The following is a 144,179-nucleotide window of genomic DNA, read 5'->3' as shown; positions in this document are numbered from 1 at the left end:
TATTACAATGCTTCCCCCCCCACCCCATCTCTTTACCCAGTGATGAGGCACCAGGTACAAATCAGTGTTTCTTTACTGATTACATGGCTCTTCTCTAAATAAGAATCAGCAGAATCGGATATACAGTTTTTGGTGAATCTTTGACAGGGTGTTTGGCTGGGGTTGCATGGAACCAGAGAGACCAAATGGATCTGAGGCTGCAGAGAGCTATTTAGAGGCACAATCCTGACAAGCGTTGTTGACTGCACAGGCCCTGAGGGGAGATTGCAGGATGGATCCCCAACATGTTGTGGGGTTGGGAAAATGAAGATGGGGCAGAAGAAACACTATTCCATCTGCCAACCCTCCTGCAAATGACCAGTCACAGCTGGAATTTGTGTGAGAAGTGGTTTTGTGAAACACAGGAGGAGATCAGCCCTGCCATTTTAAGTGTCTGCTTGCAGAAGTCTGGAAACATCATGGGAGACAGGGCTGCACAAAGGCAGAATCAGGTCTTTATACTTTGCCCTGTTTTTTCAGGAGGCCCATGTCCAAATTTCTGTAAGTGGGACTTCTCCCTCCACCCATTTTTCTTAAACCAGCATTTCCCAATCCCGTGGGCTGCTGGTGGTCTTCAGGAAGTTTGTTGGCCAAATGGCGCTGGTTCTCCTCTCCTTCCTTTCTAGCTGTTACAGTGAAACATACATTGAATACTTCCCTCATTTTCCTTTTCCATGGAAGCAAGTGCTCTAGCTTTCATATTGAGGTTATCCTATTGTGAATGGCTGAAGAGAGGGTCCATTCAATTGCAAATGGATAGTTCTCTGGAATCCATGAGGCAACCTCTCTCTCAAAATGGGATCTACAGTGTGAAAAAGTTTGAGAATCCCTTTTGAGTAACCATTACCCAGATTTGGTCTAATTCTTTGTATCTGAACTTTTTCTGTAAGCATGCAGTTTTGTTTCTACAGACGACATTGTTCTGGACTTCCTATACTAAGGACTTCCTATTCTTTTCTTTACTCGGTCAGATGGGTGTTGTCCTCCTTACCACGTGTGAGCAGCATTAGCATAATACAAACAAATTATGCTGAAACGTCATGCTAACAATAATATCATTGCCACGAAGGTTGAAACGCTTCTGATGATAACAGAATGCATGGATCCTTTCCTTTCAAACTTGATGTTCTAGTCATTCAGGTCTCAGGTACAATAAGAATGTAGAAATCTACTTTTCAGAATGTTTGTTATACCCTCAGGCTCCTGACTCGTAAGAATATTGAAATAAATCTCTCACCTTGGGCTTGAAAGAGGTGAGTATGGGCATGTGGAATGCAAATCCTTAATCCAATAAGGAGAGGAAGTTCTTTGTGCCTCTACCTGGGAGGTCTGTACTGGCTGGTGTGTGTGGGAAGCAGTTTTTAAGAAGATGGCTTGAAAGAAGCTACCATGACTTAAGGCTGACTCAAGGAAGCAGCTCTGGCAGGAAATTGCTTTAGGTTTCGTCTCTTGCACCTTTTACTCACACAGTTGCTTTTGAAACCAAGCCATAGTTCAATTGAGTTCCCCTTCCTGTATCTTTTGGACACTGTATTAAACTAAAAAAATCCCAGACAGCCAAAAACCTTAAAAGAGGAGGGATGGTCCTGAAGAGCAAAGTGTGGATCCACATCCAAATTTTTAAACTCTTCCCCACCACACACACACACACACAGACATTTTCCTGCATATTCAGGTCTAGAGTTTTGCTGGCCGGGAAGTTTGGATCTACATGCTGATTTGAATTCCATAGCTCATCTTCACCCCATTATATTTTGGGGAGTTCAGATCCTGACTGTGTGTTTAGGCTCATCACAGTAAAAATATTCTCTTGGTGCTAAAGACTTCAATGGGAATTAGTTCTGGGCTATTACCCTTAAATCTCACTACTTCCTCCTCCGTCACTTATATGGGCATGTTTAAAAATGCTGCATTAAATCTCATTTATTAAATAGTGAAATTACCTTTATCTAGATTTTAGAGATTCACAAGTAATCACAAGTTAAATGAGCTGATTTTCATTTACACTAAGGCCTGATGTACACTGCAAAGTTATACTGACCTAAGTGGACTTGTTTTGCATGCATCCACACCTAAATTCGTCTCCTGACGACATGGACACCCTGTTACATGGACACATCATCATCACCTTCTCGAACAACTTAGGGCCAAAGTTGACCTACTTCCATCAACCTGGTGCTAGTGCAGACAACACATTACCTGTGTCCACTGTATAGTCCTCCATGTTACACTGGTGTAGCAATGTAAAAGGGCCTTAAAGTGGAAGTAAATTTTACACACTCTTTAAGGCCTCTTTACACCATGTAAAGTAGCCTTGGTGTAAATGAGAATATGACTCAGGCTTCTTAATTATCCCTGCAATTCTCTCATTGCAGTAACAAGGACAAGCAAGACCCATGTGCTCTAAAAGGACACTAGGAAACAATTCTAAAAAGGGGAAACAGCATTAAACTGAAAGCTACGTTTGAGCCATTTGCAAATAGTTTTAACGTTTATGATAAACTATTCCTTTGTGGGGCTGTAACCACAAATCCCAAAGTACCTGCAAGCAGTATATCAGAGGCCACCAACACCGCCCAGCACCTGCACACTAAACCCAACAAAAGAAATGAGACCAAAGGAAATGCCACCGACAGGAGACCACACTATTATGTGCCACTGGCAGAGAATAGGAGGGACCGAGGTGCACCAGTGCTCGAAGCTCCTGCAATGGCAGGGAAATATTAAATGAGATACAGCAAGATAATCCGCACCCACATGCTGCAAAGGAAGGTGAATCCCTCTGTTCCAGTGTCACTGCCAATCTGACTTGGGGACAAATTCCTTCCCGACCCCACATATGTCGATCAGTTAGCCTCTGAGCATGTAAGCAAGAACCATCCAGCCAAGCACCTGAGAGAGAGAGAATGCTCAATGCCACCTCAGGGGACTGGTCCACCTCAGTGTCCCATCTTTATAGCACAGGACCATGATTCTTCTATACTGAACAGATCCTAGGAATATAGTGCTTATCTTCAATGAGGCAGAAAGAGTATTAATCCAAGTTAGTTTAAATCAGAGGTGTAAGTGACATTAAAGGAGACTCTGAATTGATTTTGTTTAGACGAAGGGCATATTGCCAAGGTTTTTGTAGAGATGCAGAAACAGATTCTGTATTTTAAAAATTATTTCAAGGAAACTTGTCAGTATAGTCTGTTCCATTGTGAAATCCCATTTAAAATGTACCAGGCACCATAATCATTATACAAGGAGTTAAGCATGTCTAAGGATGAGTTAAACTTTATCAGAGCGGCTCCAAGTGCAGGCTGGGTGTTTGCCACTGATATTAGTCTGGCCAGGGGCCTACACAGCATGGGGACATGCTTCATGGGGTGTGGAAGCATCATGAAGGGCATCATATGACATTGCTTTTGAAATTGCCACCATGGAGCCCAAATAATGTGGGATTGATTTGAGGAAGCCTGATGATTACTTTCAACGCGTAACTACACACACACACACACACACACAAATATACATAGTGGTGTCAATCAGAGCCTTTACTTCTAAAGTGTTTGCAAGTACGAGAAGAATTGTGCTAACCGGAGGAGACTTTTCCCAGTTGTAAGTAGTTATGGCAGGAGAATGAACTTTAGATGTACACAATTTTATTGCATCTGTTAAAGCAGTATAGACTTTCAGCAATGAAATGTGTACTCAAGAACAAGTGCCTCTGCAGAATTTGGGGCACTCTCCATGTAGAGATAGAATTTCCACTGCAGAAATGAAAGACAGGACCAGCCACAAATGCACCAAGTATTACATTCAGGGAAAGACCCTGAAGTGGATAGGTTATACCGTGGGAATAGACAGCAGCTGGTGGCTGATGGTGGTGTTATGACTGGATCACAAAGAAGTCAGACGGCCTTTCAGAAAACCAAAAGGGCAAGCCTGTGGACTAATGGCAGCAAAATACTAGGATCTGTGCTTGAGTTCCAAGCTTAGTTTCTCATTTCCAGGCACACAGAGTTGGAAGCACCATGCACCACTCTCCACTGATCCCCTCTGGCCAACAGAAGGAGTTCTGTTGCCAGACACAAGGGAACTGCAGCCAATTGTCCTTGCCAGAAGGCAAGTTGCTACAGTGGGGTGAGAAAGGGGATAAGCTGAGGCCCCTATCAATACAGAAGGGCTACAACTTGCAAGGAAACATGCTGCTGAAAGATTAGCAACCATGCCATTATCAAAAGACAGTTTCAAAAGCCAAGGAAAGGCTAGACTCACCAGTCACAGCTGAGATAGGAGATATGTCTGAGCCAGCCTTCGTCAAGAAATCAGAGGGTGAGGACGCTGTTCTTATAATTCCATGCTGGTTTGCTTTCTTCAGACCTCTGTCCTGGTGCTGCCTCAGGGACCACACTGCCTAACCTGTCAGCTACATGTAAAAAGGACTCATTCATCCGACCAAAATTCCATGGGGTGCAGCCTATTGACATCTGTGCTTCAGATACTCTTGTATCGGGAATGAGCTCCTGCATGATTTCCCCCATGCACTGAGCTCTTTGCAGATGTCTTTCCTCTTTCTCTCTCCACTCCTGTTCTTCACAAGCCTCCCGCTCAGCCCTTCACCTTCATTAAGGGCCCCAGTGCCTCCTCTAGCATCTTAAAGACATTGCTGGGCTACTCAGTTGTGAAAGACGTGACAGGTTGAATTGGACTAAACTACTGCACCAACCTCTTCAAGTCTCTGCAATTATCTTCTTTCTAGGTAGGAATCTCTCTTACTGATTGTATGGCTCTTCTGATTTTTATCAGCTGGAGAGCTGGGCCTTTGGGATTATCCTTTCAGCCTTTGCATCCTTTCCCCTTGCCTACCACTTAATGTCACAGGCGTTGGCCAGTTAGTCCAGTTATAGCTTCTCTCAATTCCAGCCTTATCCGCCCGAAAGTCTAGCTCCACAAATAAAGCAGAGAGGGAGTTTCCATGCTAATGTGCTTTCCACCGGAGTCCTCAGGGAAAGGTCCTGAACATGATTTCTTCCGCTTGGATGGAAAGAGGAATTCCTGCTATAGCCTCCATGAAATTACAGTCTTCTGTTTTTATGAAATGTAAACCAAAGTAAATATTACCTTAGAGCCTCTTATTCATGTTGTAATAAAATGAGACACTTCCTTGGAAATAAGTTTTAAGACACTTAAGTCTTATACTGTTCATATTTACTAGAGTAGATTTTGCAGCTGAACTCTGGGACTTGATGTTTTGGAAGCACAGTTCTAGATGATCTTCCAGTTTTGTCTCTCGTCCAACACACTAGCTGCAGAACTGGTCAGAAATGTGAATTTTCCCCCATCTCAGTTCCCTTTTCCCCTCCAAACTCTTGTTTGTTCATGTGTCTCTCATGAGGCATAAAGAGCAACATATTACAGCGAATCTGCTGGGAATTGCTTGTAAAATACATTATTTTGAATGGGCCTCATTAGAAGTCTCCCTTCTCCTTGATTTAAAACAGATACGGTGCTTGAGAAATGAGAACTACAGTGATTTTTTTTTTTCCTGGCTGGCTGTTCGGCTCAACAAATCATAAGAAAAGTGAAAATAATTCTGTAAACGCGGAGTAGAAGTGATGCCTCCCCTGACATATTTAAGGGCTTGGAGTTTTTCCCATGATTACCCAGCAACCCCAGGTAGCTCTCCTCGCATGTGGAGCCTGCGACTCATCTGTAAGGGTGTTTTTTTGCCTGTGCATGGCAGTAAACTCTCGGGTGAAGGTCCTGGTCCATTGAAGTTATTGCTGGCCTTAGTGTGCAAACTTTAATGTACCTTTAACTTGTTTCCAGGCACTACCTTGTAGTTTGGGACAATAGGTTAAGATACAGCAATCCTCTAGCAAGGACATTGCTCAAAACTGTCACAAAAAAGTCCTTTTGCACTGCTTTTGTTGAAGGTGCCATAACCACCCAGCACCTGTGCCCTCCACCTTTGGCTACATTTCTAGGAGCGAGGACAGTCACATTTCTCCTTGAAACTTGCAAGGTCCTCAGAGGAAGATCCCCCAAAACAGTGATCACTAGCCCTGGGCATATCTGTGTGCATTACCAGACACTATCCATGCGTGTCCATGATACCTGGCTCTACCTGGGCATAATGGGCCTGCGAAGACAGGGAGAGGCTGCAAGAGCAAGTCAAGGAGGGAGAGACTGGAAAGACTGCCAGCTGTTGGAGGAGGAGGAGGTGGTGAGTGTCTCCTCATCTGCCCAGTGCTCCCTATACCTGCTGGCCTAGACCAGCAGCAAATTACAATTCCCCCGCACCCTCACATACACACTAGCTAAGCTACTCTGGCCAGGGAATCACATAGTCCAGAGAGGCAGTAGGTGGTTACATAACCCCACTTGCATCCTGTGTATTCAGACCCAAATTTGACATAAGGGGGGGAGGTTCTTTCTCCTGGCAAGGACACACAGCAAAAGTCACAGGTTAACCGTAGGCTATTAAAGTAGAATTGTATGTATCAAATTCCCTTTCCAGGCTATTTACTTTTTGCAGATTTTTGTTTTAACTTTGCCTTGATTTTTGTCAATTCTTCTGTATTTCTTTAGTGGCAACTCACATTATCTTATTTCCCCCCCAATGTTTTTGCCATTGTTTTCCTTATCACTTCTTCCCAGGGTGTGTTATGCTGGACCTGCTGTATTTCAGTCATAGTTTATACCGCTGAGATGTGTATGTCCTGGATTACTCTTGCCTGTGGAATTCTCTGGGGAGACTCAAATTCTCAGGATTGGACTTTGACAACTCTGGATTGAGTAGCCACCTACTAGTGCACTCAGAAGATGGACACTTACGTGAGACAGCTAAATATCCATCCCATACTCCATCTGCCTTTTGAACTAGAACAATAGTAGTGGTTCCAAGATAGCTAGTTTAACTTCTGGAAGTTTACAATGTCTGCTTGATTCTACACTTCCTTGTATTTCAAGCAACTTCGAAACAGGACTAGATCCACCCAGGGCTGTCCTTACCCATACACAAAGCAAGCAGCTGCGTAGGGCACCAGGAAATTTGGGGTACCACATTTCCTGGTGCCCTGTGCAGCTGCGTGCTGCTCTAGCCCCTGCTCCACTAACTTTGATCAGAACATCCACAGGAAAAAATTCTGAGGCTAGATTTTTGTTACACATTTGTCATTATCTTGGTCTTATATTTGGTGATTCAGGAACTGTTCTATGCAGTATTTTTAGTATATAACTTCCTGTTTGCAGTGATTGCTTACAGAGTACAATATTCAATAACACTGTATAGCTCCCAAGGAGACATCAGGGTTGTAATGGAAATATCACATACCTCACAGCCAAGTTCTGATATGTCAGCCCAACACTGAAAGGAAACAGGATATTTGCAACTATCTTTGCAGTTAGCATGAAAACATGGATAACTTGGAAATTTGGGTGAGAAAAACTTGCAATGCTATTGAATCCTAGGGGTTACAATGTTTTTGGCCCTAAAAGCAATGAAATAGATGTTAATGCAATGAAAAACAAATGTATGAGTTGGTTTAATTTGTCTATTGGTCATTGCATGGTCTGGACCCAATATAGATCAGAAAGATCCATGTATCAAATTTCGGGACTCCCAGAGTCAGATCTAAACTCTTAGGGGGCTGTATTGTGCCTAGAGAAGAAATCTAGCATGAACCCCTCTCCACAACTTGACTGCCTACATCCCCTTTTCCTCTTCTACCCCTTTCAGCACTCTCTAGTTTTGCCATTCATTCCCACATGCATTGTGACCACAGAGTACATATCCAGAAGTTGAGGGACTCAAAGTTGCTTTGTCTGCCAGAAAGCTCCTATGAATTTTCTTGTAAAAAAAGTATTCTCAGGATGCTGAGAGCTTATGTTCCATAATTCTCTGCAAATATCCATTTTGCACAGGATAGGGTTACTCCCCTTTACACAGAATCCCCAACTAAAGTTGCAAAATGCCACAAACTATTTAAGTTACAACCATTTCCCGCCCCAGACTCTTGTGCCATTTCAACATCACGAGCAGCTAAAATCCCAAGCCTAGGTCTCACGTAATTTAGCCTAACATGAGCTCAACACGTTGGCTGTTAATCTGGAAGTCTGTGCTTCGGATGAATTCTGCAGGGCTGTAAGAGAAGAAGTGTATTCCTGGGCTGCTGAAGGCTGGGCGAAAGGTCAATGTCAGGTCAAAGCAAGAGAATTCTTCTGCCAAGCTAAAGTATACACAACCATGCCAAGAGCCACATCCTCAGCTGGTGTAAATTGACACAGCTCGGTTGATGCCAATGGAGCTCGGTCGAGGTATACCTTACGAGAATCTGTCCCTCTGAGAGGGTAGTTTCTCTAGTTCTAAAATAAAAGGTGATTGAGCTCATGAATTTTATCAGCAATTCAAGGGTCTTGCTTCAGTCCCACCCTGAAGAACAAACGCTTGTTTCCATCACAAGAAAGATAAAAGGGATGTTCCTGGGGATTTTTCATTTTGGTTCTGCCTCCCTCATAAAAATGTATGTATTAAAAAGACACAGGTAACGAGAAACCCCTGATGAAATGTTCCCTGTCATAGTGGACAAATCCATTGTTCTAATGAGCAACCCAATAGGCAACACACCAAGGGTTATTTTAATAGACCCAACACTTTAAATAAAGCCTTAACCATCTGTTCAGTCTTTGGATCGCAAGGGCAAAAGGGAACACAATTCACAGGTGCATCATAAAAAAACAAGACAGAATTATTTAAACGCAAATATAGAACTGGTTTTCTTGGCTGCGAAATGTGACAAAGCTTTAAAATAAATTGACCATTAGCTAATGCTAAGTTACATTGGAGATTATATGGTGCCATGTAGTGTCATATGAATAGTGTGACTATTGGAAGAATCCATCACAATCAATATTTTGTCCAGGTCAAGTGACATCCCACTTAATTCCAATGTGGTGTCCACCACACATCTGCATTACTTCCCTCACATTTTGCCATATGTGCTGGGTGAAAAGAAACTCCTGTCTCTTGATAGGATAAATTCCAGTGTAGTGTGACTGCAATGGACACTGTCTAAGGGAAGAATCTCATCTAGGGTATTTTCATGATAATCAAGAATTTATTCCCTTGTCACCAGCTTTAGAGCCAAAATCTGCTCTTGTGTCAGGATGCAAAAAGAAAAGGAGTACTTGTGGCACCTTAGAGACTAACCAATTTATTTGAGCATGAGCTTTCGTGAGCTACAGCTCACTTTATCGGATGCATCCGATGAAGTGAGCTGTAGCTCACGAAAGCTCATGGTCAAATAGATTGGTTAGTCTCTAAGGTGCCACAAGTCCTCCTTTTCTTTTTGCGAATACAGACTAACACGGCTGTTACTCTGAAATGTGTCAGGATGGTTTCCTTTGAAGTTAAGGGCAGCTGGGTTTGGACATAAATGTTCTTCTTTGGGAAGAAAGTCCTTTTACAGGATACATTTTTTTCCACCTTAACCCTAAAGTGAGAAAAACTCATCCTCTACAAAATTATACTATTAAGTCATAACACTTTGCACTTGTTCTTTTTGTTTGAAGAGCTTGAAACTCTTTGGTAACATTAATTAACCAAACTTAACACCACTCTGTCATGAAAAGAAACATTATGCCGGTTTTCCAGATGGTAAAAATGGAGCAACAGAGAATGTCAGTCATCTCAATTCACATGTGTCAGGTGCACACTCCCAGTCAGCGTTAACAGGAATGGGGCATGTAATTGCGATGCTTTGGATTCAGATACACCTATGCCTAGCTGATTTAATAATCCGTTTAAAAATTGGGCAAGTGCATTCAGTGTCTATCTGGACTGATTAGTATACTCTTGCTAAATATAAGGTGTGCCAGCAAATTTGGCGAGTGTCTGTTCTGACTGCTTTGTGGAAGGAATATGGCAGCCCTGATTGGGGCCTACTGCGAATATCTTCAGCAATGAGATGTTTCAAAACAAGAGCTGTTACAGAAAACTTGACCAACTGTGCATTTTGTGCTAACTGGCCAACAACAAGTATGTTACTAGATGCTGTCCTTGCAGAAGCAGTGGCTGATTAAATGTAAGTATTTCTTTATTGCTATTGCTGTTTATCCTTTCACTTAGGCAACATTGCTAAGCTGTCTCCTTTTAGGGTGTGTCAGTACATTTATTGACTATGATAAGTTACCCTGCAATGAAGGGTTTACAAACGATCTATATTTTTTGATTTTGAGACACATATAGATCATGTTAAAAACCAGAAGTCCATTGTTCAATCAATCAAGTTAATCCTGGTGCTCCTTGATAACTATGGCTATCACATTTCAGAGTGATTTTACTGGATATTACTGGGATTACTTGCAGTAGCCACTCAGTCTAGACAGGGGTTTCTATTACAGTGAACACAGACAAAAGGGTAAGAAATATTAATGCCCAGCATCCATTAACCATGCACGAACGGCATATCAGAGGGTGGATCCTAGACACTTTGCCTTGGTTCCCCCGATCTTTTGTTTCTCTCTCAGCAGGGCATTGACTTTTTTTTTTTGGTTTGTTTTTTTAAAAACAGGTCATCTTCACAAAGGAAAGTAAATAAGATGGGGTGCTTGAAAACTTTGCCAGTTAGAATTTCAGGATGGTTGTAGTTTCTTTCCACTCCAGTTTTATGCACTGTCATAACATAAGGGATCCCCATTGGATGGCCTATTTGAAGTATTATCCTCACGATGACTTCCCATCTTTTCTGGCCTCTCTTTAGGGTTTGAGTAATAGTATTTCTGCCAAAGCACACAGCTTGAAAAACCTATGGTGTTGGGATTCCCTCTTAGCTGCATGGAGAACGCTCGAAACCTGCCGCACTGGTAAAGATGATCACAAGGCCACCAGCAGGGCTGGATAAAATTATACTCACTGTTGTTGCTGAAACTAAGAATGGCGAACACTCCAGGAATGCTGCTCCTTGAATAAACCTAGTGCAGTTCTCCCTGACATGAGCAGTCTTGTGTGGGAAGATAATACTCTTCTGCAGCTGAATAAGGCGAGGTGGATGAAGATTAAAATTAGGCCTAATTAACAAGGGGCTGACGTGAGGTAATGAAGCAGAAATTTTCAAGCATTTCCAACTTTTTTTTTTGCTGCTTCACAATATTCTCATCTGATAACATAGGAGCCAAATATCATCTGTTGCACAGACCACTCCTTGAATGCTCTGGATTTTGTTTTTGATATTGCATAGTTCAAACTGGCACAAAAGTGCCCATCACAAATCAAACCAATTTTAGAAAACACACTGGACAAAGGCAGTATAACAGCAGAACAAGTTAAGCAATTTGCTTACATGTGGCTTGCCAGTCCTGACTGATCCCCAAAGCCTCTGTCCTCACCGCCTTCAAATCCTCTCTCAAGAAGCTGTGAACTGAAAGCCATTGAGGTACCTAGCCAGCTGCTGGTAGCGATTGCTACTGCCTCTGCAGGGGGGCCTGCTGACAGCTGTCCTTAAGGAGGCATTTGCACACAAAACAATCCTTGCCAATCATTGACCAGTTTTAAACTTCTTTCTTTTTGGTAAAGATGGGAGAGAAGGTTGGTGATGATGCAACTTTGGCAATGTCTGGTTTCCAGAGATTCCCTTGACATCAGTCAGCCTAGTTTAATACAGAAACTGTGCTACTTATGTTGGCCGATGAAGTAGTCCTGAGCCAGGATGAAGATCCTTTTACCCTGGGCAGCTGCTTTTGATACTGCTAATTGTGTTAGAGTGATAAGATTGCATTGCCCCTCCTCATGTGACATCGGTCCTATGGACAGCTCTGTCATGTCCTGGATTCTCCATCTAACATCTTCCACAACAAATTCGCTGCTCAGCATATAACCTGAGTAACTACTTCCTAGGCTGGGAAGCATCTTGGACTGAAACCTCAGGGCTGCAATAGCTCCTATGGCCTGTAGCTTCCCCCAGAGAGCGGGGCAGCCAGTGGCTCTATTTATTTCAGGCACTTATCCCCCATTACCGTAATATCTGAGCATCTCACAGCCTTTAATATATTTATCCTCACAATACTCCTGTGAGGTAGGGAAGTGCTATTATCCTCACTTTACCAATGGAAGCTGAGGCAGAGAGAGATTAAGGCCCAGACCCACAAAGATATTCATACCTTTGTGGGCCTGGGTACATATGACAAGGCTAAGGTCATACAGGAAGTCTGTGGAGGAGCCGGAAATTCAATCTGGGTCTCTCTACTCTCAGGCTAACCACAGCACCATCCTGCTGCTGCTGCATACATGAATCCATGTCGTTCAGACCCACTGGTCCCAGCCACACCCCCTTGGAAACCCTTGCTCCGTCGTGACCTGCAAGGAGCTTCCAGAGAGCACATCTCCGCAGTGTTCCGAGTGGGACCCCTCTAGCATGGGATCACAATGGTTCCACTGCCTCCTACCCCCTCATTTTGTGAGCAGAAGCTTCACGAATGCTTCTCTAGGAACTGCTGCCATCCTGTCCTCCTGCAGACAGACTAACTATTGCCGGAAGAATAAAGGACAACCATTTTTTTTTTTTTTTTACTTTTTGGGGAAGCAGGGTGCTCAATTTCTTGCAGGTACCGAGATAGGATGTTAGAATACTCACCTGTTTCTGAATGGAATAAGACTTATTTTAAACACACACACAAAATTAAATCCATGCTCATCGAACCCAAGAGGGAACAGGGCGGGGGGAGGAGAGAGAGAAAAGAAAACTTCATGGTATGAAAACGTTTCATATGTTCCGTATGTGCTGCCAGGCTGTATAACCTGAATCTCTATGAAGGCATGATTTATTGTTCTGTAGCTAAACAAACATCACCGTGAACAAAACATGTCATTCTGGGTGAGTTTTAATAAAAACGTTCTCTCTAGCCTGTATTTTTCACTGGTTTAAATGTCATCTTGATTTTCTGGTCAAATAAAACAGCCTGGGACAATGTTTTACAGGAAAGAAGATGCTTTGAATTAAAGCAGCTAGCTTGGCATTTGAAGCTATGGCTGGGGATTCAGAGCCTTTCACCACTCTTTGGAGAGCTTTGACTAATACCTGCACGTTTCAAGCAAATGAAAAATGAGGCAACACAAAGGAAGGTTTTTACTGAAACCCTGTCCAAGCCATACTTCGCAAGAGTCACAGCGAACGCTTCCTCTGACTCCGTGAGCTGACACAAAGGGCTTTTTCATTCTTTCCTCTCTGTTTTTACTCCTGAGATTTTCACCTCTCTTCTTCCTTGCCCCACTCCCGTCATATCCTTTTTTACCCTTCCTTTCCAGGTTTCATCCACCTACTTGTTTCTCCCATTGATTTTCAATTCCTTCATGTTTTCTATCTTCCCTTGCTCCCAGAGCTCTGAATTACCTTAGCTAGAGCAATCTGTACCCACTAGCTCTGATGGAAGGGATTCCATTTAGAAAGGATCCCTACTCCCACAGTCAGATCCACATCCAGGAGTTCAGGGGTATGTTTGAAAGTCAGGCTCTGACTTGGCCCATTCCACAGAAAAGCCAGAGTTGGGAGGTCAGGTGCCAGCATCAGGGTGGCATTTAGGATTCCATCTTCCAATTCAGGCCCATCTCCACAGGACCACAAAATCGGAGGAGGGTTTTGTTTCCGTATGAGCTAGAAGAACGGATGCATAGAATATATTAGCAATACTCTGTGCCCTGGCATTGTTCAGCTATCGATACTGGCATGTCTAAGGTGTTCAGGCAGCATGAGGTGAAGCGGAGAGTTACCTTTGACCCCTTGAGATGTAACAGCTCAGGGCCTGGATTTTATTAGTTCAATTTATAACAGAACTTCTGCGGGGGGAGTTGGGAAATAAACATCTGCAAAGTCAATAATTATTAAGAGGTCCTTATAGAAAAGTCTCCAGTTGGTTAATCTGGAATGGGTACCACCTGCATCTTTCTGACAAGGGCAGTTTCCAGCTAGTCCCCTTCAGCATCCGGATCTGGCTTGTAGAGTGTATCGTCGTTGTTTTGACAGTTGTTGAACATACACAGTCTAGGCAGCTTCTTGCATGTACACTCCTGCAATGCACTATCAGTGATCTCATCTCAACTTCCCCCTCCAAAATTATCTCTGGGTGCTGGCCACCATCACATCAATGACTAGGAAGTGCCCAAGCGACCCTATGACAGAAGTGGGATAGGGGCTGTGAAGGCTGATTCTAAGGGCTCTAATATTTGTAGAATGACTTGGCTTCCTCCTCAACTTCCACCTGAACCCATCATTTTACTACATCATCATTATAACCCATCACTCCGATTGTCACCTCCAATTACCGGCTAGGCATAGGCAGGTTTCAGCACAGTCCCATCAGATGGCTTTGAATAAATTGCTCTCCAGGAGCCAGATCCACTGAAGTCTATTGAACTAAGCTGATTTACATAGCTTGAGGGTTTGGCCCATAAAGAACAGCTGTAAGATGACTTTTTCCTGTTGCTTTCATTGATTCTTAAAGTGCCGTTCAAATTCTCTGCAATCCGATTGGTCAAAAACTGTCCAGATGGTATTTATAATAATAGCACTGTCTGGGATTAAATTGCCTTTGTTAAACTTGGTAACAGACTCAATCAATATCAAAATGTACGTGTTTGTTTCATATACCCCTCAGTACGGAGAAAAAAAATAAATGAGCTGGAGAAAGGGTGGCTACTATTATTTCCTTAGATATAGGACCCTAATTGCTCTTCTTTATCCAGCCAGTTCAAAACTGAAGCAGGTAAGTATCTGTCAATGATGGAAATGTTTATGATAAATTAATCACATCTCAGCTGTTCCTCAACCCAAGCTCCTGCTCTAACATTGGCCAGCAATAAGGCTCCACCATTTTGAACCTTCACTTTAAACAAAAAATGTTTTGAATGTTCCAGGTCTAGAGGCTTCTACAGAATTTCATTTAAAAAAAACAAACCAGTCACTTTTTTGGTAAAGCACAACTGACAGCTGCAATTGCACTGATGGTGTCTAGTTAAAAACTTGCCAGTTAGCACCCATCTGGGAGGGGGCTTTGCAAGGTACATATTTGCACTTTAAAAACAAAGAGGTTATTTTTCTTTCTATAAAGAGAGAGAGGTCACTTAATCCATCACTTTGCCTTTTCCGCAACTGCTCTGAGTTTCTGTACTCATAGTCCCGCACGACGGGGGTGGTGATAGCAGTTAAGTGCATAATTCTCACTTCTCAGATGAGAATGCCCCCTAATCTGCAGGGTAGTTGAAAATGGTCACAGACTCCTGTCTGATGTACATATATCATTTATAAAATGATCCAGACAAGGAGGAAGGCGTGTGCCCAAGTGGATAGGGCACAAATTCAGGAGACGCGGGTTGTAATCCCCACCTGCTGTTTGATATTGGGGAAGTCTGTTTCCACCCTTTGTCCATTGTTTATGTACGACGTAAGCTCTTTGGATCAGGGACTGACTCTTATTTTGAGTTTGAAGAAAATAAATCCCCTAGCACAGTGGGGACTTAAATCTTTGTTGTGGCCGCTAGGCTTGTACAAACAATTATTATTAAAAATAAGTAATAATAAATATAGGGATATATGGATTCATACGCAGAATATATGTACTCATCCAAACATATTACAATATAATGTGACATCTGCCATGTACCCTTGCACAAGGGCCTAGATCCTGCTGGTTTTACCACAGGTTTTGGCCTGCAGACACCTATGCAAAAAGTACCATCACAGCAGCCTCCAAACGTTAGTAACTACAATTGGTCAGATTATTTCATGTGAATAATTCATCCAGTGAATTGGGAATTTTCCTTCAAATACTTTAATATTTTTACTCGCCAACCAGCTCTTTCAAAACTTAGATAATATTCAGGGAGGTGTTTGTGACGGGTTCGGTCACAGAGATCCCCTTGGGACGGTCACCTGATCTGCTGGAATTACCTCTGAGCCCATTTCCCCTGCCAGCTTGGGACTCCAGAACCCTGTCTTTTTGAGCCAGGCACATCAGTATGCTGCAGCACAGACCCAGGTCTGGACCATGCCCCCAAAGCTGCAGATTTTAACCAAAAACTGTTCAGCAGGTCACCTCTCTCCAGCACCCAGACACCCAGTTCCCAATGGGATCCAAACCTCAAATAAATCCGTTTTGCTCTGTATAAAGCTTATACAGGATAAACTCATAAATTGTCCGCTCTCTATAACAGTGATAGAGAGATATGCACAGCTGTTTGCTCCCCCAGGTATTAATCACTTACTCTGGCTTTATTAATAAACAAAAGTGATTTTATTAAGTATAAAAAGTAGGATTTAAGTGGTTCCAAGTAATAACCATCAGAGCAAAGTCAGTCACCAAGAAAAAACACACAAGTCTAAGCCTAATACATTAAGAAGCTGTTTACAGGTAAAATCTCACTCTCAGAGCTGTTCCAATAAGCTTCTTTCACAGACTAGACTCCTGCCTAGTCTGGGCCCAATCCTTTCCCCCCCGTACAGTCCTTGTTAGTTCCAGCAGACACCTTTGGTGGAAAGCAGGGGTGTTCTCATGACTGGCAACCTCCTTTGTGCCAAAGCTATAAAAGGGGGTGGAACAGAACAAGGCAGGAATCTTTTGTCTCCCTGGGTCCCCACCCCTCCTTCTAAATGGAAAAGTACCAGATTTAAGATGGATTTCAGGATCATGTGACATGGTCACATGTCTTGTGAGACCTCATTCTTCATTACCCACAGGCTGGCCCACACATATGCAGGAAGGCTTGCAGGTAAATAAATAAACCATCTACAACCAACTGTCCTTGTCAGTGGGAGCCATCCAGACTCTAAACCACCTTTAATGGCCCACACTTTGCATAATTACAATAGGACCTCAGAGTTATACTTCATATTTCTAGCTTCAGATACAAGAATGATACATGCAGACAAATAGGATGACCACACTCAGTAGATTATAAGCTTTGTAATGCTACCTTACAAGAGACCTTTTGCATAAAGCATATTCCAGTTACATCATATTCATAAGCATATTTCCACAAAGCATATGGAGTGCAACGTCACCGTGTTCATTTGATTCTTTCCCCTCAATCATCAGATCAACACTACACAGTGCAAAACACCTGCCAGTCTATTTGCTGCTTACTTATTCAGGTCATCCCAATGGCTTCAACATTTGCTGATGCACATAGTCCCATTAAATCCAAATGTACTACACATGTGAGAATTACTTACATGAGTCACAGTTTCAGTGTTAGGCCTTGCTTGTTAATATATCAGGAGTTAATCTTGTGGAGGCATCTATATACATCTAAAGCCTGTCAATATTATCCTATTGGCTAACTGTAAGTATGCCTTTCTTTCAGTAAGTTATGATAAAAAAAGAACCTGTATTTCTCCAGCATTAACAAAAGTCATATTTTCCTGTTGGTTTTTGTCTCTCTTTTCAGAATACAGTCTACCCTGGAATTTATTGGACTCCCTGTGCTTTATTTAAAGCTGAACTAAAGGTCCTTAAAACATGCTGGGAAATCTGATCTCTGCACATTACCTGTGCTTTGGGATTGTTTTATAAACATCATTTCCGATGGGATGGAAATAGGGCTTAGTTGTGCCGTCATTACAGATACAAGCTTTCTATTGACCGCAATGTGGGGTACATGTCTGAGACTTAGGTCATTTTTTAGACCCCTCCTCCTTTGCTTGAGCAAAGATTTAGTACAGCATGAAGTTAGTGGGACATTTTTCCTGAGTCAGGACAACAAGATCTGGCCCATTATTAGTACAATGACTGCTGGAACCCTGTAACTCAGCACAGGACACTCCCTGAGTGAAGAAAAGGCAATTCAAAGCCCATCTCTTGCTTAACTGTAGTAACTGTGCTCTTTACTGCCTTAGCACTTGCTGGGCCATATATGTATGTAGGAGCCCCGGTTGTACTTCTTTTTATGTGTATCGCTTTAGTAGAGTGCAAACATGTTAAAAAGTTCACTTTCTCCTTTATACGAGTCTATAAAAAATGCTCTTAAACTGGAGTCATAGGGTTTCAGTGAGACAAATGAATGATCACCCTAGACTGAACAGTCCTTTCCTTTGGATTAGTCACTTAGGTGTGAGAAATTGTACGATGCTAATTCAGTCTGGAGAGTGCACTTGATTTTCATGCCATTTTCAAGCAATAATAATGCCATGAAGTAATGTGATGCCTCATGATAGGCTAGACTGCACTAATAGGTATCATTCACTGACAACAGTTAGGGCTACATTTTCAAAAAGTCTCCAAGCAGTAAAGATTCTGTGCCCAGTTATAGTAAGACATTGGCAAAAATATTCACAATCAGACATTTCAGCATTATTTTTAACCCACACACAGTTACTCAAAAATCATGATGATGTGTTTGACAGGGTTACTCTACAAGGGCCTGATCCTGCTGCCATTGAAGTAAAATACCCAATAACCTTGATGGTACAGAATCAGGCTGCAAATTAGGTGTAGGAATCAATTTCAAGGAACAAAGATGTAACATCTGGTTTTTGAAGATTATGAAATTGTGAATGAAACCCTGTGAATCACATTTGCAGGGGTGTACCTGTGTATATATGCAACGAAGTCACTGAAGTCATAAAACATTGTCAGTTACTAAGATGCAGCTTTGAGTGTCTTTGTTACAGAGACACTGTAATAACAGCATAATTGCTCCCTGAACTATTATTGAATTACAGTCTGATAGGCTTAAAGAACAGACCTGTTCTATTCCCCAGTACATCAGTAATCAGCGTATTTAGTACTATTTATACCAGATATTATGAACAGGCTGTTTTATTGTCTTGCTTAACACACACACACACACACACTCTCTCTCTCTCTCTCTCCCCCCCACCCCCAAGAGATCACCTCTCCTTCTATGCACTACCCTGAGATTGAAGGTCACCTGGGCCACCCTTGCTAACAATCCTTAAATGTGACTTTCTCACAGGACTTTCTCAGTGAAGGGCCCTTGCTTCTGGAACTCCCTTGCCCCACTTGCCCCATTGGTTCAGCACAGCATAGCATAAAGCTTATATTCTCAGGCGTTTGCTGGAAGGTGGGAAGGCTGGTGTGTATATATATATATATATGTGTGCGCGCACAGTCTGTTAGAGGCTGACACTGTTCAGTGAGCCGTTTCATTTCTATCGGCCTGATTGAGTCTTCCTGTGGAGAAATTCATGACAGGAGCCATGGGGGATTCAAAACTCCATCATTCCCTGCACTGTTTTCCTCTCAAATAATTTAATCTCAGGGGTCCCCTGAGATCCACGCAATGCCATGCTCTCCTGTTTAGACTCCAAGACCTCTTGCCTCTGCTGGCTGCCTGGCAGCGTGGCTCCAATGGGGAGTTCTCCAGAACAAAGGGGGCTCTGTGTCAAAGGTAATGAAATCTCCATCTGTTTAAGCTTTCTGGGGCTGTACTGCTTGATGGCTAAGGGGGTTATGCGAGTACCCCCTGGCATCATTCCTACCATGTCCCAGTCCCCTCTCCCCACACACAGATGGGCACCCTGGGAGAAGGAGATAGTATGACAGAAGTACCTACTCTTTCCTTGTTCCTGCTAGGAGTGATTCAGATGCAGAGTGGTGTTCTCTGCATATGGCTCTAGGGTGGGGTGGTGGGGTGGGGAGATCAGGCCCAGAATTATGGACATGCACTCAAAGGGTTGATGGATGCAGTGTAGAAATCTAAAAATAATGTTAAAAAGGGGGTGGGTGAGTGAAGAGGAGAAAGGAAAATTGTATAGGGCCAGATTCTCAGCTGGTGTAAATCTATGTTGCACCAGCGAAGCTAATCTGATTTACACCAGCTGAGAATCTGACCCATGATATCCCAGCATGTTTATAAACATCAGCAACAGATTCATTGTTAGAACAAACACCAGGAAAGATCGTGTTAAAAAAATAAGGGCCTGTAAATGAGGGTCAGTAACCCAGCTATCATCCTGTAGCCTAGTTTATTGAAATCAATGGGAATTTTCCGTCTGAAAGCACTGCAGGATTGGGCCTTTGTTGGGAAGAAAGGACCATTTTGTTTGTTACAAAAATACAAAGAAAAAGCATGGACATCCAATTAGGAACAAACATGATCCAAGGGCAGCAGGGATTCTCTCATTACAGAAAAAAAAAAAAATCACAGTTTGAGGCAGTGTTAGCACTAAGTGTTTGTCAAACCTATATTGTGTCTAACAATTTTTGCTGAGTTCTATGGTGACGTTCTGCTGTTGCATTATAGAATCACAGAATCAGACATGTAGGGCTGGCAGGGACTTTGAGAGGTCATCTAGTCCACACCCTGAGCTGAGGCAGGTCCAAATATGCTTAGATCATCTCCGACAGGCATTTGTCCAACCTGTTCTTAAAACCCTCCAGTGATGGGGATCCCACAGCCTCCCTTGGTAGCTTGTTCCAGTGCTTAACTATCCTTATAATTAGAAAGTTTTCCCTAACATCAAACCTAAATCTCACTTGTTGCAGAATAAGCCTTCTTGTCCTACCTTCAGTGGACATGGAGAACAACTGATCACTGTCCTCTTTATAACAGCCCTTACTATATTTGAAGATGGCTATCAGCTCCCACCTCAGTCTTCTTTTCTCACAACTAAACACACTCAGTATTTTTAACCTTTCTAAATCTTATCATTTTTGTTGCTCTCCTCTGGAAACTCACCAATTTATCCACGCAGAATTAGACACAGTACTCTAGCTGAGGGATCACCAATGCCGTGTTGAGTGGGACAATTACCTCCTGTGTCTTATTTACCACACTTCTGTTAATACATCCCAGAATATTGGCTTTTTTTTGCAAAAGCACCACATTAGTGATTCCTATTTAATCTACCATCCACTATAATTCCCAGATCCTTTTCAGCAGTACTACCACCGAGCCAGTTATTGCCCACTTCGAAGCTGTGCATTTGAATTTTCCTTCCTAAGGGTGACACTTTGCACTTGTCTTTATTGAATTTCATCTTGTTGATTTCAGACCAATTCTCTAATTTGTTGAGATAGTTTTGAACTCTAATCCTGTCCTCCAAAGTGCTTGCAAACCCTCCCAGCTCGGTATCATCCATGAATTTTAAAAGCATAGTCTCCACTCCATTATCCAATTCATTAAATGAAAATACTGAATAGTACTAGACCCAGGACTGACCCTTGCAGGTCCCTACTAGATACGTCCCCTGCATTTGGACAGCAAACCATTGATAACTACCCTTTGAGTACAATCTTTCAGCCAGTTGTGCACCCGCCTTATGGTAACTTCATCTAGACCACATTTCCCTAGTTTGCTTATGAGAATGTTCAGACTCCAAGGCTTCTTGCCTCCACTGCTGTCTGGCAATGGGGCTCCAATGGGGAGTTCTCCAGAACAAAGGGGGCGCTGTGTCAAAAGTCTTACTAAAAATCAAGATATATCACATCTACTGCTTCTCCTCTACCTGCTAGGCCAGTAACCCGGCTAAAGAAGGAAATTAGGCTGGTTTGGCATAATTTGTTCTTGACAAATCCATGACGACTATTCCTTATATTTTCCTCTAGGTGCTTCCAAATAGATTGTTTAATAACTTGTTCCAGTATCTTTCCAGGTATCAAAGCTAGGCTGACTGGTCTGCAATTCCCTGGGTTCTCTTTGTTCCCTTTTTAAAGATTGGTGCAATGTTTGCCCTTCTCTAGTCCTCTGGGACCTCACCTGTCTTCCATGTGTTCTCCAAGATAATTGCTAATGGCTCCAAGATTGCTTCAGCTAGTTCCTCAAGTACCTTAGGATGATTTTCATCAGGCCCCACTGCTTTGAATACATCTAAATATTATTTCACTTGTTCTCTCCCTATTTTGGCTTGAGTTCCTTCCTCCTTGTTGTTAATATTGTGTTGAGTATCTGCTCACCCTTAACCTTTTTTAGTGAAGACTGAAGCAAAATAAGCCTTAAACACCTCAGCTTACTTGATGCAACCTGTTATTATCTCTCCTTCCCCACTAAGTAGAGGGCCTACACTTTCCTTCATATTTCTCTTGCTCCTGATATATTTATAGAACCTCTTCTTATCGCCTTTTATATCCCTTGCTAGATGCAACTCATTTTTTCCCCCTTAGCCTTTCTGATTTTTCCCCTACATGCGTATGCTATTCTTTTGTACTCCTTCACAATTCATCCTTGTTTCCACTTCTAGATTCCTTTTCACTTTCCAGGTCATTAAAGAACTCCTGGTGGAGCCATATTGGCCTCTTACTGTCTTTCTATCACATTGGGATAGTTTGCAGTTGTGCCTGTAACATTGTCTCCTTGAGAATTACTTCCTCCACTTTTTGAAACAAAAAAGTTATCCTCAGTACATTCCAAGAACTTACTGGAAGTTTGTGTTGGACCATATTACTTTCCAACAGATATCTGGATAGTTAAAGTCCCCTATTTAAATTTTTTGTTTTGGATATTTGTGTTTGTTATAGAAATGCCTCATCTACCTCCTCTTCCTGATTTGGTGGTCTCTAGTAGACCTCTACCATGATGTCACCCTAATCCCCCCCCCTTTGATCTTTACCCAGAGACCTTCAACTGATCTGCTTCTCACCTTGTTCTGAGATCAGAACTGTATATATTCTTGAGGTATAATGTAACACCTCCACTTCCTCATTGTGAAAAATGAGCTCACATTTAAGGTTTCATTAAGTAAAAAGGCAAACAAGCACTGGAATTAGGATCCAGAATCAACACTCCACAGTATTTGATACTTGTAATTTTGTTAAGTTTAACATTACTATTATGATATACATTATGTGGATTTATGGTGGACACAGGCATGCTCAGAATTTAAGACAAGTGGCTGGTCTGAACAAACGCTAAGCACAGATGGGAGGGAGGAAGAAAATACAAAGGAGGACTGATGACACAAGAAACAACTACAGTGCACTTGAAACTAAAGACGACCAGCCAATTCTCGCTGTGTTCCTAAACAGAATGGCAATAGCTCAGAGACCTGCCAGGTATAAACATTCTCTGTCTTTTTCTTGATTCTTTAGAAAGCCACTTAAAGGAAAATGAGCAAAAAACCAGCAAACAGCTTTGGCCCACTATTTAAAATTATTCTTAAAAATCTAGGGGAAATATTTCAGACCGTGGTAATATTTTTGGGTGCTTAAAATGCCACAAGGGTCACAGGCAATTTGATCCCGTATATTTCTCTTTAAGAAGGTGCTCAGAAGCAGTCCTGAAGCACATATGTGATGAAGGGTTGCCATGGCAAATGGTTTTGGCTCTATTTAAGACAAAGTTTTATTGCACAGCAGAATAAATAAGCATGTTGAAGCCGTATACAGTAACTTGTTGGCACGTATGTTAATGCTCCCATGGGCTGCAATAACTTAAGCACCCTTCCTTTTAAACATTTTTCAGAATTTTTTTTCTTTTTTACTGACTACATGCATTTAGCATTAAGGCAAGGAATGTATCATTTCCACCCAGGTTTTGAAGTAACTGAGGCAAACAAATGAGGACTGTATAATAAATCATAAAGGGACATTGTATGTGGACAAAGAATCAATCATAGAATATCAGGGTTGGAAGGGACCTCAGGAGGTCATCTAGTCCAACCCCCTGCTCAAAGCAGGACCAATCCCCAATCAAATCATCCCAGCCAAGGCTTTGTCAAGCCTGACCTTAAAAACTTCCAAGGAAGGAGATTCTACCACCTCCCTAGGTAACGCATTCCAGTGTTTCACCACCCTCCTAGTGAAAAAGTTTTTCCTAATATCCAACCTAAACCTCCCCACTGCAACTTGAGACCATTACTCCTTGTCCTGTCCTCTTCTACCACTGAGAATAGTCTAGAACCATCCTCTCTGGAACCACCTCTCAGGTAGTTGAAAGCAGCTATCAAATCCCCCCTCATTCTTCTCTTCTGCAGACTAAACAATCCCAGTTCCCTCAGCCTCTCCTCATAAGTCATGTGTTCCAGACCCCTAATCATTTTTGTTGCCCTTCACTGGACTCTCTCCAATTTATCCACATCCTTCTTGTAGTGTGGGGCCCAAAACTGGACACAGTACTCCAGATGAGGCCTCACCAATGTCGAATAGAGGGGAATGATCACGTCCCTCGATCTGCTCGCTATGCCCCTACTTATACATCCCAAAATGCCATTGGCCTTCTTGGCAACAAGGGCACACTGCTGACTCATATCCAGCTTCTCATCCACTGTAACCCCTAGGTCCTTTTCCGCAGAACTGCTGCCTAGCCATTCGGTCCCTAGTCTGTAGCTGTACATTGGGTTCTTCCGTCCTAAGTGCAGGACCCTGCACTTATCCTTATTGAACCGCATCAGGTTTCTTTTGGCCCAATCCTCCCATTTGTCTAGGTCCCTCTGTATCCTATCCCTGCCCTCCAGCGTATCTACCACTCCTCCCAGTTTAGTATCATCCGCAAATTTGCTGAGGGTGCAATCCACACCATCCTCCAGATCATTTATGAAGATATTGAACAAAACCGGCCCCAGGACCGACCCCTGGGGCACTCCACTTGACACCGGCTGCCAACTAGACATGGAGCCCATTGATCACTACCAGTTGAGCCCGACAATCTAGCCAACTTTCTACCCACCTTATAGTGCATTCATCCAGCCCATACTTCTTTAACTTGCTGGCAAGAATACTGTGGGAGACCGTGTCAAAAGCTTTGCTAAAGTCAAGAAACAACACATCCACTGCTTTCCCTTCATCCACAGAATCAGTAATCTCATCATAGAAGGCTATTAGATTAGTCAGGCATGACCTACCCTTGGTGAATCCATGCTGACTGTTCCTGATCACTTTCCTCTCGTGTAAGTGCTTCAGGATTGATTCCTTGAGGACCTGCTCCATGATTTTTCCGGGGACTGAGGTGAGGCTGACTGGCCTGTAGTTCCCAGGATCCTCCTCCTTCCCTTTTTTTAAAAGATTGGCACTACATTAGCCTTTTCCCAGTCATCTGGGACTTCCCCCGTTCGCCACGAGTTTTCAAAGATAATGGCCAATGGCTCTGCAATCACATCCGCCAATTCCTTTAGCACTCTCGGATGCAACTCGTCCGGCCCCATGGACTTGTGCACGTCCAGCTTTTCTAAATAGTCCCTAACCACCTCTTTCTCCACAGAGGGCTGGCCGTCTACTCCCCATGTTGCGATGCCCAGCGCAGCAGTCTGGGAGCTGTCCTTGTTAGTGAAGACAGAGGCAAAAAAAGCATTGAGCACATTAGCTTTTTCCACATCCTCTGTCACTAGGTTGCCTCCCTCATTCAGTAAGGGGCCCACACTTTCCTTGGCTTTCTTCTTGTTGCCAACATACCTGAAGAAACCCTTCTTGTTACTCTTGACATCTCTTGCTAGCTGCAGTTCCAGGTGCGATTTGGCCCTCCTGATTTCATTCCTACATGCCCGAGCAATATTTTTATACTCTTCCCTGGTCATATGTCCAACCTTCCACTTCTTGTAAGCTTCTTTTTTATGTTTAAGATCCGCTAGGATTTCACCGTTAAGCCAAGCTGGTCGCCTGCCATATTTACTATTCTTTCGACTCATCGGGATAGTTTGTCCCTGTAACCTCAACAGGGATTCCTTGAAATACAGCCAGCTCTCCTGGACTCCTTTCCCCTTCATGTTAGTCCCCCAGGGGATCCTACCCATCCGCTCCCTGAGGGAGTCGAAGTCTGCTTTCCTGAAGTCCAGGGTCCGTATCCTGCTGCTTACCCTTTCTTCCCTGCGTCAGGATTCTGAACTCAACCAACTCATGGTCACTGCCTCCCAGATTCCCGTCCACTTTTGCTTCCCCCACTAATTCTTCCCTGTTTGTGAGCAGCAGGTCAAGAAAAGCTTCCCCCCTAGTTGGCTCGTCTAGCACTTGCACCAGGAAATTGTCCCCTACGCTTTCCAAAAACTTCCTGGATTGTCTATGCACTGCTGTATTGCTCTCCCAGCAAATATCAGGAAAATTAAAGTCACCCATGAGAACCAGGGCGTGCGATCTAGTAGCTTCTGCGAGTTGCCGGAAGAAAGCCTCATCCACCTCATCCCCCTGGTCCGGTGGTCTATAGCAGACTCTCCCACTCTTGTTGCTCACACTTCTAAACTTAATCCATAGACACTCAGGTTTTTCTGCAGTTTCGTACCGGAGCTCTGAGCAGTCATACTGCTCCCTTACATACAGTGCTACTCCACCACCTTTTCTGCCCTGCCTGTCCTTCCTGAACAGTTTATAACCATCCATGACTGTACTCCAGTCATGTGAGTTATCCCACCAAGTCTCTGTTATTCCAATCACGTCATAATTCCTTGACATCACCAGGACCTCCAGTTCTCCCTGCTTGTTTCCAAGGCTTTGTGCATTTGTATATAAGCACTTGAGATAACCTGCTGATCGCCCCTCCTTCTCAGTATGAGGCAGGAGCCCGCCTCTCACAGACGTTCCTGCCTGTGTTTCCTCCCGGTATCCCGCTTTCCCACTTACCTCAGGGCTTTGGTCTCCTTCCCCCGGTGAACCTAGTTTAAAGCCCTCCTCACTAGGTTAGCCAGCCTGCTCGCAAAGATTCTCTTCCCTCTCTTCGTAAGATGGAGCCCATCTCTGCCCAGCACTCCTCCTTCATGGAACACCATCCCATGGTCAAAGAATCCAAAGCCTTCTCTCCGACACCACCTGCGTAGCCATTCGTTGACTTCCACGATCCGACGGTCCCTGCCCCGTCCTTTTCCTTCCACGGGGAGGATGGACGAGAACACCACTTGCGCCTCAAACTCCTTTATCCTTCTTCCCAGAGCCACGTAGTCCGCAGTGATCCGCTCAGGGTCATTCTTGGCAGTATCATTGGTGCCCACGTGGAGAAGCAGGAAGGGGTAGCGATCCGAGGGCTTGATGAGTCTCGGCAGTCTCTCCGTCACATCACGAATCTTAGCCCCTGGCAAGCAGCAGACTTCTCGGTTTTCCCGGTCAGGGCGGCAGATAGGGTAATTTTCCGTTTCCTGACATACATGAAGCCAGGTAACACACTACCCAAACCTGAAGTGATGGACTACCCAAAACTCTGACTGGATTCAAAAGTAGTTTTGGGCGCTCATAGTGTGAAGCCTTGACACAGCCTGGGTGTCATCAGTAATCAAACAAGACTTTAACAGTTTATTCTGCATTTTCTGTCTTGTCACATTGTGTTCCTCGTCATGTTACTTCTGTACCATTTCATCACACCGTGGTAGTTGCTCCCACTTTAATAATTTTATAAACCACCTGTTACCTTCCTGATTCTGCTCCTAGTTATCCCCATAGATTTTGGGTGGGTGAGCGTGTGTATGTACAACAGTAGAAGAGAGGAAAATCCAGGTCTGTAAGAGGATCCAGGCCTCTGGAGCTCTTGAGGGTGAATATAAGTTATAAATTAGTACTTTATAATGCAAACTTACATTTTAAAAGAGTTATTCATATATTCCACTAGGCTTTATTAACCGAGAGTGTCAAGCTAATTTAGGGGGAGGTTTCCTGCATGGGTGCGGTGATCCTGGCTCCCGCTTCTGTGAGAAGTAGTAACTTTTCTAGTTTGGAGAACTTTGGCATTTCCAGGAGTGGACAAACATACTGTGGCAGAGCTCTGACCTTGTCCCCGTGGGTCCCATGCTTCCAGGTGGTTTAGGCTAGCTTCAGAGGCTCACTGCAACCCTCTACGTAGCTGTTCTCTCTCTAGGGCCAGGGATAGTCTATGGAGCACTTTTCATCATAAGCCAGCAAGGAGGTTACTGAGAGAACTCTCACAGTCTCTGTTGCTCCTATGGCCTTATGCCAAAACAGTTTAGCCTCCTGTCCTGACAGGGGCCTGTTTTCCCCTCCCAGAAGGTGTTTCTGTAGTGGTGGGTTGGGGGGAACCCAGGCCCGTCCTCTACTCCAGGTTCCGACCCAGGGCCCAGCTGTTGGCAGCCAACCTTTGACTGCCAGAGTTGCTATATTTCCCTGGGCCACTTCCCCACAGCTCTCCTACTTCTCCCTTCTTCACTCTTACCTTAGGGCTCCCTTACCAATGACTTGAGGGCATCTTCATTAACCAACCACACTTCTGCTCCCCTAGCTCCCAGGCTAGAGTGAGCCCTTTTATAGTATCAGAGGGACCTTAATTAGAGTCAGGTGGTCACATTAGCTTAATGGCCTCACCTGACTCTTTGCAGGCTAATTGGAGTCAGGTGTTCTCATTAGCCTGGAGCAGCCCCTGCTCTGGTCAGTCAGGGAACAGAAAACTGTTAATCCAGTGGCCAGTATATCTGCCTTCTCCTATTCTGCTGTACTCAACTGGCCTGGGTCTATCACAATTCTTAAAAATCTCTTCTAGCTCATCTACATTATTTGTTATCATATATACACATAAGTTCAGACATAATCACATATTTGAGATATCTTCCATATAAAATATGCCTTGCCCATGTTCCCCATGGTTTAAGGAGGAATATGATTTCAATGTGTTTAATTCTATCAGAACCTGATTCAACTCCAACTAAATCAGTGGAGATACCTCATAGACTTCAGTAGGATTTGCCTTAGATCCTTGGTCATCAGAATAGTATTGTTCACCTGAACTTTTCTTTACTACCATTGGTATCTAAAATATGCTCTAGCTTCATAAAATAAAACACAAAATGTGAAGACTGATTATTTTATATGAAACTTACGAGCTGCCAGGTTCATTGTGAATTGCAAGTTGCTAAAGAAGTGAATCTATTAAGGAGTGGTACTTCTAGGCTACTGTTAAGAAAAAAAAAAAGAGAGAGAGAAGAGATTTTTATGTCTATTGAATGCCTCCTGGACACAACCATAGTTCGAGAACTACCATGTCCTTCCAGTTGTTTGGACTGCTGGTAATTAGAGCCTGGTGAAGCTGTCAATGACCGTTGACAAATATATTACAACAAAGTTAGGTTAAGTGAAAGTTACTTAAAATAAATCCAATCTTTGTGCAATATTTGTGTTTCACTTCAGAAGAATGTGCGAGCAGGGATACGTACAATTTCTGACAATGTTCTGAGAAGCACCTCAAGGTGGAAATTTGCAAATAGTGCCACTGTAGAACGTAATGAGAAGCTGCAGGGCTTTCAATTATCCCATCTAGTCTGTCTCTTTGCAACTTGACTGACAGCTAATTATGCTGGTGCCATTTTTTTTGGAAGTGGAATTTAATCTCCCAGATGGAAAGCAAATCAATCTGCCCATCCACTGCAGCTGAGGCATACTTTGGCTCAACTTTAATTTATTCTCCTAAGCCTAAGAAGGCTAGTCATTTCAAGGGTACAAAAATATCAAATTTCTTCTCTTAGCCAGCCTGGTGCAAAAGCGTGGAAGATTTCTTAGGCTACACTGTGAAATGTCACTATTTGTTTTAGAAATCAGCAATATCATCTCCCCTTGATTCCTATTTGTAAAATCCAGTAGAGAGCAAAGGCATTGATGAGCCGGTTGCTAGTGATAATGGTTAAACATGAGTTGTGGAGGCATTAAATTGGATTCTATGGAGGAATGAACTAAATCTCTGAAGAGCAGAACACAAAAAGGACTTGGTGGCAATTTTCAAATCTTTTAGTCAGTGTGCACTAGTCTGGTTCCCATTGGGTTTCATACCAGGATATAAATGCAATCCTTCTACTTCTCTGCACTCTTCGGGCCGATCAATTATGCTGTTTCCTCTGACTTGCTGTTACAGCTTGAGGTATTATTGCCATCTGTAAAGAAATTGTAGGGCAGAGTATCTGACTAGTTGCTGCAGACTATGGGCCTGGTCCTCAGAAGTACTCAGTACCCACAACTCCCCTGAACGTCATATTTCAGGCTAGCAGAGTTCTCTTGCTCCTACTGCTTCTAGAATCTGGGGCTCCATAACATCAGCTATTGTTAACAAATGCAAGAAAATGGAAACTCTTCTTTCTGAAATCTTTAGATATTAGGCTTACTAAGGAAGCCCCACAGCATTTCAGCGAATATCAGGGTCCTTTATTTTCTCTCACCTGTTACTCTTCAGCAGAAAGTCTTCTGAGTTCTTAAAATAATTCTCAGGCTCACTAGACACATACAAAGAAATTATGTTCTTCTTTTGGTGCTTAGGACCAGAGAATCATATCTGAACATACTTTGCTCCAAAACAATGGGTCAGATTTCAATCTGTCTCACTTCTGTGAATACAAAGTTATTCTACTGATTTCTATCTAGTATGTCTGTAGACATGCTTTCTCCTTGCATAATGACAGGTTTCAGAGTAGCAGCCGTGTTAGTCTGTATTCGCAAAAAGAAAAGGAGTACTTGTGGCACCTTAGAGACTAACCAATTTATTTGAGCATAAGCTTTCGTGAGCTACAGCTCACTTTATCGGATGCATTCAGTGAAGTGAGCTGTAGCTCACGAAAGCTTATGCTCAAATAAAATTGTTAGTCTCTAAGGTGCCACAAGTACTCCTTTTCTTTATGTTTTCTCCTGAATACCTAAGTATTTATAGATGGAGATCAATACTATTTATAGTTTTAATATAGCATGGTAACTGAGCCCCTAATGTGAGCTACTTGAGGGTTATTTTATTATAATTATGAAATTTCAACCAATATATTGAAGCATTCGGTGAAACCTTCCCCAGAGAGAGGTTTCCTTACCTCATGGTACTTAATTGGCATGTTGGTTATGGGTATGCTGAACCATATAAACACAATGTAATAAATAACTAAGGAGCCTCTGCAGTATGTTCTCAATTTGCAGAGATTACACAAATATTTGTCAATTATTATCTCATGTATAATCACCAAGTCTAATTGCTCTAGTTTGTGAGATGAATACAGATCAATGCTTGGTGACAGCGAGTAGAGAGAAGGGAAACAGTTGAAATTACTCAGTACATTGAAAATATCATCATCATGATGTATCATGAGTTTCAATTCATAATATCACTGTTAAAAAGATGCCAATGGCAGGCTCTGGGGCATTTCAAGTTTCTTTAAACACACACATACTGACCAATAGCTATCCAACACAGACCGGAAATAACCAGCTAAGCAAAAAATTAAAAGAAAACCAATCATTCCCCCCAGATATCAACCCTCTCCTTGCAAGCCCATTGGAAAGGTTCATCATGGTAGCATGGTGAACAAATTCCAGCTATGTCAAGCCAGAAAGGTTGAGGTGAAAGAGAGGGTTTCTGTCCAGATCACTGTGCCAGCAGATGTTTCTTTATCACACTGAGAGGGGGCTCTAGCTTTTGGACCAAATCTGATCACAACTGCAGCAGTACAGCACAAGGACAGAAGTGACCTTTCGGGCAGGAAGGCCGCAGATTATTTAGGGCTTCCTAGATATGGAGAGCTGTATTTCATAGGCAGAGAATGCAGGAGAATACTTGTTTGTCAAGGTCAGGCATATATAAGACACATTCCCAATCCTGTTTCCAAAGACTCTTCCATTCCCAAATTGTTTTTTTGCAAAAAAGAGTTATATAAATGTTATTATTCATTGCTTCCATCCCTCAGGTGAATACCATAGGCCTTCAGGAAACAAGGATTCCAGTGGCAGAAGATCTGTACAATACTTGTGAACTCTTCCTCTTGAAAAACTGCATTTTCACTTACTTCCTCTTGGGAGGTAAAATAACACTTCTGTCAACAGCTAATTGCTGCTGTGACCTAGCATGGCAACCGGACCATGAATGCAATAGAGTCATTCTATCATATAAACAAATCATATGGGCTTACAGCATAGAATGAGTGAGCCTTTAGGAGGACTGTAGGCTATAATATGCACAGGGAATATCTAAAGTCACATAGTTTGATGCATGTTAAGGACAGTAGTAAAGTTAGCTCTCTCTTGCACAATGTAGAAAGTTCATGGAGCTACACCAGAGTAAAAACAGAGTGAAGAATCAGACCCATTATAAAAGGGTTTCAGACAGAATTAATAGTAAGTGCCATAGTTAAGGTTGCAAAACAGTTTCCTTTTTAACCTCCTGTTTTGAAACATTTATGTGGCAGGCACATTAAAAACAATCTTATAAAAACATTCACTTTTGGGTCTGACGCTTTCCATACTTGGTCCTGCCTGAATGTGGTTTTTTTGAGGTGAGGTGGGGTGGGGAAGGGAGGGAGGGGCAAATGGAGCTTGCCCAGTTAAATTTAAAAAAACTGCAAAAGTCAAGGTTCTGGAAGCAAGGATAACCTGGCCACAATATACATAGTAGTAGCACTTCCTGTTCCTGTTTTTCTACTTTAAAGATGTACCCTGATACAGTAGTTTGGGTCTGAAAATGTATGCCATATTGCAGATTGTGCAGCATGGCTGCTGGATCCTTAACTTCCGAATTCCTTGCGGACAGAGGAGGCCAGATTTGGGAACCTTACAGAGCTGTTCTGCACAGTTTAAGCTTTGGTGTTTTCTGGCGTGAGGCCACACCAGGTCAAGAAAGGAGCAGGTGCATCTAGGACTTTGTATGTTCATCTACAAATTCATAGATTTCAAGGCCAGAAAGGGCCACAGTGACCATTTAGTCTGAGCTCCTGTATAACACAGGCTTATAGAACTTCCCCCAAATCATTCTGCGAGCAGTTCTTTAGAAAAACATCCCATCTTGATTTAAAAAGTCACCGATGGAGAATCCACCACAACTTTTGTTCCAATGGTTAATTACTCACCATTAAAAATTTACACCTTATTTCCAGTCTGAATTGGTTTAGCTTCAACTTCCAGCCATGGGACTGTGTCATACCTTTCTCTGCTAGATTGAAGAGCCCCTTGTGAAATATTTGTTCCCCAGGTAGATATCTATAGATTGTTATCCAGTCACTCAACCGTCTCTTTGTTAAAATAAATAGATTGAGCTCTTTCAGTCTATCACTATAAGGCATGTTTTCTAATCCTTTAATAATGATCATAGCTCTTCTTTGAGCCCTCTTCAATTTATCAACATCCTTTTTGAATTGTGGGCACCAGAGCTGAACACAGTATTCCTGCAGTCAGTGCACCAAGCTAATATAGAGGTAAGATAACTTCTCTACTCCTACTTGAGATTCCACTGTTTTTGCATCCCAGGATAACATTCGCTCTTTTGGCCACAGGATTGCACTGGGAGCTCATGTTTCCAGCTGATTATCCACCATAACTGCCTGAATCTGTTGAGTCACTGCTTCTCAGGCTAGAGCCCCGATCCTGTAAGTATGGCCTACATTCTTTGCTCCTAGATCTATTCATTTACACGTAGCCATATTACAATGCATACTTACTTGCTTGTGCCCAGTTTACCAAGTGTTCCAGATCGCTCTGAATCAGTGACCTGTCCTCTTCGCTATTTACCACCATAACGCCATCTGCAAACTTTATCAGCAATGATTTTATGTTTTCTTCCAGGTCATTGATAACAATATTAAATAGAGTACCCGTCCCTGTGGGACCCCACTGGAAACACATCCATGCAGTGATGATTTCCCATTTACAATGACGTTGAGACCTATCAGTTGGCCAGTTGTTAAGCCAATTTTAATCCATTTGCATCCACAGAGTGGGAGTGCACTGGATACCAACTGTGTGGAGGCTGGAAGGCAGCAACTCTGACGCATGCTGGGTTAAGAACTGTCCCTTTAAAATATTAAGTAATAAAATTACCAAATCAGTTTTAACTACTTAGAGTTTGTTGGGCCCATTTTAAATGGGTTGATCATTTTTATTGACATGACATGAGTCAGAATAAATTCACGGCAGAGGAAAGATCTAGGTTGGTACAAAGGAGCATACAGCTCAGTACTGCCTGCTCTGAAATCAAAGTCACAATTCCTAATGACTTCAATGAGTGCAACATCAGGGTCCATAATTAGGATTAATTGGAGGGAATTAAAAGGGGAAATTTAGGCTAAAGAAAGCTCCTGTGAGGGGAAATCTATCAACCTGTGGAATGGTCTGCCAAGGAAAGCAGTGGAAGACATGTTATCTGGGACATTTGTTTAAAGCAAACAAAACAATGAAAAATGTTTTTCAAGGGACAAACCTTCTGTTCACATGGAGATGGGCCATTTGCCTATAAGGACTTTTTCCACTGTGATTCATTAACATCCTATGTAATTCACAAGGGGCCAGATTATGATGGCCATTCTCATGATGAGAAGTACCTGACTTCACAAACAGTTGCAGTGAAATCGACAGGACTGCTTGTGGAGTACTCAATGTAAGTGTATTAGACTCTAAGCCAAAGACAAACTAGCCTTTTTAATTTGAATTGTATTCCAGTTTGTTCTACAAACAGAAAAACATGTACTTGCCTTGATGTTGTCGAAGTAATCGTATATATTGGTTCAACACTTTTTTTTTGCTGGGGGGACAGGGGAGAGGTATTTTAAGCAGTTTTGAAACTATCTGAATTGTAATTGAAGTTGGATGTGCTGAATGAAAACATTTGTGTTTTTCAGTGACCCTTTGGAAATGACATTTGCTCCAAAATCATTCAACAATTATGGTGTTAAACATTACACTAGATTATAAACTGCAAAGAAAAGACTGTGGATGCTGTAAATAGCACGGTGCACACAAGTTTTGATGTATACATCCCATCCGTGTTAAGGGAAGTCACAGATATACCTAAAGTCCATGCAAACCACACTGACAAATTCAGCTTACTCCTCTGCAGCAAAACATCTAAATCAAATGTATTTTATGCTTTTACTTATTTTTCAATCCTTTTAGTGACATCTAGTGGAGTTTGTGCAAAATGCAGTTCTAGAATTCAGAGTGATTAGAACTAATGTCACTGCAGTATAACTAAAACATTTTATTTAAATCCTATACCATTCTAAGTGATTTTTTTCACTTCCAGTTTCAATCTTTTTCCTTTAAGAATGTGTGGCATGACACTCTTAAGGAAAGATAAGAGACAACTAAACTTTCAAATCTCTCTCTCTCTCTGGCTCAAATTATCTACTTTATTCCCTCCCTCCACACCCCTCTCCCCCAAAAATCACAAACAGCCCCACTGAGGCTGTTATTGCTTAATTATTTCTTATTTGAACACTTATCTATTTTTCCTGCACTTTGTAACACTTCTATATAATCGGAATTACAAGCACACCGTGACAAGCAATCTCAACAGAGGTCACGTGACCATAAATCAGACATATCTGATAATTACTCAATCAAATTCTGACCAGGATTGGATTCTGAGTTTGCCGAAGTCAGTAACAGTCATTCTATCAATGGGCTTTTGGATTGGGCCAGAATGAATCTGAAGGAATCTGTTTCATCAGCAAATATAATTTGCTGAACAAGCATAAACATACATTTTCTGTCTAGAAGACAGACAAAATGAGCACAAGGTTTCAAAGGAAAAACTTTTGACCAAGGGATAGCAGTCCTATGAAATATAGTGTAGGTTTCCTATATCTTTTGAAACTTCCCCCTCACCCCCAAAGTACAAACCAGTGACTGCTGTAAAGTAAGACTGTATTTACACAGATCTGATTTGGGCTGTGAGAACAACATGGCAGCCAAATGCAAACTGGGCTAATAATACAAGGATTCATTTGTATTTGGGAAACACAAACCCCTTTATATAAAACAGGCTACTATTAGCTCTCTGGAACTAATCTGGATCCTATAGATAGATTTTTATAATCAAGTACCAATGATTAACAAATTATCCGCCTACCTTCAAAACACATGGGAACAGTGTGGGAGGGCTTCAAAAATTATAACATCACGTTTTGATTGAAATATCAGTGATAACTAAATGTCCATGGAATTTCAAGCTAAGCACCTACCAGAAAATGAGACCACTTATTTCAATTTACAAAGGCCTCCTTTTCCAAAGTGCGGCACGCTCACCAGTGCAGTTAAGTCAATGGGAACTGTGGGTGTTCAGCACCTCTGGGCACCAGGTTTTAAGTATTCTGGTTTGGAATCTGGATGGAAGCCCAGTGCATTTTATCATCCATTCCATCCCCCCAAACCACTGAGGTGTATCAAACAAAGGATTAAAAAATAATTCAAACACACCAACTGTAACAGTTCAAACATTTTACTAAATCAATTCACACAAATTCCAAATTGCAAATATAATTAAGGACAACAGAGGTTTTTTTGTTTTGTTTTTCCCCCAGATTCATCATTAAGACAAACAAATTAGTTTTGTAGCATGTGTTCTTTTTTTTTAAAAAATGAAAGGAACGCCACGCGATGTATTGATAAAGCACCACAACACAGTTACAAAATAGGGTCTGCCGGTTTCTTCCACAAGTAAAAGACTACAGACTGCTAACAACTTTCTGCATCAATCAATACTTCATTAAAATAAAATTATAAAATCTCCTAGATTACACTAAAAATCAGACGATGCCTGGAATACAGTGCATTAACAGCAGTAATGCCAACTATCATCAGTGCCAACATAAAAACAGTTTAGAAAGTAAAAAACCACCCAAAGAAAACCAACAAAACAAAAAAAACTTTATTCCCCTATATGAGCGAAATTTAAAATAAGGGGAGCTCTGCCTCACAATGAGTTAAGGACTGGGGATGGGCAGGGGGAGAGAATAGGTAGGAGGGCTGGTATTGTAGCTTTCTAGGCTTAGTTGGCATCTAGCTTGGCCATTTCCTGCACATAAATCCCTATACTCTCACTGTCAAAGAGCACGAAGTACACTGTCTTGATTGAAGAGGACATTGTCGACACAAAGTAGCTGGAGATGGCTTTCAGGATCAGCTGGGCAGCAGTTTGCTTCGGGAAGCCATTTCTAGGGGAAAGAAAAAAGAAAAGAAAAGGAGACTTGCACAGAAAGCTTTCAATAGACTAGCCTTGCAACTTGCAAACAATATCTAGGAAGTCTCTTTTATGTAGTGTAGTAATTAAAACTCCAGAGTAACAGTGTGTGAGTTCCAAATGGAATTTAGGTTTTAACACTTTTTTAGCTATTTAGACATAGAGCTGAAATGCACCAGTAATTAAAAAAAATTTGTGGAGGAAAATACTCCTAAAACAATAATCCTTTGAACTTTCATCCAAAGATCTTGAATCTCTCTACACCCTAACCCTTAATGAATTAAGTCTCACAAGGCCCCAGTGAAAAAGTTATTTATTATCTCCATTTAACAGATGGGTACACTGAGTCACACAGATGCCAAAGGACTTGAGCAAAGCTGTTTGTGTATAAAGATATTTGCAGGTCCAGGAATAGAACCCTGTAGCTGTGACTCCCAATCCTTTGTGAGAATTTCACAGAGTGATGTTTAAGTGGTATAAAGGATACTTAAGATACTTTTTGCCTGCCAACTAGGAGACCTAATGAGGCCTCTCTGAAATTCAGAGTTAAAGCCATGTAAGTTACATAGTGGGAGAAGGGCATAAATGTGAGAGACTTGCTCACCTAAATTAAACATTACCTCGTATCTCGTCTCCTAAATTTTATAATTACCGTAGTAGGAGGGCTGAAGATGCTCAGGTTTCAGAAAACAGCAGCAAAACCATTCTCTAGTTGGGTCACTCTCTGATAGGCAAAAGGGGCTTGGCTGGCTGCAGCCAAGGTAATTTGAACCTTCTGCATCAAGTTTGTTGAATTTGGTCCACAGTCTCCTAATGTAAACACAGTTGTGCATAGTAATTATGCAGCAGCTGGATTAATCAGATGAGACAGGTGACAGAAGAAATGAAGAAGTAAAGAAAGGAGCTGAATGGGATGGAGGAAGTATTTTTAAAGATTTACATGACACAGGAAACTGTAAATATTATACTGACCCGCCACAGGTGTTCAATACTTTTACACTAGAATTTTCCTACAGATTTCAAACAAATGTTTTGCGCCACTCCAGGTCACATCTTCTTCCATATATCTGGATTCCAGCTCAACCCAATCTATTTTATGAAAGCCATTTGGCTCTGTAAAAATCTTGTAAAATCTCCTGTCTCCAAAAAAAAAAAAAAAAAAAAAAAAAATGCAACCACCTAGTTACATTGCAGCAGTCAGATAACAGATCTGAATGTTGGCTGACTATATGTGACAAGTCTTTTGCACATCTTGTTATTGGGAAATATACACAAAAAGCCACTCACATTTTAAGCTCCACTGGAAACAGTTGACCCAACCCAGGAGAATGTCTCTTTGACCTTCTGGGCTCTACAGATTTGGAAGGCCACATAGGCTGGCTACACAACAGGTCAACGCACGTTGCAGAAACACTGATCTGTTGCAAAGAGCCAACTCCCCAGCATACCTTCGAGCTGGGGTACAGCTTTGGAGGAATGAGAGCTTGCAAAAAGAACTCTCCACCTCCTATCTCAGCATCTTTTTACCCTTCTCCACTGGAACCAGAGAGACTGCAGGAGTTTCCTATAGCTGTAAAGCCAAAGAAACCCTATTCATGACCACAAAAGGGGGAGGCAGAACAGATTATGGCAGGCCGTGGGCCTCGGTGATTATGGGGGTAATCTGTCCTATCCCGATCACTGGAAAGGTGTGGGTGGGCCCACAACACTGCTGGAGGGAGCATGGGCCTTTGAGCACAAAAGTTAGGGTTTCCCTCATTCTGACAGTTTGGTTTCAGAGAAACATCTGGGCCTCCTCTCATTCCTGTCAGCCCCACAGCTGCCACTGTGAAGTTATTGCCACTTCTGGGAAAAGCGTCTACAGGTGCATTACTACCTTTCCTGACAGGCAGATTAAAGGTTGAGGCACTTTGGTTGTTATAAGGCCCGCATTTACTGTGGTTGCTAAGAGAGGATAGATGGACTGTCGGGAGGCAGCATATGTAGCGGAGAGGCCACTGGACTGAGAATCCAGGGTGGTTCTGCCACTGACACGCAGGGTGCCCACTGGGCAAGTCACCTCACCTCTCTGTACCCACTTCTCTTCCCCGCCTTTAGCCATCGTGGTCTATTTAGACAAGTCTCTTGCTCTGCGTCTGCATAGTGCTTAGCACATCAGAGCTTTGGGACATTGATACTGGCCTCTAAGCGGCACTGGAATAAAAATAAGAATGCACAATGTGGAACGTGAGTGACTAGTAGCCACAGAGGCTGCTTTCTGTCGTACAAGAGATGCATTATAGGGAACAACAGTACTCGGTACATGGAAAAAGACAGTGGGCAATTTTGAAAATTTTATCTGTTGACTTTCAATGATTTAGGTTTTTAAATTGCTTTTGCCTTTTGGAAAATATTAGGAAAGGGTCAAAAACCCGTACCATTAAAAATTTTGCCATTATCTTTAATGAGAATAGAATCAGGCCCTAAGGAAACAAGGTTGTTTTTTCCCCCCAAGAAAGTTTTACATAGTAAAGGGAAGTTTTTATTTTTTTTAAAGCCACTCTTGCATTTAAGCAAAGAGAATGCTTACATCATAGTTAGGCTTGGCAGAATTAGATTTTGATTTTTTTTTTATAATTTCAATTGATAATATCCATGTTTATTTTTAGGCATTTTTTTCCAATTATTATGGATTCAAATGTTCACAGTTGCAGGAAATGATGGGGGACGATGGTCAGACAATAATTATTTAATGATGGTAGATGTTGAAATTCAAACAGTTTAAGTTTTATAACTTAAAACACAAATTGTCAACATCATGTGTCAAAATAAACAAAGTAACTAGCCTTCAACCAAACTCTAATAAGTTCTCAAGCAGCATTTTTCTTATTCCGCCTATCTATAAATTTCAATTACCATCAATGGAAATGTTTTTTGTCAGCTTGTGTGTCTAGGGTGAAATCGAAGGTTATCGATATTTACCGATAAAAAACTAATCCTTCCAAGCCTTATCGTAGTATTGGAGTTACTGAGCTACTCACCTACTAGTAATGCAGGGGAATACTATTTCTTACTTACAAACTGCACAAGAGTGTTGGGAATCAGATAGTGTTTGTCCAGCACTTTGAAGATATAGGGCCAAATTCACCCCTGGCATTAACAGGTGCTACCTCTCTTAGCATTGGATTATACCTGCATTGAATCTGGCCAATAAATACTGTTTTATTCTTCCTCTTATTATATGCTGGAAGAAGCAGCAGCAGCAAAGCCAGAAGGCAGCTGCCTGTGCCACTTACTACATATTACACAGAATACCTTATCATAAAACATATTCTAACCGACACTGTGTGGTTGTGCTGTACATAATGGGATATTGGACAAGCTGCCTGTAGTAAGCCTGGGATATTTCAAACCTGACATGAAATTGCCCATGCTGTTCCCCTCTTATCAGAACAGGTTTCCTCAAGCTAGTTTAGCTGTCCTAGTGAGGCGCATCCCTATATAGGAACAACCCAATGGTGGTGCACAAGCGGTCATAGGAGCTCTTATACAACTTACCCAGATGCTGGCTTTGCAAAAAAAAAAAAAAAAAAGGCATCCGGCCAGTATGCCCCTGTACGCCATCACTCCCCAGCTCCCTCTCTGGTCCCTTGTGGATGTTTCAGACGGATATAAATTAGAGAGGACTTCAGTCTGTTTCTATTACAGGGGTACAGTAGGGGGACTTATGCAGACTAGCACCAGGAGCAAAGGAGTGTGATAGAGTGTACAATTTTTGGCACGCCCCCGGGATCCTGCTGCACCCCACCCCAATGGTGTCCCAATCAGATGCCAAAAGAGAACACAGGCAGAGCTCTGGGGGCTTAATTCCCAGGATTAAGAGGGCTCCAGGATTAGATTGTAAACTCTATTTAGATTTAAACTCTTGGGGGCAGGTACTGTTGTTTTGTTTGGTGTTTGTGCGGTACGTAGCATGGGTCCGGGTCCGTGACTGGAGCTTGTAAGTGCTGTGGTAATACAAATAAACCACCACCACCAGGGAGGCATTCACGTCTGCAAGCTGACTAGATGCAAGGGAGTTTATTTAGGGTCAACATGTTAGAAAGAGCAAAGAGACCTGGGGAGTGAGGTGCTGACCAGAGACCAGCTTAGGGGCTTTCAGGGAAAACAGGAATTACTTGTATAGCTTTGCACTATTTGTATTTTGAGATTAATTCTTGTAAACCTGCAGTTTGAGATTTTTGCCAAACTGGTGTCAAGACAGATTTAAAGTCAGAGGTCCTGGAATAAAACCCCATGCAGAGGGGGTGACTTTGTATTCACACTGAACCTCTAGTGAACTTCTCTCCCTCATGGTTCTCCCCAGGGCCATGCTACAGTGAGCTTTAAGCCCCTTTGCACAGCACCCCCTGACTTGTGCTCTCTGGAGGCTGGCTGTAGCTGAGCATCTGACTGCTACAAGCAAGCCATTTTATTTCCCCCCTGAAGTACAAAATGATTTATTGTAACTGCCCACACATAATCCCATTCCTCAGCCATAAAAGAGAATGAAGCTGTTTACGTGGGTTTATTGGGTGATGTCTGTTTGGCAGATGTCTGTACCAGAACAGCTGTGTGCATGTGCGGCCTTTGGCGTCTGTTGTCCTTAAAAGCTTTATTTATTTAAAAAAAAAACAAAAACCTTTTACTTTACAAAACAACAGTAGAGACAGAACGAATATATTCTCCTTCATAGAAATTAATTACATTCCCCTTCCCCACTTTAATTAAAGAAAACAGCTAAGTATTTATCTCTCTCGTGTTCTAAAGGCTGCAATCCCCAACGTTCTCATTGGCTTCAGTGAGAATTACATGCACATACCAAGAGAATATACCCCAAAATCTTGTCCGTAAGTCAGACAGGCTCACAACTGAATATGAATGAAATGATTATTTGGGATTTCATTCTATTCAACAGCAATACACTCCTTGTAACAATGGCTTCTGTAAGTCATCCAGTTGAGAAAAAAAATATACTTAAGAACCTAAGAATGGCCCTACTGGGTCAGACCAAGGGTCCATCTAGGCCGGTGTCCCGTCTTCTGACTGTGGCCAATGCCAGGTGCCCCAGAGAGAATGAACAGAATAGGTAATCATCAAGTGATCCATCCCGTCGCTCATTCCAAGCTTCTGGCAAGCAGAGGCTAGGGACACCATTCCTGCCCATCCTGGCTAATAGCCATTGATGGACCTATCCTCCATTAATTTATCTAGCTCTTTTTTTTAACCCTGTTATGGTCTTGGCCTTCACAACATCCTCTGGCAAGGAGTTCCACAGGTTAACTGTGCACTGTGTGAAGAAATACTTCCTTTTGTTTGTTTTAAATCTATTGCATATTTGGTGACCCAAATGTTCTGTTTTGTAAGGACTGCCATGTCAAGGAGTACACTTTGCATAAACATTGTTCTCCACAAAGTCTCCTTGAAGCTGCATAATCTTACATCCTCTTAAAGTGACATATGCCAACAGTCTTTCTGTATGACCTATTAACTTGTATTTTTAAACCTGGTATGATGTGTGTCCCTTCTGTTTCAATAAAAATGACAAGGATAATTTACATTTTATAGTGCAAATTATCTCAAAGGATCCAACATTGCTTTACACTGTATGAAGGATATACAGGAATCAATTCCCCACTGAAATAGAGCCCCCTCTGGGGGGGCGGCGGGGGGACAAGGGGGAGTGTCCCAGAGCCTGGGCTCCAGCCCAAGCCCAAAAATCTACAATGAAATTTTATAGCCCCACATCCTGAGCCCAGGAGCCTGAATCAGCTGGCATGGGCAGGCCTCGGGTGTTTCACTGCCGTGTAGACATACCCTAGGTGTTTGAACCCCGATACTTAGACTAACGCTAAGCCATGTCTCGTTGCTATCATACGACATATGATGGGGGCAGGTGGGGCTAACTACACACTAAATCTTGGTAAAATAGATTCTTTTTCTTCATGTTTATTTTTCAAGTTTTTGCTAGATTATTAAAATGTGTTAATTTTAAATATTTTAATGCACTCATAAAAATACATTTTATTCACTTTAACGTATTTGTGTACTTTATGATTCTACAGGGATTATTGTTAAACCTGCTCAAGCCTGAACCATGATTCACAAGAGTATTTCAATTGTGATTTACTGGTTGAATGAGTCTACAAGCCAGGGGCAATTTCATTAAAGAGATCTGAATTGAGTGGGTGAACAAGAATAAATCAATATTGCAGCAATGGGAGTTATGCCCAAGGACTGGAGGATGTGGGGTTGCATTAGAAAATCTGACCCACACCAAGTTAGGTAATAGGTTTGCATGACAACCTTACCTGCCACTGCCAATTGAAGGAAATGCAATTGACTTCAGTTTCTTTTCATCTGCCAGAGCCAAGCAGTTCTTCACTGTCTTTTCCAGCAGCTCCTCACATTTGTCTGAACCCCAACCTGGGCTATTGCAGTGGATCACAAATTTAGCAGGCAGTCCATGGCCTGCACTGACAACAGCTAGTAAGAAACAGAAAGTGAAATTTAATTGCTTTCATCTTGTCAGGATTAAAAAGTACACATGTGGAAGTGTAATTAAAACAGTAAACAGCTTACAGGCACTGCTGTAATCCCAGCGGATCCTTTATCATACAAATCAAATAGCCTGAAGAGATAACATGATTACATAGACTGTTTTACATTTGCTACTACGTTTTGTTGCAGTAATTTGTAAGTTACAACTATAATAGACCTCAATGACTAGAGAACAAAATCTATCACTGGCGATTTAGAGGACACATAAAGTTGAAGTGGGCACTTTATTGCAACTTTCTTCTTATTTTATCAGATAATATGTTACAAAGTTGGATTGTCTGTTGGAGTATAAAACTGTTACAGGGCTGCTGTTTTATTGTAATGGTACTGTCAAGTTACCGTACGTGCCAGAATGTTGTTCCAGTCTCAGATTAACTACCTCTGTGATCTTTAGAGGTTGGTGTTAATATACAATTTGTTGAGCCAGCTTTTGATTAGACTGCAGCCCAAATGTCATCAAATGCAAAGATTATGATGTATCTATAAATCGACAGGAAAAGCTACAGTAATTATGCAACTGGTTTCTTCTATTCACTGCCAATGCGGCAGTCTGTTTCTGATTTAGTATGAGAGAGTCTATTTTGTCTAATTTCAACAGACAGTTTTGGATTGATGTTACCTTAAAACTTCTCTGCCGCATGCATAACCTCACCCTTGATGACTGATACGATGCAGTTTTCTAGTTTACCGCTTTCATTATTTAATGAGACAACTGTCCAGTATGGATTTATGAATTTACAGCATTTGATTTATACATCAGAAGACCTCATCTTGTGTGCGCGCCAGGGAATGGAAGAGGGCATTTTATATGCTAATTATATCTTGGCAACCCAGCCCTGGCACAGATGTGCAAGGGACACAAGGACACCCCACAAATGGACTAGTGACAGTCAGTCTCCAGCCTCGGGGAGTGCAGAGATAGTTCCTGTGACTTGGGAGCACAAATCTCCCAAGAGGACAGGGCAGGAAGCAAGGCTACAGCCTCACCACCTCTCACTTTCCTCTGGTTGGGTGCAGAGAAGGGAGCCGACTACGTGCATACCAGGGAGCTTAGGGCCAGATTGCGTCTCTATTCTGCCCCGCAGTTCAGTGGTGGAAAATACAGGAATTTTATTTTACTTACTTTGGTTCATTTAAAAAATGCCTATTCATAGGCTCAAGTACAAAGTTAGTCACACAATACAAACTTGAATAGCAGTTCACAGTCAGACAGACATCTAACTGCATCTGGGGCTGAAGCTATCTGTGCCCACAAAATTGTGGGTATGAAATGGGAGCTTGCTTCTAACAATCAGACCTGCAAATGTTCTTATTGGCAAGAAATTCTCTATTCCATGCTGGTATGTTTTTGGAGCACTTTGTTATTACAATATGGTGGCAATAACTCCTGGAGCCTTGTTATCACATATGGATATTATCCTGTAGGTGCTGCAAAAAAGAGAAAATAGACCTTGGCATGTGGAATTCTGACTGCAGCGGGGTAAATTCTAAGAGGCAATGGAAGCACAAGCATTTGTGCACTTTGGGGCCTGCAGATCCTCAACATACTGAATAACTTCAGAGAGAGGCAATTTTGGCATAATTAGCTCTAAAACGTTGGCAGATTCAGAATACATCATAAATCCAAGAAAAATCTAATAAAGCCAGCTGACACATCCCTAGTCAGTGGAATTTTATGTATCGTGTGACTCTGATGTGACCACTTCAGTGCCTCTCTTCACTTGTAATACCTTCATACTGCAAGAGGAAAATACTGTGCTGACATGCCTGACTAGTTTTACTGTCTCCGAAATGGAGAGAGCTTTCTGATGGAACTATGGGGACTCTGGAGGACAACTTAACTATCCAAAGCAATTTTCACTTATTTCAAATTAAAGTGCTTTGAAAGAGGAAGTATTTTACAGTTTTCTATAAAACATACAAGGTCTATGTGCAGAATTCTGCTATGGTTACAGCTATACTCCAGGAAGATAATCATGGTTTAGTCTCCACTATGGAACAGGAATCCCCAGAGATAAGGGAAATGTCTAGGGGATGCTGGTGGCATGACTGGAACCCACTTTTCTCTGGTGGTCACAAGCTGGAGGTGGCAGTTTTTGCTGGCCTCACAGAGCCCAGGCTGCCAGGATTAGGGAAGTAGATTTGTGGCTGAGAGCCACTTTTCCCTGCAGTCTCAGATACTATGCTGAGCACAGCGTGCCTGGGTTTGTGGGTCTGGTTTATACAGTAATAAGAAATACTGTAGAGTACTGTAGTCAATCAAGAATATGGGAACAGCTCACTCTATAATTTTCATGGAACAAGAACCATTAGTAACAAAGTAAGCATTATGTTTTAATGTACGTCTCCATTTTCAAGTTTGGACAAATGAGGACAGTGCAGTGAGTGTGACATGATAAAAACTGAGCAACTTGAAAGAAAAAAAGTGAAGATAAACAGCAGACATAAACAGTCATCAATTTTCCTGTCATATCCCCAAGTCATAAATTCTGTCCTAGTTGTAGTCAGTATTCATTTAGTAAACTGCATGCACTGTATTTATTTTTACAGTGTAAACACAGATGGCAGAATCAGAATTCTTTATTCACAACATATATCAACAATTTTACAGATGGCCTAATAGTACGTTTTGCAATTCATCAAACTTTATTGCCCATATGTGTGATTTACTCATATTGCTAAGTTCCGGATAACTGGGCATCAAAAATTCATAAACTGTTTGAAAGAATCACATTTATACAGATGACTTAGGTCCCGATTCAACAACGCCCGTAAGCAGATGCTTAACTTTAAGCATGTGCTCAAGTTTCATTAAGGTCAATGGGATGTAAGTATGTGCTTTGCTGAATAAGGATGGAATTGAAAATGTGTTTAAAGTTAAGCATGTGCTTCTCACATGCTTAAGTGCTTTGCTGTATTGAGGCACTAAAGAGCCTTTTAAGTACATAGATACACATGTATATAGGCATACGCTATCAATCACACGCATCAATATATGTTTGTAAATAATTAATTTTGAGTTTTTGATATCACTACCACACCACTTGACCATCACTTTAGGGTGGATTCTGTGTTGGTTTTTTTTTTTACCTCTGAACACTAAAATACTTAAACTATGTTGATGGGAGTCATGCAAGAAGAGAGACACGCATGCAAATGTTATGTTCAAATGTGTCTGTTTATGACTGATTTATACACAATATAGAATAAAACCAAACTGAAAGTCAACTAGAAATCACAATGCATGCAGACATTCTATTCATCCATTTTCAGAGATTTAAGCCTCACCTCCTGCTACGTCCAATGGCCCATTCTTTTTGCGAAGCTCAATGACCGCCTCCACAAATTCTTTGCCACCTTTCTTCTCCAAAGTGCTCCCTGAACAAAGACATATTTTAGTTTATCCGTCTGTTCCTGAGTTACTAAAGCAGACATGTGATTCATTTTGGTGGTCACATAGCCTAGATTTTTCTGCCCAAACATCTTTTTGGGGACTGCAAAGTAAGATCTAAACCTTTTGGGACTTTGGAGTTAACTAGTCATTTAAAAATAAATCCCACCAGGACCTCACATTTGTATCCTCTCTCTAACACTCATATTCTGATTTCAGTGTCAACATGTGTGGTGACATTCCTAGTTGCCTCCATACCACATAGTTCCTGGTACCGTGCTGTGTTTCATGGGCTACTTCAATGGTGACTGATGGTTCATAATTCTTCCCCTAGGATTCAGTTCCCCTTTCTTTTATAAATTGTTTTAAAGAGCAATTTGCCACAATAAGAACTTGAAACTCACCTGATCTTGATCCCTGACCCCAACAGGTGGCACCAGGAATGAAACAGTCTCGTGAGTGCAGCGGGCTGCTTTACTTGGCAACTGCCCAGCTTGTTGAGCCACCTTTAACCAAGAGGAAGAGCCTCAGAAATAAGGAGAATCTCTAAGGAACATACTCCTCCAACGAACTTCTCTAACTACTGCTAAGGAGCTGGACACTGTCGCTCTGGGAGGAAGAGAGCTGTGCAGTGTTTCAGGGCAACAAAAGGTGCGGTCTACAAAGGCAGTCCAACATGAAATGGTTTAGATCTTATTTTGCAGCTCTAGTTTCATATATTAATATAAAAATAGCCGAAGAAAACATTTCCTTAACTACTTAAGCATCCCAAATGATTTAGCACTGTGCACATTTATTATAAGATAGGCAAAGTAAAAAGTGGTATCAAAGTTTCTGATTTGTGATATTACTTTGAAAACTGATTTAAAAAAATAAATCAGAATTAGAAACTGTAATAGATTTACACATTTATTTGGTGAAGCCCATTCATTTTACTGATTAGGAGGGGAAAACTGCATTTTCTGATGGAAATGCACATATTGTATGCTCAGTGAAGCAGAGACCCTCCTACGAGATACATTTTGCTAAACAGGGCTACAATTCTAAGAGCTAACAGCACTGCAGCAGACTGCTTTTCTTTGACATCATTAGATGTCTTCCAAAATTAATATTAAAAGTTTGTTAAATAACCGTTGTCTACTGACTTTTTGACTTTGACTCTGCTTTTGTTAAATACAGCTTATTCTATTGCATTTGGATGCTAATAATTTTAGAGAATATGCATCCTATGCTCTTTCGCCATAACTGACTGACACTGGGCATTTCGTCCAAGTATGGACTGCAAGCTCAGACCCTGTAGTTCAGGGTTTAAATTGTTCACAGTAAACATCTCAACTTTACATCTAAATATCTTGGTCTAGGGTCATTTTCACAAATGAGTGCAACTTTCCTGATTACCTCTATGATATCTCAGAAGTTACCTGCACATCCATTACATATGTTCCAAATGGCACATTTTTATAGCTATAGTTGTAGAATCAGGAGGACTCCTGAATCAGAGCCAACTGGGGATAAAGGGGAGTTGCACCACCTGAGTAGAGGTGCTTGAAAGCATTATGCCTTTGAAGAACATATCTTGATAGGGCTGGAAGGATGGAGGGGGTGCCATTTGCTATTTAACAGGCCTAGCTAGCACCGCCTCTTGTGCAGCCACTCCAGAGTGTAAAGGGATGGTGGAAAATGGGCTTTCGCTCCACCCAGAAATACCCCATTTGGGGCTGTTGGTGAATTTGGCCAGAACTGGGGAACACACTGTGCATGGACCATGTACCCTCTAGCACAATCACAGAGAATCTAAAGACAGAAAAGGGATATTAGGTCACTGAGTGACAGCACTCTGCCATTATAGCATTGTTGTACATGTAATGGCATTTTGTCTGGATCAAGTTTTAATTGTGTCAAGAGATGGGGCTTCTACCCCTTCTGATGAGGATTCATTTACTGTGAAAACAAAATCTATAAAAACAATTTCTTTAAAATTATGATTTCACTTTTCATGTAACAATCCAAATACTTATCTCCTTGCAGATGTGGTGAAAAGAAAAAGTATTTCAAACAGATCAACAATAATTTCTGCATTTATTCCTAAATTAAATTTAGCCTTTTTAATTAATAGTGAAGTTTTAATTTTGCATTATACTTCACTACCTTCTTGTGCAATTATGAGCTGTGTCTAGAAAAGGGCATATTGTATTCAATCATTTTCCACTAAATTAGTAAGGTTCTTGGTGAAAGTCTTGCTTCACAGCTTCAAGGTTAGTGGCTTATTTACTCGCAGGCATAAATATGTGTTACTTCCATGAGAGTAAGGTCATTATCTCATGCTTTCCAAGCAGGCATGGGTATCAGTGTTGAAAAACAACCTAAGCAGAAATTAGGCTTGTAAAATTTTCAGGATAAACCCACAGTACATTTAAATTGTTAGACGGATGGTAAAAGTTAATAATTGGAAGCTAAGCATTTGTGCATTTTTATTCTTTCTTCCAGCAGTCAGATGTAATTAGAACATAGATGAAAGCATGATCAGTGCAGTTTTCATAGAAGTTTCTTTGTCCACTAGTTTCAAAAGCATCTCTTCAAAAGGTAAGAGACGAGTACATTAGCTAGCTGAACCTTATAGTCTTTAGAAGCATATTATTCAAATACAAAATATTCTTGTATTTTACTTTTAAGGCTTCTGTGTAATTTCCTTTAGCCAGCGAGTCTACAGCTGCACCAGCTCAGGCTGTTGTCTCTGCTACTCCAATAAGCTATGCAGAATTGGGTTTGCCTGGACATTGCTTGGAAGACAGGTCTTTTAGGAAAACCCAAGGTGTTGCAGGAAGTGCTCATCATGTGGAGACACTCTTCCCTTCAAGCCAATAATGAAACAACATCCCCGGCATTAAGGGGCACTGTGTGGACAGTGGTGATGTGGTTAAGTTCAGTGGTAAAATGAGGCTGTGATCCCTGTTGTTAGATCCTATTATAAGTTGTGACAGGGTCGGGCCAGATGGCTACAGGAGAGTAATAGAAGGCAGATATATTCGCCCCAGCTTAAGTAGGTCCCTTTTCCCCTGGGTAAGGTAACAGGGAAGGTTTTTTTTTTTTTTTTTTTTTTTTTTTTTTTTTTTTTTTTAACAGGGAAGGTTTTTTTTTTTTTTTTTTTTTTTTTTGAAACAGAAAAGAAATTTATTTGTAACAGTTACAGAAATTACAAAAAGATAAAGAAAAACTTAGCAACAAAACAACGCAATCAGAAGGTATAACACAACAGCTTTCAGGAGGGAGAGGTGTTCAGGCTAGCCCAGGCCCAGAGCGGGGGGGCTTCCTCGACACTCATGGTCTTCCACCCTCCTGAGTTACCTGGTGGCCTAGAGCGGGGGGGCTTCCTCGACACTCGTGGTCTTCCACCCCCTCGAGTTACCTAGTGCCGCGCCCAGGGTCACCGACCCTCCCTCTCCTGAGAGTGCCCGACAAGATGGGCACGGCTGCGGGGTGGGTGGCTGGGAGGGAGGGGGGCACATCCATGTATTATAAGACCCCTCCTAAATAACAATAATGATGGTATTCACAGCAGCTAACGGCTGTGGCTGGCGTCTCTCGCTCTGTCCCTCAATCAGAGGGTCAGACGGAGGGAACCGGACGGGGTCACCGAGCAGAGAACCCCGGACAGCGCCCACCGCTCCTCGAAGGTGTCAAGGGAGTCGGTGGACGCCGCCCAGAGGAACTCCGCCCGGATGCGTGAATGTACTGAGGATCGGAAAACGGCCCTACAATCGCAGGACGCCTCATGAGCCAACCTCCGCTCTCTGGTCTTATAAATGGCTGTCTTAGCCAAGGCTAGGAGGAGGCTAACCAGGAGATCCCGCGACTTGGTGGGGCCACGGATGGGGAGTGTATAGATAAAGAGGTGAGGGGAAAAATGAAGCCAAAAGCGCAAAAGAATGTTTGTGAGGAGCCGAAAAAGAGGCTGCAATCTGGCACACTCTAAATAGACGTGCGCCAGGGTTTCCCTCACATTACAGAAGGGGCAAGTCTCTGGAACGGAGGTAAAACGTGTCAAAAACACGCCCGTGCTCACGGCCCCGTGAAGGAGCCGCCAACTGATGTCCCCGACGGGCCTCGGGACCAAGGTGGAGTACAGGCTGGCCCACCGAGGTTGCTCCCCCTCCAAGGGTGGTAGGAGGTCTCGCCACTTTGTGTCGGGGCGGGACACCAGGGTGCGGGCGTGAAGGGTATGGAGCGTGAGTGTATATAAATATTGCCGTGATGCAACTTGAAAACCGACCGGTTGCAATTCATGCAGCCGGCTTGCAGTGAAAGGATGAGGGGTGTGTTGGGATCGGCAAGGTAGGGGCCCGATGGAAAGGTCCGGTGGGCCTGGGGTAAAGGATGGGCGGGGTGCGCCCTCGCGCAAGGCTCGGCTGACATAAGCCCGAGCAGCGGGGGTCAAAGCGGCCTCCACCTCCTGAAGCACGCGCCGGGGGGTGCGAAGGCTGGAGAGCCCCATGCGTCGAGCGAGCGTCAGGGGATCCAGCCAGTCCCCCCGGTCGTAGTCCAGGAGGTCCCCGACCCTCGTAACTCCCGCCAGGACCAACCTCTGGCGCACCGTGCGGAACTCCGCCGCCTGCACACGAAGTTGGGGGTTGTGTAGCAGGGGCTCCGTGAGGAGATCTGCCCCCACGATGGCCGCCACAGACCTGGTGGTTGAAAACAGTTTCCAGGTCCGGAGGAGGTCCTGGTAGAAATCCGGCAGCCCGGAGAGGTCTCGCGGAAAACCTCTCGGAGAAAGATAAAAGAGCTGCCGGTCATATCGGAGCCCATGGAAGCGGCGTAGGAAGGCGTGCGCCAATATGCTCCACGTCGAACTACCTGCACCATAAAGGAGCCTCTGCAGGGCCTGAAGGCGGAAAACGCGGACCTGAGTGTACAGACACTTCAGGCCCTGCCCTCCTTCCTTCAGGGGCAAATGAAGAACTCCAACAGGGGCCCAGTGCAATCCTGACCAAAAGAACTCCAGAATCAATCTCCGGAGGTGGGACAGGAAACCCGGGGCCGGGGCTAGGGTGTTGAGCCGGTACCAGAGCGTGGACAGGACTAGTTGGTTAAGCACCAGTGCTCTCCCCCGAAGGGAGAGACATCGGAGTAGCCTCGTCCATTTCCTGATCCGCTCAATCACGCCGCCTTCCAAATTTTGCCAGTTCTCCGGCGGAGAAGGGTGCGTGGCAGAAAGGTAAACGCCGAGATAGAGCAGAGGGCCGGCACTCCACCGGATGGTCTGAAGCGCGGGTGGGAGGGAGCTTACCTGCCGCCAGCCCCCCACCGCCAAGCCAGAGCTCTTGACCCAGTTGACTCGGGCGGAGGAGGCTGCTGAATAAATGGCTTGGCATGCCTCCACTCGCGCCAAGTCGCCCGGGTCCTGGACCACGAGGAGGACGTCATCGGCGTACGCCGACAGGACCAGCCGCAGCTCCGGCTCCCGCAGCACCAACCCCGTCAACCTCCTGCGGAGGAGACAGAGGAAAGGCTCGATCGCCAGAGCGTACAGCTGGCCTGAGAGGGGGCACCCCTGCCGCACCCCTCGCCCGAAGCTGACCGGTTCGGTCAGGGTCCAGTTGAGCCTAACCAAACACTCCGCGGAGGCGTACAGCACCCGGAGAAAACTCACAAACTGAGGTCCGAATCCAAACGCCCGCAGGGTGCTCAGGAGGTACCCATGATCCACTCTATCGAACGCCTTCTCCTGATCGAGAGACAGGAGGGCGAACGACAGACCGTCTCTCCGCCCGAGTTCCAAAAGGTCTCGGACTAGAAAGAGGTTGTCAAAAATGCTGCGACCTGGGACAGTATAGGTCTGGTCTGGGTGGATCACGTCCGCCATCACGGCCCCTAGCCGCAGCGAAATTGCTTTCGCTACGATTTTGTAATCCGTGCTAAGGAGCGAGAGGGGACGCCAATTTCGTAAGTCGCGGAGGTCCCCCTTCTTCGGCAGCAAGGCAAGCACCGCTCGCCTGCACGACAGAGGGAGGACCCCGCCCTGCAAAGACTCAGCCCAGACAGTGACTAGGTCTGGGCCGAGGATGTCCCAGAACGCGCGGTAAAACTCCACGGTCAGCCCGTCCATGCCCGGAGATTTATTGGTGGGCATGCGGCGGAGGGCTTCCGAGAACTCGGCCAGGGTGAGAGGCAGCTCTAGCCGGTCTCGGTCGCCCACGCTGACCGTGGGGAGTTCCTCCCAGAGCACCCCGCGAGCGCCAGGATCGGTCGGATCCGGGGAGAAAAGGCTTGCGTAGAAGTCACGGGCCCTCCCACACATCTCCTCCGGATCCGTGAGGGGGGTGCCGTCTTCCGCTAGAAGGCAGGTGACGTGTTTTTTGGCCCCCCTCGTTTTCTCCAAGGCATAGAAGAAGCGGGAGCCGCGATCCATCTCCTGAAGGAGGCGGATGCGGGACCGGACAAAGGCACCTCGGGCCCGGTGGTCCTCGAGGGCTCGAAGTTCCTCCCGCTTCTCCCGGCACGCTCCGCAGAGGGACGGGTCGCCGGGGCTGGCGGCCAGGCGCCTCTCCAGCTCTAAGACCTCCCGTTCCAACTGCTCTATCGCCGCATTTCTCCGTCGGCTGGCGCCCCGAGTGTAGTTGCGGCAGAAGAGCTTGGCGCGCACCTTCCCTAGATCCCACCAGCGCCGCACCGAGGGAAAGGCACGCCACTGCTCCCGCCAGGCCAGCCAAAACTCCCGGAAGGACATCACAAAGCTCTCGTCCTCCAGCAGGCTGTTATTAAAGTGCCAGTAGGCCGGCCCCGGTCCCTCCGCACGGAGGGAGACCGTGACGGTAACTAAATGATGGTCGGAAAAAGGGGCCGGCCGCACGGTGGAGGAGTGGGCCTGTGAAAGATGGAAACGGGATAGGTAAATACGGTCTAACCGAGAGCGGTGTGACCGATGGGCCTCCACCCGGACAAAGGTAAACGTGGAAGTGTCATCTGGGTGATGGTCACGCCAGACGTCCACTAGGGAGTGATAATCGACTATGTCTCGGAGAATGGTCGCGGCGGCCGGGCTCGGCTCGGCCCCCGAGCGGTCCCGCTCCTCGAGGGTAGTGTTAAAGTCCCCTCCCAGGATCAGGCACTCGTGCGAGTCTAGGGTGCCGAGAAAATCGGACACCTGCTGGTAGAATTGTGGCCGCTGTGAACTCACTTGCGGGGCATAGATATTAACAAGATTGACCACGAGCCCCTCCAGACGAACTCGGAGGTGCAACAAGTGGCCCGGTACGACCTCAGTGACCCCTAGCACCTCGGGCCGCAGGGCGGGGGAGAACAGGGTCGCCACTCCAGCTTGCCAGGTCGTGCAATGGCTGAAGTACACCCCGTCCCCCCACTCCAGCCGCCACCTATCCTCGGCGGTTGGGTCCGTGTGGGTCTCCTGCAGGAAAACCACAGAGTACCCCCCCTCCCGAAGGTAGGAGAGCACCTGGGACCTGCGGAGAGCCATCCTACAGCCCCTGGTATTCAGGGTTACAATAATGAGAGGTGTCATGCGGAGGGCCGGGGGGGTGGGGAGTTCTCATTGGTGGGGGTGCTCATGGCCCCCGGCGGGTCGCGTAGCAACCCGTGTCCCATCCCATAAGTAAGTAGCTCTTTCCGGAAGCCGCGGGCCCGCTCGTAGGCCGCAGCACCGTGCCTCCCTTGCCCTCTGCCCTCCTTCATAAGGGCCCTTGCGGCCTGAACAAGTTGATCGAAGTCCCCCCATCGCTGGAGAGCCAGCTGTGCCCTATTGCGGGCACCACGGGTGTGCTCTAAGAACTGCCGTAGTGCATGCCGCAGCTCATGGGGGGATGGGGTTACGGTTTCCGGGGTACTCCCCGATGGGGTTCTTAATACAGCCTCGAGGTCCGCTAAGGCGGGTAGGCAGGGTGCGGACCGCCGACGGGGCGTCTGACAGGCTGGGGTTAGTAAATCCATCTCGTGCCTTGGAGTGGAAGGGGATGGCAGGGGGAAAAGCGCAACTCCTAATGAGTCGCAACTAGAAAACGTAAAGACTGCTCCCTGGGGGGGGTCTGCAAAAGGCGGAAAAGAAATAACCCCAGGGGCGGCAGTAGCCTTGCAGGAGGAGGGAAATTGAACCGGGACAGGGGTGGGGACAGGGGCAGAGGTAAGGCCCTGGGCTTCAGGAGGCGAGCAGCAAAAAGAAGATGCCTCCTGAGCAGGGTCGGGGGTTAAGGGGCAAGGGAGGGGGCTCCGAGCAATGCTAGATGCTGGCTTCGGGGTGGTCGTGGCAGCCATGGCATCAGGTGGTAAACCACTTTCCGTGGGGTGCTCACCCGGAAAGGCAGTCAGGGGGAGAGAACATGGGGAAAGGGGGCCTGGGGTAAGATTACCTAAAACGAGGCTGGCCGGCAGTAAATCATCCCCTCCCTGGGTGACCGGGGTCAAATCTAGGGCCTCAATCTCTGCATACACAGAGGAGAGGCCGACTCCTACTACCCTGGGGGCCTCTCCGCTAGGGCCCGCCTCAACGGTCACGTCGGGGTTCGTAGGGAGTTCAGGTGGTATCCGATTAGAAGGGGCTTCCTCCGGGGCTTCGGAGGGGAGGGTCCCCCGCGGAGGGGGGAGTCCTCCCTCCAATGCCAGTCTATCTTCACCTCCCGACACCAGCGAATGGATCTCACTCGTGGCCGAAGCGGGAGGCTCAAGATCAGTACCTCCCTTCCTGGTCTTCCGGGGGGCTTCCGCGTCAGATGGATGCAGCGGGGCTCGAGCCCTCCGCTTGCCTCGCTTCCCCTGGACTACAGTCCAGCCCTCCATAGCGTCATCTGGGGATTGAATAGCAGGGGGCAGAGCGGGGCGCGGAGGCAAAGGTTCAGGGGTTTGGGGGGATAGCGGTGAGGGAGCAGGAGGGGCGGGGGGTTCTCCCTGGGGCGAGCCCTTTCCTGCACCTGGTAATAACTGTGCCACACTCTCCTCCAGAGGCTCTGCCGAGGTGGTTACAGCAAGAGCGGGACTCCCGTGGTCGCCCGGGCGTTGTTGGAAAGATACCTCTTGGGCCCGGACGGGGGCAGCGTTGGATCGGGTGGGAGGAGGGGTGGTTTCAGGTGCCGGGTGGCCAGGGGTGTCGGCAACGACAGGGCCGATATCCTGCCGGGTCTCGGGGGTCTCAGGTGCCCCTCTCCCCCGGGCCAAAGGGCAGTCCCTACGGACATGCCCCGCCGAGCGGCAGAGGTAGCACCGGGCCTCTCCGGTGGAATAAAAGACCCTATAGCGGGCTCCCTGGTAGGGAACTAGGAAGGACCCCTCAAGCGCCTCTCCGTCACGCACCCCCGCCGGCAGTGAAATCTGCACTTGCCGGCGGAACGAGAGGACGTGACGGAGGGCGGGGTCCTTGCAGCCTAACGGGAGAGGGCTAATAGCAGAAACAAGTTTTCCCAGGGCAGAAAGAGCGGGTAACAGGGCAACATTAGGTAAAAAGGGAGGAACGGAGGTGAGGACGAGGCGAACGCCCAGATCTTCTAGCGGTTCTAGGGGGATAAACACCCCTCCTACCACTAGGCCCTTCTCCACCGCCTCCTGGGCGGCAGTCTCCGAAGCCAGAAAGAAAACGACCTTCCCATACATCTTGGAGGCCGCCACAATGGCCATGGGTCCTACCACCTTCGCCAACGCCTGCACGTATGCTTCCACGTGGGGCGAGGCGGGCACCAGGAGGCAACGGACACCGTGCTTCCTGGTCAGGGCGGGAAGAGGGCCCCGGGCGCTAGTGATGGTAGCGGAGGTAGTGGGTGGGCGAGATGAGGAGGCGGCAGGCGAGGGGGAGCCTGCCGCCGCCCGGGCATACGTCCTGGGGGCCGGGGGAGGGACGGTCGCAGAGCTGGTGGAGGGAACAGCTGGGAGGGGTGCCACGATCGATGATGAGGCCACAGTGGTGGGGGCGGCCTCTGCCATGGAGGGCCCAGCGGCTTTAGCGGGGCCCTTTCCTTTCGGCCCGCCCCGACCCTTCCGTCGAACTGGGGGGGGGTTCCTAGAATCTAATGGGGCAAAAACCAAAGCAGCAGTAGTAATTGCCCCGGTGCCTCCCACTGCCGAGGCCCCAGCGGGGGCGGGGGCAGGGGTTCTAACAATGGAGGCGGTGGGAAAATCTTGAGGGGTGGGCAGGGGGGTAGATGGGGAAGGGACAACCAATTTCGTTGGAGGGGCCTTGCGTCTCTCCATCTCTGCCATTGTAAGCAGGGAGAGACAGGGAGACACCGGAAGAAGGGGGGGGGGGCAAAAATCGGGGTCCGGTAGTAGGGGTAAACTATGGGATAAACAATCCGGGGGGTGGGGGTTGGAGGGAGGACGACCCACCACAATTGTCCAAAGAGTCTCGTTTGGTTGGTTGTTATGTCCGGTCCGAAAGGCAAAGTCCAAAGCAAACAGCTGGATCCGAAGGCAGATGGCAGATCGCCAGCAGGGACGAGGCAGCGGGGGCCGTGATAGTCGTAGTAGTGGTGGGGGGGTTGGGGCACCGGTGGATCTGGGGGTAGCTCCCTGCTACACCCCTGTGCCGCCACAGACGCAGCTGGAACGCAGTCAACTCCCCCCCCCCGAGGGTATAATTCAAAGGAAATCCCTCAGTCTTACGGCTTCTCTCCACGATGATTTATAACTGCTCGGGCGAGTTCTCCGGCCTCTGGCATCTGTTGCAGCTGTTGGCTCTGTCCCAAGGCTCTCGGCAGCTAGGAATGTTGTAGTGATAAGAAAAAAGTCCAGGCAAAAAAACAAAACGGCTGGGTCTGGGGGCGTCCACTCCCCTCTCTGGACAGCGGGTCGGCAGTCCTCCCCCCCTCCTCTGGGGGTTTCAATTAAGCAAAAAGCAAAGTCCAAAAGCAGGCGTCTGGGGGGGGTGCTGGCGACCGGCCAGCACACTGACGCAGCTCAGAAAAGCGGAAAAAAACGAAACCAAAAAAACAAAGCGTCCGGCCCAAACGCGGGGGGGGAAACTAAGCGAAAGGAAAAGTGTGAAGAATCTGGGCCAGGGGGCTTCAGGAAAGAAAGGAAAGCAGATAGCTCAGAAGCGAGCAAAGAAACGATTCCGTCTCCTAACAGGGAAGGTTCCAGAACAATCAGGAACCTTCTGGAGACAATTAAGACAGACAGGTTGATTAGAACACCTACAGCCAATCAAGAAGCTTCTAGAATCAATTAAGGAAGGCTAATCAGGGCACTTGGGTTTAAAAAGGAGCTCACTTCAGTGTGTGGTGCATGTGTGAGGCGCTGGGAGCAAGAGGCACTAGGAGCTGAGAGTGAGAACGTGGACTGTTGGAGGACTGAGGAGTACAAGCATTATCAGACACCAGGAGGAAGGTCCTATGGTGAGAATAAAGAAGGTGTTGGGAACAGGCCATGGGGAAGTAGCCCAGGGACTTGTAGCTGTCGCACAGCTGTTCCAGGAGGCACTCTAGACAGGTGCATTCCACAGGGCCCTGGGCTGGAACCCGGAGTGGAGGGCAGGCCCAGGTTCCCCCCAAACCTCCCAACTCCTGGTCAGACACAGGAGGACTCGACCTGGACTGTGGGTTCAGAAAAACGGCCAAGCTGAGGGCCGCCGTGAAGCTCCAAGGCGAGCAAATTCACCAATAAGCGCAAGACCCACCAAGGTAGAGGAGAAACTTTGTCACAAAGGGTAGGTTGCTACTCTTAGCAGCAACCTTAATGTTCAAAGTTCCAGTTTGGATTATTCCATTCTGCCTTAAGTTTTCCAGGCAGTTTCAGTAAGATTTAATACTCTTTTGCTCCCTCCTCTGTCTACATTTCTATTCTAAAATTTGAGAAATGCTTTAAATTCATTGAGATACAAGGTGCTTATCAGGGAATTATGTGACTAAAAATATTGAGTTACACATGTGAATCTTAAGAATAAAAAATTAAACTGAACACCTTGAGTCATTCTGCCTCCCATGCATTCTCTTTGGTGTAGCATGTCTATGCAAATGTACATGAGAATACAGAGACAGCTCACGAAAGCCACAAATACAATGGGGCTGTATGTAAAATGTGACCAAATGACTGAACGTATGAGCTTAGAAATTCCAGATAGGCTACCCCCAAGATGTCAGATGTGAACACCTCACACTCGGTGAGCAGTGGGGAAACTGGATCTAAGTCAGAAATCTGAGGGGTCTTGCCCAACTTTATTCAAGTCCAGGTATTTACATAGCCAAAACAAACAATCCTGGTGTACCCTTTAATTGGGCACACATGAGCACTGCACCTCTGTTTCTTGCACTTTGCTTTTGGTTGTGCATTCTATAACTTTGCTTTTAGAAGTCAGATCTGACTATGCAAGTCAGAGCTGTCCAATGACTTTGCACTTACTCGCTTGTTTTTAAGATCAGTCAGGACTGCTGGAAGCGAGAAAGTAATGCAGATCTGCATAGCTTGGACAAGCTTGTTGCTGCTGATTGACCATGCACACACATACAAACTCTGCAGCACTGAACTTTCCATTACCTACTTCACCACCGGTGTAGAAGTCAGAGTTTGTCGGGTGAACGACAGCATCACTGTCGATCGTGGCAATGTCAGCCTGTACAACTTGCAACTACAACAGGTAAACAAATGTATATCAACCACGTTGGACAGAGACCGAGGACAGGCTCTACATTTACACATGTACCAACGTCCATGTTTTCCTACCTTTACATCTCCAAACCTTGTGCCAAGAGAGTATTCTGAGTGGTGTGTGCAAGTATGTGTAAAGAAGGGTGTGTGGAGAAGAGGAGGAGGAATGTTGAGTATGACATGGTTAAATGAACGTTTGGATGACAAGTCAGAGCAATCACATAAGATCATTTCGAAAGTTTTAAAACCAGCTAAAAACCCCATTTCACTTTGCAGAAACCTCTAATACCAGCACCCCACAGAGCATGACACTAAAATATGGTATCTGTTTAAAAAGAAATTCTGGATCATCAAGTCAAACAAAATAATTAGTTTCTCCATTTTTTGCCACCATTGCTGTCGCTTTTAAATTTGCAATTTTCATCATGTTGTCAGCTTCTAAAAAGAAAGTAACCTTCATGTCGGGAGAAAATAGTATTGTTTCAGGCAGAGGTGTCTGGTATTTGCTTTTTAAAATAGAACTGAGTATTTTTTTAAAAATCCACATTTTATCCATCTAATGAAGTTAGATTTCAAAAGTTTCTTATATTTTTAAAAATATGTGCATGATGTAACATTTTCCCTCTGGTAGTCCATTTATTTGTGTGGTTATTTTTTAAAAGAAGAGTTTTTGAACAAGTGAAGTATAAATATTATATATATACACACACACACATATACACACACACACTTATATAATTAGATGAACACTGACTTAGACTCAGCCTTCTTGTATCTTTGTCCTGGTAATTTACACATATACATTCATGTATAAAATGCAGTGAAAATGGAATTAAATTTACTGTTCCATTAAGGAAATCTGAAAAGTAATAAAAAAGAGCAGGTATACAACAGATATTAAAAATAGTTTTGCATGAAGTGCATCTAGATCAGTACTTTTTTTTAGTAGGCATACTTCTGCTGAAGGGTAATATTTTATTTGAAACAGAGTGGAAGCTATAAAAGCAATACACCGTACACTGGAATATATTTTCAAGTTTTATGCTGCTATAAAATCTGGTTTTCAACTGAATATGAAGGTGATGGAGAGGGGTAATTGAAGACTAATGAAAACATACAAACCAGTTGATTGAATTAAACATGAAATCAAGGCAGAAAGCCAATTTGGGGGATGATTTGATCATCCCTCTTTATGAATTTCTGCGTCTACTTTGAAAACAAGGGATTGCAGGTAGAATGGAGAAACTGCTTATTTTGAAAGTAACCTGACAAAGAATATTTTAATTCTTAATGAATCCACATAAGAACCCCCCCTCAAAGTAGCTAACAGTCAATTATGAGCATTATGGAAAGGAATTTAGATGACTTCTTATTTTAATTGCAATCAACTTGAAGACAATCACTAATAATTAATACACAAATATTTAGATTTGTTGCAAATCATGCTTCTTAACTGAATTCTCTAGATTCTACTTTCTTGAGCACTTAAGAATTTGAAGTTTTATTTTAATGCATGAAGTCCAGGAGAATAAATTCTGGGTTCCATAATTTTCATGTGACCATTAGTTGCGTCAACCCATTCCCCATTTACCTAGGTCATCTTTAAGGTCAATGTCAGCATTGGTAGGATTGATAATGGCCTCCACCTCAAAGCCGGCTAAATTACTGATTTCACTGTGAATAAGGTTCAGCTGAAAAGAAAAGCATGAGGTGGGAAATAACAGGACAGCTGGGAAATCGGAGAAGCTGCAGAAAAGTAAGCTTTGCAACACAGATGGAGATAGCATCACTGCAAATAAATATGCAAAATAAAGTGCAGGTCATAAAAGGGGTTATTGGTCCAACAAAGAATCAATTTCAAACACAAGACTCAAACATTGTTCTGTATATGGAAAGGAAGTCAATGTTCTTGTTAATGAGCTCTGCTCTTATACAGTGTATGTTTTATGTTCAGAATTGTTTGAAATTCCTGACATGATAAAGGATAAACTATTCCCCTTTGAACTCCTGGCTCAAAGATACTCTCACGACTTCTTATGCATCAATTTGAGCGAGGAATTCTTTAGACAGGCCAAGACTTTTAACAGAGTACATGGTGGTTTTAATGGGTCTCCCCTTCTCTGCTTAATCCATTAAGTGTGAAGATGTTTTGGAGAAAACGGGCATTTATTTCCAATGACACTGCCAATCTTAAAAAGAAGGCATGTTTCCTTTTCAGTCACAGAAGCAGACATCATGATCTGCACCTTAGTAGCTTAAATTGTCATTTGTCCAGGACTGCAGTATATTGGTAGAAGGGCTGGTGAAGTAGCATCACTAAGTAAATATAAGGCTCTGTCTATATATTTGCAGTGTTTGTGGTGCATGCTTGTGCTGCAATCCAGTGGAATAGTTTTAGGGAGGCTACTTTTTCTTTTAGTTAAATATTTTTCTGAAAATAAACCGCCTGCAGCCTGTGAACTATACCCGCACAGGGCTGTCTTTTAGACATCTCCACAGCCATCAGTATTAGGAGGATTTATCAGGGTGATAGAAATCAATTAGCACAGGCATCGGGAGATAAACCTCACATTTATATCTCAAGTTCTTTAAAAATGAAACTATCAAGTGGAATCCCAGACAATACAGTTTTAATGTCTAGCACCGTATTTTCAGCAAGGTATATAAAGTGTTCATTAAATCATAAGTCATGCTCAAATAAGAAATATACACCTTGCGCCACAACTGTGGTTCTTCAAGATGTGAGTCCCTATTGGTGCTCCACTGCCGATGCACAATGTGCCTCTTGAGCCTTGACTGGACATTTTCCATTAGCAAGGGCCATTCGGCCACCACATGAGCTTGATACAACCTTGTGCCGCGCACCGCAGTGTGCGCGGGTGAACCGCCCTCGGTTCCTTCTCTATCTGAACGCCCAACAAAGGATAATCCAAAGTTGAAGGGAAGGTGGGTCAATAGCGGAACACCCAGAGGCGGACACATCTCAAAGAACCACAGCTACTGCAAAAGGTAACCTCTTTTTTTTCTTAGAGTAGCATCTCTATGGTTGCTCCACTTCAGGTGATTCCCACGCAGCATCACCACAGAGAGGAGGGAGCTTCGGAATTGAGTCGAAGATTTAAGACAGTATAGCAGAACCAAAAACCACATCAGATCTGATGATGTTGACCAAAACAGTGTTTGGAAAAAGTAGGCACTGAGGCCCACGTAGCAGCTCTGCATATTTCAGACACTGGAATGTTGTTGACTAGAGTTGCTGAAGTTGCCTGAACTGATAGAGTGTGCTGTTCTCCACTGGGGAGGTAGAGCACCAGCTTCATCGCAGCAAGTGACAATACACACAGAGATCCAGCCTCTGTATAGATATCATGGACCCCTTGGGCCTCTCTGTGATGGAGACAAACAGTCTAGGTGATTCCTGAAATTATTTGGTCCAATCTAGATAAAAGGCCAATGCCTGCCTCACATCTAAAGTATGAAAGGAGGTCTCCTGCTGAGTTTTATGCAGTTTGGGGGAAAATACTGGTACATGAATAGATCAGTGAAGATGTGAATTGACAACACTGTAGGTGAGAATTTTGAGTGCAGCCATAGAGACACCTGGTCCTTGAAAAATACCATAAATGGAGGGTCTGCCAGCCAGGCACCAATCTCCCCAATCCTGCTAGCCAATGTGATAGTTACTAGAAAGGCTGTCTTCATAAATGAAGCAAGGAGCAGGCTGCCATAGGTTCAAATGTAGGTCACATGAGGTATCTAAGTACCAGGTTGAGATCCCAAGTAGGAGTAGGATCCCTAACCTGGGGGCAGAGGTTCCCTAAACCCTTAATAAATCTTGAGGACATAGGGTGAGCAAATATGGAAAACCCCTCTAGTGGGTGATGAAATGCTGATATCACAGTGATATGAACCCTAATAGAGCCAGTTGATAACACTGATTTCTTCAAGGCCAGCAGGTAATCCAAGATGGCTGACAGCAAAGAGAATTCAGGCACAAGATGGTGATGGTAACATTAGTGGTTGAATCTTTTCCATTTCTGAAAGGAACTAATTCGAGTTGACTCCCTTCTAATGTTTAGTCATACTTGTTGTTCTCCCATCGAGCAGGTGGATTCTAATTCTGTGAACCATCTAGAAGTCATGCTCAGAGGTGGAGAACCCCTAGGTTTGGGTGAAGCATGTGACCTGCATCCTGGGAGACCAGATGAGAGATGGTAAGAAGCCTGAACGCCAGTTGGACACATGGGTGAAACAGGGAAGGATACCAAGCCTGTCTCAACCAGGTCAGTACTATAAGGATAGTCCTGTCTTTGTCCTGTCTAATCCTGTTAATCACTCTTTGTATTAGTGGTGTTGGAGAACAGGCCCTTCATACAGAGAAGGAGAAAAGCAGCCCCCAAAGCGTGGTGACCCAGGCCTCCTTTGGAGCAGAATGGGATAATTCTTGTTTTGAATGTGGCGAATGGGTCCACCTCTGGAAGTCTCTACCTTTGGAATACCCCATGAAGGATTTGAGTCCAATGCTCATTCATAGTCCTGGGAGAAGCACATGCTGAGCATATCAACTGTGGTATTCTGGGCTTCAGAAAGCTAAAAGGCTGAGATCTGAATCTGATGGGTTATACACCAGTTCCATAACTTGATAGCTTTGGTGAACATGGAAGGAGATCTTACTCCTCCTTTGTTTGTTGATGCAGAACATTCAAGCCACACTGCCTGTCACGATCCTGATTGATTTGCCCCGATGAGTGGCAGCAACTGAAGGCAGGTGTTCCTGTTGAGTTCCAACAGGTTGACAGAGGGACCGGTTTCCTTAGGTGATCATCTGCCCTGAGTTGTGAGGGTTTGGAGGTGTGCTCCCTACCCTAAAGTGATGTGTCTGTCACAGTTACTGTTGGAGCTGGGTGGATGAAAGGGATGGCTGTACAGACATGGAGCTGATTTTTCTACCAGTCTAGAGAGTTCATTTGGAGGGGAATCATGACCTCTTTGTCCAAGCTGTCTCTGGTTGAGCAATAGATCCTTCAGAAGCAGCCCTGAAAGCAGCAAAAGGTGAAGTCTTGTTACCAAGGTGAAAGCTGACAACTGTAAACAGTTCCTTACGGTGGATCAGGGATTTCCTTGAATTGTCACGACCAGATTTGCCAAGGTTATGAATCTGCCCATGGAAAGGAAGGTTCTGGGTGCTAATGAGTCCAAGTATACCCCTATAAATTGCATTATCTGTACCAGAGCAAAGATAAGTTTTTTTTTTGTTGTTTTTGTTTTTTACATTCAGCTGGAGACCCAAGTCCTGGAAGAGAGCATGAGCTGCCTGGGTGGAGGTCAGCACTGCTTTGTAAAATTGGCCCTTGAGTAAAATTGGCCCAGCTGTTGATACAGGACAACTAAAATCGACTCTTGCCAAAGGAAAGCAGCTACTACCACTAGAACCTTTGAGAACACTCTTGTAGTTCTCGGGAACAGAGGGCAAAGGGAAGTACTTAGTATTGAAAATGCTCCTGGCCCACAGTAAAACGTGTGTATTTCTTGTGAATGGGTGAATCACTATATGAAAATAGGTGTCCTGTAGGCTGAGGACTGAAAACCAATCTCCTGCCTCTAGAGAAGGAATTATAGCTGCCAGAGTCACCATCCTTAACTTCTGAGACTTCACAAATTTGTTCAGTCATCTTAGATCTAAGATCGGTCTCCACCCTTCATCCTTGAGCATAAGAAAATACTTCCAGTAAAAACTTTTCCACCTGTGAGGGGATGGGACTTGTGCTATCGCTCCTAAATGAAGGAGAGAATGCACTTCTTGATTCAGTATAGTCTCATTAGAGGGGTCGTGAAGACGGACGGGGAAGGGAAAGACAAAGTGGCATAGCCCAATGTTATAACCTTCAGGGCCCACTTGTCTGTTGTAATATGCTGACAAGCCTGTTGGAAGTGGGAAAGGCAGTCTCCAAAAGTGGGAAGGTTAGTGAAGTTTGCAGCTTGCCAGCTAGAGGTGAGGGAGAATTAAATCCTTGACTGATCTGTCAAAATTGTTGTGATGACTGGGTACTCAGTGAAGGAGGGTGAGGAGCTCTCTTCCTCTGGAATCTTTCTCAATTTCTAGTGGGTTCGGCAGTCCAGTGAAATCCAGACAACTGGTCCAAGCATGATCTCTGAGCAGTTAGAGACCTAAAAAAATCTCTTGTTCTTAGCGGTTTATATATCCAAAGACTTCAACATGGCCCTGGAGTCCTTCAGTGTGTGTCGGGACTCATTTGTAATCCCCAAAAGCAATGGGACGTCCTCAAAAGTATTCTGATCCTCTCTTGGGAACCTCGATAGCTGGAGCCATGACACCCTGAGCCCTGTGGAGATGGATCTGGCGACAGTGTCTGTGGCATCTAAGGACCCTTGGAGAGAGGTTCTGGCTAATAACTGACCCTCCATGATGATGGCCTGAAAGCGTTCTCTATGCTCATACAGAAGATGTTCAATAAAGGCAGCAAACTTCTTGTAATTCATGAAGTCATACTTGGCCATGATCACCAGACAGTTTGAGATCTGAAATTGGAGGGTCGCAGATGAGTAAGCCTTTCATCCAAAAAAGATCTAACCTCTTCTGGTCCTTATTGTAAGTAATGTACAGTAATGCAGTTTGCCCCTCCAATTTACAACATCCACTACCAGGGAAACAGGTGAGGGAACAAAAATTCTGAGTCCCCAGGAGGAACATAATATTTCTTATCCACCTATCTACAAGTTGCAGGGATGGTGACAAGAGTTTGCCACATAGTCTTCATTGGATGGAGGAGCACTCCATTACCAGGTAGTGCAACCCGTCTGGGTGCTGCCAACTGCAAAATGTCCAGGAGTCTGTGTTGTGAGTCTTTAACCTCCTCAAGAGGTATCTGAAGGGTGTCAGACACCCTTTTCGTGAGGTCCTGGAACTGACGAAAATCACTGGCCATCAATGGTAGCGGAGGCATGATTGCCTTTTCCAGAGACAAGGCTGAAACAGGAGTTGAGGCTTCCATATCCACCCTAGTCTCCTATTGTTCAAAGGTCTCCTTGTGTTGTGGGCATGGTATAGGAGACCCCAACCTCTCAGTGCAATGAAGCTGGAGGTTTGGCAAACTATTGCCAATATGCCGCCCAAAGATCCCAGTATGGCCATTCGGGGTGGGGGACATCTAGAACAGGGGATTACACTCAGGACTGATCCCACCATTCCTGTTGTGGTTGAGGATCCTTGTCAAAGTACGGGTTCCTGCATGGAAACAGAGCAGAACCCTGCACTGATAAAGAGGAGACTGACTGAATGTCTCCATCATTCTCCTCAATGTTCTTCAGGGTGCGGGGGCAGGAGAAAAAAGTCAGAGAATCTGGTGGTACCAGGAACAATGATAATCTGGAGACCGGGATCTTGGTACCGAGAGTTGTTTGGCACCCATAAACAGTGGGGACTCCAGCTCATCTAAAACTGACAAGTACCTGGAGTAATGGAATTCCTGCAGTACCGAGTGAGTCGGTATCAATGCAACAGTTGAAGTGGACAGTACCGTTGATCTGGAGCACGTAGGTGCTAGGCCTGAAGGTGTCTGGCGCTTTGATTTTCCTGGTCCTTATGGTGCCAAGTGAGAAGGCACTGATGGTAAACCTGACGTAGACGAAGCCATTCTAGAGGAGTATTTCCTGGGCCTCCCTGTCCTTCACAGACAGTACTGGGGGCCTGCTGGAGCAATGCCTCCCTGAAGCGCTCTGGGATCTTCCAGTCCCACCAGAAGCAGAGGAAGAGTCCTTTGCCACAATGGTACCGAGCCAAGAGGTCAAGGTCCCTGACACCATAATGTGACTGGGAGATCAGGGCCTTTTGGCAGCTGACTCCTTCTGGTGGGAGACAGAGCTCCTCTTCGCGGAGACTGGGCTGAGGCCAAAGGGGTGCTAGATCTGTCCAGACATAGATGTATGGGAGGCGGCGGGAGGTGTCTTCTGACCTGACTCAGAAGCAGGTCGAAGGGAGTGCTCCATCCTCCATTTGGTCTCCGGATTCTTCTATGCTAAATTTGAGAGGTTGGTGAAAGTTACCCGTTTGGGAGATATGGGACTCTCCAAAGCAATGGATACACTTCGAGTGGCTGTCACTGACCAGGAGAGCCTCCTGGCAAGAGGCAGCATTTGAAACCTGGTGAGCCAGGCATGCCCAGCCAGGCCAAATAGGCTCCCCGGAAAAAGGGCGAAAAAACCCAAAACCCTCACTACTATCTAATTAATTCTACACTAACTAGAAACACTGAACTAACTAAAACAACTGTAGAACACGCTGAGCTTATAAAAGGTTTGTCTCAGGCCGAGGTGGTAGAGAAGGGGCTGAAGGTGGTTTGCCCATGCAACTCTACAAACCCTCGGTGTGCAGCACGAGGTAGTATAGAGTGCATGCACAGACCAATCAGATACTGCTAATGGAAAATCTCCAATCAAGGGCTCGAGAGGCACATGCACACCTGAAGTAGAGCACCCGAGGTATACTACTCGAAGAAGAATTAAGGTTACAATACCATACCAGTAAGAACATATTTGTAAAAAAGTGCTCAGTGACACACTATTAGTGCAGTTTGTTCACTACTGAGCGCAAGTTTGGGAGTCTCTAATCTATATCACAAACTACTCTGTAGTCTGGGACAATTGAACATGGAATGTCAGACTCTGCTCTTGACATACCCACCCTGGTACAGCAAGAGTCTAGTGAAGACAGCACATTGACAAAACTGTGTGGAGAAGTTTAAAACTGTGCTTAGCTACACTGTTCCCTAGTTGTAGCCAGTGTTGTGAAGTCTTTGATATTATAAGCACCAAATTAACTCAAATGTTTTAAAAATAGGATTCAATAATGTTTTTACTTGTAATCTCCTTAATCCCTTTTATAGAGCACAACAGTGAGAATAAGCCGATATATACACATTATAATTATGCCTATAGATGTGATTAGCATGGTGCTACCCATGCACCTAAAGTGTCTTTTTCAGTGTCTGACTATGCAAGTACAGAAGGCCACCCAAGTATGTATATGAGCTAATGCTAAATTTCTATCAAATATTTAGAGATAAAAAAAATGAAAGAAATTTTTCATTCACTCAGGTAAGCTCTGATCTAAAGCCCACTGAAGTCAATGGAAAGATTCCTTTTGAATTCAATGGGCTTTGGATCCGACCTATGAAGTATAACATTTCAGCGTAATCAAGTATATTGAGACCCTGAGATTACTTCCACCGATTGCTAAATTTGGTCTGTTGTATTTTAATCCACGTTAATTTTAACTGTACATCTCCTTCCTGCGTGTGAGTTAATTTACTGAGAGAGAATATAAATGTGTCGATATACTGGACAACTGGTTTTGTGTAAGGTATGATCTAGATGCTAGTAAAGTCAACAGGTCATTCCTAGAGATGTGCAAAATTTATAATTTTTGCTGTGGAGTTTCCAACAAAAATTGTCACCATTTCATTTCATGTGATTATGCACACAGACAGAAATTTTGCTTTTAAAAACTTGCCAATGCATAATTGTTTGCATAATTTTAACCTGTAAGCAATCTTCACTCAAAAAAGGGCCCATTTTAGTTCCAAAAATTAGCATACTTGAACATTTGTGCAAATATGGGCCCATTTTTTATTTTGTAATGAAATGTGGAAAAGTGACTTTCAAATAGAATTTGAACCCAGTAATATTTCACACATCTCGTTACTGACTTTTCACATAATCCAGTTTGAGTCTTGAGTATGACTACAAGCAACTGCTGTTTCTTCTTTTTAAATCAAACCAAACCAATACTGAAAAAAACTTTGTGTGCACTGAAATAAAAAGCTGACCATATTGGATTTAAATTGTAATAGAGGCCTGAACATATTTGTTTGTTTCATTTTAAAGTTAACTCTTTTTGTTCCCTAGTTCCCAGATTTCTGTGGGTTTTCCCCTCATTTTTATTAACTCCAGACCATTTTGGTTTTTCAGTTTTGGGGTTCCCTTGGTATTCATGCATTTATGTTAGTTATTATTGTATGTCCCAATTTAACTATAAAAAATCCACCTACAAAAGACCCATCATCCATAGTCTTGTGCTGCCTTTTTACTGTGCAGCAATTAGACACTTTTTGTTGAATTACGCACTTATTGTGCAGTTATATATCTGTCACATATTTACAATATAAATTGAAAGCTTTCATTGAGAATTAAATCCTGATGACTAATGGCTCGATTTTACTGCCCAATATGCAAGCATGCATCATATTATACAAGTTTGTATATCAGGCAAGAGAAGAGGACTGATCCCTAAGGACCACATTGTTAAAAAGAGACACAAATTGCACTTGCATGTACAACACTGGGTAGGCCTCTAATTAGTTAACATTTAATTGGATGAATTAGTTAAAGCGTACTTAGAAAATGTTAAGTGCCACAGAAGTGCTAAGTATTATTATTTGGCCAACCCTTTCAGTCTTTACTGCAGGCAAAACTACCTTTGAATTCTTTGGTGTTTTGCCTGAGTAATTATCTAGCAATTTAATTTGCACACAGAAAACTGGGATGCCTATTTCATGCGAAGTTGAAGCCTCTTTGAAAAGCCAGACCCAGATGCTTACCACTAAAGTTTTCCAATCCAGCAACTGGTCAACAATTCCAGAAAAACAAGTGTTGGTGCTAACAGAATTATGAAATTATAATAATATTATATTAAATTAAATTATGTAATTAAATTAATTATAATATTATAATAGGATTATTAAAATATTCTATAAATTAACTAAAGGTGCTTTTAGTTAATTTATAGAATATTTTAATAATCCTGGGTTGCCACAAAGGCATCTTTTGTAGACCGCCACAGTAATTTTAAAATCAACTAGATTATTAGATTAAGGTTTGTAAAACATTAATAACTAGGTATCTACATGTTTTAATAAATGAAGGGGGATTTCCCCCATGGAAAATGGCAGCAACACAATTTCTCAAAACCTCTGAATTTAAGTGGAGCTTAATACGGCTGCTTAAAGATTTTGTTCAAAATCAACAATATGTTTTAGAAATGGACTGTACCCAAACCTGCTCTGTGTGCTACAACGTTCTCAGTAATTAAATCTTTGGGGGATATTGCAGTGACAGAGGCCAGTTCTTGCAAGTAAACCCTTTCCTTCCTCCAAAAGTTGAGCCAGGAAAAGTGATTTTTCCCATTAAGGCATCATGGATGACATGGTAGAAAGTATAGGATTACTTCCTTGCTTCCCCTTAAGTTTGCCACAGGCCAGATTTGCAGATCTAGTGAACGTGCTTGTAGAGGCATTCAGGGAGGAGAAGGGTCATTTGAAGGTTATTGATTATAGGTCTATTTTAAGGAAGAGTAGTTATCTTTTGGGCCTGTTATTCTTATTTATTATTTATAGTGCTTGTTCTTATTACAGTGAATAAAAATAATATCTAAGAGGCCGTAACCGTAATCTGTTTGCAATATAAACATTCAAAGCACCACATTTTTGTAAGAGCACCCAGAGCAATGGAAGGTTGCTTGAAACAAACTAAAATCAATCAATATTTAAGGAAGAATGGTCTCCATCACAAAATGCTTATAAGCATTAGTGCATTAAGCCTGCTATCATCTCTGTGAGGAATATATGTATATATCTCTATTTTACAGATGGGGAAACACATACCAAAAGATGAAATGATTTACAGTATGTCAATGGCACAGTCAGAATTAGAACCCAAGAATCATAACTCTCAGTCCCCTTTACTAACCCCCTTAACCCATTGTCTCCTCTAAGTATGAGGGTAACTGCATTCTGAGAGCTATGAATAATTTACCTTTTGCACAAAATTCCACAATTCTGAAAGAGCAAGGTAGTGCTGAAGAAAGCAAAACCAGGTCCTCCCTCTCCTTCCCAGTAACTTTCCATGATTCTTAACTGCCTTAAAAAAAAAAAAGGCACCTTCTCCCTCCCCCACACTCTGAAAATACTGTACAGTGGGAATTTCTAAGAATTACAGTGCTCATCACATTGTTGGGCTACATTAGTCATTTGAAATAAATATCTGCTGTGCCAAGAAGACCTAGGAAATTTAATTAATATCATTAGACTCTGATTTAAAAAACAAACAAACCCTCCCCCACCCCCAATAACAAAACTTTAGATTCTTTCCGGAAACACAGTATCTGACTTAATGTTTTAGATAAATGTTTTAAATCAAGATGGTCCTTTTAAACAGCAGTTGCATGTAGAAATGACTTAAAAGCATTTAATTGATTCCAAGTTAATGCACTCAAAATTTATAAGTAATTTGTAAAATTTTCAGAATAATGAAAGGAATTGTTTGAAAATTTCAATGGGTCAAGACAAACATCATTAACAATAACAATTAGCTTCCAGTCTGTTAACCTGCTTGCCCTCTTTAGTACAGTAAGTATCTTAGCAACAGACATACTGTAACACCCATGAGCCTTTCTTATTCAACCGAGCCTGTGCAGAATGGGCCTATAACCTAGGAGGCGAAAAGGGTGGTTACCTCCCACTGCATCTGTGGGTGTTGAGGGTGCTCAGCACTTCATCTGAGGTACTCAGCAACCACAGATCAGGCCCAATGTTCTGCCCTTGTTTTTTCTCAATATAGAAAAAAATACACTATGTTGGATCATTAGGAAAATACACTGAGGCATGTTGAGCTGCTGAAAAATAACTTCTGGGGAATGCTTCTGAAAATATTCCTAAACCATGAGCTGACAAAACAAACTAACTATTTTATCCTGTGTTCTTATTAAATGCACTCATTCAAAGATATCACCTCTTTATACACTACAGTGCAGTGAGATCTTTGCCTTTTAAGCTTTCCATGTTTTCAGGCTTAAAAGGAATCCATGAAAAATCAAATTAGTCCCTAAAAATGTTTTTTCTAGGAAAAATATTACCACGGTAACAGATTTATTATTTGTCACGTTGCGTAAGGTAAGAATGCTCTCTATTTTTTAACCTAATAAAGATGGAGAGTAGGATTTTGGGAATTCTTAGATTCATTAACAATATGGTATTTTAGAACCTTGATTTCTGCACTGAGCGCTCACTGACTATAATAACAGTTCCCAGTATGGGGCAAAAGCAGAATATGGCCTTTAATAGCTAGGTGATGTATATCAACATGTATCCTCTCTACATCAGCAGAAGTGCACATTTTACCTGGGTTTTTCTTCATAGGAAGTGTAATTTGCATCATGTTTGCATTTTTTCCCCCTTTATGTGTGCTGTTACAAATATGAGACAAGCAAACTCCCACTAATGTCAATGTGACCACGATTTGCCCCATCAAATACAGCCATTGGGAAACAGCTCCTTCATACATGATTTGTGTTTACCTTACATAGGCATGATTTTTTAATGTAACTTAGATTTGCACACAAAGTGAAACAGATACTCCCTTTCACTTGCATGGGCAGAGAGGAGCTAAAACCAGTAGCACTGGGCAGGAGAATCTAAGATGTAGCAGTGAGCAGTTCTGTCTAAGAGTTAAAGCTGCTCAGAGGGAGAAAGGAGCATGGCTGCATGGAGACCGAATGACAATACACCCCCCAGGGAGCTGTGTTCCACGTGAATAAGGAACCAGTTGTCTAGAGTTCTATGGTGTTGCTAGGTTGCACTCTTTCACCAACATAAGATTAGAAATCCCTCACTGTTAAGGGGACAAAGGAAGGTAAACTCTGCAAGTTAAACCCATTATATTTGTGATTCATATCAAAGAAAAACTAGGACCCAGAGCTGCTTATTATTAATTATTTGTATTATTGTTATCACTTAAGAGACCCAGTCTGGATCAAGACCCCACTGTGATAGTTGCTCTACAAACAGCAAACAAAACCTGTCCCTGCCCCAAAGAGCTTTCTCTCATTGAAATGGATAGCAAAATCCTACTGGCTACGTGGCCATCAGGGTCAGGTCTGTGACACCATGACATTAATTCCTATTTTGAACAAAAAGAATTCCAAATCAATTCCAAAAGCCTTAATTTGGTTGCTCTGTAAAGAGAATATTGAGTTTATAAACTTTGGATTTTAACTAATCAAAATGTCTTAAAATTTGAATATTTTCAGAAAGATTCCAGGGGAAGCAGCCAATCTCTCCCCTTCAAATGACAATCTGACCACAAGTGTAAACTGCATGTAAAATACAGAAACCCTTTGCAGAAAATAAAATAAAGTTATTTGCATGCATAATGAACTTAGCAGACAAGCTGTGCAACAATAAACGGAGTACAGTCTCGATATGAAATAAAAATGAGTTAAAGGAGACATTCCATGATGGGACAAAAATGGTTCGTCACTTTCAATTTACAATACAATGATTTAGCCACTGAATGATAAAAGAAAGATGCAGTATTACTTCAAAATAGCATATCACGTAAGTTAAAGGCTGGTTTCAAGAAAAGAGACCAGGTTCATTTCTTGAATTAACAATGTTTCTTTAAAGTGCTATTTTAGCATTAAAACCCTAACACGCTCAACTCTCAAAATATGCTCACAGGGTAAATACAGCTGTTGATAAATAGCTTTTTGTAAAAACGTCATTCGTTATTGTACGGTATTCGTTTTGTAAAAAAAAAAGATCTATTACAAATAAATATTTTAAATAGGTTTTGATAGAAGCCTGCAAATCATTTATATTGGCAATAGAGCAGGCTGTCCTTTTGTAAACCCATTTTGTCCTCAGCAAAATGTCATCACTGGGAGAAGCTTAGCTATAATAATTATGCCGTCTAATAAAAAAATGTGGAAAGTTTCAGAGCAAGCAAAATTTCACTGCATCAGAATGTTTGGTTAATTACGCACATAAAGACCCATTTATTAAAAATAAAGTTTTCAAAACCGGTTTCAGGTGATTTCTTTGTTAAAAAAGGCTTATCCAAATCAGCTCTGTACTGCATGTGCAGATGAACTACAAGACTGGGTGAATGCTAGTCAAGCACAGGCCTTTTTGGGGTGTATCTCTTAAGCAAAACTTCATGATAGGTATTGGCTTATAAAATGCCTAGACATACCTTCTGGCCAAGGAAAAGACTTTTGGTGGACAAGACTGTGAATCCATCTGCAGGAGTTCCTTCTGTTGTACTGTCAGCACTTGCTGATTTGCTGACTTCTCCCTGCTTCTTCTTGTAAAAATATAGTTAATTAGTTAACCAGAGGCTGAGAAATATGGTTCAATAATACTGATAATATGACATGCAATACACGTATCCATATTTATTATGCTATAAACAACTAATACAAACAATGGTATTGGAGTCTGACCTTTAGTCACATATGTGACTGATTAATTTTAATAAAGGCAGCTACACATACACATCCAGAGGAGAAATGACCTCAATGTTTGGATGTCCGAGGTCCCCTCTTGCCTATGAAACCACACACATTAGAGAATTCACTCGTCTTCTAAAATTTCCCAAAATATTTTGACCCATTTTTTAAAAATGCAAATGCAAAGGGGCAATGTACCCATTTGCAAGTGGACATTCTTGGCATTCCTAAGAGCCTTCTTCAGACACGAAATCCTGTATCTGTGCATGAAAGTGGTCACTTGCAAATTTCACAACTGTGTTTTTAGGTACCTATTTGAAAATTTGGCTGTTACTGTAAATAATATAAATAAATTATTCCATTATGCTGTATGCCTGATAGAGGTGCTGTAGGCCCTAGCTGAAAAATTCTGTTTTTCAAACCTGGCCCAAGTCATCTTCCATTATTCAGTAAAATTAAAATTAAATTAAATTTATTCCATCCATTTAACTGGATTATTTAACTAGAACAACACAGGTTTGGCCTGTATCAAATTGTTGGATATAAATTAGAACTGTATCATTTTGAAGGGATGTCAGTCATGGCAGTGAAACAACTGCTGTAGCAACTAGCTCAACTGCTGCCAACTGAGAGGTAGGAATATTTTAATTTGAAATAAATAAAATAAAATATAATAATAATAATAATAATAATAGTCATTTAGCATAAATATGTATTGCCTCAATAACTTCAATAATACGTCTGTGAATCAAACCGCTACTTGGGACATTAAAGCAAAGCTACTGTTGTGTTATACTCCCCCCAAAAGTATAGGTAACATAGCGTGTGAGTAAACAAATAAGGTGGTGAAGATGCAGGAGTATATTTGTGTTTCTAGGAAGTGTAACCATACTTTACATTATACAAATGTTTCGAAAATTAGATTTTCATGCCTCCTATTTCAATTCCCCTGCAGTTTATTATTAGCCAAATATTAGTATAATAAGCAGACAGTGAAGTTTATTGTGTGAAAGAAAAACAGAACCCCACAACAGACTTCCTGCTTTTGTAATCAAGAAAGAAAAAAAAATATCCAGATTTAGGGAAATTATTAGTGCAAGGTTATTAGAAGCTCTGCACTCCAAATGCCACCTACTAGGTGTTCTACAAGGAGAGAGAAAATTCAAGAGTTCAAAAAGTAACTGTAAAATCAGGAAAATAATTAGGACCTCAGAATGGAGAGCTCAAGACAAAGGTATTGTCTTTGTTGACCAGAAAAGGCAACATTTTCAAATGCAGCACATTAAATGCCTGTGAACCTTTTTGCACCCAGAATTTTGCATGCGTAATTTTCCACAATTTTTTTCACACACTAAAGCTTGCATGTAAGCACATGAATTAGAAAGAAATTCCTAACCTCTATAAATGGAAACTCTAGTAAAAAAAGTTCAAATATGAATTTCCCTATTTTACTACAAGACATTTATCATGATTGGATGCCGTCCTCCCTCCCCCCCCACACACACACTTTTTTCTCTCTTCAAATTTCAAATGAAGTACATTTAGTCTTTAGGAATTAAAGAAGTCTCCAGCTCAAAATTCAGAAGAGTCTCATTACAGCAACCTAAAAATGTGGAATAAAAAAAAAATTTATGGCACTCTTCTGCTGAAGAATCTGTATTTAGGCAAGCTAAATATCATGACTTCTCCATGCAGAAAGAGATCGAACTACCTGCTCTGGTAGAATCCTATCTTCAGTTCAAAGAGATAACAAAAGCCATCGCTGAATTTCAGCAAATTTATTAAATGAGAAGAAATTATTAAATCTACTTTTTTAAAAAAATGCTTGACTTTGCAATGTTATTGATAAGATACCTAATAAAATCAGCAAACTAAAATGTTATACTTTTTCTTAATATTTGCAACTGAAGGAAAAATGATATTGTTCTAATGTGATTTTAGTTATGATAGAATTATCCAAATCCTCTTTTTCTCAGTGCCAAATGCGGATACCCCATGTGAAATCCAAGTAAATTTAAATTGCCCCTCTCACCCAGTGGCAGAGCACAGGCACCTGCGCAACCACTGCACAGCTGCTATGTGAGATTTTTGGATGTTTGGTTCATTGATAGGCTAGCCACAATCCTGCCATGCCACAGTTACAATCTCCACCTCCTCAGTCATACAGAAACTGCCTCCACACAGAGGATGCAATATTCACAGCAGATGTGCCAGTCTGACTGACTTTCATGCTTTGAGACACCTTGAGGAGAGGGCTGTTATTTGAACTTTGGTAACTATTTATGTTACTATTGAAACTGCTACCCCAATCACACCCTGAACTGGAAAATATCCTTTAGGATATTTACTATATAGGTCTATACTGTATATATACACACATCTAGGTCTCTCCAATTCTCCAGTTTTTAGCAGCTCCTGCATTGCACGTTTCAGGTTTGATATATACAGATTACTCTACCTTGGACTTCCTTGATCCTTTCTTGCCTCCTGCTTTCTTTGATACAGTTTTTTTCTGTGATGGGGACTTTGCCTTCTTAGCTGGGGGTGGAGTGATGATGGCTTCCAGTTTTCCTTTAGACCCCCGCTTCTTTGCGAGCAGCTCTGGGTGAATATTTGGTAATACACCACCACTGGCTATGGTGACACCTTTCAATAGCTAAACGCAAATAAAGTAGCAAATAATGAAATCCAGCATTTACAAAGTGATAAAGAGCGAACAGTGTTTATTATTATGCACTGTATTCTGTATGGTCTATTCCTAATTATGCCTTTATATAGCTCAATAAATATCTGTGAAGAAAAGAAACCCTTTCCACACAACATGAATTTAAACTGAACAATTTAGTCAGAAAATGCACAGATTCTTGCATGTTGCTATGCATCCCGGATGTCTTTTGTGCTCACAAACGATTAATTTTTCATCTATGCTGTCAAATGTGTGTAACGAAGACTAAATTATTCAGCTATAGATGAGAGAGAAAATAAGGTAGTCATATCTGTGGACTCAGGAGCTTTGCAGGGCAGTGTGTGTTTGAGAGGGAGCCCCGAAGCTTCACACTGCAGGGAGTGCCGGGGGAGGCGTGCGTATGGAGCTCTTAAACTCTGCACTTCCTTGAATCTTTAAAAACTAAAGAAATTAACAGACATGAAACTTCAAGTGAAGGGTAACTGTGTGTCTGTGTGTGTGTCTGTGTGTGTCCAGAAATGTTACAGTTAAAAAGAATATAAGCCTTTAAAACACAGAAATAGAACAGTTAAGAGAAGGTAGAAATCAGGGGTTCTCAAACTTCATTGCACCGCGACCCCCTTCTGCCAAGTTACTACATGACCTGGGGGGAGTGGAGGAGGTCACAACCCAAGCCCCACCGTCCTGGGTGGGGGTGGAGCTTAGGTTTTGGTCCCAGCAAGTCTAACGCTGGCCCTAGGGTCCCCATTAAAATGGGGTCATAACCCACTCTGGGGTCCCAACCCACAGTCTGAGAACCACTGAGGTAGCTATATATTCAAATACACTCAGAGTCCATGCATGCTATTAACTAAAAGTACATGGGAAATATATCCAGTTGCATATTCTAAAGACAACCTTAACTCCACTCTCCAGTTAGTGCCCTGGACCAGACCAGCATCAAGATTTCTCCTGAATTAGTGACTTAAAGCTCCTGTTGCATTTCCCATCTTGATCTGCGCTGAGTGCTCCTTGATTACAGTTCAGGATCTATAAGGTAAGGCTCCTGACTCACAAAAGGAATGATGAACAGGGCAATATTATTGGATTTCTAAACCACGTAGTGAGGATGGCTGGAGTAGATTGTTTTTTCAGCTAGTGGAACACTGGACTGCAGCAGGGAATTTTTCTTATTATGTGTTTGTACAGGACCTAATACAATGAAGTGTGATCCTGGTTGGTGCTCTGGGTGATGTATTCCAATGCAAATAAATGACAAACAAATACTAGTTATGTCTGAATTTATTTGACTATCTAAAAAAATCCAGCCCTCTTACTCCTGAAGTCTGGCCCCAATGGGTTAAGAAAGTTTTAGGACAAAAAAGATAAATATACACAACCAGGATACATACAGGAATATCAACTCAAAGGAATTGACAGACTCAGTTTCCTAGGAGGCTTTACCTGGGTGTCTCAGAGGAGGCAACGGTTGTGTTGTATCGCCTATGCATTGCACATTTTATTCCCTGAAACATGTAATTAAGCCGAGTACTTTAACTAGTTACATAATGAATGAATGAACGAACGAACTGCTTCCCAGTGGCCTGCTCAAGAAGCAGAGGTCTTGAATTACAATTCAGTAATATGGAAGGATAATTTAAGAAACCCTAAAAGAAATCCTGGCCCTCACATGATGGAGACTTTTCTTACCTGATTTAATTCTTCATCATTTGCTACAGCCAACAGGATGTGCCTAGGAGTGACTCGACCCTTCTTGTTGTCCCTTGCTGCATTTCCAGCCAATTCAAGAATTTCCGCTGGGGGAAAATAAACCCTTCTTAATTAAAATATGATAGTTAAAACCCAATGGGTGTTTGGTGAACAGGGCTATAAGATGTCAATTCTCAAACAGTCAAACAAAAGTTGGTCCAAAAGAAGATCTTACCTGACCCATCTTGTCTCTCTAATATCCTGGGACCGACACGGCTACAACAGCATTGCATATAAACAAATATTAAAGCACTATGTAGTACCTTTTGAGAACTATTTGCCTCACTTGGTCAGGGAATGCAATATAAATGGTTGAGGATGGACTCTAATCTTGGAGGCACAGCATTGAAAGTTTCACAAAATCCATTACTGCGCTTACAGATCTGTGAAGATGTAGCAATGCACGCCGCACATTTGAGATTAGTGCAACTCAAAGGGCTGGATTCAGATCTTTTCTTAATTTTACACTCGTGTAATTCCACTGAATCCAATGGAGTTTTTCCTAATTTGCACTCATGTAAGAGAGAGCAAGCCGAACTTGTTTTAAACTGTGCTAAAATACTGTCTCATGAGAGACCAAGTGCAACAGTTCTCACTGTCTCTTAATATTTATGGCACCTTAGAGACTAACAAATTTATTTGAGCATAAGCTTTAAGGTGCCACAAGTACTCCTTTTCTTTTTGCGAATACAGACTAACACGGCTGCTACTCTGAAACCTTTAATATTTATGCCAGTGAAGATTAAATGCCTGTTTGAAGTCCTACTATCTAAACTATATTTATGTTTCATGTCCTCCTAAATCAGAAACCTTGATTGACCGTTTGTTGAGTTCCCAGAACTAACTTTTTGTACATTTTCTAGGATTTTGTTATTGCCAGACTTCAAAGTACTGTATGCACATAAAACTAGAACTTTTTGCTGCACTCAGCACTAGCCTGGGTGATGGCTTTTGTTCCTCCTACATTTTTTTCATAGTTGAATGAGATGTTTATTCTGTGTTTCTCATTTGTAGTGCCATTAGGCAGGCATACAGACATTTAAGTTAGGTTATAGGCAAGCAGGCAAAAATGCAAAATCTCTTTGCTGCGGCAGCGACTTAATGATTTTTTGCTCTTCAAGGAAAGGTTTCCCTCCTAGAGGAGAGGTAATTGACACATCAAGTTTGTTCTCTCCTAGTAGATTATCTCCTGAGAAAAGATTTCCAATCATGTCAAATTGTACTTAGCTACAGCATGTATGATGGTTTCTTGATTGGAATTAGGGGGGGATTAACTTGTTTCTGTGTAACTGTCTACAATAAGAAAGGCCAGTGCTTTATCCACTAACTTAGCTATCTTCAGCTCAACAAGCCTCAGCCAAAAAATGTAAGGGAACCAGAAGTAATTAAAATAGAGAGCTTGGGGCACAAATACAGAAATTACAGCAACATGCTCATGTTTATCTGTCTCCGCATTCAAATACCATTGCTCACTTTTAGATTGTCTGTACAGAGGGAGATAAAAGACACTGTTTCTCTACTGCTTTTGGATCATTAGTTTTGCAAACCTGTGAGTGGTAATCTTTGAAAAGGAGAAATTAAAGGAAAATGTCTGAGCATCAGGCCTACTGTACCGGACTCTTTCTTTCAACAACCAAGGTGGATAAAAATCAATGATTTAAGTAAAATAAAGTCAAACCACTGAACTGGTGGAAGTCAATCGCTAACCTGGAACCAGCGTTTGTTGAAGTGCTAAACCAGTTTTTGATAGCAGTAGCCTTTTCTACGGGTACAGAGAGAACATTTTCTTCATTTTAGTTTGTTCACCTAGCTCGACTCAATGACTAGTTCATTCAAAGTTAAGAAATCAACTGGGTGTTGAAAAGGCAGGAAAGTTGTTTTCCCCTTCCAAAACTATGAATAAAGAGTAGGTGTAAGAGAATGACACCTACTAGCACTAAAATCTTGAGAATGTGGTGACCAGAAATAACTAGTTCAATTCATTAAGTACAGATAATACTTCCTTTGTTTAATAAATCAGTTAGTTTTAAAACCCAAAACATGTTTTCATAAACTTTGATAATTTTTTCTCATGTATACAGCATTTTAAGGGAGATTTATTTAATAAAAAAATTAAAATGCCGTTTTTGTGTATTTTAATTTAATTTGTATTTCCATACACAGAGTTGGACACAAATCACAAGTAAAAAAATTAAGTCTTCACCTGGTAAATATATAATGCATCATTCACCATTTTCTAACATAATACGAAATGTAAGAATTAAGACTCTGAATAAAGGTAAAGGTAAGTTAAGATATACATTTGCTTAAACAAATGTATATAAATATAGTGTATCCTCCTGGTTAGCAAAAACAAGCACCAAATTTAGTATAAAGGCCATATTTAGTTGCAAACAACAAGTTTTTATGGTCTCCAACTAATGAGAATCAATCTTTCCTTAGGAAAATTACTAAAACGTACAAATGTAAAACAAAATTAAAACAGGTAATTGAAATCATTCCACCCTGCTAACAAATGAACTGAATACACAATGAAACTTGATGCATAAACTTGCTTTAATGGACAAGTGGAAGGGAATAAAGACAGTAGGCTGGAAATGAAAAAAAAGATGATTTAAAAAATATATCAAAGCTCACATCAGATCACTTTCCTCTAACACTGTAAATCTTGAGAAAGCAACGCTATATAGCCACAGTCCATGGCTTTATATTATACTGATTTTAATAAGACTCCGAGGCTACTTTTAATCACAACTCCCATAAAAAGCCAATTTTGACACATATTGGAAAACTCATAGCTGCTTCTGTCTGTATTACAATTCAGTTTCATCAAGGACTTCAGCAAGCTTTCAATATCCTCATGTTCTTAAAGGGTAGACGACGTGAGTGTGGCACAGAGAAAGAATTCATGTCCTTGGCTTGGGTTTGGTCTTTCAATATGAATTAATATATTTCATACAAACAAGAAATCAGTTAAAAAAAAATCAGAACTAGTAGGATAAGGCATCTCCCAAACCTCCATAGAGCAGACTAAAACCTGCATAACCCTCTTGTCATTCACTCACCATGACCCAAAGTTCAGACATACAATGCTTAGCTGCATCACTACAGGATTCAAACATCTACTGCAGTATTAGAAATGTGTTAAGTTCCAAGGGACAGATTCTGCTCTAAGTAACACCCAGTGCATCCCCACTGATTTTGGGAGGACTGCATCACTGTAATAAAGAACTGAAACATCTCAATCCAGGCATTGTGATCCTTATGTGAGAGGGTTTAGTGCTGGCTGAAAGGTAAGGGGGGAATTGGCTGTAACAGTGTGATACTTTTTGTTTGCCCTCCTTTCCCCGCCCCCCATCTCTTTACAACATCAGCCACTGCTAACACTTGTGTCATGTTATTCTCTGCATCTGATCAGCGTAACTATGTAGACAGGTCATTTTGTAACGAAAGAGCCTAAGAAAGTGTTATGCCTGTAAAGCATGGAGGAATGTTTTATTTGTTCCTCATAAAACTAAAATGTCTGCCTCCTATAGTGGAGAACTGTTCTTGTAAGTGCTAAGCTCTCTTCCTTGGACAGGAAACTCATTTTGAAATTACAGTTTTCTAATGGTCCTTTAGGGAAGTTGAGGTAACCCACTTTCTTTTCAGGCATAAAAGGCAAGGAGAAAGCTTTGCTTTGGAGCAGAGGGCCACAAAGGGAGGGGGAAATCTTTTCTTTTTGTTTCTCCCTACTCCTCTGCCATCACTCCAACAAGAATCCAACAAGCTGCCAGTGCATCGAAATGACCCAAAGCCCAGCAAAAGTAAGCTGCAAGCACATGTTCCTTCTCAAGCACCAATGCCCTCTCTGCCCTCCCCTCCCGCATTTAATCTAAGCATTATCAATATTATAAATGTAACCAGCACAGGCAACAGAACCTATCTAGTAAAGATAGTACTGAGGCCAGATCCAAATCAACCCTCCAGATCACACCACCTCCAAACTTTTGGGCTCAAGAAGGTTCAAAATCTTTCTTGGACCCTAATAATTTGGTTGGAGTCACTCTCCTCTAACATCAGTTTTACACCAATTGTAAATTGTAAGATTTCAATGTTTTACATGATTTAAGTGAAATGAAAATCTGGTCTTCTCTCCATAGGAAAAATTACACACATCTCTGAACTCTGGGTTGGAAGTTAACTATCCAGTTTGCATCTGAACTTTTAGGTTAGGTCTATCTCACATGGTAACCTGGAGATAGTGCACTTTTGTCAGTTACAAAATTTGAGTAATTAAAGAGATTTATTCCACTATCACAGAATCTACTGTAGGGCTTTATATTCCTTGAACAAAAAAAATGTGACCCAGTGGGTGTGATTTTTAAAACTAAATAAAGTTGTTAAATGAGGACTTGTTAAATTGAGGTTAGTTGTTTTTTTTTTTTTTGTTTTTTTTTTAATAATTTCAGCAAAATTACCCCTTTTCTGCAGTACTTCAAATGCTCACATCTTTTCAAAGTCCAAGTGCAATACAAAAAACAATTAAAAGAATTCTTTGAGTCCTTGAGGTACCTCAAGTACTGTGCAATGTAACAAAATTATTGTGCAGTTATATCGGGTTCTTCTCTCATACTGCTTACCAAAATATTAGCACAGTAAGTAAAAAATAAAATAAAATAAAGTATTAATAAGACTAAACCAATGGATTTTTTGTTAACATAAAATCTTTTTAAATTCCAAGACTGAAATTAAGGAACAGCAGCTCTTTCAGTTTGTCTTCTGAAAGAGAATGTCTCCGACAGGAGAAGACAAGATTATACAGCGAGTTGCTGCACTCAGCATCAGCTGTGTTTGTTATGGCATTTATGTATCTGAAAGCTAATGTTTTCCAACTCGGAAGATGGTCGGCTCTTGATGACCAAAACATGGTGATGTCAATTTCCCGTGACTGTAGAGTTCTCTGGATCGTGTCGGGTGCCACCTTCCCGATACACAAAGCAAACTCCTCTGCTGAAATGTCACTGAAGCCGGAATTGAGGTGTAATCCTTCTTCACATGAGATATTACAGGAACTCTTCTGGGGTTGAAAATCCTTATGCATTTTAGGAACTTAATTGAGGGCTGCCCACTCTCAGTATCACTGATGTACGTCTTCAGCTTTTCAGCTGAATTGTCAACAGCCGAACAAAACAGGTTCACCAACTTGCTACTTTGATTAGTGGTTATTGTTAACACTCAGTTTTTGGAGGAAACCATTGTCTCTCTCAAGGAAAAACAGCAGTTCGTCCATTTTCTGAAAAGCAAAAAGAGTGCACAGTCTCTGGCTTTCAAATACAGCCATTAGGTCAATGATTGGCTTGCACATTTCATTGATAACACAATCTTCAGCATTAAACATTGGGTTTCATCTGACAGCACTCTTTCAAGTTCCCGCAATGAATGTGGTGCCGAGTTGTCACACACCTCCATTTCTTCTTTAACAAAGCTGTGATAATATTGAAAGTGCTTTTCATGGTACTGAACAGTAGCAAACCAGCTGTTCCATCTAGTTGCCACTGGGTCTCGTGCCATTGTTATACTGGGAACTTTCTGCCTGAGGTAATTTAAGTACCTCATTTTCCTGTCCCCTGCCACATAGAACATTTGTGAGAAAGCTTTTACCAGTGCGCCGACATCCTTGAATGGCTTACAAAAATGTTCCCCCACCAGATTGATTATGTAAGCAAAGCAAAAATATAAAAGGATGGTCTGCCTTAGATAACAGTATGTTTGCAGAAAGAACGAGGAGTACTTGTTGCACCTTAGAGACTAACAAATTTATTTGAGCATAAGCTTTCATGGGCTAAAGCCCACTTCATCAGATGCATGTTGTGGAAAATATATATTATATATATATGCGCACACACAAGGAACATGGAAAAAAGCGGCACATGTTAAGATACAGTCACGGACAACCTCTAAGTGCTCATGTTGTGCTATTGTGGTTGTGTTGAAAGTGCACGCTGCATTTTTTGTGATTCTCCATGCAATGCAGCTTTTCTATTTAAATGCTTCTGTGATTGGATGAGTTGGTTTGCAATTGTCAATTTCCTCTGGTGGTCCAGAACAACATTGCACGTTTTGCAAAAGATTTTTCTTCTATCCTCCAAAACCTGTCCAGGAAAATCTTGTACTTTCTCTTTTGCTGGTATATTTGCAATGTGGGATCTTTGTCATGGCATTTTCTGGCAAAATCGATCAATGCTCCCATGACTCTCAGTGTGATCCAACATTTTTCATGGTCTTTATCTGCTAAGGAATGTTATGTAATATTATGCAACAATGCATAGTCAGACGTTTTATGCGGGAAATTACACAGGCGCATGATTGCGCAATTCCCTGAGGTGTACCCACTGCACTTCAGACTACATACAGCCCTGCTTGGATTGCTGCTACTCTGGGACTAGGAGATTAACAACCAAAGTAGGATATTTCTCAACAGACATGCTGGGGCAAAGCCCTGCTCTTTCAAAAAGTGCCACTAAATGTTTAGCAACACACTTTTAAAATAAAAGATGTAAAAATATTGCACAGCTATGATTACACACATAAATTGGGTATTTGTGCATAAAAATGAGCATTTTTAGATGCCTAACTGGCCATTTGCACATATGAAAAATGGTTACTAACCTTCCGTAACTGTTGTTCTGCAAGATGTGTTGCACATGTCCATGGTAAATGCATGTGCAAGTCTAAGCATGCAATTGCACAGGTAGAGATGGACCTCCTCTTTTTGAAAATCTAGCCCTTAGTGTCCATGCAAAAGAGGCATGACCTCAGTTTTTAAGGCCTTATCAGAAAGATCCACACACAAACTACAGGAAACTCAATTTATACACCTCACAGGGCTTAAAAGCCGAGTGGACCCTGCTGGCTCAGTTTCACACCTCGTATTTCAAGGAGTCTAGGTCTTTCCAACCTGATGCTCAGCCCACTAAGCTACCCATTAGAATATATCCATTTTAAAAAAAAATACAGTCATTTTGAACAGTGCCATAGGCAGAATTTATGGGGAAGGCTAGAAAGGAGTCTAACATTTTCAACAAGTTCCTTCTCTTCCCCACAGATTTCAATGGGACAAAGGACCAAATATGTTCTGCATCCCCAGGTTTCAGTGCAATCAAGGCAGTCACTTACTGTGTGTTGATTAATAGGTAGTGCTCATCTTGCGCAGTTTCCAGACCTGCTAATGGCTGGTACATGAATACTGTCAGAGAGGTGGGACTCTCTTAAAAGGCAGCATATCAACACAGAGAACCCCAACCTCTGAATAGGCAAGGAGATGGAAACAGAGATTCACCCAATCGGAAGAACAGAGTTTTAGAGCAGTTTTCAAAAGCAAGGGTAAACAAACAGGATTGAGGCTCAACTAGATGTGCAACACCTTTATGCTAGTCATTTATTTACTCAAGCATTTTGTTTCCAGATGGATAGTTACTATAGCAACCCTTATGTAAAGGGCCATAGGATGCTGTACATCTGAGATACACCTTCTAAAAAGAATCGCACATCAAAATATTTATTTTGGAAAAAAAAAGTTTCAGTAAGGAACACAAGTATCAGGTGGTGTTTAACATTTAAGGGACTGATTTTGCAACCCGGACACATGCCGAGGAGAGCTCTCTCATCCACAGTCCCTCTGAAAATCGAGAGTTAACCAACATAAAGATTAAAAAATTGATCTCTAGAACAGTGGTTTTCAACAAGGGGTCTGGGCACCCTTGGGGGGCTGTGAGCAGGTTTCAGGGGGTCTGCCAAAATAAACCAGAGAGGGGCCAGCGTTACACTCTCTGGAGCCCAGGACAGAAAGGCGAAGCCCGAGCCCCACCATCCGGGGCCAAAGCTGAAGCCTGAGCAAATTAGTTTTGTGGGGCCCCATGTGACATGAGGCCCTGAGCAACTGCCCTGCTTGCTATCCCCTAACACCAGCCCTGGCTTTTAATCTACTGGATACGCACAAAAACGGTTATTGTGGGCTGTGGAATTTTTTTAGCATGTTGGGAGGGGGAGGCTCAGAAAGAAAAAGGTTGAGAACACCTGGTCTAGCAGTCCCGTTCCGCCCTCCTCCCACCCCCCACCCCCGTTTTTTAAAAAATATGTTGTTGTTGTTGCAGATTTAAAAACAACATTGTTCCAATAAAAGAAAGGCTGAGAAAGGTGTATTGTTAGGGAAGGAAAGTGTAATGCAAGACACCGGTTTGGATGTCATGTGACTCTGTTTTTAATGGTTGGTTATGAAGCAAAAGAGTGGAGTGCCTTGAAGACAAGTTGTAATGTGAACATGTTGGTTTGGTTGATTTATATTTTGTCCATTAAGATTTTTAAATTAAATGGAAGAAAGTGGAGTCTTGTAAGTTACAAAGATTTCTCTTAAATACAATCTAGCTAAGACACTGTGTCCATGAGCATCTGTATCATTTGTATCAACTGAAAAAAATTCCCTTGCAAAATTTAGAACTGGGCAAACGGATTTCGGTAACAAAAACTGGTCTGAACCTGTTCCTAAAACTTGAACTAATTTTTTGGGCTACTGAGGTTTTTAAAAGTTCAGTTGGAAAAAAAAAGTTAAGAGAAAACAAAAGGGGTTGTGCACCTCTGCACTTAAGTCAGAGATAAGACCACAGGAAAAGCTGCGCTCTCAGCATTTCCTATTGTACCACAACCAAGTTGTATTAGAAATCTTCACAGAAAGCATGTTCTAGAGTGATTTTCGAGTGAATTTTCATCCTAGAGGGTTGGGATGAGCCTCTGAACACTCATCTAAACTCAACACTGCTCACCTCTTGGGCATTTCATAAAATTCTCACTTGAATTAGTTTCATTTGTGTGTTCCACAAACCAGTTGTGTGCCTTATACACTTTTCTTCACTATGGTGTTTCACTGCTCTGCTCTCGTCTAAAGAATTTAGAAACAAGCACTGAACTTTCTGAGGTTAAAATAAAACAAGTCACTGAAGTGCTAAATGAAGCATGCACAGTAGCAACATTTGACCTGGATGAAAACACATTTGATTCCATTCCCCTCCCTCTGGATAGATAGTGGGTGGTTTCTATATTTTCATCTTCAACATACATACAGCCCTTTGTTTGCTGTCAAAGTGCCCTAAAAACTGAACTCCTTGTACATTTTTCAGTGATTAACCTGGAACTTTAAAAAGCCCGACAGTTGAATGATATTGATGCTTGCAAAGAATAATGGAAAGCTTAAGAGTGTAGAAAGGAGAAAAGAGCTGAACAGAAGTTTGAGTCAGATCAGAACGGTTTAAGTGGAAGTGGCTTTTGTGGCCTCAACTTGTATTTTATGTAAACATCAGTCTATCATCTGCAATATCAACAAAATATCAACAAAATATTATTTCTCCTTAATGAATGTGATTCTTTTAAAGTTTTTTCTGGTCTAAATGACAAAGCCTTTCCATTTGGTGGGCTTTCAGCGTTCTAGCCTTGCTTTCCAAATGAGAATATGGCTGACGGACCTGCTCTCCACGTTCTTTGGATGAACAATTTTTCATTTTGGTTTGGTTTATGTCTCTTGAACTAAAGTGATTTCTGCTGTATGGAAGCCTTTTGTCCACCTTCTCTTCAGGGAGATGAAATCATAGCTTTGCAAATTCAGCTTGTAACAGCTAACAGGTGACATGTTGAGACAAAGCCAATTTTTGAATAAAGGACTTCCGACAAGAAAGAAGTCAGAGCCTTCTGAAAACTGTTTGAAGCCTCTCTTCTAACCAAAGGAAAATTAAAAACAACACTGAGAAATCAAAGAAAAGTGTATGTTGGTATAACCCCATTGAGAAAACGTCTTTACTACAAAGCCAAGTATATGACAAGGAATCTGTTTATTGTATTTCTGTAAATTAATCCTTCCATCAGCATTTTACTGAGTTCAGAATTGTTTTACATGGTTCCAGGTTTTACCCCAATCAACCCCAATCAAGTATGATTGTTAAGAGTTTCCTGAATTCTTTCCCCTACATATTCCATTCAATCCCCCATGGAACCTCTAGTCTTAACAGCAATGGTAGAATCATTTAATAACTCTTTCCCCCCCACACATTCCTATAAAACAATTCTCAGCCTTGACTCAAAGTCAAAGAAATTTGATGGAGTGAAAATCTATTAAAGGGATTTTTTTTATTTTTATTTTTTTTACTCTGTGCAAGCCTTGGTGTTCACCCACTAACCTCAACAAGGCAATCATACTCTTAGGAATGTGATAAAAAAACTTCATGCACTGGCGCCTGGGCTATATCAAAACTGGGCCTTGTTGAGCAACAACTGTTAACTCTGTCAAGTTATTGTAAGTTTTGTGAGGCAGATGATAGACTGATGTTTACATAAAATACAAGTTGAGGCCACAAAAGCCACTTCCACTTAAACCGTTCTGATCTGACTCAAACTTCTGTTCAGCTCTTTTCTCCTTTCTACACTCTTAAGCTTTCCATTATTCTTTGCAAGCATCAATATCATTCAACTGTCGGGCTTTTTAAAGTTCCAGGTTAATCACTGAAAAATGTACAAGGAGTTCAGTTTTTAGGGCACTTTGACAGCAAATTCAAGCTTAAATGAAAATTGATGTGCAATGTTTAGATCCTGCCTACAGCACAGTTCCTTTCTCTCAACTTGGCATATTCCTATTTAACTCAAACTAAAAAAAAAATTTTTTTTTTTGCAGTGGTGTGTCCTCCCATAGTAGTTTACACTCACTCTTAACAGTTTACATATGTTTAAAAAAATGTATTCAAACATGATTAACTTAACTGCTGCCAGACGTTACTTGATCGAGTACAGCAGTATGTTTTGGCCTAGCAGGGTTCAGAGTACAGAAGACTACTAATGTCTTAAGACTTGGTCTTGGTTTAGCCTTTGACCTTTGCAGGCATATGTAATGAACCTGCATTTACACAAATTAAAAAAATAAATAAATAAGGTGGTGGATGCCAAACACCCATTGAAGCCCTAAGTTTGGGGAAACAGCGAATGCCAAAGGCATGAGTAATGAAAGAAAAAGCAGATGACCTCATACTGAATGTCTGGTTTTTGGCTCAACTTATGTCAAAGGGAGAGTTTCTGAATTCTGGGAGCAGAAAGAGAGGATGCATGGAATGTGTTTGTGTACAGAGGGTGTGAATATCTGTGTGCTGAGATAATGTGCAAGCATGCTAGGCATAGCAAGGCACTGGTCCATAGTAAGGTCAGAAGCCAACCCTCAAGATTTCACTGACGTAGAGTTCTTACCACTATAAAGTCAAGATTTACCTAGCCAACTCTAATAATATTTTTACTGCTTTGCGCTGAGTTTCATACCATTCTCCACACCATAGTATCTGCTTCACTTCTATTAGACACTGCCTCTAAGATTAAAAAGAAGCTAGATCTAATGATTGAGAATATTTTGATTTTTAACAATAAAAAAAAGTGATTTTATCCCATCGTCCTTCCCGTGCCCCAAATTTTTTCTGTATCAAAAGATACTCTTCTTGGAGGCCATAATAATCACAAATTTTTGCAGTCAGTACATCTTTGTAGGTTATTCTGAAAGTGAATGTTAAGGTGTTTAACAGTATTTTTTTGTCCTGATCATCTCATACAATCGGTGCAGTGGTGACGATGTAGCATATTTAAGCCATCACTGCCACAATTGGTCTCTCTCTCCATTTGAGTTAAGTTGCAAACCTCCACATTTTACTACTTTGGATGTTTTTCTGGTGGTACATCACTGTGATTTCTTTTCTTCTAAATGAAGTTGGTGCTCATGGTAAGCAAGTGCTGGATTGATAGGCCTAGAGACTGGAGTCTTCTGACTGAACTCAGGGGACTAGACAGGCTCTTACTGTGGAGAGAATAAAACCCAGGGGAGAATTGGTAGGGTCACTGGAGCTCAGAGGGGCTTGGAGAACATTAATGGAGAAGGAAAATGATTAGAAGTTTTTCCAAGACCAGAATCCTGGATCTGAAAACTTTGAGAAAGTTTGGCTAGAAATCCAGATACAAAGTGTGCAACTGTCCCCTTTCCCTGTGATGTCACCAAAAGTCCAAGTTTGAACATCTCAAACTTTAATGGAGGATTCATAAATTGAACTTACATTCTGACCTGAACCTTAAAGTTAGGTCCTCTCATCATTATGATGATCTGGATCCCCAACCACGCAACAGGGCACTCTCAAATTTGGGGTAAATTCACAACCAGATTCCAACTTTGCAGATCAAATCCATCTGCCATTAAAAAGTTTTTGTTACCACAGACCTTCAAGGAAATGGAGGGGATGCAGCAACAGGTTTGAGAGCTTTCACAATGTGCGCTAATGAAGAACTTCATCTGAACAAAAGTACAGGCAACTCTTCCACACACACAAGGATTAAATATGCTTGCTTCTCTAACAGGTTTTGGACTTTGTTGATTCAGAAATACTTTATCAACATTAACAATTAATACTAACAAGAGCTTTGTGAGTATTACCCCTATTTTAAAAGGTGGGAAGCTGGGGTTACTGTAACATCTTCATTCAATGTGTGCCATAAGAGGGATTAAAACTCAGAAGTTCTAGTCTTGTGTTCAGATCACACTTCTCTCTAGCAGCCTAATGTGGGTCACAAATTAAAATATGTTGCCTGGACCGAGTTTAAATATTGACTCATTCAGAGCAAATTCATTTTGGAAAGTGACATGCTGACTTAAAAGAAGTTGCATTTGCATAAACTGTCATACTGATGTCAAATTTCACTTGTGAAGAGGAGCTGTCTAGCCATCAGCTGAAGTGTGTACACACCTTTGCATACCCCCATATGGGTAGACTAAATGAGATTCAGAAAAAGAGAGTTTGTCCTCTCAGTCACAAGTCAAAGCCTGCATGTGGCTTAGCCCTGAGCGCTGCCTTACAAAGGCAGGAGGTGTAGAATAAGGGAAACGTTTACATAGTTGACAACAACGGATGTCCTCCTTCTTCCCACTTCTCTGTCCTGGGATGATGTCAGGCCCAAATGGGGAGTGGTGAAGAGAGGCACCACAAACTGCAGAAAGATGGTTTTTGATTTCTCTCAATAATAAGAGAGAGCCTTTTTCCAAGATCAGGCAGGGTTTTACAATAGACAAAAAGAATGTATAGCGAAATTTACCACAGTTTTCATTTTGTGTTGCAGTTTTACGGGGGAAAAAAAGAAGTAATAAAGGTGATGCTACCACTAAAATAAATAAATATCAACTTTTGCTGCTGTCAATATCAAGATTTAGTGACTCAAGGAGGTAAATATTAACCAAGGCTAATATTTATGAAGGGAGAAAATAAATCACAGTGACTGAAATCAGAAGGCAGCCAACCATATGTATTGTCCCATACGCTATTCCAAAAAGATACCTATCACAAACGAGATTTTAATTTAAGCTTATACTTTGAACTACAGCTTTGTTTACCTGCATTTTCCATTGTATGCTATGAAGGTTTAGTACATGAAACCTTTTTTTTTTTTTCATTATCTTACTTAACAGTCCAAACTACACACTGTTCTGGGAAGCTGAAATTAATTATTCCTGTGTGTTAAGTTAAACATGTGCGTAAGTATTTACAGGATCGGAGCCAAAGCCAGCAAGGCTTATAGGAGAAAGGAAACGCTTCATTTATATAGGTCGGAAGCACTCTGATTCATGCATTTATAGGGCTGGAAGGGAAGACTGTTAAACATTTAATTGATAACATTACAAAGTTTTAAAGTTAAACAGGCACATTTTACAAGTATAAAGCTGTCTAAAGTAACTGTGACAGTCTCACCTCTGCTATGAGGATGGCACAGAACCAACACAGAAAGTGGAATGTTACAAAGACGCTTTGCCACTACAGTTCTTTAGCAAGGCCGTGGCTGGCACTGGTACAACTCAGTGTAAGAGAGATACCATCAACTTAAAAAAACCACATCTATCTGTGAATGTTTACAAGGGACAGCTAAGGTTACTAGAATTTAAGGGAGGAAGATGGCAACATTCATCCAATCCTCTCTTAAGTGCTTCAGCATGACCCATGTCACCAACATGGTGTCTGAATGCCGATCAGTGGCCTCATGGTCTAAAAAGCAACCATCTCAAACAAAATGGCCCTTTTTAGGGCAAACATCAAAAAAGGACAAACCTTTAATGGTGCTTTTCAAGTTGTCCTACAAAAAGAAGAACTCAAAGAAGCTAGAGGAACGTATTTTTCTTTTTCAGTTTGTTTGCACTGTGTATTAGACATCACTTTGTGTATACTCAGCAACACTGTTTCCCCTGATTACTCAGTTTTTCCCGTGCTGAAGGAAACACATGGACCCTAGAAGTCTCTTAAGTTGATCATACTTAAGTCCAGCCTTGGAGTGCATGGCTTATGCCAGAATCAATCAGATCACAACAGAGCCAAAAATGGGATCATTGTTTAAAAGTTGCATGTTTGAATGGAAGAAACCATATCATGCTAGAGATGAAAATGTTTTAACTGTTTCAAAAGAACACTGTCAATGGATAATTTTTAAAATCCTTTTACCCCTCATGTGCTACAATTAACAATAACCCTCAGAAAACTTGGAACTCTAATCTGCTTCTAACCAATGGATTTTTTTTTTTTTTATTGTGAAATGCTAGGCTACCCACGTACTCTCCCTACCCCCAGAAAAAAGTTCACTGGGGCATTTGCTTTGAAAAATAAAATATATTTAAGTTGTATTCCTATTTTATGAGCCTGTGTAGTTTTTGAGCAGCAAGCAGAACACAAGAGGTGAACAGCAGTTCAAGTTAATGAATCTGGACATCATACAAAAGTGCTCATTTGGGGCGAGCAGTTAAACGTATTGGACTTGAACATGACTTATTTTTCAGCCAGTCAACGGTCTGAAATAATTTTCCACATCTAAAATGAATCAAGAAGAAACAGCAGGCAACTGACTTGGAGTACCTGAAACTCCACTGAGAAATTCTACTGATGTCGTAATGCATGAGAACAAAGCTCAAGTCACCAGAACCCCAGAGATGGAATTTTAGCTCTGGAATTCAGAAGGTACTTGTTTTATATTTTAACAGAATACATGGACAGACAATAAAATCCAGTCAAGAAAAAAAAAGTTAATGGAAAAAACAGACATTTCAAGTTTTCTCCTACCTAACTTCGGTAAGTGCAGAACAAACATAAATCAAAAGTCTGATTTTTTTTCCCCTGTATTCCTGTTCTCCTGCTGTTTTACACACTTCTCCCTCTCTTCATATGCTGTGACATTTTGGCAACTGAAACTTGTTTTCTGTGTAGAGGAGCCAGTTAACAAAAAAATCACCCAGGACTGTGTTTCTTCCTGCCTTTAAAGCACGCTCAGGAGATTTCTGTTTTCCTTTTTGAGGGTCAAGGAGTGTCTTTCTCTTTCTGTCAAAATATTCATAATATACAGACGTAACAACTCCTGCAAATTATGGGCCCAAAGGGAAGACATGTGGTTGGGTGTATGGCTAGGCCAGTTTAAGCAAAACTAAGGACCTATACAACATCATTTCAATGGGGGTTCTTCCTGAGAGACCCAAGATTCAATATGTGACTTCTTGGACTGCCGTAACCTCTTATGCCAAGACAACTGGAGGCATGGGGATTCCAGAACTAGTGTGCTCGTTTACAGAGGAAATTAGGAGCATGGTGGATTGTAGTTTCCTGCTAAAGAGGATAAGGGAGAAAAGCCAGCAACATGCCACCCCCAGTGCCATGATAAGGTGAGGAGACTCCTCAAGGAGCTCAAGGTTATTACCATCACATGAAGCAGTCTGTAATCCACATAACTGGCTCTGGAGCATGAGGAAGCATTTTGGATGTCCTGACCTAGCTCCCCTGCATATTTGGCTGCACTGTCTGAACTAGCCTGGATTGAAGGACGGGATGTCACAAACCAGGAGTTACAAAATGACAGTGTGAGATGCTGAAGTATCCATGTAGAACTGATGTGCTCATTTCATTCTGTAGCTTTAGTGTGTGGCTAGTGTCTTCACAGCCACGTACCTCACAACCTTTGGCAAAATAAATATATGTCTTCGCCTCCTTCTTCTCCCACACACACTTTAGCCTCTGGGGCATTGTAGATGTTACGTATTATTTCCTTGAAAGAAAAGCACAATAAAGATGTGCACTAAGGATGTTTGTAGAAACCTACGTAGGTTGGATGTGCTGACAAACACAAGTATTTTGTGATACAACTTTTAGAACAGTAAAGGGATCTTGTCTGACCTGACGATATTTCAGATGTCAAGTGTACTGAAAAATGAGATGAAGACGATTGTTTTACTAGCTTGAAAGCAGAAGACAAACTGCAGATTTAATGATTATTCCTTTTTCCTCTGTCTTTTTTATTGCAGAAAAATAAAGGCTGCAGGGAAGATGTACTGGATAGCCTTTGCAAAGGAGCTGCTAGAACACTCATGGTACATTTTCTATTCCTCAAGTTGAAAAATGACACATCAAAATTACATGTTTTTCAGCTCAAAGCAGGGGCCATATTCTTTCTTGTTAGTGGCAGTGTGTGGTAATGCTCAGAAAGTCTGTGCGTATAAGTAATGAAAGGCAGAAAACGAAATATAGGTCGGGAAGCATCAGGATAAGGGACAGAGAAAAAAAATGGATGATAATACAGTGTGTCAGTACAGTATGTTTGGGGGTGAAGTGCTAATGAAACATGGCCAAACTAAATCCTTCAAGGTGCCAAGGGGATAAAGAATAACCTCTTAACTAGAGTCGGACCTGAATCAGAACCCTAAACCTAAATAGCTGTGAACTTTAGGAAATTCAAAGCCCAGACTGAACTTTGTAGTTGAACCCTCTCCCTGCAGTAGGCCAAACCAAAACCTCAGATCTGAGCACCCAAATTTTGGGCAAGTTCAAATCCAACTCCAAAATTAGACTTCACAGCTTGGGCCCATGTCTACTGTGCTTTTAACCAGTCTGAGTGCTAAAGGATTGAAATAAGAGCCATAATCTGTATGTACAAAACCTAATTTCAAAATTCCATTAGCCTTTTCTCTTGACTATCTCTGTGCCCTCTTTATACAACACCACTTGCTGAAAGTTAATGGGGCATACAGAAAAGTTTCTAGACATTCCATTTAACTGAAAAGCTCTTTAGTGGCAATGAACTTTTGTATTTTATATTTCTCTTATACTTTTCAGCAGACAACACTAACTACCTTTAACCTAGAAGGGGTATACCAATAATATAAAGTTTGTAGAGTTCACAGAACAGCAAACAGAGACAAGAACAGCCATATCTGATACAAATAGAAATGGCAGAAACAGGACTGTTACAATCCAAAGGGGAGAAGAAATGTTAGAGGTTAGGTAACAAAACTACCTCATACAGCAAGAAGAGATACAGAACAACAGCAAAAGAATTCTAACATTGCCTGCACAATCCTTAGTTTAGAGAATATAGTTGCTTTGGAATAAACTGGTCTATCGCCTGTATGTTTATATGGTTTTTAAAATGTTACGATAATTTACATGAACATACAAGAAAACCCTAAATTCAAAATACTTCAGTTTCCCTCTCCCCCCTCCTTCTAGGATCACCTCTTTGGGAGCTGGGCTTTTATCCCTGCAACCAGGTTTCCCAGAAGGCACAGATGTTAAAGAAACATCTTTCCTTTTCCACTCTCTTCTCCATAGCCTAAGCTATCCCTGCCCTGGAAAGCCTTTAAGTCAAGCATTTAAATGGTAACATGTGCTGCTCCTTAGCACTACCTCAAGCACACCTGTATTGCTCTGCTTAAAAGGACAACATTCAAAGCACTCTCTTCTTAAGGGACATTTCAGCTGGGGGTGCTCAGGTGAAGGGGGGAGGGATTTTGTTTCAAAGGGAATCTACAGGGTTTAAGAAGAAAATCTGCAAGAAAGTATAGAAAGGCAGAGAAGGTTTGGTGGCTGGCAGAAAAACAAGGTAATTAAAATAGTTTCTACGCACATGAATCAGGCTGACTACCAATTACTCCCTTAAATTACTAGTCTTATATGTCTTCAATTCTCAGAGGCTGGCAGGCAATATGCCAAATGACTCACCAGTGAAAAACAGGCAAACAACTATGGGGCTGTGCGAACGGAAGTACTAATAAACAGAAGCCACAGAAAATTGTCCGACCACCACTTAAAAGACACATCAGTACGATCATGCTCCATTCTTACAAAGAAATGACTGAGATACAAAAAGCACTCAATGCGCTCAGGAGCCAGGAACTTACAGCTGGCTAGTACAATTACATCTATATTCTCTGAAGGAGGATTCCAGTAAGAGATACAAAATTCTGGTAGGAATGAAAAGAAAAATCTATGGAACTACTTAAGGTAGTCCAAAATATTATAAAAAGCTTAAAATATAAACCCAGATAACATTTTAGTGGGTTTATTTTTAGCATATAAAAGCAAGCTGATAGTATGAACACTTTAAATATAGTGTTACACACCTATTTAGTTTTGACACCTGATAGCCCTGTTGTTCCAATTGGAATGTAACCAGTAGTAAAGTTTGCATCAAGTGTGGCAAATTAAGGAAAAAAATGCTATAAAACTGCTATAGACACACATTCAATTGCAGGTAACTGAAGGATTCTGGCAGCATATGTTGTCCTTTGAATATGAATTAACACTCATTTACATTGCCCATGTGGTATCTATTCAGTTTTTTAAATATACATTAAATTTATACTTAAAAGTACAGCAACAATTACAAAAAACTAACAAACCTGTACTATTAGCTACTTAATTAAATGAACCACTGGCTGATAAAATCACCCATCAATCTGCTAAATTCTTGTTTTGAAAACTATGCTCTAAAGAGACCACATTCTCCAAGAGGCAGGCCTAAAAGTCAGATCTACCATTGATATTTTGGTCAACAGACATGCCTCAGAACAGCTGTCTTCCACTAAAGGAGGAACAGTGTAGAGTGAACATTTTGAATCTGATGTGTTGTAAGTTCCTTTTGAGGTTTGTTTAAAAAAAAAAAAACACAACACAACACTGAAGGAGAATGCTTTTAGACTGCACTCATTGTCTCCTACCTCCAGCATCTGCTGTGGCAGTGTCTGTAGCTACTCTGAGATCACCGCAAGCAGGAGTAGTCTTGGTGGTGAGAGCAACATCAATTTAACTTAAAAAAAAAACACACACATACACACACAAAAAACGCAGGCTTAAGTCACATGCTTTACTACATGCTGCTAGGTTCATGAAAAGGCAGTTAAATTAATTCCTCCTCCCCTTGCCCAGCTGATCAAGTAAATTATAGAGATGGCATACCTTCCTCTAAAGCATCAGTTGTTGACCACTTGCAGAGGACCAAATGAAACAATTACTAAGTGGAAGTATTGACAGAGAGAGAAGAACTGAAGCAGGTTTTTCATTTGCCCTTACTGCTAGTAATTTAGACCTCTTGCACCAATTTGGTTCTGCTGAATCTTGATTCTTGTTGAAGCTTCTAACCCATATGCACAGGCTCCATAAACCAATTTGAGCACGTGGTTTATTCCTGATTATTTAAATTCAGTGTACAACGTCAAGTTTATTAGCCCTAAAAATCACTCTCACAGATCTTGGGAGACAGACCAGTCCTCGCTTACAGACAGCCCCCAAACCTGAAGCAAATATTCACCAGCAACCACACACCACACAACAAAAACACTAACCCAGGAACCTATCCTTCCAACAAAGCCCGATGCCAACTCTGTCCACATATTTATTCAAGTGACCCCATCACTGGACCTAATCACATTAGCCATGCCATCAGGGGCTCGTTCACCTGCACATCTACCAATGTGATATATGCCATCATGTGCCAGCAATTCCCCTCTGCCATGTACATTGGCCAAACTGGACAGTCTCTACGCAAAAGAATAAATGGACACAAATCTGACATCAGGAATCATAACATTCAAAAACCGATAGGCGAACACTTCAACCTCTCTGGCCACTCAGTAAAAGACTTAAGGGTGGCAATTTTGCAACAGAAAAGCTTCAAAAACAGACTCCAATGAGAAACTGCTGAGCTTGAATTAATATGCAAATTAGATACCATTAACTTGGGTTTGAATAGAGACTGGGAGTGGCTGGGTCATTACACATATTCAATCTATTTCCTTAAGTTAAGTATCCTCACACCTTCTTGTCAACTGTCTAAATGGGCCATCTTGATTATCACTACAAAAGTTTTTTTCTCCTGCTGATAATAGCTCATCTTAACTAATTAGCCTCTCACAGTTTGTATGGTAACTTCCAACTTATCTGTATGTATATATATATCTTCATACTATATGTTCCATTCTATGCATTCGATGAAGTGGGCTGTAGCCCACGAAAGCTTATGCTCTAATAACTTTGTTAGTCTCTAAGATGCCACAAGTACTCCTGTTCTTTTTTCATTACATTTAAGATTAATTTCAAGTTAATGCCAGAGGGAGAATGTTTTTAGAAGCAAATGTGAAACTTCTAAGACAGGGAGGAGTGTCTTGTAGGTAAAGAACTGCACTTGGACTTGGGAGATCCAGATTCTATTTCCACTTCTGCCAAATCCTATGAAACCACAGGAAAGTTATGTAATCTCTGTGCAACTCAAAGTCCTAATCTGTAAAATGGGGAAAATAGCACTTACCTACCCCAACAAGGCATTACGAGGACAATTTAATTGCTTCTAAGGTCCTTGTGCACTCCAATGATGGGAGCAATAGAAAGACTATAAATGAAAATAAGCTGTGTTGATTTGGTGCAGCTGGATAGAGTGCACAAGCAAAAGTTTGCTGATTAAGTCTAACTGTAAAGCATATGTCTCAACTTCATAATCAGCAAAAATGATCAGTTCACCTCCAACAAGGATTGAATTTGGAAGTTAAGATACATCTCATGTTCGTACAATGCTGAAAGCGTACCCAGCATTGTATAAACATGGAAGACGACAAGTCCTCTGCCCAAAGGAGCTTACATTCTAACAGACAAATACAACACGAACAAAAAGATTAGGTGCAAGAATGGGACCAAACAGAAGTAGAGCACTGAGGGTTCAATTAACACTCACTGAGGTCCATGAGAAACCCTTAGAAAAGCTATGCGGAAGATAAGGATTTTATAACAGACTAAACCAAAACCCTGGATTGGAATGCCGTCAAAATAAGGAAACTGATCTAGGTCTGGACCTGGTAGTTTGGGCCTATAGGTACAACTGAACTAGATCTTATTTTAGCCTTTCATAAATCTGCAGAACTAGTTTTTCTGATTGCTTGCATATTGTAGGAATTCTATTTATGCATTATTAATTCTCACTGCTGCTATTTTGCATTGTTCTATTAAAAACTTACCAGTCAGGTATTCGAGTACAGCAGCCATGTACACAGGGGCACCAACACCAATTCTGTACTTTGGGTGACCTTTCTTAATGTAACGTAGCATTCTTCCTACAGGGAATATGACTCCAGCCTTCGCTGAGCGGGAAGTCTTGGTTGACTTCTTCTTTCCACCCCTGCTGGACATTTTGTCTATATTGGGTCTAGAACAGCACACTGTAAACAAAGGAAAAGATAAGGTTACCAGTAAGGAATACAACACTTATTGCTTTCAAATGACTATTGTACTCTTTCCACAGATGCAAGAATAACTCATTTTTTCATCAGTGACAAAATCAACAGATTTTTTGACTGCTAAAATGTCATATGCTGAATTTTAGCTATGTTGAACTGTTACTTTGAAGTTGGCATTTTAGAGTTGTATCAAAGGTGCCTAAAACTTATCCACATAAAGTTTTACAAGTTGTTCTATAGTGGATACTCCATCGATGCATCCGATGAAGTGAGCTGTAGCTCATGAAAGCTTATGCTCAAATAAATTGGTTAGTCTCTAAGGTGCCACAAGTACTCCTTTTCTTTTTGCGAATACAGACTAACACGGCTGCTACTCTGAACTCCTTAAAATGGTGAAGTTTACTTGCCATAACTTTGTTTAGAATACAAAATGTGTGATCTAGAGATTGGCTGTTGAGAAATCAGATCTTTCAATATTTACATTCATCTAGAGCTTCCTCTTATCCTTGAAGATCCTAAAGGATTTTACCATAGATAAATATCACTGAATGCAGCCATCTCTGAGGTGAATCATGGTAGTCATAGTAAAACAGGGCTTGAGAGTGAAGGGAGGGAAAATTTTGACCAAAGACACCGAGCAAACCTCTACTCTTATGGAAAAAGCCATTGGCTAGATTTTCAAAGTACAGTATATAATTGTGCTGCTAATGTGTAGGTGCAATTACCATGATTGTGTGTACAAAACTGGGTAACAGCCTGCACTAATGCCTATCCAGATTAAATTATTGTTAAGGCCAAATATACAAGCAACAGATGTCTAGGTATAAAGGGCCCTACCTCAGCAGTTCTCAAATTGTGGGTCAGCACCCAAAGTGGGTCACAATCCCATTTTAATGGGGTCACCAGGGCTGGCGTTAGACTTGCTGGCGCACGGGCCTGAAGCCAAAGTCCAAGCCCCACCACCCAGGGCTGAAGCTAAAGCTCCAGGGCTTCATCCTTGGGTGGCAGGAGTCAGGCTTTGGCTTCAGCCCTGGGCGACGGGCCTCAGGTTGCAACTTCCCAGCCCAGGGCTGAAGCCCTCAAGGTTTGGCCCCTCCCCAGGGTGGTGGAGCTTGGGCTTTGACCCCACCGTATGGGGCAGTGGGGCTCAGGCATCGGTCCCTCTTCCCGGTGTCATGTAGTAATTTTTGTTGTCCAATTTTGTGGCGGGGGTCACAGTGCAATGAAGTTTGAGAAACCTTGGACTCGATAATCTCAAAGTCCCTTCCAGCCTTATACTTGTATGATTCTAGGTCCCTGCAGAAGAGCAGTACTCAGTTTAAAGTTCCACAGAAGACCCATGCATAGTGAACTATAACTCCTGTAGTTTAGCTGTTTTGGAAGGACAGAGGGATGAGATGAACTCATAGGAATCTAGCTGTCTCCCAACTGATGCTCAAACCACTGAGACATCGACTCCAGGAATTTGATAAACTTCAGTCCGATTCCTTTCTTCCCCTTAATATGACTAGTCTATACACACGACAGATGTCTGATAACCGTATTTTAATTTACTGCAGTATAGAAACCTGCTGCTGATACTTCTGGCAAATGCCCTGTTACCTTTTGATACTTGCCAGAGTATAACTTTTAAACAGAAACAGGCCTGAGAGCTCCCAAGTTCCCAAAATATTTTTGGGGGGTTGGGCTACTAGTTTGTAAAACCAGTTCATGATTCTCTTCTCCTCCTCACCACTGCTCCCCATAATATACATATAGTAATGAGATTTTTTTTCCTCAGAAAGGAGATTGAGTTTAAAAAAAATATTTTATTAGCCAGACGGAAACCAATGGTCTATTAGCGATACAGCCCCTAGTCCTCCCATCTCCTGCCCCAAATCCAGCCTGGCACAAATGAGCATCTGTTAGATGGGTTTTTCAGTGTAAATTTTTTTCTCTCCTTTTTTCACAGTTTGTGTTTATTCTTCACTCGGCTAATGCTCTGCTCCATTTTTCATTCTGTTCTTCAACTGGATTTTTTTTTCTGTGCAATCTCTTTACAGTGGAACACAAACCTAATACCATGTGTGTCAAACTTGAAACACACAATGACTGAGTTCAAAATTAGGTAAAACAGGTTCACCCAACCATATTTTTAAATTCTGCAACTTTGGCTATAAGGCTTCTGATGTGTGCTGACATACCTTGCAGACTTTCAAATCCCAACTAGTCACTGAGCACCAGATTGCATCAGTCTCAAATTAGGACTACTTCTTATGACTATGACCTTATTTTAAACATCTAATGAACATGCTCTTTCCCTCCCACTTGCACGGAGGGCTGTATTCCTCAACAATTCAATATCTGCACGAAAGACTGAGTGAAATCAATGAGTGTTTTATTGCCTGCTGAAGGCAAACAAAATCTAGCTCTAGACTATTCACTTTGACACAGGTTATATTAGCGTTATGAAACTGACGTTGTTCAAAAACAAAGTCAGACAACCTTGGAGGGGAAAAAAAATATCAAACCACTTCTGCTAGCTCCCACCAAACTGAGCCAGTTGCCATAACAGCTCATCAGTGAATATGACAGCAAAAGCTGGCCTTGTTGCTTTGGGAAATTGCCCAAATTAGTTTACATCCCCTTTTAAAACCACGACTTCAAAAATCAGATTTAAAACTTTATTTAAAACAGTACCATCTACTAAGTGCTGTCTCGTTGCACGCTCTTAGCAAAATGGTGTGGTTTCTTTGTCGGCTCCAACTTGGAAATGTATAAACCATTTTTCTACCTACTATAGCCCTACTAGCAAATATTTTTACAGTCAATAATCTCAATTTGGGTTCCCATCAATTCTACAGATGCTAACTCCATCAAACTTTTAACAAATTATTATCCATGTTTTTACTAAACCAAAGCATTGGAAAAGCAGGGGAGGAAGTTTAAAAAAAAAATCTGTGCGGGTTTTAGTTTCTCTCATTTTCTAACTGAAAAGCAGAAGTAGAGAAATATAATTTTTCTTCCCCACAGGGGCTCTTCTGGGTGTGGAAGTACTGAAGGTCTCCATTGCAAGCTGGCTAATTATGGTATGTAAAAAAGATGGCCTTCATTGAAAGCAAGGAACAAACATAACTAACATACTCAAACAAACTAGGGAAATGCTACCTAGATGGAGCTACTATAAGGTGGGTGCAAAACTGGTTGGAAAACCGTTCCCAGAGAGTAGTTATCAGTGGTTCCGAGTCATGCTGGAAGGACAAAACGAGTGGGGTCCTGCAGGGATCAGTTCTGGGTCCAGTTCTGTTCAGTATCTTCATCAGTGATTTAGATAAAGGCATAGAGAGTACACTTATAAAGTTTGCGGGCGATACCAAGCTGCAAGTGCTTTGGAGGATAGGATTATAATTCAAAATGATCTGGACAAACTGGAGAAATGGTCTGAAGTAAATAGGATGAAATTCAATAAGGACAAGTGCAAAGTACTCCACTTAGGAAGGAACAATCAGTTGCACACACACAAAATGGGAAATGACTGCCTAGGAAGGAGTCTGGGGATCATAATGGACCACAAGCTAAATATAAGTCAAAAGTGTAACGCTGTTGCACAAAAAGCAAACATCATTCTGGGATGTATTAGCGGGAGTGTTGTAAGCAAAGACACGAGAATCTCTACTCTGTGCTGATTAGGTCTCAACTGGAGTATTGTGTCCAGTTCTGGGTGCCACATTTCAGGAAGGATGTGGACAAATCGGAGAAAGTCCAGAGAAGAGCAACAAAAATGATTAAAGGTCTAGAAAACATGACCTATGAGGGAAGATGGAAAAAATTGGGTTTGTTTAGTCTGGAACAGAGAAGACTGAGAGGGGACATGATAACAGTTTTCAAGTATGTAAAAGGTTGTTACAAGGAGGAGGGAGAAAAATTGTTGTTCTTAACCTCTGAGGATAGAGCAAGAAGCAATGGGCTTAAATTGCAGCAAGGGAGGTTTAGGATGGACATTAGGAATAACTTCCTAACTGTCAGGGTGGTTAAGAACTGGAATAAATTGCCAAGGAAGGTTGTGGAATCTCCATCATTGGAGATTTTTAAGAGCAGGTTAGACAAACACTTGTCAGGGATGGTCTAGATAATACTTAGTCCTGCCATGAGTGCAGGGGACTGGACTAGATGACCTCTCACGGTCCCTTCCAGTCCTATGATTCTATAAATATGAAATCCCCAAAGTATATGGCATGTTCTGAAGTACTTGCAATTCAATTAAAGCAACATTTATGCATGTGTTATTCTATGCTGGAATCTTCAGTAAACAGTTTTCAAACAAAGCTATTGGTGGAAAACAAAATACCAGCTATTTTACAAATACAAGTAAACTTTGCTTGTTCACACAATCTAAAATATGCAAACATCTGACAGTCTCTCAGCAAGGATTTATTAGCTGAGGCTGTAATGAGATGCCACATTACCAGGACTTCATTTTTCCAACTCTACAACAGAACATTTACTAGTGAAGTGAACATTTAATGAATGAAGCATGGTCATAAATGAAACTGAACATTAACTGTCACAGTAAGTGGAAAAAATGCATCTTGTGATGCATTAGCCTTGCTTCTAAATGGTGATTATTCATTTAGAGGCAAATCTAGGCTCCTCCACAGCTATAGAGAGAGCCCCTGTGAAACAGAACTTCCCAGTTTTTCAAAAATGCTGGGACTGAATAAATTCTCCTTTCCACTCACCCTCCAATTGGCAGGGGTATATGAATGTTCCATGGAGTCTACTTCACCCATTGGGCTAAAGTTTCTTCTGCAAAGCTACTCCACAGCAGCTTACGAGGAGCGGCTTCAAGGCCTGTATTTCTTTAGTGCCCAGTCTGGCTTAGCAGGTTACAGTTTGCCTCCTGTTCACCAATTTGAAAAACTCTAACCTGCAATGGGCCTGCTAGTCATTAGTGAAGTTTAGAGTGGCTCTACTTATGTTTTGAAGAGTGCTATACCGCTCTAAAGGCTGGCATATGGGATATTTTTATACTTGGCCAAACAATTTCAAATAGTATTGTCGGACCTCTAAAACAGGGGTGGGCAAACATTTTGGCCCAAGGGCCACATCGGGGTTGCAAAATGGTATGGAGGGCCAGGTAGGGAAGGCTGTGCCTCCGCAAACAGCCTGGCCCCCGCCCCATCCACCCCCTGACTGCCCCCCTCAGAATCCCTGCCCCATCCAACCCCCCCTGCTCCTTGTCCCCTTACCGCCCCCTCCCGGGACCCCCCCAACACCCCACCCGCATCCAACCACCCCACTCCCTGTCTCCTGATCGACCCCGCCCCCGCAAACCTCCTACCCCTTATCCAACCCCCGCCCCCCATGCCGCTCAGAGCGGCGGGACTGGCTTATTGGAAAGCCTGGGAGGTGGGCGGGTGAGGGGGGCAGCGGGGAGAGGGGCCGGAGGCTAGCCTCCCCGGCCCAGACCTCAGGGGCCAGGCAGGACGGTCCCGCGGGCCACAGTTTGCCCACTTCTGCTCTAGAAACTTTTGAAAAAATATACAATCCAAATGCTTGGGTCTGTAGATTTGTTCCTATAGCTCCGACACCCAGAGAAGGGGCAGAAGAATTCAGGTAGGACCATACTTTCAAGATCTCAGTGCATGTCTCACCCCTCCCACATGGAACAGGGTAGGTCAGTGAACAGCAGAGAGGTATTGGACAGGGGAGCACATCCTCCCAGCAGCACCCTGGAGTTTCTTAGGCTATATTTTGTGTCCTGAGGTGAGAAACCCCCCGTGTAGGAGATGCTGGGGCAGTCATGCCCATGGAGGCCCTGGTAGCTTGGCTGCCATTCTTTGGCAATGTGGCTTCACTGAAACGGATGCCAGTTTCCACAAAGCCTCTCTACAGGTGGCCCCAGTCTCTGGATTTATGCAATCTGGCAACTTACTCCATGGGGCAGTCTCTCCTTCGGAATGGTTGGAGGGGAATCTGAAAGAGTCTCAATTTTCCTTCCCTTAGTGCCCTTGTGGATTTTACTGTGTGTGTGCGCGCGTGCACCAGGGGGAGGGGAGGGTGCATGTTTGATCTAGCCCTGAGTGGCTAACACTTGGAGCCCAATTCATAAGAGTAAAATGTGTAGCAAAACAGCATTTTTCTGACATTTTGACTGAATTGGTGTTAAATACAGCGTATCTGATTTTTCAAAATACAAACTGAAGACCTACATGGACTGTCGTGGTAGAGTGCCACAATGTACAGTACAATGGGACCACATGGCATTACACTTTTATTTCTACCACCAAGAAAATGACTCAACTCATGAGCGATGGAGATGTGAGTTATGAAAGTTATTCCTTCATATGTGGAAGCAGATTGTACCTACGTCATTGTCTGTGGATATAGAAATTCTATTTGAGTGATGCTAAGGTTGTCGTTAACTTACTGCCAATTGTCATCGATCGTTATCAATTCAACTTCCATTATCCGTCTTGAGCAAAGGCAGCAGAAAAGAGCCTGGCTGGTGCTTTCCAACCCATCTTGTAGTTCTTGCTCAGTAGAATAACCCTCCCATTAATGTATAACATTCGAGGCTTCTGTGCTCATAGTAAGCACCTTCAAGATGCAATGTATATAACAAGACTGAGTCTAGGATTGTCACTCTGTGTGTAACTCTGAAGCCTAAAATATATGAGTCAGCGTGAAGTGATGGAAACGGCTACAAGCATGGTTGAGAGCTCTCTTTGTTCAGAATATCACCAAGTTCGATCATCACTGGGATCTGTGGTCTTTTACCATCCAATTTTTAAATTCTCTGCCATTTTAACTTTGATGTAAACCTGTGCAAGGCATGTATCTGGGCCATGCCAAGAGTGCTAGACCATTGTGATATCAGAGATAACTCAACCAACCACCACCATTACTCTACAGCTAGTCCGCATGTAACAGTTTCATTGGCTGTATGAGGGAGAATGTACAGATGGTGGATTACTTGGTCCAACTGCCACATCCATGTGACAGCGTAGGATTTTAGCTACTAGTGATATATACACAATGGGTAGTATTTTTTCCATACTATGCTTGCTTTAACATTACTTCCGCATGACCACAAGTAGCTCCTGCTAACATTAATTGTAACCATGGACCTACACTAAGAATCAAAAAATAAGTGTACTGTGAGGTGATCAGACAACAACTGATGACCTAATCAGAAAAATATAGTGCAAGCTGAGAGGACAAGTTTGTTTGTTTTATGTATACATGGAATTACTCAATTTGTAAATGCAAAAAAGTTTTAGGGAATTCCTAGTTAAAGCTCTAATACCCTCCTTTATTCTGGCATCTGCTTAACATAAAAGGGATAAAAATAAGACAAAGTTTTAAAAGATCCCTTCAATTCTAACTATGGATTTGTGAGTATCAGGTTGTATAACTTGTACATGATTGGAAGAGGCTGGAGGCAGAGGAGGGATTTAACTTGCAATGGCCAAAATAAACATACTTATTGAAAATACAGATGTAAAGATAATGGCCATAGGTCTGATGCTGAAGAAAATTATTTTTTACTTTACATGGTGCTCACAAACAGTTTGACTGTAAAACAAACTCTGAAATGCTGCCAACTTTCATGAAACCTAGGGCAGTTTGCTGAGTCACTGCACACAAGGTAAAGCTAACCAAAAGGAACTGCATAGAGTGCTCAACAGTTGTTACAAGATTTGGGAAAAAAAAAAAAAAAATCAGAACACATGTAATAGGCGCATTCCTCTTCTTTCTCCACTGACTTTCCATTGCAATATTTGGCAAACTTCCCCAAATGTGTAGGGAATACAACTCTATTCTGACTGTGACACACTGACATAGAGCAAAAGTATGTGATTTATATTACAGATACTTCTGGATCAAGGATAAAGACAGACTAGATGAGTTAGATCCCTAATAACGTACCAGACAGTGGTTCAGCCATGAATTCTCTTAAAAGCTTAATGTTTACACTAATAACCACCAAAGACAATGTTGAGACTCCCATTGTCTTCAGTGGGGCAAGCCCTTAGGAGGATTCCATCCCCCATCAAAATAATTAACAAGAAAAGAAAAGAATAAACACAAGCTATGGGCTTTACTCTTCTCTGACCTACACCAGTGTGAATCAGCTTTAAGTTCACTCAGGTCAATAGGCTCAATGCTTAGCTGTACCTCTGCAAGCCAGGATAATTCAGCTCTACTTCTTTAATTCATGTTTGAAACTGGCTAGGATATTCTTGGTTGAATTCAACACTGTATGTGAAGAATGCATACATTGCAGTCAAAGGCACACTTTTAATATACACTCCAGATGCACACGGATGTCTTCCTTGTTTGAAAGCCTAAGCATCATACAATTCATATCACACAGTGCACATCTTGGTAAAAAGGTACATAATAACACGTGGCTGTCATACCCTGCATTTGACATTAGTTTAGCCAATACCAAATTAACGTCTGGTAAGAGGGTCAAGCTAATAACTTGCTATTAAAAGTCATCAAGTGCTGACTCTAAGTGACTATTTTAGTCAAGCAAGTAGCATTCATACTAATCATGTCAGAGACAGTGACTAGTCTGGTTAGATACTTACATCCACATGTTAATTATACTCACCAAACAAAGATGACAGATTTCACTAGCTCTTATATGAGCATATCAAGGGGAACGTTTTACAGGATAATGTTCTTCTGCAACTGGGTACACGTCAAGATGAAACACGGGCATTTGCCTTTCCCACCCTCCTCCTTTCACCATCAAGGCAAAAGAGAGATGTTTGTTTTTTGCTCCAGCAGAGATTAATTCTGTTGCAATACTGTTCATTTTCTTTCCATCATCCCAGATCAGTAACAATGTAAATGCTGTCATCCCATCTGATGTATATTGCTCACTGTACTACTCTTGAAAAGCTGCATTCTGATAATCTTTGACAGCAGACTTGCTCTGTGCTTCAGCTAATCAGAAGCTAGTTAGGAATACTTTATAAAATACAGTGTCTAAAAGCATGAATAAAATGGTCTCTAATATGTGAGCCTAGTACAATAGGATTCCTGGTCCCTGACTAAGACTTCTATTAGTAATACAAATAATAAATAGGGTTATATCAGCAAGTAAGCAAGCAATGATTTGATATAACGACGTGATTTCACATGAAACTAAGTCCTCTACTGAGGCAGTAACTTTTTTATTATTGGCCTGTGAAGAGGCAGCAATCAGTATGGAAGAATCAAGTAACAAGAATGGCCACAAACCCCTACACTACTACTACCCTACTACATTCATTTCTCATCTAAAAGCATTACACCAAAATATACAGTTAAAAATGGATACATCCATAGAAAAACTCTATTAAGACAAATTCTCCTCAACTACAGTGCTCCATGGCTGTTCATTTTATGGAGGTTCCATAACAAATGAAAGTGTCTAAATATTTCTAACAAAGGAAACTTACTTTTTTTTAAGCTAATAGTCGTTTTATTTCCACTAAGTTTGTGTGCAAGAATGAAAACAGTTACACAATTTTAGCATATTGACAAAAGGGCTTTTTACAAAGCTGCAAGATATTTAGGCAACTGCTCCCTTTTAATAAATAAATGAGACTGTGTGAATGGTATTAGAGGTGTGCTATGATTCCTTGCAGGGCATTTCTTGCTGCAAATAATTAGACTAATGTAAATATACTATTGTCTCTGTTGACCACTCTTGGAAGCACTGACACTGGGGAAAAAGGAAGCCTCTTGTAAGAGAAATGCTGTATGTACATGAGCAGGCATAAAATTAAGACAGAAAGGACTTTAAATCATTGAACCATTTAAGAATTGGGGATATATGTCATGACAGACAATGTGTTTCAGGGAAAGAATGTTTCAGAAATTCCTTTACCACAACCACTATTTTGGAAGCAGGCAAAAATGCAATAAACAGTTGATGTGGATGTTTCCCAGCCAAAATCCTGAGGTAGAATAAGTTTAAAAATAGACAAGAATACTGCCTGGCCCTGTGCAGGTGCACAAATAGAGGAGAGGGTACAAGGACCTGCCCCTGAGTAGATGTCAGGCACAATTTGATCCTCACACTTAACTCCTTTGACTGTTAAGAACTATATTAAGATGAATGCCGGTATTAGTCTCTCCAGTGTGGGCTGGGAAGGGAGAAGGAGATGGAACCATAGACCATCCCTTCCTCCTATTCTTCCCCAGCAACATCCAGTAGGGATGGTTGGGTAAAGAGGGGGAATAGCTATGCTCCCCTTCCCCAACTTAGACCTCTGGAAAGCACTGTGCCTGCTTTCAAGCATAATGCTGCCCAGATTTCTCACTGGGCCAGTGTCCCTCTTCTTAACACAGCTCTTAAAATTCTGAGGCCTTCTCCTTTCCTCCAACTGTTTTACTTGTCATATACTTACATTGTAAGCATGCAGAGCAGGGGGACTGATTGGGGCCTTTAAAATGGTAAGGTGAAATATACATCATCGTTTCCTTATTTTGAGAGTGAGGGAAATTTGGATCCAAACTACTGTTCTGGAATGTTAATATTCCAACTGTCCTGCAGAGGATGGGTCTTTTTAAGGAGCTCCCTGTTATTCAGTGGAATTTGCCCTGCAGCACCAAGAGAATTTTATTTTCACTTTATGTAAATGTCTGAATATTTAATTTCTAAACGTTGATGTTTGGAGCAGTTATAATTTTGTTAACACAAAGCTAAAATCAGGAACACCTGAGAGTACCTTCCAGTGTTAATGTCAGCTAGCCAATTCTCCTCTGTTACACCACTGTAAAGGTGGAGCAGGATTTGGTCTGGTGTGTACAGTTTGCATTCAACTCAAAAGGACAAAAGAATATTTTATTTAAAATAAAGTTTTCACTTAGGAGTTTAAGTGGCCTAAAAGGTTTCACTTTTTTTACACCATTTTTGCCATGTTATAGCATAACAACAAAGTGCCCTGCAATTAAAATTTGGCCCTACAATATTTAAAGATAATTCCTTCAACTGCTTAAAAAATCAAAATAAAAACAGCAGTCCAGAGAAATTGTCCTGTAATGTCTACTCAGTATAAATTCTCACAGTAACCATCAGCATTTAAAATAACAGAAATGGATTTGTCAGAGAAATTGTAATAGTGTTTATGCCTAAATCTCTTATTTCCATTCTGTGCATAAGAACCCAGTTGTTCATTCTCTAATTACAGACTAACTTGCTATTTGGCTCATTTATTTCTCATAAACCTTTAGGAATGGGAGAGACGCCTCAGCTGTAAAGTTCCTTACACACCTGTTGCTACATGACAGTTATACTGTAATCTTAAGAAAAATTGTTACGCTCATTCTAATGGTCAAAATATGAAATCATAAGCTGCTACCATTCAAACATACACTGATTTTTTGAGTTAACTCCATGAGTCACTTCAGATTTACACCAGTTTAACTGAACAAAATCTGGCCCCCAAATGTCTGCTACAACTATAAATGGGGGCATTCTGAAAGTTACTTCTAAAGACTGCATTGCAAACAAGACTACTGTTAGATTAAATACACACAATTTGTGTGTATTTGCTCCTCTTATTTTCCTCTCTCTCTCTCACACTCACACACACTTCAGTTTTCAAGTTAAATCCATGTACTTTGTTTTATGCCTTACTCCCGAGACTGAGAAACCTGTATTCACCTGCAGCATGCAATACAGCACATGCATTTAGGGTGCAGCCCATGTGAGAAACACCCACACCCAGGCCCACACTGCATGGATTGTGATGTGTTTGCCAGGAAGATTTGCACAGGCTTTAAAAGAAGTGACAGTCCTAAAATAACGTGTGCCGTATCCATTCCTTGAACAATATTTACTTCTCCCACTTGGAGGTTCCCTCTCTGTTTTTAAAATGTCAGCTAGTTCTTTCTAGGCTGCATCCTTCCCATTTTGCAATCATAAAACGACTTTGTGCCATTATCTCCTCAGGCTGAAGTGCAATGTACCAAAAATGTCTTCCCACTGTTCTTCAGCCCTTCTTTTTTGGCAGTCACTACACATTATTATCTTCTCCTGTCCAATGACCCGGTGGGAAAGAGAAGGAGGAAACCGGGGAGGAGGGAAGGGGGAAGAGCTTGTTTCAACATATACAAGATTCATTTTCATCGCTGTGCAACACACTGTCATGCTGGGTGCCAACTGGACTCCTTCCAGCCTTAATACCACCCCCCTGCTTGGGGGCCAACGCGAACACAACGCCCCTGTCCCCACCCTGGGGGGCAAGGAGCTGATGTCCCGGTTTTACGAAAGGCAGAGCAGGGAGAAGGGGATGGTGGCTTTAGGAGGATTTACTCCCAGGAAGGGGTCCAGGAAGCTCTTTTCTCTCCCCCGAAGCCCCAGCTGCCAACGGGCTCGGCGAGCAGCCCGCTCTCACCCCCCAGCAGCGTAGCCCGGGAGCGCCCGTCCGGCGGCTGTACCTGGGGCAAGACGGGAACGTTACAGAGCAACCGCCCCCCGGCCCGGTAACGAGCTCGCGGGCAGCGCGGAGCCCAACGGCCGAGCCCGGGAGCGACCCCGCCGGCGACTTACCGGGCGGCTCCCGGCAGCAGCGCTATGTCTCCGGCCCGTCTGCCCGTCCCGCTCGCTGGGCTGAGCCCGACGCCGTGTGAACTGGAACAAGTCGACCCCAGAGCGGCGGGGTGGACTCCCACAATGCACCGCGAGCGCCTCGTCACATCCCCTCCCCGCCTGCGCCGGGGCGGGCCGGCTGCGCTGGTGCCGCCGCCCGCAACGTGTGGCGAGGCCCCGCCCCCGCCGGGTGCTGTCGGGCGCTGCCGGGCCGCGGGCACAGGGGAGCGCGCGGCCCCCTCTCCCGCGGCTTCTCCTGCCCGCCCGCCTGCCTCTGCTGTTCCCCAGCCCGTGTTTCCCGCACCCTGTGCGCAGAGCCCCCCGCCCCGCTTCTCCCCCCCCGCACCCTGTGCGCGGAGCCCCCCGCCCCGCTTCTCCCCCCCCGCACCCTGTGCGCGGAGCCCCCCGCCCCGCTTCTCTCCCCATGCTCAGAGCCCCCCGCCCTGCCTCTTCCCCCCCACCCTGTGCGCAGTGCCCCCCAGCCCCTCTTTCTGTGCATAGAGCCCCCCGCTTCTCTCCCCCACCGTGTGCACAGAGCCCCCTGCCCTGCTTCTCCGCCCCGTGTTTAGAGACCCCCACCCCTCCCGCTGTGCATAGAGCCCCCCGCCCCGCTTCCCCCCCCGCACCCTGTGCGCGGAGCCCCCCCGCCCCGCTTCTCTCCCCATGTTCAGAGCCCCCCGCCCTGCCTCTTCCCCCCCACCCTGTGCGCAGTGCCCCCCAGCCCCTCTTTCTGTGCATAGAGCCCCCCCGCTTCTCTCCCCCACCCTGTGCACAGAGCCCCCTGCCCTGCTTCTCCGCCCCGTGCTTAGAGGCCCCCACCCCTCCCGCTGTGCATAGAGCCCCCCCCACCCTGTGCACAGAGCCCCTCTTCCGCCTCCCCAGTGCACAGAGCCCCCCACTTCTCTCCCCCACCCTGTGCACAGTACCCCCCCGCCTCCTCCCACTGTGCACAGAACCCCCCTTCCCTGCTTCTCCCCCCCACCCTGTGCACAGAGCCCCCAGCCTCTTCTCTCTCCCACTGTGCACAGAGTCCTGGACTGGACCCTCCTTTTTCACCCACCCTGTATACAGAGCCCCCTGCCCCTGCATTGCCCCACACCCTATGCACAGCCCATCACATTGGTGGAATAGCGCTGTTCCCCCTCCCCCTGCAGCTCCCCTACCCATACTGCAAAACCCTAGAGGCCCCAATCCCGCCTCTTTTCTCTCCCTCGCTCCACAGCTCCCCTACCCACAGAATGTGCAGCAGCACACCGCAGAGACCAGCACCCTTTCCATCTGCTTCTCTTCCTGTCTGCCACCTACGCTGCGGGCAGAACACAGAGCCCCAGTGCCCCATCTCCTGCTGATTCTCACGCAGGGTGGCAAGCACAGCAGCACTTGCTGCTCTCTCCCATACAGACCTGTCCTATATACCCACTTCCCCTGGGGCAGGGCCTAACTCAGCACCTCGTGCCTCCCTTTGCAGGGATTCTCCCCCAGCCTCCTGCTGTGACCAACTCAGCATGCGTTGCCCAGCACGCTGGGCCCTCCCTGCCTCTTCCCCTCCATCCTCTGAAAAAGTATGTAGTGCACAATCCAGTCTTCATGACAACGTCTCATTACCTCTCCCACTCAGATCCAGGCAGTGAGCACAGCAGAGGATTTCCCCCACTCATGGTGTGGAGCACACTGCAAAGTGCCTCAGCACCATTCCCCACACGACTGCCTCTTCCCTGCGGCTACCCACGCCTTGTGCTGCAGCACAGTGTGCTCTGGTTCTTTCACTCGTGTCCGGCTTCCTTACTAAAGAGGCTGAGGAGATTGGAAGCAAAAGGCTACAGTGAAGCTGAGGGATAATGTTTCCTTATTTGAATAAAGTTCCTTGTTCAGTGTTAGAAGAAAGTGTCTCTGATTCTCTCCCACACAGTCACATGATACACATACCCTCGCCCGGGATGGCTATGGCCACCCACACTGCCCTGCACCCTCTGCTTCCTCACACAGCTCGCAAGAGGAATTCTGCCTTAGAGATGCAAACACGTCTGTGTGTACCCTGTTGTCATGCCAGGGGAGCGTGCCTGCTGCTGCTCTTCCTGGGGTGCAGCCTACTCCCCACTGCATCACCAACCAGCTCTGCTGGGCAGCACAGAGAGGCAGGTGGGGCTGTGGCTCTGTCTCATTCTGTCCTTGATGTCCTGAAGCCTAGGAAGTGTTTAGGAGGGGAGGAGTGCTGCACTGGGGGGAAGGGAGGGTCACAAGGGCTGCAGTTGTGCCTGGCTGCTCAGGAGCATGGAGAGGAGCGGGGCAAAGCTCCCTTCATCCTCCCTCTGGTCTGTGCCTGCGACATGCCCCCCTCCCGATGCCACCTGCCCCTCTACTGCCCAGCCCCCGCTGCTGCTGCTACCTACCCCTCTTCCAGCTTGTGACAGGTCTTTATGCAGTGGGAGGGGGGCCGTATACAAGGAACCCCTTTCGCCCTTCCTTGCACAGGCCTGACCCCTCCGTGCGCTGCTAGGCCCGCATGCTACCCTGATGGAGTGGTAACTTCATGGCTGCAGGAGTCAATAGGCTGCATCCCTGGGGGAGGCACTGGGGCTGCTGGGCATTTGGGTACAGTGAGCTGAGAGCACCTGGGGGCCCATGCTTGCATCCCACCTCCCACTGGCTGTGCTCCCTCCCACGCCCTGGCTGCTGCTGTAGAGGGAGCAAAGAGGATGCTGGCTCAGTAGGCACCTCAATGGCCCTGAGGATGGGGAGGAGTAACTGCAGTGGAATTTGCCCTGCCTGCGTGTGGCCAGTGCGATATTAAGGGGAGGAGAGTTGGAGCCCCTTGACTGTCACATGAGATACCCAACACTTGACAGCCTGCTGAGACAGTTTACCCTCCTGCTGCTGCCACTATCTTACCAGAGCATTTCCTCTCTCCTGCCTTCTGTGAGAGCAGGAGCAGGCCCACAGGGTTCATAGCATGCAGGCAGCCCTCCCACCCTCTCTCCGTGGTGCTGTGGCGTGGGGGCTGGACTAAGGTGAGGCAGACACTGCTAGCTGCAAGGTTCAGTGACTCATATTAGAGACATGCCACCTGACAGCCAACAGAAAGCTCTTTGGGCCAGGACACACAAGAACATTCATACTGGTTTCAACTCGTGGTCCATCTAATCCAGTGTCCTTTATCCAACACTAGCCAGCACCAAATGTATAAGAAACCCTGCAGAAGGCACTTAATAGCGGCACATAGAGAAAATTTCTTCCTAACCCTCACAGTTAAAGATTAGTTTAGGCCCTGAAGTGTATGGATTTAAATCCTTTCCAAACTGTTGAAGTTTTTAAATCTTTACTATTATAACTGTGGATGGTCTCGTAAATATTCAGTCCTTTTTTGAATCCTGCTAAGCGCTTGGCCTCCAATGATAACTTGTGGCAATGAGTTCCACAGATTAATTACTCTAGCATATATGTACAACACAGCCAAAGGAGACCCTGATATGACTGCACTTTCTGAACGCTACTGTAAATCAAACACTAATGATACATTCGGTCTTTCTTGACAAAGACTCCCTGTTAAAGAAAATACCACGATCGTGCATAGCCAGGCACCTTGGCCCAGATTTGTAAAGGTATTCAGTCTCCTAACTTCCATAAGAACACAGATACACCCCTAGACTGTCTGCAGTGCCTTTGCAGATATGGCTAAGAATACAGCATACTTTGCCCTAACTGTAATCCACACCCACCACCTCCCTCCCATCTCCTCATCTTATCCACACCAGAACCTATCTCATCCCCTTTGTAAATAATAATGCTATCCATGCAGCATCTGCTCCCTCACACAGTACGCAGAGCACACTTTCATGCTCCCAGTGCCTCTCTCTGCCCATCCCAACCTGCTGTTGTGACCCACAAATTTTAGTTTAAAAAATAAGTACTAATATTGCCAATATGTAAAAAGCAGAGCAATGACTTTCGGTTGGGAGTTGATATCAATCTAACAGCATTTTAAGTGTAGGGAGAGTCCTAGCCTTAGGATGGGCATCAAGGATTAGCTTGGAGGATGATGAAGATGGGCATCTCAGTTGTTCTGTAGGTCTTCATCTTTCAATTTTCTTAAAGGGAGTCTCTAGCTGTTATCGGTGTGAAGAAAACCTTTAAAACATAACCTGAGTGTAACTGATGCATTGATGTCTTCCTGAGTTTGCAGAGAGCCTGAAACAGTAGCACTGAGTTATGAATTTCCCCATTTATTTCAATGGCAACTCAAAGGCCACTGATATTCATTTAAATGTCAGCATTAACTATCTCATCAAAACACAAATCATCATATTCTGAAGATCTACCCAATCTACTTGACAGGTTTCAGAGTAGCAGCTGCATTAGTCTGTATCCGCAAAAAGAAAAGGAGGACTTGTGGCACCTTAGAGACTAACAAATTTATTTGAGCATAAGCTTTCGTGAGCTACAGCTCACTTCATCGGATGCATTCCAATCTACTTGAGTGACCATTCCTTTTATATTTCTTTTAACAACACATGAGGGGCACAATGGGTTTAATTTGACTGAAGGGCAGGGAGTGGGGGGAGACTAAATGCAGCTTTCAAAAATTTGGGAAACACTGCAATGCCTCAAGTATCAACCAAATATAGGACTTAACCCTCTGCTTTATTCCCTCTGCTTATTTTGCTGTGTATTTTTTTAGATTTATATTGCTAAAAGGCATCTATCCAGAGCTCTAAGGTCCATTAACATAAATTTAAAAAAGGACAGGAGTACTTGTGGCACCTTAGAGACTAACAAATTTATTAGAGCATAAGCTTTCGTGGGTTACAGCCCACTTCAATGGATGCATAGAATGGAGCACATAGTAAGAAGATATATATATATATATATACACATACAGAGAAGGTGGAAGTTGCCATACAAACTGTAAGGGGCTAATTAAGTAAGATGAGCTATTATCAGCTCATAAATTTAAAGTGTCTATAATCTACAGTCTCTCATACCTCCAACTCTTACTCCATGAATAGTTTAGCACCAATACTCTGTAAATACTCCTGTTGACTTCAGTGGATTATTTGTGGAATAAGGTGCTATTCAGCCTGAATTGAGGGTATTGGCATCTAGCCCTTTAACATTGTATGGGGAGGTAGAAGTGGGAACATTACACTGGGATAGAAAAGGCAATGGATGTATGGTTGTGGTGGGGGAAGGGTTGTGTATGGTGGAAGCCCCCCTAGACTTAGATAAGGATCTGCATGTTAGGATATTTATCCAGATTCTGAACTTTAGGGATTTTGCCATCATTGGATTTTGTGTATGTTTGTTATACTAATTTAAGAGTTTTTGATATGATTTTATTACATTGCAACAATCTGCTGAAATATCATGTACAAATGCCCCCAATGCAATGTGCAAATGCCATCACAAAATACAATGTGCAGAGCCAGCAGCTCCCTGATGTTCTCCCTCCATCTTCTGCTGTTGTTCAATGGTAAGAAGAATGAACGGACTCATCAGTCCCCCGTACATATGACTTCTCTGATACTCTTGATCATGGCTCTGGACTAGCTGCACCTCTGTGTCCTTTTCTCGTCTTTCTGAGTGTACCCCTCTCCACCCTCAGGGGATAGGCCTTTTGACTTCACCTGTCCTGAGGTGGAACCACATGATTCTTCCACTCATATAAACAGGTTCCACCAGGGCCTGATTAAACTCGGCATCGGCAAGTCTTCCCTTTGGGAGCTGAGGCCAGTGGTGAATGCAGAGATGAGTGGGCAAGCACACATAATATATGTCTGTAGTAGCGGTTTATGTTCTTCCCTCAGTCCACACCATCTACCACCCACCACCAACGGGTGTGATGGATTTCCCCATCGTATGAAGCCTGTAAATCAAGACTGTTTGTTCCTCCAAGATATATACTCTAGCTCTAGCCACAGTTTATTGGGGCTAATGAAGGAACCGCTGGGTGGAATTCTGTGGCCTGTATTATGCAGGACATCAGACTAGGTGATCTTAATGGTGGGTTCTGGCCTTAAAATCTATGAATCTCTAAGTGCAACAATTAGGTTTACAGTGCACTCCACTTTACATTTCTAGTAGCCTGCTGTTACTGGAGGCAGCTGCCATATTGTATTTAGTTCAGATGCAGTTTGTTATAGAGGACATTCATTTTGTTGCCTTCTTATTCCCCACTGAGGATTACTTTCCCAGCCTGGTAGATAGTTATGAGTAGAAATAAACAAAACATTTTGAACTAAGTTTTTCTCTTGGAAAAGGGACTCTTCCCTCCTGCCCCCCACCAAATTAAATATTTGGCATACCATTTTTTTTCAACATTTTCATGACATTTTTATTGAAAATTTTCTGGAAAAAACTATCAAAATAATTATCAGTATTTTTTGTCTATCAAGACCAGGTGTTTTGGTAAAATGAACAGTGATAACCACTTGGATAATACCTTTTATAAACATTTGCAATCAAAATATTTTGCAGAAATGAAAAGTGGGTCCATTTGTAGCCTGAAAATTGGAAACAACTGTGACATATTTCACACATTTTAAAAAAAGTCAGTGAGGTATCTCATGCAGCTGGTGGGTATTTTGAATGCCGTACCTGGCAATAAGATCTCTGTAGGATGGCAATAAATCTGTAAAATGGAAACAATGATACTGATCTCTTTTGTAAAGTGCTTTGAAGTCGACTGATGAAAAGCTCCGTATAAGAGCTAGTAATAGCAAGGGGAAAATTCAATGGTAGCTATTTCTTCTGTTTGCCAGAAGTTGAGAATGCGCGGCAGGGGATGGATAACTTGATGACTATCTGTTCTGTTCATTCCCTCTGAAGCACTTGGCATTGGCCACTGTCAGAGGACAGGATACTGGTCTACATGGACCATTGGTCTGACCTAATATGGCCATTCTTATGTTCTTATACACATGTGTGGCAATATTACAATGAGTTTGACACTCTGGCACCAGGAAGTGTAATTGCTGGCCTCATGGCCAATGCAAAAGAGGCCTGTTCTTACTGAGATCAGAGCACAAAAAATAAAGAATTGTCTCCCATCTGCAGGGCGTTCCATATTTATCATTCTTATGTTCAGTCGCACATACATGACCTGAATCAGGTTTCACATATAGTAGAGAGATTAGTGCGCTGGCATGTATTGAAAATCAGTGCTTTATACAAATATTTTTGAATGTAAAGTGGCAGGGAAAAGTTCAGTACTATTCCAATGTTGTGCTAAAAAAGTATAGAATGTAAGAGCCAGCATTTAATAATAATTTAAGTCAAAGGTTTCCAAATTGTGGCCCCTGGATCCATGGTGGCCTGCCAAGCACTTGGGGGTGGTCTCTGGAAAGCTGGATGATCACATGGTACTATCTGATATTTCTTATTTCAGCTGCTAAATCCTATTAACTGACTGTTAAAATATATTACTTTCCTGACAATTTTCCATGTAAGCTATAGCTGAAGTTGCCACAGGGATTTTACCTGGTTCCCTTGGAGAGGAGAGAGTCTCAGTGATTGCAAATGCAAAGGGAGGCATCCAGGAGACAATGTGTATTAAAATGTGGTTCCTGATATGTAATATTTTGAGAACCTCTGAGCTTAGTTAAGGCACAGTGAGCTCTGAGTTACTTCATTTCAAATAAAAAAATATTGTTTAAAACTGACTCATTTATTTGCCTGCAAGAGCAAAATCAGATCACCTTTCTCAGGAATAGTAAATTAAAAAAAACCATCAGTGCTGGACATCAGGTATTTGACAGAACATAACTCATGAGAGTGTCTAGATAATTGCAGTAAGCCACAACAAAGTGCTAGCAATGAAATTGGAAGGTTTTCACATTCATCCCATGAATTTAGCAAACCAGTCTTGAAATGAGGCAAGACCTTTCTTGCAGACGTGAATGTCACTAACTGGCATAGAAAACGAAGGACACAGAGCCTTATTGAAGGCTAATGTAGTGGGATTAGACACAGTGCCATAAATTCATCAAATCCTAGAGGATTCTTTGTTTCTTTTGTTATGTTTTGATGTATTCTTTTTCTTTGGAGAGATGAAGGGGCATGGAAAGAATTAATTTAAAGGGGTGTGAACTTGTTTGTGTTGGGGAGATAAGGATTGTAGTCCAAATTGTGCATGTTAGATACAAGTTCAGGTTGACAGCAGTGCTGAGCCATGCTGCCTCAGAGGGGCACAGCTGCCACCCCACCATTTAGGAGGGTGCTTCCTGGATATGGTATTGTGGGGGGTTGAGGAGTGCAGGAATAGTGGAGACGGCGGTGGTGAGACCAGATAAGGAGAACATCGGACTCTGTTGCATATGAAAGGTGAACTTGAGGCATGAAATAGGACTTTCTGGGGCTTGAAAAGGCCAGTGGACACTGCCAGATGGTCAGTACCAGAGTTCATTCATAGGTTTGTAAATAATTGTAAACTGTAAATAATAAATTACAAGTTAGTTAATTAAGTCTGGAGTGGAGCTGGAGTGAATGGGGATCTCTTCAGTGGCCTTTGAACACCTACCATGCATATCAGAGGACTCCTGCTCCTGGCGACGAAGTTCTTGTAACAAAGGAGCAGGGGGAGAGGTGCCCTGAGATAAAATTTCCAAGTGAGACGCTTGGTGGTGGCAGCAGGTATTTGAAACTGGGTCAAAGGAAACCTGAGGTCATCACAGTACTGTACACTCCTGTTACCTCCGTATAGCTGGGCAAGTGATATCCACAGTGTCACCCACTAAGTAGCTGTCTTCTATGTAGGGCTAAAACGCTATATAAAGACTTCATATTAAAAGACTGGAAAGAGCTGCATTAATGAATAGAAATGAGATGACGTGATCTATATGAAAAGCTCTGGTGCTGTACGTGGCCTGGCTCCAAAAATCTGGATGTCATGAAATGTCTGTCTGGTGATTGCAGATTCCCCCTCCCCACTCCAGTATATGGAAATGAGAAAAGTTTAACAAAAAAAGAAAAAAGCAGGGGTTGAAATATCTCCTACCTGAGTAATTCACTTGTGCTGCATCGCCCAACCTCTCTTGCCAGCTAAAACTTCTACAATGCTGATTAACTGGTCAGCCTGCCCCAGTAAATTGCACTGTTAATTCAAAATATGCTGTGTGGGCAGACAGCGAACAGATGGCTCAGGGTAAGACCCACAACCAGTTATTTCTGAATAAAAGCCTTGGTGCCTTGTTACCCGTTCAGAACTTGTGTTTTAAAAGAGTTTACTCTCATGGAGCTATCCAACGATTGTGTTAATTCTCCCACAGGTTTAGCGACAGCAGTGTGCTTATATGTCCTGCTTTGGGTGGGATAGCCACAGTGCTACTCTTCAGCAATGCAGTATGTTTGTTGTCCATCATCACGGAAAGTTGCCCATTGTCCTATGTTTTGACCCTACCATCCTCCATGACTTACTCCTATGCTGTTCTACCCATTACAAAGACAGGGGAATGTCACCATGGTGAATCTGTGCAAACAGCTATTGAGGACAGATGGAGAAATATTTTTTCAATTTATATCTTACTATCACATGGCTTTGGCACATTAGGGACGAGTAGGCGTATGTCACGCATAGTGTAAGTACAGGAGCTAGGTTAATGCAGCAGCAAAGTATTTGTGATTGCTTGTTTGAATTAACCCCTCACATTCACTTTCGGATATACAACCTCTCCTGTTTGCTTTCTGCAAGTGCATGTGATCAAGTTTTTGTTTGTAAGAATATTTTCAGAAAGTGATGTGAATAGCAACGAGAATAACCATGACAATTTATCTGGAAGTGCTCACATGGCCATCTTGAAGGCTCTTTCGGGGTTTGAAAATCAACCAAGAAGACAGTAGAAACAATCCCATGTGATTGTGGTGACCAATCCCACAGTTTGAATTATGAGAAACAAATAATATTCAAAGGAATAGTGATGGCAAATAGTTTGCAAACAATGCATAGGTTGAAAAATGTTCACGTAAACTGTTCATTGGATAATTGAGTATGTAACCCTAAAATCGAAATCTATTTTTTTGAAAAGAAAAAAGGACTAAATTAAATTATTCACTGTGTGTAGTTCCTGTGGCTCTGCTAAATACCTTTAAACCAACTTCTAAATTTCCTGACAATTGTGTGTTTCAAGTTGTCAGTCTTGTATTAGCATTAGCATGATAATGTTCTTCTAACATAGGGCCAGTTTTCAGAAATGAGAGGTGTGCAACTGGATGCTAAAATACCACGATTGCACATGCAAATTGCTTATTTGTACAAACAAATTCACCTACTTGTGTATTTTGGATGCCTAACATTTTTTAAACTTTGATATAGATTATTTTTCCCCTGAACTTCCTTTTTTGAAAGGAAAAAAAGATTTTAGAAAATCCAAATTGATCTTGAATGCAAACAAATTAATTTCAATGTGTGATCTTGTAAAAAATGCATGTGTGTGGACCGCAAATATATATATCTATGTGTCAACACACTGAAATAAACATGCTACCATCACTAACATATGTATATATCATGTGTTCTGTATGTATGTATCTGATATATATATATATATATATATATATCAGTAAGAAATTATATGTAATACATTTGGGGAAAATGTACTTGGCAAAAGATGGCATTCTATTTTTTGGCTACAAACACCTGGTTACTCAAACTACTATCTCATGACTTCATTAGCAAATTCATGACTATTTTTATAACTAGGACTCTCCTTCCTCGGCCTGGTGGGATTTTCAGAATATTCCTGAATAGCGTGGCCAAGATTTTCAGAAGTGACTATTGATTTTGAAAATTGGGCCCCTATAAGGTGTCTCAAGTTGGGTACCTAAAATCACTAGTCACTTTATAATACCTTGATCTGTATGTTTTAGATGAGATGTGTTTCCTTTCTTTTGGCTAATGTCCTTGCTTAATGTATAGAAATGAAGTTAACGGTTTCAACCAGCAGGTGGAGTCTAAATGGAATAAAACAAGAGAGAGAGAGCCATGCATATTCTTTAGCCCTTGCTCAGAATTTTATCATCAAAAGTACCTCTTATGGCTTAGAAATTTTTAAAGTTCTAAAGAACCCCTAAGATCACTTTGCATTCCATTAGCTGTAAGCCCTGATAGGCTGTTTCAAAGGGTGGCATGTGTAGTTTATTAATCTCACTCATATCAACTTCAGATAACATGTGAAAGGGTTAAATAATTGTCTGTATTCCTAAATGAAAAAGAAAGTAAGCAGTCAATTAACATAGTTCTGTGAACAGATAAAAGGGGAAAAGGTACTTATTGCTGCTGAACTAACTTCCTGATTGTAAGTTTTCTTGTTAGTTCCTAACAGGGTTACCTACCAGAGAAAAGAAAAGACTGAGAAGGACTCACTGGCAATACCACATAATGAAAGTGTTGAAAACTCCACATGAATTGCAAGTTTTATCAGACAAAAGTCCTGGTGCTGTGTTGGTAACAGTGGGGGCTGAAGGTGAGGATGAGTACATAAAAGATTGCAAATTGTTCAGATGCTGTGGTAATGAGGGCCAAGTAAGTACCTAAAATAGATTTGAAGACATTCAGATTAAAAATGTCCTGTACTTAAATGAGCCACAGTGGTGTCATTGTCATTACATATGTCTTGCATGAGAATGAGCATTTGAGTTTTTTCAGGCTAGTAATTTTCTAACACATTTTTCAGCTCAAATTTAACCCTAAAATCTGGCCCTTACAAAACTTAAGACTAATATTTACACCATTTAAAAAAAATCCAGTGGAAACAGCTTTTTCAAAAAGCAAATGGTCTCCTACAAGTGTTTGCAACTGAAATACTGCAGTCTTATACCAAAGATAAGAATCTGAATGTCAAAGTGACCAGGAACTATATAGAGGGGATGGAGCCCCCACATTTTGGATCTAGATTTTGATCACCTCACATTTGGCATCTGGGGTTTGGTTTACTGGCAACTGGCTACAAATAAAAATGATATGATTGCTCTATTACTATTTCCCAGGCTGACAGAAATGCATACAATAAATAGAAATAGCTACAGTTTTAATTAGATTTTAAAAATTATTTCAATTATATTAATCTAAGGTGATCTTAGAAACATAGGTAAGCAAATGTGTTTATTGAATATATATGGGATCAGTCTTTTTGCTGGCCTACACTGAAACACCAGCTATAATGGAGCTGCACCAGTTTACACCAGTAGGCAATTTGGCCTGTGATTTTTACCTGGATGGTGGCATTTTAGGGCTGTAAGCCTATTGGCAGTAGCTCAAGGGCCATACCAAATTACTTACTGTGGAGCAGATTGCATTGTCTCTCGTCTTCATTTCACAAGCAAGACCTCAATTACAGTTATAACATGGCTGTCTCTGTAATATTGAGGCACCAGTAGTGGTGTAGTTTACCCCGTAGGCGTCAGTTCTGTGAGGAAAAAGCTACAGCTGAGGAGGCACAATACTGAGCGAGGTTAAATGGAAAAGAAAACTAATCTTTTAAGGTAATATGAAACAAAGAGGTTTCTTTTCCATTTAACCTCTCTCAGTATTGCTGCCTGCACCAAATTTATATCTAGGATAAATCTAGGTCCTTTTAAAAAAAATTGAATTCAGGTATTTTTCCTAGTGAAAATAAGATAATATGATCTTTGATTGTGGTACTTTGAAATATTTATTGAAAATGTGTGTGTGTGTATATATATGTGTGTATATATTATTATATTCATTACATGTCTCAGAATAAATGACAACATAAAAAATAATGAATGCTCCTGTTTGGTTCATCGTCCCTATTTGGATTTGATTTGTGTTTAGAGAGCTGAAAACTCTTCAGAACTGTACAGATTTAGATATTCTAGAGCACTGTTTTCTGACTGACAAGTTAGGACTACGGAGAGAGGACTCTTTTCACTAATAGGTTACTGCACTCCTGATTTTCTTGCAAGCTTCCTGGGTGAATTACATTCTGTTCTGCTTAGGATCTTCTACCCCCCTCAGGACGGTAGCATTTGAGTGCCTTCCAGTAGTGCATCAAGCTATGTGGCTAAACATGAATCAGATGTGATTCATTCTGTCTCACCCTTTCCCCAGGGAGAGAACTGGGCAACAGAGGGTGTTGTTTTGGTAGGGTTTTGTTTTTAAATGTTTTTAAATGCTGTCTTGTGTTTATGTTAGAGAAAGCAAGGCTGCATGTGCATCATACCCTCTTCTAAATAATTTGCTCGCTGACACTGGATAGTTGGTCCATAGTAGTGGCAAACTCCTAGTTTATGGTCAGAGGTTCTGAAACCTGAAATGGGGCATATGAAACCATAATTTTGCAAAGCAGAAATTACTCTAAAAACCAACAAAATTGAAGTGAGAATTATACCTTTTCTACACAGTTTTTGAACCATCTTATCATATAGAAAGGATGTGATGTCCTATTAAAGTCCATGTTTCCAGATATCTATAGAAAGGAAATTTCTGTTAAATCATGTAGGATGTTTCCATAAGGGCATTATTAATGTCATTCTAGTGTTGCCTCTGCTCCGTGCTGTAACAGACATATAGGAAGAGATGGTCTCTGCCTAAGAAGTTTTAAAATCTACTTGAGGCACAGAGAAAACAGTTCAGGCCTTGTTAATATATTGGGTGATAGTACAAACCCAAATACAGAGAGTAAATCTTGGAGTTCTATGTAGGGCTTTACAAGAGACATGTATGTGAAAAAGGGATTTGCAGGAGGAAAGCTAGGCAGTTTGGAGCGTGCTGTTTTTGGAGAATGCCTTTCAAGATGAGACCAGGGATAGAGTAGAGAGTGATTGACTTTTATTGACTCTCTGCATCCTCTAGTGGGGATTAAAATTAATTTTTTGATTTTATGAAGGTTTCAAGCAGTCCTGGATGCCCCTGGCTTCACCTCTTTACAATGAGCAACGGGTATTGGAGGACACAAAAGTAGCCACCTTTAGTGCATAGGAAATGGTTGCATCAGGACTATCAGCAGGGACAGGCTGTGTGAGGCAACAATATTTATTATTAATGTGTGTTGCACCAATAACATGCATGACACTTCACTATTCAGCCACTTGAATTAAAACTAAGAGGACCGTTGTGGGGATGTGTGGCTTGGAATGCCATTCATGATATGCCATCGGATGAGCAGGCTGGCGATGCGGGAACTTAAAGTGAGGCTGAGTGGTTTAGCTCCTATACTGCTGGAGACAGAGCATAACAATAAGGCCGAAAGAAAATTGTTCCAAAAGGTCCTAGTAGTGAGAGGAAGGGTGGATGTGTGGCTAAGGCACTGGGCTGGGCTTCGGGAGATGTGGGTTCAATTTCCAGCTTTACCACAGACTCCTTAGAATCATAGAATATCAGGGTTGGAAGGGACCCCAGAAGGTCATCTAGTCCAACCCCCTGCTCGAAGCAGGACCAATTCCCAGTTAAATCATCCCAGCCAGGGCTTTGTCAAGCCTGACCTTAAAAACCTCTAAGGAAGGAGATTCTACCACCTCCCTAGGTAACGCATTCCAGTGTTTCACCACCCTCTTAATGAAAAAGTTTTTCCTAATATCCAATCTAAACCTCCCCCATTGCAACTTGAGACCATTACTCCTCGTTCTGTCATCTGCTACCATTGAGAACAGTCTAGAGCCATCCTCTTTGGAACCCCCTTTCAGGTAGTTGAAAGCAGCTATCAAATCCCCCCTCATTCTTCTCTTCTGCAGACTAAACAATCCCAGCTCCCTCAGCCTCTCCTCATAAGTCATGTGCTCTAGACCCCTAATCATTTTTGTTGCCCTTCGCTGGACTCTCTCCAATTTATCCACATCCTTCTTGTAGTGTGGGGCCCAAAACTGGACACAGTACTCCAGATGAGGCCTCACCAGTGTCGAATAGAGGGGAACGATCACATCCCTCGATCTGCTGGCTATGCCCCTACTTATACATCCCAAAATGCCATTGGCCTTCTTGGCAACAAGGGCACAGTGTTGACTCATATCCAGCTTCTCGTCCACTGTCACCCCTAGGTCCTTTTCCGCAGAACTGCTGCCTAGCCATTCGGTCCCTAGTCTGTAGCGGTGCATTGGATTCTTCCATCCTAAGTGCAGGACCCTGCACTTATCCTTATTGAACCTCATCAGATTTCTTTTGGCCCAATCCTCCAATTTGTCTAGGTCCTTCTGTATCCTATCCCTCCCCTCCAGCGTATCTACCACTCCTCCCAGTTTAGTATCATCTGCAAATTTGCTGAGAGTGCAATCCACACCATCCTCCAGATCATTTATGAAGATATTGAACAAAACCGGCCCCAGGACCGACCCCTGGGGCACTCCACTTGACACCGGCTGCCAACTAGACATGGAGCCATTTATCACTACCCGTTGAGCCCGACAATCTAGCCAGCTTTCTACCCACCTTATAGTGCATTCATCTAGCCCATACTTCCTTAACTTGCTGACAAGAATACTGTGGGAGACCGTGTCAAAAGCTTTGCTAAAGTCAAGAAACAATACATCCACTGCTTTCCCTTCATCCACAGAACCAGTAATCTCATCATAAAAGGCGATTAGATTAGTCAGGCATGACCTTCCCTTGGTGAATCCATGCTGACTGTTCCTGATCACTTTCCTCTCATGTAAGTGCTTCAGGATTGATTCTTTGAGGACCTGCTCCATGATTTTTCCAGGGACTGAGGTGAGGCTGACTGGCCTGTAGTTCCCAGGATCCTCCTTCTTCCCTTTTTTAAAGATTGGCACTACATTAGCCTTTTTCCAGTCATCCGGGACTTTCCCCGTTCGCCACGAGTTTTCAAAGATAATGGCCAAGGGCTCTGCAATCACAGCCGCCAATTCCTTCAGCACTCTCGGATGTAACTCGTCCGGCCCCATGGACTTGTGCACGTCCAGCTTTTCTAAATAGTCCCTAACCACCTCTATCTCCACAGAGGGCTGGCCATCTCTTCCCCATTCTGTGATGCCCAGCGCAGCAGTCTGGGAGCTGACCTTGTTAGTGAAAACAGAGGCAAAAAAAGCATTGAGTACATTAGCTTTTTCCACATCCTCTGTCACTAGGTTGCCTCCCTCATTCAGTAAGGGGCCCACACTTTCCTTGGCTTTCTTCTTGTTGCCAACATACCTGAAGAAACCCTTCTTGTTACTCTTGACATCTCTTGCTAGTTGCAGCTCCAGGTGCGATTTGGCCCTCCTTATATCTTTCCTACATGCCCGAGCAATATTTTTATACTCTTCCCTGGTCATATGTCCAACCTTCCACTTCTTGTAAGCTTCTTTTTTATGTTTAAGATCCGCTAGGATTTCACCATTAAGCCAAGCTGGTCGCTTGCCATGTTTACTATTCTTTCGACTCATCGGGATGGTTTGTCCCTGTAACCTCAACAGGGATTCCTTGAAATACAGCCAGCTCTCCTGGACTCCCTTCCCCTTCATGATAGTCCCCCAGGGGATCCTACCCATCCGTTCCCTGAGGGAGTCGAAGTCTGCTTTCCTGAAGTCCAGGGTCCGTATCCTGCTGCTTACCTTTCTTCCCTGCGTCAGGATCCTGAACTCAACCAACTCATGGTCACTGCCTCCCAGATTCCCGTCCACTTTTGCTTCCCCCACTAATTCTACCCAGTTTGTGAGCAGCAGGTCAAGAAAAGCACCCCCCCTAGTTGGCTCCCCTAGCACTTGCGCCAGAAAATTGTCCCCTACGCTTTCCAAAAACTTCCTGGATTGTCTATGCACCGCTGTATTGCTCTCCCAGCAGATATCAGGAAAATTAAAGTCACCCATGAGAATCAGGGCATGCGATCTAGTAGCTTCCGTGAGTTGCCGGAAGAAAGCCTCATCCACCTCATCCCCCTGGTCCGGTGGTCTATAGCAGACTCCCACCACTACATCACTCTTGTTGCACACACTTCTAAACTTAATCCAGAGACACTCAGGTTTTTCCACAGTTTCGTACCGGAGCTCTGAGCAGTCATACTGCTCCCTTACATACAGTGCTACTCCCCCACCTTTTCTGCCCTGCCTGTCCTTCCTGAACAGTTTATAACCATCCATGACTGTACTCCAGTCATGTGAGTTATCCCACCAAGTCTCTGTTATTCCAATCACGTCATAGTTCCTTGACATCCTTGTCTGAGCTGATCTCAGTTAGAGCCTCTGGGTGTTACAATAATGCTAATAATTAGCAATACTAATATATAGTGAAGGTGTGTGGGGTGGGTAAGGCTGGTGCCCTATTTGGCATCGCTCTGTGTATTTGTGTAGTTTTCTCATTTTGATTCTGGTGATATCTGAGTGTGGGCATCCTGACTCCAGCGCCCATGAGTCCTGTGCATCACCCACTTCATTAAACTATTTATTTTTTGTATTACAGTAGTGCCTAGAGACCCCCACTGTGATCAGGGGGCTACATTGCACTAGATGCTATATGTACACATTATTATTATTATTCCCACAGCACCTAACAGACAAGGGACCAGGACCCCACTCTGCTAGGCACTATACAAACACACAACAAAAAGATGGCCACTGCCCCAAAGAGCTTACACTCTAAGTATAAGCCAATATAAGATGGATACAGACAGATGGGGCGGGGGGGGGCAGGAAGTATGAGAAAACAATGAGACTCTGTTGGTCAGCATGGCAGGCAATGATCTCAGCACCAGTAACCTAACTGTTGTCTAGTTTTGTGTAGGCATCATGGCGAAGGAGAGTTTTAAGGAGGGATTTGAAGGAGAACAATCCGCTTTGAGGATGTTTATGGAAAATACCTCCCGAGCATGAGGGGCAGCATGGGAAAAAGCATGAAAGTGTGTGACTGAAAATGTAACAAGTGGGCAGTGGAGGCTGCATGCTGGGCCAGTCAGAGGCAGGAGTCAACATCCTGATAGCGAGTGAGAGAGGATAGGGTGGGAAGGGATGCAAAGAGAGAGGTGACATTGTTAAAGGGACAGGCTAGGAAATGGTCTTTGCAACAGCATTCCGGATAGATGTGAGCAGGGCAAAATTGCATTTGTCAAGGACAGAGAGAAGGATGTTGCAGTAGTCAAGACAAGAGACAGTGAGAGACTGGATGAGAGTTTTAGCTGTGTGGATGGATGGGAAAGGCTGGATCTCAGAGATGTTATGAAGGAAGAATCAGCAAGACTTAGACATAACCTGGATGTGAGGACCTACAGAGAGATCTGAGCAAATTGTGTCTACACTGCAATTAAAAACACATGGCTGGCCTGTGCCGGCTGACTTGGGCTCACAGGGCTTGGCCTAAGGGGCTGTTTAATTCTGGTGTAGACTTTGAGCTCAGGCTGGAGCCTGGACTCTACAACCTGAATGTCTATACCACAGCTAAACACCTCAGGTGTCTAATTGCAGTGTAGGCATACCCAAAGGTGATGCCCAGGTTACAGGCCTGAGTGACAGGCAGGAGGCTGGTCTTGTCCACAGTGGTTGAAAAGGGAGGTAGCAGGGAGGGAGAGGAAGAAAGAAGAAAAGAAAGGAACCAGGATCGGATCCTGTATTGTGGAAGCAAAAGTGATTGTTGTGGTCTTAGTGTCAGACATTTCCTTGAAGGTAATTAACCAAATTATCAGTAAGTAAACTGTGACACTGAGCAATTACAAGCCCAATTTGCTGTGCTAATATTCAAGAAACTGCAGCCAACTTTCTTTTGTTGCTTGACAACTCACACATGCTTTGAAATTCGTTTAGAATAGCGAGTGATAACCATTTTTCAAATAGGCAAGGTATCATCGGCGGCAAACCTAGTGTGCTGCAAACATCCAGAAGCCTGGAAAAACCCACCCAGAGAATTGTTAATTTTTTCTTAAAAATGCTCCCCAGCCTTATTAAGTAAAGAGACGTGGAGGAGAAGCTTGAGGAAGGGAGAAAGATCTCCTGACCTTTAAAAAGGCCCTATTTCCATACTGCTGTGCTTAGCATTCCTACCATGTTGCTCCTTGTTTTGCCAACTCGTACTCTCTGTTAAGCTTTCCCCTTTTACATTCTGTTTGGTGAAGATGCTCACCTCCTGATACTGTATATCACTGCACCAATAAGAAAAAATAGCTAAATCCACAAGTGGCACCGTTGTATATATGCATTACAGCCCATCAAGCACATCCTGTGCAATCAGCATGTTATCACTAACATCTAGGTTGCACGTGTGGCCTGTGGGAAATGCACTCGTTTTCAAGGCAAATCTTTTTTTGCTGATCTTGACCCAGCCAACATGCCTATGTGTTTTGTTCCAATAGTGATGTGTGCTAAGTGGGTTTAAAGTGCTACCATTCTGCCTTGGTAGCACTCACTGTGCACTCGTGTAAAAGACTGCACAAGGTGCATGGCCATGGAAATCAGGCCTTCAAAGTGCAAAAATAGGCATAGGACATTTGACACCCTTCTCCCTCCTTCCTTGTATAGTGGGTTGACAGATTTCCTGTGGATACATATTTTATATCACAGTGGCCCTGAGAATCTCTCCTTCCTATATTTTTAATTTGCAGTAACCAATAGAAATCAGAAGTGGAAAAGACCTGTGTCTATGTATTCTCTCTATATGCTTCAGATTCCATTTTCCAATGTGAATTTCATTTAATTTTTGAACATAGTTTTACTGTTGTCAAAATATTTTAAGCTATTTCCTTAGGCTGCTGATTCCTCTGTCTTGTTTTCAGACATTCTCTTCATTGGTTTTGATAGACATCATATTTTCAGATGATACTGTGTTTCTTGTCTCCAGAAGCACCCTTTCTCATTGCTTTGTCTTGATATTTGAATATTATCTCAGTTGCCTTGCACTGACACTGCTAAGACACATTCAAGTGATGTAAAGTCAATTTAGCTATCAAACAAATGATTGAAAATTGCTATTCCACCTGCTCAGCAGTTGATTTTCAAATGTAAATATATTGGCTCTTTTAAAACATTTGTCTTCAAAACCTGACACTGTAATATCTCTTAAGAGATTTTTTTTAGGTACCACATGCAGGCTACTAACTTGTCAAGCATCTTTCGGTCCAATGTGATTTTAATAGGGTTAAAAGATTTATGTACCTGCCTTCTACCCAATAAGCATGAAAGCCCCCTGTACCAGAAAGGCCACATTAAATTGATCTGTGGGTTTGCTGGCACTGCAATATATTTTGTTAAAATGTGTGTTCTTTTGGTGTTACATATCAGACCTTGGAACATCTTTAAAATGAGTAGGTGTTTCACTGTCTTGATGAATAATTGGCAGCTATCTATTAATATGCTAGACAGGGTTATTGCCTTGTATCTCTGTGAAGGTACCAGAATTTGTCTGCAGCTGTACCATTTTCCATAATTATATTGAAGGAAAAAGATTTAATTATTTTCAAAACTGCAAATTTTGCATGGTGAAAGCATAGTCTGCTAGCAAGCATCTTGTAGACTAAATAATCTATTTTCGATAGAATTCGCATTTTCAACAAATAAAAAACAGAGATAGCAATTTTTGGTTCAAGAATTCCTGTGGACCTACTGAAAGTGTTTTGTTTTTGTTCTCTTCAACTTTCTTAGGGACAAAATTTCCAAACACAACTTCTAATTCTGTGCATGTGAATGATTATGCATACAGTTATGAGCATATACAACAAGAAGTCACATTGAGATCCCCTTGACAATATGGCCTTTAACACACCCGAGTCACTATATTACTTATTAAAGGATGAAGAGAGGATAAACCCACTGGTTTGAAACAAGCACTACACAAACTTTCTCCAGATAGCGCTGCCAACACACCTCAATCCTGATCCTGAGATTCATTTAAGCAGAGACTAAGTCCAGCGGAATTAGGTGATTGTTCTCATGGTGTACCCTACCAGGGACAAGAATAATGTGACCAAACTAATTTTTATTCATGATCTAAGTCAGGACTGGAGCTCATTTCTCCAGACTTAAACAAATGTTCTCACTTTTATCTCAATGTATTTCATGTTTTAATTGGAGGATTGACCTTTGTACCTTGCTGATACAGTTTTTTCTGCCCATTTAGTGCCCCAGAATAGTTTGTTGTTCCTTACTCCACATTGTTAGATTGTCAGTGTAGTCTTATCATAGCTGCAGGGCTAATATCTACGTAAATTTTCTTCTTTGGTTCCCATTTCAATTCTGATCACAAATACAGAGACGGCGGTTATGGTACTTGGAATGGTGCTAATAACTAAAGGGACCCCAACAAATCATCTGAAATACAGAGGTGGGTCAGATGAATGGTTTGAATAAAAGTAACTCATAGTGAACCATCAGGTGGGAATTAAAATTTAATTTAGAATGTACTGTCACTGCTGTGGTGGTGGTGGTGTGATTACTTTGATTGACTGCTGGTTTCTTTCACCTTTGCGAGCCTTAGGATTTTACTATCTGAGGAAATTAAGGCTGAATTGCAACAGGAAATTCCTTGTACCCAGGTGTTTCTGGTTATCCGATGAATAACTCCTCTAGTGGGGAGGCAAGGATTATGATGAGATGGTTTGGAATCAATGATTGCTCATGGCTTAGTACCACACATTGACATTCTGGCAGCTGTTATGTTTGTTCTTGGCAGAGAATGGGAAAATCCTACTGAGCTATGTAACAGGTACAGCGAGCAGCGATAATTTCATTGTTTTATTTCAATAGTTAGGGGAAAGGGTGAAAAGCTAGTTTTATGGGATCCTCCTGATTTAATGAACTGAATTTAGAAACCACCATTAGATCCTGGTGGATTGTATTTTTGGCTTCCCTACTCGTCTGCATACTCTACTGCACTTCTTCTGTTTTCCTGCTTGACTTTGGCTAATATCCAAGGGCTCGATCTAACTCTACGTTATTCAGTGGGAATTGGATTGGGTTCTAATAAAGAAGTGAGAAGACCTGCAAAGAGCTGAGCTGGTCTTATGCAAGTGAAGATATCCAAAAACAATAGTAATACAATGACTAGAAGATCCCACGCTGGATAATATGGAGTGGATACCTCCAGTGCTTTGATATGTATATTTGTACTAAACATATCAACAAGGAAACAAGTGCTCCTTGATCGTAAATGGTTCCTGCTGGCTTTAAAATCTATGGATCTAAATATACACATTTACACTGGGGCATCTTGATTAGCACTGGAAATTCATATTAACTTCAATAGAGATGGTATGTAGAGATCAAGAGTGGTGCAACGTATGGCTCAGTGAATGAAGATTCTCTGATACCAAGGTGTTGAACATGGTATAAATAGCTAGCTAGCTAGCTAGACTTTTAGCTACCACATCCATAACTTGATAGTTCTGAAATATCTTTTCACATCTATCAGAGAGAAAGCAAAGCAGAAAACATATCGATATATCTATTCTCTCACTCTTTTGCTGGAAAATAGAGAGAAATGCACTGTTATTATTTATTTCTAGGTGCTAATAATGGGCTGTATACTGAACAGAATACAGGTATCATCACAGTTACAGGGCTAGCTGCCCTCTGTCCCCTCTGTGGTCTCTCTGAGTGCACCCCCTCAGATGTTAGGCCTCATCCCTTTCCTTGTCCTGGGGTGGAATTTATCCCACTCTTAGACTAGACTCTGAGGTACGTACATCCCTGTGTGTCCACTGTTCTTCTCCTGCAGGTCTGACCATGTTTGGGCACCTGTGGTTTTTCCTTTTGGAATTTGTGATCGGTGCATTTGGTAATCAGGACAAAACATTAGAGGAAAAAAGGATTTCAAACAACAAACAATCTACACGCATGTCTATCATACCTAATGACTTACCATACCCTCATGGTAACCAAGGCAGGCCTAACTTTTTCAGAAACCCCCTGACACTGACTGTGTCTCAGTCTCGTTTCCCTGAAGAACTACGATCTGTCTCTTGAGAGAGGGTTCCTTTTGAAATCCCACTATGGTTCTTTTGGTTTCTCTGTTCCCATGCTGTGACCCTTCAGGTCCAAACCAGTCCTGTAGGCTTAGCAGGAGATCAAGCCAGAGTCTTGAGAGCCAATGGTTCTGGCTTTGTCCCTTAACATCCTGTAACTGTTTCCTGAGGGGTGGCTGACCTTGAGCCATTCTTTTGCTTCCTGCCTGTTTTCCCAGACAGACTCCATACTGCAGTAACCAGTGTATTCATAGACTAAACATCCCAATACTTAGGCCAACATATCGTTTTCATAAATTGTTACAGAGCAGCTCCAAATTCATCATAATATGTGCCCCCCAAAAGCTTACCAACTCTCCCACAAAGAATTAAAACCACCTGATTCTCTACTGAAGTAGTTCACACGTTACACGTTTTGCTATATTGCTTTAGGAAGAGTTTTTTTTCCCTCAAATTATATTTGAAAACTCATTAAAACCCTCTAAACTCATGGCAAAGTTTTATTGCTTTGAAAGAGCGCGCAATGGTTACAGCTACAAAAATAAGCTTTCGTGAGCTACAGCTCACTTCATCGGATGCATACTGTGGAAAATACAGAAGATGTTTTTATACACACAAACCATGAAAAAATGGGTGTTTATCACTACAAAAGATTTTCTCTCCCCCCACCCTACTCTCCTGCTGGTAGTAGCTTATCTAAAGTGATCACTCTCCTTACAATGTAGATAAACTATTACCAACAGGAGAGTGGGTTTGTGAGGAGGGGGGAGAAAACCTGGATTTGTGCTGGAAATGGCCCACCTTGATTATCATACACATTGTAAGGAGAGTGATCACTTTACATAAGCTATTACCAGCAGGAGAGTGGGGTTGGGGGAGAGAAAACCTTTTGTAGTAATGAACACCCATTTTTTCATGGTTTGTGTGCATAAAAACAAACATCTTCTGTATTTTCCACAGTATGCATCCGATGAAGTGAGCTGTAGCTCACTAAAGCTTATGCTCAAATAAATTGGTTAGTCTCTAAGGTGCCACAAGTACTCCTTTTCTTTTTGCGAATACAGACTAACACGGCTGTTACTCTGAAACCAGCTACAAAAATGCGTGTGCACCAGCTGTAACCAAAGCTGAGCATACAAATTAGATAACTGTATCCCCAACTACTCACTGCATGGATGGTTCACCCCGCTTGTGTGGACAGATACCCATTGGGGCACACTGTTATAGAATGGGTGCACCCAGATTTTTGTGGTTCCTGCGGACATATTCACATAAATATCCTTAACAGCTTAATAATTTATTACACAGACAGGAAAAAGGTATCGGGCCTTCAGTGTTTGTACTACTGTTTTATTGTTGTGTTGGATATATTGGCTGTAAATGAATGAATGACAATATTTTAATGCTAATAATGAAGCTGTGTTCATGCCTAAAGCTGATGTGTGTGATTCCACTAGTCTGTTGGCAAAGACTCTCTCTCAAAATGAAACTCACAATGAATGCATGGTGGAGTCTCCTGTTTAAATGAGAAACATCAGTAAAGTCCAATTACTAGGCTCTGACCAAAAGTGGAGTGGAAGCCAACGCTTGTGGTGACCACTACTAAAAGGCACACAAATGCCATGTAAAGGCCTTTGGCTGGATTCCAGCCTCTGAACACCATAATGCCCCCCAGAGAAATTCCCTCAATGCCTGGGTGATGCAGGGCCAAATCAGGCAGCCCTACCCTGCCCCACATGGGGCCCTGCTCCGGTTGGAGAGGCCTGTTGGGGTTGGCAGTGGTAGTGGGCAGCATACAAAGCAGAATAGCCCATAGGCACCAGCTGCTGTAACTTGTGCCGGGGGCCATGCTGTGCCCTCTGGAGTAGCACATAATCTGGGAAGGGCAAAGTCAACCTGAGCCTCTGCTGTGCTGAACCCTTGTTTGTATGTTGTATCGGGCTAGACTGTGGCCAAGTGGCTTGCCTAGGGTTACACAGTAAGATCCAATCAGATCTCTTATTCATACAGACTCTGGTGCTTGGTTGAACTATCAAAATGAATTGGAGAGGATCATGATAATTTCCTTGAAGCACTCATGAAGTAAAATGACTTCAGATGATTCCTGGTTTCAGGTGCTGCTGCAGTTTAATGGAGTGATAACTAGCTTCATCTCCATGGATTGCACAAGCAGACAATCCCAGTTTTGTAAAGGACCGGTGGCCCTGTGGCTCCCGAACAGTGTCAGCTCTCTTCCGCAGTGACACAGACTTCAAATAACACAGCCTCAAAATCATGCTATGCAAACCGCCTTTGGGAATGTAAATGTAATTTGAAGTCATATGCCAATGAAGAATGTTCTTTACTATATGTGAAGAAATTCAACCAGCCACATGGAAATACTTTAATTTCAGCCTTAACCAACAGAGGAGATGGCTGTTATAGATTATGGGAGTCAGGTAACTTAATCTTGAACTTTAAATGTGAGCAATATCAAGAAATATTAGGGGGATTGGAATGTTTAATGCAGTTCTTCTCCAACAGCCTTACATGGAGAGCCAGGAAGAGAGCTGAGGTGAAGTTTTTACTGGATTGATTGATACTTTCATTGGAGCCACAATGAGCTTTTCAAATGCTGAGAACTGCTTTGAAAAACTTGAACGCTCTGCAACTTGCTCATTAGTCATGGGATATAAAACTAGCCTGAAAGCTGCCACTCTCTCCAGGAAGATATTTGGTAATCAGCATTTGTCTTAGAGAGAGAGAGCACACACACCTATGTGCCCTTTATTCTTGCCTGTTTCTTCAGTTACTTCAATTGATCTATCCCTGGACCTGCGAATCTGAATAGCTTTCAAAAAAAACTTGCCAGGTGGATTTTTTTCCACCCCATCCCGGGTCTAATTTCCATGTCAAACTAATACCGTATATCTTCCCCCAGCCCCCACTTGTCACTTTAGGGCTTGCTGGATCTGTTTCCTTTAATGCTGAACAATGTACAGCTAAAATCACCTTAAAATTTACTAATATACCTTTTTATCTATTTCTTGAAGGCTTTGCTGGTCTATCAGGCCAGGCTCTCGAATATTAAACATTTTTTTAAACTGGATGCACATCTGTTTGATATTTAACTCAAAACAAATGGCGAGAGTGTAGGACATGAGCAAAATTACAGTTCAGATAGCTATAAAATGGGATTTCTTTAAACTACAAAGGATGGAGAGGGGTGTGTGACACACATGATGCAGGTGGAGTTTGCAATTGCAACTGCCCTTGGGTTCTTCTGCGGTTAGTCACTGACCAGCTAGAAAGACACATATTGCCAGGTGTCACTCTCTGCCCGCCAGAAAACTGAGGTCCGGAAGACCAAGCTTGGATCAGCATGCAAGGAAGGGCACTCCATCTCTGTGCATTTTTAACATAAAACAACGTATTTTGTCTATTTTACATATTTTAGCTTTTTCCGGGAGCACTCAATTATTCGGCCTAAAAACTGAGGAATGCCCCATAAATAAATACACTTTTCCCTGTCAGATTCCATCTGTGTGTGTAAATTTAGTTGGTTTTGGTAAACGGATCCTTGACCATGCTCTGTTTATAACATGAGAACTGCATGACTGACTGGCATATCAGATGATCTGCAATAAATTTGTTGTCATGGGCTTGCTGGCCCTCTGTGGAAAGCTGGGTTGAGCCTTGCCCAGGAATCTGCAGGGCTGTTTCAGCCTCTCTGATGAGCTGGGAACATAAAGTCTAATTAGTGACCTCCACTGGCTGTAACTGGATTTAATTGGAAAGGCTGACTCCAGCCGTGGTGGTGAAGCAGGGACAGGACAGTGCTATTTAATTAGAGCTGGGAATGAAGCAGAGGGAGGAACAAGGGAAGTGCCCCTTGGAGAAGAGCCTGAGTAAGTCAGAGTGAGGTACCCACAGGAAATGGGGTAGGATTCCTGCAGGGTCAGGCCTTGAGTTAGGGCCTGCAACAGGAGAAAGAGACCCACAGGGAGCACAGTAGATTCCTGGGGATGGGCAACCTGCTGTAGGGGCTAAAGGGAGCAGTGAGATCCTCAGAGGTAAACTGCTAGGATCCCTGGTGAAGGGAAGCAATAGGGAATCCTGCTGGGGAAGAAGCAAGAGAGAAGCATCTCAGGAGGGGGCTAAGAAGCAGAAGACTTCAGTGGAGCCTGAATGGGGCAGAAGGACTATTCATGTAAGTGTTTGATTTGGACTTGAAGTTGGACCTTTTGTACACTGGAAGGCTGGATGTCTGAGCCACAGAAAACCCAGAAAGGGAGCTGGGAGAAGATACCAGCTAGGCTTGGCCATTGGGACCATGGAAGTGGCTACTGGAGGCTGGGTCTGAGAGATGAAGTCCCCTGCAGTGCTGAATCCAGGCATGAGGAGGTGCCCTAGAGGGGAGGAAGTGCTCCCTTACACTTTGTACACAGGCTCTAGTTTCTATTGCAGTAGACAGTAGAGTCTCTATTGATGCGGGTGGGGCTGGAAAAGCATATTGATTGATAGGTGGACAGACTCCTGTTTGTTAACTACTAAGTGTAGGGTTTGTGAGGAGGAAGTGGATGAGTGGCAGTGCCAATTGGGTCATAAAAGACATGCATAGATGGAACTTGGTTGGGGAATGAAATTACTTTGTTGAGGGGCAAATGACAATTTTGGAAGAAGCTGTAATATCTTGGCTTATGTGTCCCCCTCACCCTATGTTATGCTAAACAACTCAGTTACTCTGTGAGAGGAAGAGAATTCTTCTCTGTCCAGGGGCAAAGGAAGATGCACCTTTTCCTCTGTGTGGTTAAAAAGCTGTGGTATTTCTTACACAGTAACAGGATCAATGCTGGGCAAGTTATGTGATAGAACAGGGTTAGACATGGGCTGAAGAACTGGAGTAGAATTCCACTTCTGGATGAGGTTCAGGCTAGCCTTTGGGGAATTGGGTTTTTTGTTCAATGACACCAAACATCTTTTGAGCCGTTCTCACTAATTTTTGCTGCATGTGAAGAGGGAAGTGGCAAACAGGCTACTTGTGGTTTAGCTCCAGCTCAGACCCTAAGTGTGGGTGGGAGTGAGCTTGGATCTGAGGATTCTAATACAATCCTCTGGAAATCCAAAGGGGTTCAGATTCAAGGTTCTGGTTTTTGGGCCATCTGTAGCATGGACCTTGGCCATCCAAAAAAGGCAGTGCAGAATATGAGCGTTGTGAATAAATATGACGTGGATACATCAGGTGGAGGTTGCAATGTGCAATGGTCATGGGAGAAAGTCCCTAACTGTAGTCATGTCTGCCACAGTGATGTGTGTGTGTGTGTGTTTTAAGATTGCAGTGAGAAGAAGAGAATCAAAGGGTAACCATCTCAACTTGGAGCTGAATCTTTCACCAGGTTTAGTTGTATTTCTATATGAGGTAACAAAGGCACAAAATGCAAGTCTCATTTCTTTGTCAAATGAGGCATTCTTCAATCTGCTTTTTTCACTTCAGTTGTTTACCCAGCCAAGAAGTGTTCACATCCAATAGGGGAGCAATCAGCAAATAATGAGGTATTTCTAAATTTTAGGCATGAAATATGCCTTATATGCAGCTGGAATTCAGTGTATTTTCTGTGTATCACAGAATTATTTACTCCAATCTGCAATCGCTAGAGAGCATATTGTCCATAACCATATACCTGCACACATTGGGTACAAATGGGAACCAGATAGCCTCCTTCAAAGAAACATGCACAGCAAGAATCAGGTCTGTTTCTAATGTTCCAGAAAGTATTTCACAGTTCTAATGATTATCCTACAGGAAAAAGAGCAGGGTCAGAAAAGAAATGTAAATTCAGAAGCTAGCAGAGGCGTCCAGAGGTACAAAGGTGTCCCTAGGCCAAGACAACGTCTTGTTAAAGCCTGACATATCACACCATATTCATAGCCTGCCACTCTACCGAAGCCTCTAGCTCAGTGGTGGGCAACCTGCAGCCCATGGACATGCAGCCATCGGGGTAATCTAATTGCGGGCTCTGAGACATTTTGCTGACATTGACCGTCTTCAGGCATGGCCCCCCGCAGCTCCCAGTGGCTGTGGTTTGCTGTTCCTGGCCAATGAGAACTGCGGGAAGCAGCAGACCTCAGGGATGTGCTGGCCGCTGCTTCCTGCAGCTCCCATTGGCTGGGAACAGAGAACTGCAGCCACTGAGAGCTGCGGAGGGCGGTGCCTGCAGACGGTCAATGTCAGCAAAATGTCTCGTGGCCTGCAATCAGATTACTCTGACAGGCCGCCTGCGGCGGGTTGCCCTAATGCTGGGTACCATGTCAATCAGCCTATCCAATTGCCATGGTTGAAGTGCCATTGCTAACTTCATTCCTTTATGTTCCTTGGGTATCACAATTAATTCCCCCTGTCTCCCACATACTGATGTTTCATGCTACATGGGCAAGTCCAAGGCCTGAACTAGCAGTGAGCAATTCAAGTCAAGAATGAAATGTGTTGGCGGGGCTGTGTAGGAAAGGTTTGTACAGAGCGGGCTCTGTACTTCTGCTCGCTGTAATGACCTCCATGCTTCTACACTTGTGTATTCCTCCCACCCTTCCCTTCTGTTCAGAGTGCAGCACTGGCTCTAGCCAGGGCTATTAGCTCCTCACTTTCGTGAGCACTAAATTAATGGACCCTTCTTTGGGGATGGGGGGGGGGAAGCAACATTAAGGGCTTGACTGTGGCATTTCACAGCAAGCAATGAGCAGGGTGGGGCAGCACAGCCCACCAAGAGCCGCGTGGAGAGTTTGCCTCCCCCACTGATGTTCCCTGCATGCTTTGCACAAGCCATTGGGCTGATGCAGAAACATTCCCCCAGCACCTAAGTCCCATTCCTCAAGCTGTGAGGATGTGGGTAGGGTCATTGCTTTTCTTCATGCTGCTTCCCAGGATTATAACAGGAGCAAATAGTCCCTGTGCTCCTCAGAGTGCCTGGACTGCTATTGTGATAGCCCCTGTAAAAGTGGTGTGCCATTGTTCACCCCTCCATAGGAGCGTGTCTTGGTTCACCTTTCCAGCCCTATGAAATTACGTGTGGGCTGCATGCAATCTGGGCCAAAGGCTGTAACAACAAGCAACAGCAGGGGAGCGCTTAGGGTCAGGTGGACTCTTCCCCTTCAACTCCCACCGTTGGCCACTTTCTATTTCCTGACCGAAGTGTGTTCAGGAGCCAGGGTGGGTGCTAGCCTGGCCTTCCATGGCTTTTGCCTCAGTATAGATAATATGGAGCGAGTTAACAGTGTGCTTTCCCAATTCTTCATGAAAGAGTTGCTTTTTAAATGTACCTGAAATCATGACAGGGAAGATGCCGTCAGCATATGATCCTCACCGGCTCTAAACGTCAGTCTTTAAAACTCTAAATCTACAACAAATGACTCTTCCCCCTCCCCCCATGTTTCCAACAGGGACAGAAAAGGCAGAGCCCATCTGTGAGATGGCAGCTGATAAAGGGACAAAAAAACAGAACAGTCTTGAGGGGAACCAGGCAGGTTCTGGGGATGGGACGGTGGCATGGAGCTAGCTGAGGAGAGGGAGAGGTATCTTCCTCTTTGCAGGGTAAGGATAGGACACAGCAGGGATTGTTCTGTCAGCACTTCAGTCCATAACATGACCACAGACATAGTCATTCCATTCTGCATATCTAGGCAGCACTTTTGATTTGTCTGTCACAGAAATGTTCCCTTTGTCTCTCTGAGAATTGCATGGACACCAGGCAGTGGTAGGTATGCAAAATTAATAAGTGCATTTGAATAACTTGCCATCTGTAAGACCTAAGCAATTATAGACCTCATAGGCTTATTACCTACCAAGTAAAAATTATATTCCAGTTAAACATTCCTCATATAATATCCCCACTGCAGTCAGCACTGCAAGAAAAACACTGGTGTTACAACCGCTGTTTCTTTGGTACTAATGAGTTAGCTTTGGCTGTGGATCAGGGGCTTTGGACTGGTGTAGTTTACATTCACCTATCAAAGGGGTTAGGAATTCTGGGCCAGACCTTGTTTAATGATTTAAAGCTAAATTGGGGCCAGTGGGAGTGTAGTTAGCTGGTAACATCAGTACCTGAGATACTTTGCATCAATAAATGCTGTTCTATAAAGACTGTGAATTGAGTT

The 144,179-nt window shown here is 42.7% G+C and overlaps 1 protein-coding gene across 4 annotated transcripts; it reads right to left on the bottom strand.

The window, feature by feature from the left end:
- Positions 1–36,113: 36,113 nt before the first annotated feature.
- MACROH2A1 (macroH2A.1 histone) lies at positions 36,114–113,342 on the bottom strand. Of its 4 annotated transcripts, none has more exons than XM_074960432.1 (9): positions 113,194–113,342; positions 100,437–100,637; positions 79,031–79,137; positions 77,114–77,311; positions 74,400–74,510; positions 60,946–61,045; positions 46,673–46,762; positions 43,135–43,309; positions 36,114–36,779 (listed from the first exon to the last, which is right to left on the bottom strand). In XM_074960432.1, exons 2-9 carry the CDS (start codon positions 100,606–100,608, stop codon positions 36,614–36,616), a joined length of 1,119 nt encoding a protein of 372 aa, XP_074816533.1. In that variant the 5' UTR covers positions 100,609–100,637; positions 113,194–113,342; the 3' UTR covers positions 36,114–36,613. The 4 variants fall into 4 exon arrangements, with proteins under 4 accessions (XP_074816533.1, XP_074816535.1, XP_074816534.1 ...); XM_074960434.1 differs by lacking the exon at positions 60,946–61,045 and adding an exon at positions 59,244–59,334; XM_074960433.1 differs by having other exon boundaries at positions 74,400–74,507.
- Positions 113,343–144,179: the final 30,837 nt, after the last annotated feature.

Source organism: Natator depressus, chromosome 8, assembly GCF_965152275.1.
Source record: "Natator depressus isolate rNatDep1 chromosome 8, rNatDep2.hap1, whole genome shotgun sequence".
Taxonomy (NCBI): Eukaryota; Metazoa; Chordata; order Testudines; family Cheloniidae; genus Natator; species Natator depressus.
This window is presented reverse-complemented; position numbering and strand designations above follow the sequence as displayed.

Coding starts and splice junctions, on each gene's coding strand:
- MACROH2A1 (XM_074960432.1), bottom strand. CDS start 100,608: ATGTCCAGCAGGGGTGGAAAGAAGAAGTCAACCAAGACTTCCCGCTCA. Junction 74,511..77,113: donor AAGGATCAAGGAAGTCCAAG/GTAGAGTAATCT, acceptor TATTTTTACAAG/AAGAAGCAGGGAGAAGTCAG. Junction 46,763..60,945: donor TGACCTTAAAGATGACCTAG/GTAAATGGGGAA, acceptor GTCTTTGTTCAG/GGAGCACTTTGGAGAAGAAA.